Genomic DNA, 121,896 nt, shown 5'->3' on the forward strand with positions numbered 1-121,896 from the left:
ACCTCTGTATTTGGCACTGGTGCAAGTGCTGCTGGAATACTGTGTCCAATTCTGGTGTCCACGGTTCAAGAACGATGCTGATAATTGGAAAGGGTTCCGAGAAGAATCATGAGAAAGATTAAAGGATTGGAAAACATGCCTTTTAGTGATAGACTCAAGGAGCTCAATCTATTTAGCTTAACAAAGAGAAAGTTAAAGGGTGACTTGATCACGGTCTATAAATACCTACATGAGGAACCAATATTTGGTAATGGGCTCTTCAATCTAGCAGAGAAAGGTATGACACATTCAGTGGCTGGAAGTTGAAACTAGACAAATTCAGACTGGAAATAAGGTGTGAATTTTTAACAGTAAGAGTCATTAACTATTGGAACACTTTGCTAAGATTTGTGGTGTTTTCTCTATCTCTAGCAATTTTAAAATCAAGATTGGATGTTTTTTCTGACATACATTCTTTAGGAATTACTTTGGATAAATTCTGTGACCTGTGCTATACTGTAGGTCAGACTAGAATGATCACAGTGGTCCCTTCTGGCCTTGAATCTACAAATCTGTGAATTCAGATATTAGTTCAGATGGTTTTTTTTCTCTCCTGTCTCATTTGGAGATGTCCCAGCCTTCTCTATTAGTAAGAATATAGAGCTACTTGATTTTAAAATACTGAAGTAGTATTTTGAGTGTAACTATTCCCACTTAAGCTAATTCCACCAAATTTAGTACACAGTGCCACAAAGCAAAATAGCTAGGAGCACATAAACTGGCTTGAATACTCTTTCAAATCCTTTGGCTAAGTCTGAAGCATAATATTGTATCGGAGCCTCTGTATGGGAAATTTTGCACTCTTTACTGAATGTGGCAGCTCTTCCTTGTTTATTTTGAGTGAATAAATTAAGCAGTTATTCATGGGTGGGTAGGAAAAGCCTGGGGCTACAGATTATCACGTAGTTTTCTAATTAGAGCAGAGTGAAAAGAGGTTTAAATCCCTAGGGTATACAAAGTAAATTCATATACCCAGTGTTTGATAATTATGGTTCCCCATAACAACAGTTAATAACTACTTGTTATTTGGTAACCTAAGGCTAATAAGTAGACTGTATCCCTGTTTGTTTTACTTAGGCTGACAAAACTTTTGAAAGAGCCCACCACAATGCTCTAACATTCTCAGAGCACAGGGGCCTACTGTCTGACATTTTATCTGCCAGTTATCTCAGATACTACAGTGTGGTAACTCTTGATAACGAAGGACTTTTTAATGGTGGCTACCTTATGTTGCAATATGATTTTAATAACTGGAGCGTACTTCTGAAGTTTGTAAGAATGGAGGGATTTTCACAGGCACAAGTGGGCGTTAGGCAGTGTAGCTGGTGCTAAACTGTGATGAACCACAAAATTGTTTTTGACTAAGGGTAACTTTTTGCCAAAATTATCTGCTTTCTGCTGAAAATTTTCAATTTTAGTTGAAACCTTTTTGGCTGAAAACCATTTTTGGGTGAAAAGTTTTTAACAGACAGCTAATAGTCAGGCCAAAAGTGTTGGGAGAGTATTCCCAAGCCGGGCCATTCTATTCTGAGTCAGCTTAGTCGTTGGTCCTTTCAGGACCACTGTAACTCATAAAAGATCAGCACTTCATCTTTATTCATGGCTACCTATTTGTCCAAGCCTAAGATTCTCACTCAGATATCATGGGGAAAGGGCTAGTAGATGGTCAACATTCTAGCAGGTCAGGATGCATTTGGCCTCTGTTACCTAAGAGAACATCTTTTAATTTGAATCTTCAACTAAAATATTTTGATAATCAATGTAATATACTGTAAAATGAAATACAAAATGTTTCAAGTTGCTTTCATGTTCCCTTTGCTTTGGGCAGCTCCATGCAAATTTCATTTCATGATTATCTCAAGCATTTGGGGCCACATTCTGCTACCGTTTTTCACTCTAAATAGTTATTTACTCCTCAAGTGGACCTATTTAATAAGAGAGAGAACTCAAGGAGTAATCAACAAGAATGATGACAGAATCCAGTGTTTGAATGCAATATGGAAATCTAATAGCTGTTGATTGTGTTAAAATTTATTCACAATATTTAAGCAATACCCAGAAATATTTTGCCACAGTCATTAACAGTTTTACAGTACGGTATCTTTTTATGTGAATTTTATATGTACCGATGTTTTACATTCATAATATCACTGATGGGTATTAGACTTCGGAAACTAAAGTGGGTTTTTTAAAGCAGGCCTTCTTTTTTGCACATGCTGGGCTAGATTTTGATACCCTTACTGAAAGTACCGTACTTTTTGAAATCCATGGTGATACTTCAGCCGTAAAGTATCACTCAACCCAACTAAGGTTTTCAGAATCTGGAATACAAATTTTAGGCACAAATGATAGTGGAAACACTTTTGGCCAGTCTGACTTTTTGGTGAAGAAACAGGAAAAAAAGTACATTGACAAATTTTGCCTACAATATTTTCCAACAAGATTTAGCATTTAGAGATATCAGTGGCCCAAGGGCAGATTCTGATAGCGTTAATATTGAACAATATCCTACTTCACAAATCCTACCAGTGGAGTAAGGATATCAGAATCTGGGTCCTAACCTGCACCCACTAATTACTGAGTGCAAAAATGGAAGGTCAATGAAAGCCTGGCTGAAAATCAGGAGAGTGGAACTTTTTCTGTCTACAATAATCTCCAAAGTTAGGTGGCAATGCTAGAAACTTGACTGATGCTCATATGTTATCAGTGTGCAGAATAGCTGGTAACAACATTTAAGTCCCAGCCTCAGCATGTTAACCACAGGACCCCTGCACTTCTGTCAGTGGCAGCTCATTTAATTTAAACTCTATCATTTCAGGAAACCACCTGGGGCTGTAAGACTGTGTCAGATAAAAAAAAAAAAAAACTCCCATAATCTGGGGCAGCAGCAGGGGGAGGGGAGGTTGTTGTAATTAGAACAATGGAAGCTTCCATCTCCACTTGTTAATCATTGTGAAAATTGTTCACCAGGAGATGATATAGCTACTGCGATGAGTAAAAAGGCCTGGGCTGTTCAGTGATTGTGATTCCTCTGCACTGGGCAACGTGAGCACATGGGTGCCTCAAAGCGTGGCCTGTGCTGAGTTTCTCAGAGGGCTTATGCAACAAAACTAGCTTGGCACTTTCCAGACCCATGTCTCAATCTGAATCTTATTTTAGATACTCTGTACTGAAGGTGGCTTTAACCTCTCCCCACGGAAAGTGATACTTTGAGCTAGTACATTGAGAAGAAATCAGGTGCCACTAGCAGCCCTACTCATCATACATAGTGTACAGTCCTAGCAGAAAAGCTACTGGAGGCTGAAGAAAGGAGATATTTTGAACGAGCAATTATGTAATGACAGCAAAGAAGGGCAAAGAAGACTAAGGATTTAATTACGTTGTAAGGACAGTGACATATAGAAGAGGATAAGGGCAAAATTCTGTTCCAGCTTGACCACACAGCCCACCCTCTTCAATCACGGGGTATAAGTCAAGAAAGAATTTACGATTTGGGACTAGAACAAAAACAGTGACTTGCATTTATGAGCCAGATCCTCAGATGCTGTAAATCTGCGTGGCTCCATGGGAATGTGATCCTTTATTTTCAGCTGAATACAGCAGGGGACACTGCTTGGACCGACAGCAGGTTGCACAGGGATCTCAGATATTCATTTACATTTCATAGCCACATTGTGTTTAACACGTCTTTAAAAATTACAGTCAACTGTTTTTGATTTTTGCCAAATGGATATTGCTATCACAACAAAGAGACAAGAGAAAGCAATTCATTTGGATTTTCACCTATTTTTCCTCCCCTCTGGTATCCATCTAGGTAACAATGTATTATGTTTTTCCATACACAAAGAGAAAAATACATATGCCTGGTCAGGTAAATTGACTAGAAGAGACTAAGATTAAGGATATTTTGAATAAGGAAAGCCACAAATAAAGAACAAACTGAAGGTTAGATCCTCTGCTGTGGCATGGGGCTGCTCTTTGCTAGGTGGATCCCCAGGGGAATACAATAGCCAGGATTGCAGGAACACAAGGCTCATAAGCCTTTTCTGTGGCCGTGTCCTTTGGCCACAGGAAGGGTTGATAGTGTAGGAGCCTCTACAGTGGCTTTGTACCAACCAAAGAGCCCCCTGTATTTGGGGAATCCTCGAAAGGCCAAGGAACCCATCTTTAGGGCAACTTTGCATCAGCAAAACAACCGTTAAGTCACCATGAAAAAGGACACGGTCTCTCTCTCTCTCTCTCACTCTGGAATAGCTTCCTTCTTGAATCCCCAAAGAGAGCTGCCCTACCAGAAAGTTGTAATACATAAAAATCAGAATCATAGCTACATACACAACAATCTGGAGACATTTTTCCATGAGGGTTGTTTCTAAATACTCCCGAGCAAAAGCACCAAAATGTGACTTACTTTGTTTGGGAAGTTTTGGTGTTAATGTTTGTGAAAAGGGTCATTTTGACAGCCCAAGTGAACAAAGGTATCTAAATGTCTAAAGAATAGACAATACAAGCTTCCCAATGTTGCCCAAGCTATGTAGCGCTAAGAACTGCTGCGAGTCAGATAGACGTCCCCATACTCGTTCCACTATTTTGTAGGCATTGGAGCTGGTCGATATTTTTCCATCAAAACTGTCATTCCATGAAAAATTGGGTTCTTAACTAAACGAAAATTTTTCACAAAAAGTTCTTGCTTTCTGTTGAAAAACTCAATACCGGGGGGAAAAAAAACTAGAAAATTTCAGTTTTTGGCCAAAAAGCAAAATATTTCAGTTTACATATGCCCCTGCAGTGCCTCATGGTGCTTGTAGTTCAGTTGGTGTATGTCCCCATTCACCTCTATGGACTGGGCTCCCCAGCCAGACCTCATCTCCCATGATGTACAACAGCCATTGGACTCCCATAATGCACTACCTCTCCTCACGAAGAGGGTGTATCTTGGGAGATTAGTCCCACCGTAGATAAGAGAATGGAAGCATGAGGCACCCAAACTACAACTCCTATGTGGCACCATGACAGCTTTTCTAAATCAAACTGTTTTGTTCCCTGATTCTTCACCAAAATGTCAAAATTTTCTGGAGGGAAAATACTCCCATTTTCTGAGCAAGTCATTCCTTTATGCCACTTAGAAAAACAAAGCAAAAGCCAAATGCACAGAAGAAATCATCCCAAAAACATTATTTTATACTTAAATCCTGGGGAGAAAGCATCTGTGCATGAAGGTCCTGCTAATAATATTTCTTTTTCAAGAAGAGAAGTTGATTGAACATAAACAGCATGGACTCTGGAAGATCATTTAGGTTCTGTGTGTATAGCTGTATTTTTTTCCATATAAAGTTTTCTTTGAAACTAGCAGCTTTCCAAGGCAGCAGTCTCAGGGAACGGTTTCTGGATTTCATTGCAGGGAAGAAGGACCTAGTAGGGGAATGGGAGTTATAGAATACTCTCAAAAGCTTTGTCATAAAAGTCAGTTTATTAATTCACTGGCCAAGTATTTCCTTAAAACTACATTCTGCAAGTAAATTTTAAACCATGATTTTATCAGATTACTTTAGAAAAAATCAGGTCCTTTTGTTGTAAATGTAAAGTATTTGTATTTTAGAAGAAAAAGGCATGGTCCTAAAGTTTAAGATGATACCCCAGGTATATACTGTATGTACAATACCTTTATTAGACCCAGGGCTGTCAATGTGGTGCCTTTTTCACCTAAGGAATATAAGCTTGATTATATTACTTACAATAGGGCCAAATGCATGAAATCTAGCCTCTAAAATTGTGCCTTCTAAAATTCTGTTTAGTTCCCAAGCAATGTCTAACACTCAAACATTGAGTCAAATTCTCAGCCAGTCTCAACCCAGTCAATAAACTTGCATGTGAAATTTTCAATATGCAAACCACCATATTTGTGCTTAAAACAATGTACCAAGTTATTCTTCTGGTCAAAATGGGCAAAAATGGTAATGTGCATAATTCGGCATATTTGTTGCATCCATCTCCCTGAACCTTTTATCTATGTAGATTGTAAGCTTTTGGGGAGGGAAGGTTATAAACAAGATTTTGGCTCCCACATCACCTAGGTTACTTTGAAATGTTTACTTTGCCATTTACTTTTAACACACCCTTCTTAAAATCCTATTTAGATTTCAAGCAAAGACTAAAAGGCAATTTTGTACTGATGTGCAGTGAATTTTTTTAAATGTGCACATGCATTTTAAAAAACATGAATACTAAATAGAAAATAAAACCCTGAAGTTCCTCATGACACACTCCAGAGTCAACATAACATTTTCTATTAACAATGCACAATAACATAGACATTTTTAGACACTTATCACCTATGTAAATGCTAATTTTGCAGAAGTCTTCATGCAAAATAGGCCCAAAAGAAATTATGACATTGTGTAATCTCTCCTCAACAGAGATCCAAGACTGGAACAGCAGTAGAAGTGTTTTGAGGTGGGGGTGTCAAAAATTATGCACAGAGCTGTGGTATGAAAAGCACAAAGTGTCTGCATATCCCCAAAGTTAGGCTCTGGCCAGTTACATTAGTACTTTACCTTCACAAAAGCTAAATTCACCCTCAAGTTTTTGCATTTTTTAAAAGACGATAAAAGCAGAGATATGATTCTATGTTAAAGATATGGCTGCATCAGAGCACATTCATTGTCCTTTAACTTGGGCTACTTTTGAAGACCACTTGGAAGGTACAGCTAGTATAGCATGCAGAACTGGAAGCCATCTGCTTATGGGTCAACATGAGCAAGTTACACCTCTTCTCTGTGAAATGCATTGATTTCCTATTTGATTAGGTGTGCAGTGTAAATTCTGGTCTATAAAGACTCTGCAGAGCTTAATCTGGCTAACTTCAGGAGCACCTGTCTCCCTGTGAAATGCCAAGATGTCTGACCAGTTGAGGAGCTTTTGTTGACAGTCCCTTAAGGGGTACTTTCTGGGGGCTACACATAGTGAGTTTTCAGAGCAAGGTTCCTGTTTGTAGAACCCTGAGAATACGAGTTTACTGACCTAGGCCGGGATTCAGCAAAGCACCTAAACACATGCTTAATTTTAAATATGTGCTTGAAGTTAAGCTTGTTCTCAGATGCTTTGCATAGTATAAAACATTTTCTGGTCAAAAGTTTGTTTGCTTTGGATGATCGTTGATTTACCTAAGATTGGTTGGAGCAGTATACAGAAGGGATCTATATAGACTGTCCACTGTAAACAGTTGAAATTAAAGTGATGCTGCATTTAATCTGTCATGCATCCAGATGTCCTGTTCATCAGCACATTAAAAAAATCAGTTAAATAAATTCTGCTTTGTATCCAAATTGGGCCAAATACCAACTGCAAACATTCACTATGTGACCAAAAAAATAAAATTCAAAGTTTGATACATCACTAACGTAGAGGCACCTAGAGAGCAAAAGAAGAGACAAAAAATAAACCCTCTGAGCATTCTGGAAAAGCTTAAAGGATCCCTCCTGTCACCTGGCAGGGAATGGAGTGAATCTGGGTCACAGGGGAAGGTTGTGTCCTTTCCCTATGGTTAGCTGACGCAGGGAAAAGTCTCTGGGGATTGTGATTAGCATTTTTCTGGGCTTGTCTACACTTGAAATGCTACAGTGGCACAGCTGTAGTGCTTCAGTGTAGACACTACCTACACCGATGGGCAGGATTCTCCATTTGCATAGTTAATCCACCTTCCCAAGAGGCAGTAGATAGGCCAACAGAAGAATTCTTCTGTTAACCTAGCATTGTCTACACCAGAGGTTAGGTTGGCTTAACTGCATCACTTGGGAGTGTAGATTTTTCATACCCTGAGAGACATAGGTGGGCCAACTTAACTTTTGAGTGTTAGACCTGGCCTCTATTATGGCATTTTTAAATAGTCTCCATGCAGTTGGCAGGCATTTCACTCTTGTGACAGTTCCTTTTAATTTCTGCTTAACTAGCTTCCTCATTTTTCTGCAGTTCCCCCTTTTTGAAATTAAATGATACTGTGGTGGGTTTCTTTGATATTTACCCCCTTGCAAGTATGTCAAATTTAATTACATTATAGTTGCTATTACCAAGTGGTTCAACTATATTGACCTCTTGGACCAGATCCTGTTCACCACATAGGACTAAATCGGGAATTGCCTCTCCTCTTGTGGATTCCATGACTAGTTGCTTCACGAAGCAGTCATTAATGATGTCAAGAACATTTCTCTCTGTAACCCATCATGACATGTTCACATTCAATATAAGGATAGTTGAAATCTCCAATTATTATTACATTTTCTGCCTTTGTAGCCTCTCTAAACTCCCGGAGCATGTCACAATCACCATCACCCTCCTGGTCAGGTGGTCGATAGTATATTCCTATTGCTATACTCTTATTGTTCAAGCATGGAATTTCTATCCATAGAAAGTCTTTGGTACAGTGTGGTTCATTTAAGATTTTTACTTTATTTGATTCTATGCTTTATTTCATATATAGTCCATCCGTCCCCCCACAACCAGGATGAGTTACTCTGTAATTCCTATATATTTTGTACCCTGGTGTGTCCTGTTGATAATCCTTATTCCACCAAATTTCCATGATGTCTATTGTATCAGTGTCCTCATTTACTAGTTCACCCATCTTGGTATGTAGACTTTAGCATTTGTATATAAGCACCTGTAAATGTTGTCAGTATTGAGTTGCTTGCCTTCATGTGTTGTATTTAAATGGGACTCTTACATTTAACTGTTCCTCAATAGCTCTAACTATAGTTTACCAACTTCTTTCCTGTCCTACTCAGTAGGACATACAATTCCCCCTTTAATAAGTTCATTCCTAAGGGGTGTCTCCGCTCCAACCATGTGTTCCTCCTCAGCTGTTGGCTTTTCCTCAGCCCTTAGTCTAAAAAATACTCCACAATCTTTTTAATTTTGCATGCCAGCAATCTGTCCCATCTTGTATTTAGCTGTGACACTCTGGTTACCTTTTCCAGACCTAAGGAAGACCTCTGTGAAGCTCAAAAGCTTGTCCCTTTCACCAAGAGAAAATATTACCTCACCTACCTTGTGTCTCTCATATCCTGGGACCAACATGGCAACAACAATAGTGCAAATGGCATCACTGACAGGCCAGAGGAAGCTGCAGCAGCATGGAACTTTCAAGCCTTCAACCTGGGAAGAAAAACATTGACCAAATTTTCAAACAGCAGTAGGTCAAAGCACACTACGGGACTTTCGGTGTTCAGCAACGGGGTCCATATGTGGATTTAATGCACAGCAGGATAGTGTGCTGTAGATTTATACCCTGATGTGCCATGCACTAAGTCTCCATATAGACAGGCCCTGGGAGCCACTTTTGTTAGTCTTCATTCAAAGCCAAACCCCAGTCCTCTCTTATGTGGGAGGAAGGGATGTATTAGCTCCTTATTCCTGCACATGTCAGCTTTATGCTGCCTCTCTGTGGAATGGAGCATTGAGAGGCTGCATGGCTGGTTAATGGTCAGGATGAATGGAACGGTCATGCAAATAATTTCTGTCTCCAACGAAACCTCTCATGGAGGGCTCCCAGAATTTACTGCAGAGCCACACTGCTAATGGAGAAATTCCTAAGGTTTACAAAAAATGTTATCTTTGAGTGTGGAGGCAGACTGGGAGAAGCTCTCCTTACCCTTCATCTAGATTTCTTCTGTATTGTACAGGGTATGAGGGCTGCATAAGTCCTCCACAGTTGACCATGAGTCAGCTAAGAGTCCAGTTTCCTATGAGCCAGTGAGGCACTTGACATCATTTCTAAGGGCCTAAGAGAGTAAAATATCAGACTCTAACTCCTGGGCAGGTGTTTGCCAGCCAAGTGGGTGTTACACAAGGATTTCTTGCTTCACAACCACAGAGTCACGCCAAGCTGCAAAACACCTAGCCAGTTACAGGCTATAGGGCACAAAAGAGCCAAGATTGGACCCAGAAAGGGCTTTGATTTTAATAGACATTTTGCCTAAGTAAAGGTTGAGTAAAGGCCCTGAACCACTCTCAGAAGCTATTTATGCCCAGTGAACATTTATCCCTTAAGTAATCTTAATTACCTTAATCTTTTGGCAATTCAGTTAAAAGTTACATAATGGTCAGAGTCCAAGTCATGAATAGGATTTAGAAATCATGTAAGGGGCAGAGCCTCCAAATGTTACTGGACCTATTCCTAGTGAAGCACCAATCTACTGGGCCCAGTAGTGAGTGCTTGCAGGACTGGACCTAAACCACTGACCAGATGCAGCTCAGCCATCTTGACTAGTGGCTTCAAGTCCTTGGTGCATTTAAAGACAGACAAAGATTGCTGAAGCATTTGTTATAGATGGCATAAAATAACAACTTTTTTAAAAATCATTACTGTACAAACATTTTTGGTAAACTTTGCAGCCTAGATAGAAGCAAAACCGCATCCTTTTAAATTCTAGAAATCTGCAATGTGTGAATATAACACGGAAGTCCCTGCCTAAATGTGATTTTGCTTTAAGTGCTGGTAGGGCACATTTCTCTTGTTTCAGTCTGTTACTTTAATAGCACGGAAGTTATAATAATAGTTTGCTGATGCAGGGAAAATGGCATTGCTACACAGCTAAGCAGAGTCAGTACTAACTTTTTTTAAAATTTATGATACAAATCAATAAGATATAAAGAATATAAATCAAAAATAAAAAGACTAGTTTTCCTCTACTTTACTTTTGCACTCTGTACATGCTCCTCAAACTAAATGGGCATTTCAGAAGTCCTCAGGAAAGGTCAATGGCTACTTCTAGGACTGAAATGCTTGTTTGCACTGAATCATTTTCTGCTTCTTTTGGAGCAGGGAGGGGGCCACTTGTTTGCATAGGACATAAAAGTGGTAAAGGTTATGGCAATCTGAGCAAACAGGCCATGATAATTCTACAATGGATGGATTGCCACTTGCCTGAATATTAGGGTCAAGAAACTGGCCTGAATAATAATGATCTCTACCTCCCCAAAGTTTTAATTGAAACCAGATCAGACTTTTGAGACTGGAAAACACTTCAAATCATTTTTAAAATAATTGTTTCAGTTGTGATTACCTCTACATTTTCCTGATTCTTCCAGCATTAACTCATCTGTGAGCAGGAGAGCTGAAAATCACACAAGAAAGCTTTTTCTTAAAAGACTTCCAGATACATTTTGCAGACCCAAGACATTCAAGTAGCTTGGCCATGCTTTGCATAAACATTCAGGGGAAAATTTTCAAATGTACAAAGGGCTGTCAGCCACTTACCTCCTATGGACTTTCCTTTTGCCATTGCCTTAAAAAAATCCCCTCCTCAAACCTTTGCTTTTCTAAGTGAACCAAACCTCCAAACTTTTGTCATTTAGCTTTGGAATCAGAGAGAAGGATGGCCTTGTGCTCAAGGCACAGAACTAAGAGTCAGGAAATCTGGGTCCTCTTATTCCCAGCTGTGCTACAGATTTCATGTGTGACCTTGGGCAAATCATTTAAGCTCTCTCTACCTCAGTTTTCCTATCTGCAAAAAAAGGGCACTATTACTACCGACCTCACAGGATTATTGTGAGGCTTAATTCAGATACCGTGGTGAGGAGCACCATTGCGATTCATATAAATAAATAAAATACAAACCCACCATAATCTGATACAGAGCCTTTGGGGATGCTCAAAGCAGTCTTTTGTTATAGGTTCTTTTACAAGTTTTGTTTTGATTTAACTTCTCCAAGATGGAGTGTTGGATAGTTGTTTGAGGTAGCAGGGGCTATTTTTAAAAGGGAAAAATATTTGGAACAGTTTCCCAAAAGAAGTGGGTATTGGACATAAAATTAGGCTCGACAAATCCTTTGTATAATAAACAGAAAATAATTCTGCATGGGAGGAAGATAGGCTAGTTGATCTAATAGGTCTTTTACATTTCTGTCTTCTGTGGTCCAATGATAATATGTACTTAGACTCTGGAGCATTTTCCTTGTAACAGTGATTCCCAAACTGTGGTCTACAGATCACTAGTGGTCCACAGAGTGTTGCTGGTTGTACAGTATTCATTCCTCCTTAATTCCAGCTGCTAAACTGCATTAGAAGACAGATCAAATGCACTGAAAACTTTCCTAATGTTCTTTTTCATGTGAGCAATGATTATAGTTGCCACAGGGATGTCATGTGGTCTGGGATTAAAACGGAATTGTAATGGGCAGTTGTGAATGGGAGGGGAGTTGTCCAGGATATGATCTCTCCATTAAAATATAGTCCATGCTATGAAAAAGTCAAATACTTTTGAAATCATAAAATAAATCTGAGAAAAATGCAATTCATTTGAAGACAATGAATGAAGAGAAAAGGAGGTGAAACTCATTGAATATATTATTTATTACAACTCTAGTAACACAGGAGGTTAAAGTTTGGAACTAAACTAGTTGTCTCTAACTGGACTTGTTAGAGAGGGATGGGCAAAGTCCTTCAGTTGCTAATAGGAAGGCTGCACCCATTTTTTAAGATGACCACCCACGATTTTCTCTGTAACGAACTAGTCACTCACACTTACAGTTTAGAACTCTATTTTCAGCTTTATTGCTTTAAAATACCTGAGCAGAATTGTGCCCCTGTATGTCTGAGCGCAACCCTGGACTTCAGTGTAAAATTCCGTGAAGTCACTGGACTTCAGTGTAAATTTCATCAGTGTGTTGGGCTGGTCTCAAGAGAAGATCACCTACCAATCCCACTGGCTGCAATAAAATGTGTGTGTGCTCAGCACCTCTCAGGATCAGGCCCTATCTGAGGACAGAATCATGTCCCTCGTGTGCACAGCCATTTAAATATGCTTTCTGCCATATGTATTTTTTAAAACCAGCATGCCTTACATATTTAACCTCATACAGGGATGCCCATATACATACAGTATGTCCATGAAAGTGCTGGATGGGCCATGAACGTATAATAATGTCATCCTTTTTTTTTTTTTTTTTTTTTTTAAATGTGGGACAATTGCTGTGAGAGACAAATAACATGCAGACTAAGAATAAGAGAATTTGGAAGCTGCTAAAAGCAGCAGGTGGAAAAAATGCTTCCTCACGTCAGATGTCCTTGGTTAGATCACTGTGCAAAGAAAGGGCTGAAAGCTTACGCAGTTTGGACACACTTATTTACCAAAACACTTTACCAAAGTAATGATAAATAGCAAGAATTGGATGTGTGGATCTAAATTCACTGAGAGTTCCCCAGGGATTCTTTTCCCAACAAGTACAATAATGGAAAGGCCATTGTCGAACTCAAAGAACTGGAGTGAGGTCAGCAAAGAGAGCAGCCGCGAGGCCCTTGGGAAGCAGTGATTGCTACTCACCATATGAATGGAAAGCAAAGAGAAAAGCAGACCTGACCTTTCAGTGAGACCTGGAAACAGCCACAAGAACACTGGTCATTAAAACAAAACAAAAAAAGGCATTAAAAAGAAGTCTCTTCAATAGAAACAGGAAGTGGTTGAAGGAGATTAGGCCCAGAAAAACAAAGCTCTACTCTCCCTCAGGCTGCCGAGGTCTTCCACCGCATTTATTGGGCTGTGAAAATGGACAGATGCTGGCAGCCTTCCGACAAATGACAGTAATGGGAGGTGACATCTCTGGACCCCAACCAGCTAGCACACAATTGTCTCATTTTCATGGTGTGTCAAATTAAATTTGGACACTAGTGTTTTGCTTGGCTTGTACAGTTATCTCCCGTCCAGGGCAGGACACAGTGAGAAGTTTACAACTTTACACTGACTTTGACCTACAAACAAAAATGCCAGCCCCACAGAACCCAAAGCCACCTAGGGCATGGAGGGGAAGAAGGAAGAGCTCAGAAGAGCTCCAGCTGGGGCTCAACCAATTACATGTTTTCAGCGTGGACATCCAGGATGCATGGGGAAAAAAATTCAGCACTGAATCATTCTTTTTCTTAGTCATGACCTTTTTACCCCCCTTCCCTCCTCCCCTTTCCCTTCTTTGCATCAATTCATTTCTTCATCAGTGGCTCACATACATCAGCATAACAGAACCATTTGAGACGTTTTGGTGGAGCGTGTATTTAGTGAGTGCAAGGGAAATTTTCTCAGCCTGGCTCTTTTAGTTGGGTATGTTAAAAGGCTTCCTGTTTCTCACATTTTTGGTTCACAAAAAAGATAAAAATCGTCTGTGTACCAGAAAGAAAACTGAAATACTTTCAAAACGTGGGAAATTACAGGAAGACCTGGTGGTATACCACTAGTAAATGTACCATAGGGAACAATTCTCCCTTGGTGGAGAGAAGGATAGGATGGCCCAATAGTTATTTTCTCTCTCTAGGTGAAATCCTAGCTTTATTGAAGTCTGTGGCAAGACTCCCTCTGACTTCAATAGGGCCAGGATTTCACCCCATTATTCCATGACTCAAACTGCAGCATATTCAGCTGCTGCTTTGCAAACCCCAAGCATGGGAACCTAGTAAGTTCAGTCACATGTAGTGATGGGTGAACCTTGAAAACTTTGGATTTGGGGTTTGGTTCAGAAAGGCATCTAAACATTTCAGTACTTGTCTGAGGCTCATCGTAAGGGCCTGATGGCTTTCTCCTTCAGGGGCCAGCTCTCTAAATTCGCTGAGTTTGGAAGAGAATGGCTGGAAATATGATAAGGAGGTCAGGTGAGGAGAAAGGCAGTCAGCAGAATCTATGACTAAGTGGGAACTTACAGGCCCATAAAGAGACTGATCCAAAGCAGTGAAGTCAGTTGAAAGACTCCCATAACTTCTGCGGGCCTTAAGTTTGGATCCAGGAATCAACATGAGAGTACGCAGAGAGAGGAACAAGAGGTAGCATTATGAAAGCAGGAAGTGAGGAGTGGTACTTATACTTCAGCAGGAGTGTTACGTGGTTGTGTGAGGAGGAGGAGGAGGAGCACTTCGGCTAGACTAGATCACATCCCAATTAGTGTTAAATCACCACTGCTTTCTCATGAGATTTCTAGCACTGCCTACTTTAACTCAGGATAGAAATAGTATTAATTATTATTTGTATTGTGCCTATACCAGAAGAATCCTCTTATCTTGTGGTATTTCAGCACTTCTGGTTCCAGATTTAGAGAGAAGCACAATGTGCAGAGGAGCATGAAAATTAGAGAAAGGTCTCCACCAAAACCTTACATCCAAATACCCTGTGTTTGGAAACATTGAATTCCATATCCAAAATGTGCAGCGTTGACCGATTTCTAGCGAAGATGAAAAATAATGGGGGAGCGGGGAGGGGAAGCTAACAATATTTTCAAGACCTTCAAAAACTCAAACATTCAGCATCTCAATCTTGGTTTAGTGTCAGAAGCAAACAAAGGTTCAGAACAGATTCATGTTGTTATTAGCTAGGACCCTGACTCAGCAAAGCCTGTAAGCCTATGCTTAACTTTACACACTTAGGTGCTTTGCTGACTAGAGATGGACTTAAGCACGTGCTTAACTTTAAGCATGGGTTTAACTCCTTTGCTGAAAAGGGGTCTAGAGCCAAGCACCCAGTAGATTCTAATCCTCCAAACCCATTTCAGGGCATAAAATGTTGTTTAGATTGATACTTTTAGATATATTTTAATGGAATATTTTGTGAGTACCCCCTGTGGGGTTTTTTGTTTTGTTTTGTTTTGTTTCTAATGGCAAGCCATATATCACAGTATGGCTGCTGTTTAAATATTTGCCTGAAAAAAATGTAGTCTGCGCTTAAGAAAAGTGGTTTGGCACAAACTGAACATTTTCAAACATCCATTTACCAGCTGGAACACTTATTTTTTTAATTGAACAAAAGTGGAATGCTTCTAAATACACCGGACTGTTTACTAGGTTTCTTATTACCTACGCATCATATGGCGTGCTATAATAAGATACCATTGAGCTGCTTAAAGGTTGGGGTTTTTTGAAAGTCTGTCATTTTTCTAATAATAACAAAAGAGCAGTGAATAGATTCTACAATAGCAGGATGGAAAAATGTGCTAAAGTATTTCCATAAATCAAATGTAGCACTTTGGCAATAGCTCTGAGGCAGTAACTTTTGTAAATTAGGACCAGATGATTTTAAAATAGAAACTTACATAAATTTATGGTGTGATTTTTTTTTTCCCTTTTCTTTTAACACAAGTTTGTCTGTCTTCACGAAGTTACTTTGGCTGTTCAGCATGATGGGAGTTGGTATTTTAGAAGCATATTTTTATGATTTATCATACCCACGTAAATTGACAGAACATTTTAAATATAAAAACAAGAAGAGGGGATATTTTCAGAGGCACAAAGGAGACTGAAGCACCCAATTCCCTTTGACTTCCAATGGGAATTAGATGCCTAATTTTCCTTGCGCCTTTGAAAATCTCCCTCTTATCATTTTGCATAAAAATGGAAAATTCAACTCCCCATTTCTTTCACACTGTCCTTCTTCCCTTGTTTTTTTTCCCCTTCTCCTCCCTCCTTGTCCACAAATTTCAAGACACTTCTCCCTTCCCCTTTTCTTCCTCCTCCCCCAAGCCATTAAAGTTTCTACAAATGTTCCTGGTTGGTTTGTTTGTTTGTTTTTGCCAGTTAGTTTGAGGTGGGTGGCAGCACACAAGCACCTTAGGTGCATCCTTTTCTCATTGAAGTGATCATTTTAAGCCTGTCGGCAATAGAAAAAGGAACCTCTCTGACAAAGGGTGACAAATGGAATGGTAGCAGTGCCAGATAGGGACATTTCACCCGTGATCATCTCGTTCTAATTCAAATCTTTCAACACTACATACATATACTGTATACATGTTCCCCTAATCCATGGCTGGCCTTAACGTTAGTGACCCAAGTAGCTGTCTAGAGCATACAAAACCAGGGGGCTGCTATTTGATTTAATATAAGTGAATGTCAATTCCTAATTGCTCACTATCTAAGAAAGAGAAGTGCCAACATCTGACCTGCCCAGGTTGCTCTTTAAGCGAACACCATACCTGACTTAATCCTTCACTGAGCTAGGAGTCTCTAGAATAATCTGTCACATGCCCAGCACCATGGCACCCTGTGAACGAATGGTTAAATAGTGCCCTAACTTTGAGGAGTAACTTTGCCCAGGTATTTTTACAGCATTTACCCATTGTCCAGAGAGGGGAAAGTTGTTCAGATTGTCTCTCAAAGCCATTTTGATATTAGAGTTGCCTCTCTAAAGCCTGAAGCTCAGGGAGTCTGGGTACTGCTCCTCCGCACAAAATTTCATCCTCTAATATAATCAGCTGAATGGAACCCATTCATGTATTCCAGTCAAGTTAAAGAGGCACTCTGAGTACCAATGATCTAACACATAGCCCAAAAGTTTGAGGAATCATGGATTTGAATCTCCATTTAAACCATAACTGAAAAGTCTGAAGTTCAGGAACTGCCATAATTAGTTTGCATCATGAAGGGCAGTGTTTAGGGAGCTTCCATTAAATTGCTGGTCTCGTAGTTTTCCCTGTGTGCGTTTTATGGAACGATGCTTGCTTCAGCAGTTCAGGCTTCTCTTCCCTACCTGCGGCAGGGCAAAGTATGGGCCTGCTGTTCTTTGTTAAAGAGATGACCTGTCTTCAGTGTTCTCTCCTCACCACACATGCGCTACTAAGCGGAGTCAAATACATTAAAGTCAAGGCTCAGGCCACTGCAGTATGTGTCCCAAGTCCTAGTCCCAGTGAAGTCAATGGGAGTTTTGCCCATGAGAAGAGGATCTGGCCTCCTCTACCCCCTCCTTTGGCTACCATATCAATGCAGGTGTCCAGAGTTATGAATGGCAGCAGTAAAAAAGATAAGGAACAAAGTCCCCATATGTCTTCTTTTTCTGTATTGTTTACGGAGACTCCTGCAAACAGTGCAATACGTTGTTCTTTTCTCTAAAAATCATTAGACTTAACTCTTGTTAGAATGACAGCCAACACGCCCACACCCCCAGCCTCCATCAGCATGGGGGCAAGAACATCAACAGATTTAGATGGCAGCAAAGATATGCATTTTTAAACAATCTTTATGGGAAGGGGGTTCACACTGAGACTGAATTGAGATTTTTAACAAACCATCAAAAATGTAAAGTCAAATAAACTGAAGCGTCATACTCTGCTATTATGGGATTAATCTAGCTCCCACTGAAATTATGAGAAGCTTTCCAGTAACTTCAGTGGTACCTGGAACAGCCCAATGAAGAGGAAGTAGCTATCTTCCCATTATATGCCCTCCATCCAACTTTCCCCAGTAGAAACCAATCCTCCTGAAATTTCTCAAGCTACATCTCATTCCAAAGTAGAAATTTTATGGGACGTTTGGGGAGAAAACCAAAGGGGATTTTCATAGTGAAGGTCAGGAAGGGAAATTTTTAAAAACACCCTTTTGATTTTTTTTTAAAATTAACTTTTCTTTTGGACTCACCCACAATATGAGCTGGCCAACAGACTCCACATGTGAGTGGTTGGCCTCACTGAGGAGAAGTGACTTTTAGGGCTTTGAGCGGGCTATCTGGGGGGAATTATGAAGATAATGCAGTTTGTTTACACTAAGGTAGGAGGGGAAAATGTTAACTAGAGGCTCCTGAAAGCAGGGATACAAAGAGAAGGCTGGAGGACAGGCTCCGGGGGAAAGTGGAAGTCCTTGCCTAGCCCACTCACAGGAGCAGAAATGGAGGAGGGTGTGAAAAACTAAAGGACTATGTCGTTCAAAAGAGACGTAGGGTAAGGACTGTGGGTTTTTGCTTTGCTGACACAAGCCATCCTTTGCTGTTTTGCTCTGTTTTTGGACCACCCTGTAGACAGCTCTGGTCCTGACTCCCTGTGCTCTGGCTAGGGTGCAGAAATTCTCTGCAGACATGTATGTATTTTAAAGTGGCAGGATGCAGTATTTTGATTCTCCCCCTCTTACCTTCCTTATTCCTCCCACTCTTTCTTGTTACCTGAAGCTACAGTCTAAGCCACTTTCATACACAGATGTTTTCACATGCATGCAGAGCAAACCTTAAAATGTTTAGATATATAAGTGTACCTTCTACTGACTTCAGGTATGGATGAATCTTATATGGAGAGGAGAAAATCTGAGAAAGAGTACGGAGAGGGGCCAGTGGCATAGGCGTTGACTTTTAGTTTTACCCCGGGGTGCTCTACCCCAAGGCCCCACCCCCACTCCATCCCTTCCTGCTGACGCCCTGCCCTCGCTCCTCCTCTTCCTGCCCCATGTCCGCCCTGCCTCCTCCCACCCCCTCCAGCCCCTTCCTGCCCACCACTCGCTGGTCTCACCCACCTCCAAGCACCTCCCACAGCTACCAAGCAGCTGATTGGCAGCGCCACTGAACAGCTGTGGCTGGTGGGTGCTGAGCACTCAATATTTTTTTCCCTGGGTGCTTGAGCCCTGGAGCACCCATGGAGTCGGTGGCTATGGCCAGTGGACTGAGATGATGGACATGGTCTGGGGTGGCATGGAGCCAGCTGTGTTACCTGGTATGGAGTAGGGAGCTGGAGACGGGTGTGCTTGGACAGTGGGAAGAGCCTGGCAGGACATGGAAGGAGGGGCAAGTGAACATGGGACATGGAGCCTGCTAAGGAAAGGCAATTATTTATCTAGGATAGTTTTGGAATACTTAATTTCCAAACCATAAAATGTTAAATGCCGAAAGTGTTCAGTATGGAGAAAAACTGTCCTCTCCATTTCCACCCACTATCCACTACCCCCATAGGCCACTCATGAAAAACTTCTCCACTCATACACACCTTCCCATGGACTTGCCAAGGTCTGCAGGAAAGAAATTTCCCTTTGATGAGCCTCATGATTTCCATCTCTGGGCAGCAGAACTACCATCCTGCAATCCTAATATGCCAAACCAATTTAATCTTTAGATGCTCATTTAAAGGAATTTGGGAAATTCCCCAACAAGCATAAAATTGCTATTGCATCCTGACTGAACTCCACCGAAACCCCAACACACTCAACCTTTGGTCTTGTTTGAATCATTTTATTGTTTGGGGAGAAGTGAATAGGATACACCACTTGTCCTATATATCATTGATTAAAAGTATAGATTGGATCAAACTACAACTCTGCATCTCCCCAAATTCGGGAGTAGTTCAGATCAGGATCTGAACTTTTTGATCTTCAGGCTTATTTCTGTAATCAGTTAAACTAGGATCCAGAATCTGACCATGCCTAAATCTTGGGGTATTTCACAGTAACATGAATCTTATTCCTAACCATATGTGTTGGAGCCACCTCTAATTACAACTGCTGTGTTATGGAAGTGTTGGATCCTGAGCAACATCAGAGAGTTGTGCTTATTGTGCTCCATCCACACTAGCATGAGTTAGCAAGTTTTCTGCATGCTCATTAATCATGTTATTTTTCTCAGCTTTTCTTCTGAAGAGTATTTTTTTTCCTTTTGGCCCTAGCAGGCTGAATGGCATGCAATCCACGCTTCTGGAGGCAAGTCTCTTTTTTAATCCATGTATTAAAGCTATTACTGCCAGCAGGAAAACAAAAGAGGGTATTCTACAGGCAGGATTGGTAAACGGCTTTGTTTGCTTCAGAAATGAATGAGTCGTTCAAAGTATCTTTGGAAGCAACAGGCTAGCGAGGGCTGCATCCTTGCATTCCATTCCTTCTCCAGTTTTCTCCACATACCATGGATTCTTCCTGCCCTCTCAATAACACTGGTTTGTGGGGAGAGGGACACTGGGAACATAGTCAGCCTCACAGCTACTTAGAAGAGCAAGAATTGCCTACAGTGATGCCAGTTTCTTCAGTCCCTTTCCCCCAGCAGCAGCATTATGTCAAACATTTTAGTTGGGAGACTGTAATTTGTTTCAGCTTTCTTAATAAAGGCCCTTTTCTGAGTGCCCTTCAGTGCTCAGCTGTGGTTACCATTGTGACAGAGATGACAATTTCCTCCAATATCTTTGGGAGATCTTACTGTATTAAGTTTATATGTCCTTGTGGGCCAGGGATTGTATGTAATTCTGTGGGGGAAGGTCACCACAGCTCCCCCAAGAGCCAAGAACTCTAGGAGCCAAGCGTGGGGTGATTAGGCAAATTCACTCCGGTTGTAGCACCTCCAGAGAGGCATTACCTCATGAGGAAGCTCACCTTTATTAGTTCCAACAGGATTTTCCAGAGACTAACAGACAAAGAAAGGACTTTTGATTCAAGGTCTCTTTTCTGACCAGCAAACAGACAGGACCTTCTGTTCAAGAAGATTGGAAGGACTTTGGCCTACTGAGGCCCCATAAGACTGATGGGTGACTCCTGTTAAGCTTTTAGCATGTGTGTAGGTTCTTTCACTGTTTGGGGGGTTTTCTCTGCCGTGCTTTCACTTTAAGAATAAATGTGCTTGCTGATAAATAGCTGTGTCGTGACTTGTGATTGCTGGCAATTATGCTGTTTGTAGCTTTCAAAGAAAAAGTAAAACATAGATAGTGGCCTGTTCAGGCAGTCTGGTTTGCTGGAGATATCACAGGGGAGGCAGGGGGCTGTGCTGTGCAGCCTGGAAAAACCCTGGTCACGGGGGACAGAGACACAGAGAGGTGATGTGTAAGAAGCTGGGAGCCTAGATTGGGTATTTTTGAGGGACTCCAGAGGGGTAATACAGGGCAGTTGCCCTGAAGTGTAACAACTATCTTTTTCAATGAATTCCTTCTGCTGCTGCTACTTTGAAAACCCGTACTCAAATGTGATCATGTGCACTATACAGTCTGAAGCACTGAAGCAGCTGCCCTGAATGGGTCTGAAAGAGCTATTTCATCCCATTCCAAACCTGCAAGCAACATGCAGCATTGGGACGAAGGTAAATTTAATTCATTCTGATTTTATTTTCTCATTTTTCAGAGTGGGGAAGTGCGTCAGGTGCTCTACTGGTAAAACCTCCACTACTTTCCTCTCCTCTTGACATTCTTGCCACTCACTTTCCTCTTTATAAGGCTCCTGCCATTCTCATCCATACCATCTTTCTGGTTAAAGAAAAAAAAGAAAAAAAAGACACTTCTCCCAGCACTTTGGCTTGTAAGGTGATGCACAGAAGAGAGGCACTATATGCAGTCATACTGTTTGTCTGTCCCTGGAACCAGACCTAAACCCGGAAGATACTTGGAGAGAACTTGGACAGATATATACATACAAGCTTGCAAAACAGGACTTGAAAGCTTCAGAGAAAAATTGTTCTCCCAAGATTTCTGGTGATTCCAATTCTGAACAGATACAACTTTTCAGGTTCTCAAAGAATTCACTTTGAGCTTGATGGGGTGGTCCTAAGTGGAGGCTAGATAAGCAGCTGCCTGCTTGCAGGACCACATATTAAAGAGTCCCCACTGGACAGCATTCAGACAGTTCTGGTCACCCAGTGACAGACCAGTCCTGATCAGCTCTTTCTAGGTTTGGAGATTCTGCTCACCTATTTACTCCTCCAAGAAGGTGCCACAATTTGGGTGTGGTGATCGTTTCTAGCTTTTAGAAATGGGTCAGAACTGTGTGTGCCAGCTGCAACAGCACTTCTGTTGAAGCATCCCTGCAAGCAATGCCAAGGATTCTGGGACACATTTTGGAACCTAAGGCCTGTTTCTGTTCAGCAACGTACAGCAAGAAAGAAACTCCATTTGGAGGAGGAAACGACAAAGGCACTGGTTGGAATCAGCAAGAGAGCAATGTGAACAGTCCCTAACTTTCATCTTTGACTAAGGCATCCAGGCCCCCACAACATGATCTAAAGTTGGTTCTAAAAGGGAATGAAAATTCAGAGAGGGAAGTGCCTTTCATATTTTATCCAAATTGGTTCACCTGTCATTTAGATACCTTTCTTTAGGCCCGACTGTTTGTTTAGCAGTAAAACCATGCTGGAATGTTCCGGTTCCAACCTTCTTCCAAGATTCCTCAGGCTAACAGGGGCTGGGTTCATTTTGAAAGCATCAGAACGGTCCTCTGGGTGGGAGAGCACTTTTATGTTTCCATTGCCATTTGAAACAGCACTGTCACACTGAAGGGAGCTGCATTACCCCCCATTTGATCAGATGGAGGGTCACCAAGCAGGGTGTTCAGGGGTGGCTTGGGAAGTTAAATGATGGAATCCTGGAGAACCTCTGCACAAAAAGACCTTTGCTGAGAATTTGAGGGAGCAGCTTTTTTGTGCTTTATTGTGAACAGATATGGGATGTCAATGAGATTATTTCATTTATTTTAGGAAACATATTGTTCTAAAACAAGACAAATAAGCTAGAATTGTGGAAAAATGACAACAAATAATCCTCTAAATAGAAGAAAAAAATTCTCTCCAGCCACTTAATATTCCTCCTAATTTGATCTTTCCATATAAACTTGGCATTTACAGGAAACCACTGTCTACAACTCCTAGCAAGACAGGTCCTCATTGCTGTTTCATGTAATGAATTGTTTATCTGTTTGTCCAGTACTAAAGATGAGTGGAAAAAATTCCCACCATTGGCCAAAATGGGGAACAACTACTTTTTTTGTGTGCTTTGCTGAAACACAGATTACTTGGTGAGTTTCCCTCTAATGTTTTGCTTTTTGGGTGAAAATTAGAAGTCTTTCATAGAATCATAGACTAGAATCATAGAATATCGGGGTTGGATGGGCCCTCAGGAAGTCATCTAGTCCAACCCCCTGCTCAAAGCAGGACCAATCCCCAACTAAATCATCCCAGCCAGGGCTTTGTCAAGCCTGACCTTAAAAATATCTAAGGAAGGAGATTCCACCACCTCCTTAGGTAACGCATTCCAGTGTTTCACCATCCTCCTAGTGAAAAAGTTTTTCTTAATATCCAACCTAAACCTCCCCCACTGCAACCTGAGACCATTAGTCCTCGTTCTGTCATCAGCTACCACTGAGAACAGTCTAGAGCCATCCTGTTTGGAACTCCCTTTCAGGTAGTTGACAGGAGCTATCAAATCCCCCCTCATACTTCTCTTCTGCAGACTAAATAATCCCAGTTCCCTCAGCCTCTCCTCATAAGTCATGTGTTCCAGTCCCCTAATCATTTTTGTTGCCCTCCGCTGGACTCCTTCCAATTTTTCCACATCCTTCTTGTAGTGTGGGGCCCAAAACTGGACAGATGAGGCCTCACCAATGTCAAATAGAGGGGAACGATCATGTCCCTCGATCTGCTGTTAATGCCCCTACATATACATCCCAAAATGCCATTGGCCTTCTTGGCAACAAGGGCACACTGTTGACTCATATCCAGCTTCTTGTCCACTGTAACCCCTAGGTCCTTTTCTGCTGAACTGCTGCCAAGCCATTCGGTCCCTAGTCTGTAGCGGTGCATGGGATTCTTCCGTCCTAAGTGCAGGACTCTGCACTTCTCCTTGTTGAATCTCATCAGATTTCTTTTGACCCAATCCTCTAATTTGTCTAGGGCCCTCTGTATCCTATCCCTACTCTCCAGTGTATCTACCTCTCCTCCCAGTTTAGTGTCATCTGCAAACTTGCTGAGGGTGCAATCCACACCATCCTCCAAATCATTTATGAAGATATTGAACAAAACCGGCCCGAGGACCGACCCTTGGGGCACTCCACTTGATACCAGCTGCCAACTAGACATGGAGCCATTGATCACTACCCATTGAGCCCGACAATCTAGCCAACTTTCTATCCACCTTATAGTCCATTCATCCAGCCCATACTTCTTTATCTTGCTGGCAAGAATACTGTGGGAGACCGTGTCAAAAGCATTGCTACAGTCAAGGAACAACACGTCCACCGCTTTCCCCTCATCCACAGAACTAGTTATCTCATCATAGAAGGCAATTAGATTAGTCAGGCATGACTTGCCCTTGGTGAATCCATGCTGACTGTTCCTTATCACTTTCCTCTCCTCTAAGAGCTTCAGAATTGATTCCTTGAGGATCTGCTCCATGATTTTTCCAGGGACTGAGGTGAGGCTGACTAGCCTGTAGTTCCCAGGATCCTCCTTCTTCCCTTTTTTAAAGATGGGCACTACATTAGCCTTTTTCTAGTCGTCCTGGACTTCCCCCGATCACCATGAGTTTTCAAAGATAATGGCCAATGGCTCTGCAATCACATCCGCCAATTCCTTTAGCACTCTTGGATGCAGCGCATCTGGCCCCATGGACTTGTGCTCGTGCAGCTTTTCTAAATAGTCCCGAACCACTTCTTTCTCCACAGAGGGCTGGTCACCTCCTCCCCATGCTGTGCTGCCCAGTGCAGTAGTCTGGGAGCTGACCTTGTTCGTGAAGACAGAGGCAAAAAAAGCATTGAGTACATTAGCTTTTTTCACATCCTCTGTCACTAGGTTGCCTCCCTCATTCAGTAATTTGTCATAGTTTGTCATTGTTCCTTTTTTGCTCTGGGGAAGGAGGCACAAAAAAAGAACCTCTCAGCAGCCTCTCTGTCCCATAGAGGAGAGGAAAATGTAAGTGGCTGCCTAGGCCAGAGGTATATTTTTGTTATTTCCCTCATGAAAACAGTAACACATTTGCCCAGCGGATCAAATTCCACCATTTTGGCTGTGGATGGAACTATCTTATAGTGAAGTAATTCCATTCCTCAGAGAACAACTCCACAGAGGACTACTCCTACAGTTCTCATGCCAAAGGAAGTGTGGTCTGCATAAGGGCTACAGGACCAGGCCCTGTATGTGGACCTTCATTCTCTATAGTCAGAACTGTAATTTGCACACTGAAATGCAGTTGCACTATATATCCATGTTCATTTTTAAACCAAATCCTTAGACCCGCTAACAAGATTGTAAGGGGTGCAGATGTTATTTACTGCTGCATAATGCTGTCCGATGGACAGCATAGATGCTGGAACTACAGGTGCTGCTGCATCCCACGTCTTGAAGTGGTTTCCATTATATACAGGGCTTATAGTTTATTTCAATAGCTCTCAGCACCCCCACTCTAAAAATTGTTCCAGCCCCCTGATGGACAGTCAGGCTTTGTGCAGAAGAAGGGTAGCTCAGTGCTGCGACAGTGACATCAGTCTCTCAAAGCGCCCTCCGCAGGCCCTGGTTTCTCTCTAGCTTCCTCATGCCAAAGGGGTACAAGGATCTGGAGACCCCTAGCATTGTTTTTAAAGTTACCTCTGAAGAGAGGATCTCTGTCTGTTGTTCTTCTCCCACCAATTGTCACAGGGTTGTTCTTTGCTGATTTGCTTCAATAGGTCCCCTGCTTTCTTCCTGGCAGATGTATCTGTTTCACAGCTGTTGTCCAGAGGTGCTTGTTGTGGACCACGTAGCCCATTCAATCTCTCTGGCTGACACTCATCTGTTCTAGCTCTGGCACTGAAGGGGCTCTTGCTCCCCTGATACCATTCTTCACTAAATACCTGACTACCAGATTTGGCATTCAAGAAGAGAGTGAGGAGGAAGCAGACACAGATGAAGTCATAGGGCTCATTCTCTACTCCATTGACATTGTAGCGACATAACAACAAAGTAGAGAATCAGGCCCGTTGACTGTGCTCTGGAGGAAGAGTCAATGGTCACATTCCATAAGTTGCCCTCCTAAGAATTTGAATAGGGCTCTGTAAATATAAATCCAGGCCACACAGCGCAAGCTGGCTCTGCACTACAGACCCTGGTAAAGCCAGGATTTCATCTCATAAGCATGTTACCCTGTATAACTAAGCTGATCTGCCAAGAGAACAGAGTCAAAACTTTCCAAAACTATGCCTGTAATACAATATTAGGCAATAAAGACATTGCAATCTACGAGGTCATTAAGAAAAGCTAAGTAGCTGTACTAACCACAAAAATGCCCTTTATACAGTTAGGTCTAATTTTTCAGCAATGTGTCAGGCTTACAGGATCACATTTACAAATGCCCCTTTCAAGTTGTATCTAATTTCTGACATTCATGGTGTGTTGGGGAAACTCACCCATATTGCAGATTGTGCTAGGAGTGTTGCATTAAGAAGGAGCATTTCACCCTTGGGGAAATTAAAAGCCACCTCAAAGCTCAAAGCAAACCTGAGATGGTAAATGGAGTAGGCCAGAGAGAGGAAGGGCATGTCTGAAAACACAGAGCAATAAGATACTGATTTGCTTTAGTGGGGCAGCAGCAGAGAGTTTTTAATCTAGCTTTCCTTTACAATATTAGTTTATGTATTTATTTCTTCATTTTTTTTTAAGCACGACTATTACAAGCTCCCATTCAGTATTGTTGGTCACTTGGACTTTGAGATTTGACACCCCAAAATTTATTTTCAGCAGAGTCCATACAAGCTTTTAATACCCACTATGCAGAGTAATAAACTGCTTCCTTGAATATTTTTTGCCTTTGACAAAAAGTTTTCATTAATATGCATGTAGGGAACACATTAAAATGGCCTGTTAACAGTGGCAGGACATTTTAAATAAATCAAAAGAAAAATCTTAAAACACAAGGCAGGTTGTCAGACCTTTATTCTTGTGTTTATTTTTTGCTGGCTGCAGAGCACTCTGAACATGAAAAACACCAGTGACATGCTGCTAAGCATTATTATTTCATTGTGGGTTTAGGTTTAGGAAAAGCCAGTAACATAGTTCTATGCATCTGAAGTACTTATCTTGCCCTATTAGCGTAGTGCCTGGGCGCCTCACAATCTAATATATTTATTCTCATAACACCCCTATGAGAGAGGGAAGATTATTATACTCCCTGTTGTAGATGAAAAAACTGAGGAAGGGAGAGGCTAGTCCAAGGTCACGTAGGGAGCTCTGTGGTGGAACAGGAAATTGAACCTGGGATTCCAAAGTCCCAGGTTAATTCCCTGACCACTAGATTATCCTTCCTCCTTTAGGAGGGTAGCCCAGAAGGAACTGTTTATATCCTCTCACAAAAGCCTCAGGGAGTCAAGAAGAAAGATCAGAGCAGGTCAGGCCCTAAAAGAGACTCAGACTTTCACTACAGGTACAGTAAGTTCATACAGGTCTATGGGATACATTTAATCATCCAAATATTTTTCAAATTGTCCTTGGCTATTTGCTTTCTCTGATTTATGTGGACACAGAAAACAATTTTAGTTATCCTGTTGAAGCTATTTAAGTATTTTTGATGCTCTACTAATCAGTAGGAATAATTCCATCAAACATCCATGGTAACATCACATTATGAATGGTTGAACATTTCAGTATTTGGTAAATTGACATGGAATAACTGTTCTATGTATAAACTAATTCACATGATTTCTCTGAAAACTTACAGTGAAAAAACAAACCAACAAACCCAGAGGTCCAAGCAATAGCAATGTTAAGTGTCAGAACATTATACTGTGAGCACAATTATAATATAACATAGTAGGCTTCTAAAGTATCTTTATCAGCACACACAGCAGTAACTCACTAGTCCTCATTAAAGATTGTTCCCCCCGTTGTGGATTATTGAATTTTGTGAATTATAGTCTGATTCCTGCAATTGCACTGATGTGGAGTCAATTGCAGGATCAGAGTCTTCGTGAGTAAGCAAATTGGGAAACAAATATCAAAGCTATTGTATCAAAGACTTATAAATTAAATTAACAAAATGAAGTATACTTTTAATTATCTATAACAGTACTTCACTGTAGATGCAAGTATAGGATCATAGAAATATACAGTATTATATTTTCTATACATAATGAAAGCTTAATAATGAGACCTTGCTAGTGGCTTAGTCACATGAGAATTAGTGAGGTTCTATCACACTGTAGAAATTTTTTTAATTTAGCAATAGGAGACACTCTCTTACTCTAGAAGCAGTCAGAGTCCATCTATGACCTAGAACTTCTGGCTTAGATCCAAATTGGTCAGAAGAAGAAAAAAAAATATTTCCAGGTTATCTAGTCTAGCTGGAGTTCTTCCCACTCAGAGATTGCTAGTGTCTGGACTGGACTCATCAAGGCCCGATTAGGAGCCTGAGGCCCAGTTATAAAGCATGGCACAATCAATTCACTTTTTCTTCACTTCTCTTTCCTGCCCCCAGTGCTTAATTTGTGTCAGGGCTTGTCAGGGCTGAGCACCAGGCACCTCTAGGTTTGGCAGTTCATAGCCCTGGCATCCCTGAGCTTGCCGCCTCAATTATGAAAGTTAAAAAAAAAAAAAATTGCTTGAGCCATGTCACCTAATTGCTTGAGCCCCAGCACCTCTTTCATTACAAATTAAGCACTGCCTGCCCCCAAGTAATCACAAAGGAATTACTACCAAACTATAGATTTCAGAGTAGCACTCCGATGAAGTGAACTGTAGCTCACAAAAGCTTATGCTCAAATAAATTGGTTAGTCTCTAAGGTGCCACAAGTCCTCCTTTTCTTTTTACCAAACTATACTGATTTTACAGGGGTCACAGTTTAAACCAGGCATAGAGAGCATTAAAGCCAGCTTGCCCTCCAGTGTCTAATCAATATGTAAATAACAATCCTTTCCCATGCAAAGAGAACACTTGGCATTTTGATTCAAGAGATAATGATTGGACTGTTAACAGACCATCTCACAAAGCAGGAAGACAGGAATGAAAACCCTAAGTGTTCAAAAACAAAGATAGAAGTGTGCGCACCAAGAGAATTAGCACTGAAAGAAGGACTACACGGAAAAGGTAATAGGCAGCATTGGAGAGCTCGAATTTAACAAAGTATTCATCTAAACCAATGGTGGCTGCCAGATGTATACTGTCTGAATATCATATGTATTTTATTCTGTCTGTAAAGCACGGTGCACATTTTCGTCATCATTAGAATAGTGTAGGTGCAGAGTACATTTCTGAGAAAGTTTTAGTGCCTGATCTCTGTCATGTCAGAAAAAAATATTTTAGGGGCTTGCTTCAGTCTGACAGTCGGAGCACTTTGAACCTTGAAAAGAACAAAAACAGAACAGCGACCAAAAGAGATATCAGCAGGGGTGGTGAGTAAAGAGAGTACCGTAGACAGAAAGGCTTTTGTTCCCATAGTCGATTTCATGTGGCGATTATGGGGTGAATGGCTTTGAAATGAAACTGGTTTATGAAGGAGTTGCTAGGTCACAGGAAGCAGGACTGTCGGAACTTGTTTTGTGAGTTGATTTCTTAAAGAAACGAAGCTAATCTTTAAAAGATTTCACCCTCAATCTCTCTCTCACGCCCCCTCCTCTTTCGTAGTAGAAATTCATGTCATAGTAAGTGATCTTTGTTAGAAGGGGAGTTTCAAAAAGTTTGGGGGTGGGTGGGATCCATGTTACCTTGTCCCCACAATTCTGCCCTTTTAGCCAATAGTAGGAAGCTATGCAAATGAGTTCAGTAGTCTGCCTCCAACAATCCCAACATGAGCTCAGAGACATTGAAAATTTAGCAGTACCGAGACCTCTCAAATTAGACTGGCAAACCAACTGCAATTCTGGGACTATTTTCATTTGCTTTCAATAAGACATTACATGGGTGGGAAAAGACGTGCGATCTCGACGTATGCTGTCTAGTTTTAGAAGACTACTCCATATAAGCCTGAAAATATGAAGTATAAGGTAAGGAAGTGGCTTCTTTGAAGGGGTTTTCTTATTCAATACCGTATATGTGGGGCGGGAGCCATTTACATCTTTAATTCCAAAGGGATTCTGATTGACAGCTCCATTCCGGTGCACTGCGGGCTAGGAGAGGGACTGGATGAGCGGGTGTATTCCCTTCGATGGATGTAGAGCACTTCGCTTGAAATACAGTCTAAAAACTAGACAGAATTTAGGGTGTCACACTGTCCCTAGGCAAGCTCGCAGCTGATTTCCTGCAACTGCTACAGATATAGTAGTAGCTCAAAGGAGGTGGGAAAGCCACGCTTCCAGGTCTCAGACTCACTTATTTTTGGATTCATCCTAAGGCAGTTTTTAAAGTCTCTCTTTCTCTTCTGCTGTGAATGACTTTGCCATGTGTGTTTCAAAGAGACCTTGCAAAATTCTACCCACCATTTTCTGAAATCGTTAATATTGAGGCTCGAAACGTGGATAAAGGGTGGATTTGTTGCTCTTTTCTGAAAATATAAGGCGTTTTTAGCAGAAAGCCTGGCACACATAAAGTGAGTAGTACATGAATTAGGTTACAGTTCTGTTGAACCCTTGTAAAAATTCTTCTTGCGTTCATCCCTGGCAAAACATTAACTGGCACTTTATAAGAAAACGGTCACTTTAACCTTGTGTCAGCAGGTACGTACTGTATTAATGTATAATCAAGAAAAGGAGCTAGCCGGGGGGGGGGGGGGGGGAATCTTATGCTGACAGACACGGTAGGATTCTGCATGAATTTCTTGGACCGAGTTCTGCTCCCCCATATTCCAGTGTAAAATCTGAATTGACTGCACAGAAGTCAAAGGAAGTTACTCCAGATTCACGACGAAAGCTTATGCTCAAATAAATTGGTTAGTCTCTAAGGTGCCACAAGTCCTCCTTTTCTTTTTTCCAGATTCACGATGGTGCAAGTGAGAGCAGAGTTAGGTCCCTTAAATGGAAAAGAAGTGTATAGTATATAGTGATAACCTGGAAGAGGATTCTCTGATTTTTTAATCTTGTTCGATTTCAAAGGAGAATGTGCTTTCCTGTAACTTTTTTGATGCAAGTGCAGCACTACACATCTGTACAAGGAACTAAAATCTCCCCTCATTTACACCAGCGTAATTGCCCAGACTTCAGAGTTTCACTGGTATAATCAAGAAGGACATTTACATCTGTGGATGTAAAATGTATTTATAGATATATCAAAATACATCTTCCTAAGTGATTTCCAGCATTATTGTCCAGCACTGTTTATAAATATGGAAATTGTTGTTTTCCCCTTGTGAAATGATGAGCCTGTTTCCCACACTTTAACAACATATGGTTTATGTGAACACGCTGCAACTTTTAAAACATAGAATCATAGAATCATAGAATATCAGGGTTGGAAGGGACCCCAGAAGGTCATCTAGTCCAACCCCCTGCTGGAAGCAGGACCAATTCCCAGTTAAATCATCAACCACATGGTTGGTTTTAATTAGCTGTGAGCAAGAAACTAATTATATATTTGGAAATTAGAACCATATTCCTCTCTTCATTCTTTAACAAACCAACCAAAACACTTTAATGTATCAGATCTATTTAATACAGTTGTTCTCAAAAACATAAACATGAAGTGCTGATGGGTCAATCAATCATAGTGTTACACAAATTATAAATAACTGGGCAGGGTACTGGATTGCTGCATTAGACTAATGTATAGACCCTACAGTAATCTTTTGTGATTGGAAAAAAGGGGGAGGGAAAGAATATTTTAGCTCCTCCCCTACAAAAAAAACCTCATCAAGGTCAATAAAAAGGTGAATTAGAAAAGTCACACCCATCATTCACACTTAAATTGCAAGCTCTTTTTGTGAAGGAGCAATCTTTTTATTATATTTGTACTGTATCTAGCATCAGGGAGCCCTGATCTTGAGGTGGTGAGTGTGGTTTAAGAACCTATATAGAGTGGGACCTCCAGATGCTACCAGAATACAAATAAATAGTGGCAATAATACTTGTACACCCACATTCACTTTTAACTGTGTACGTTCTTATTTGATCCTGAAGATGAGCTCAGTCCAAGCCTTTAAAAACGAAACACTCACAGAATTTAGAAAAGTTTGGATCCAGATCCAGACTTTATGGCCAGCTCCCATTTCTCTAATTAGCTGAACCCCAGATTCCATCTATGGCACTCAGATACCATAGCAATAGGGGTCATATATGACCCAGAATGACAAACAGAAACACCAAGTCATTTGGGAAGTTCAGATCTGGATCTGAACTCTATGGCTGACTCAGTGTTTGTAATGGGCTGAGCCAAAACCACTGATCCAAATGCCCCCAAACTTTAGAGTTCAGGTCTATCTTTATTTGGTACTGGTTTGGAGAAAGAGTCACTTACACACAGAGGGAACATGAATAATTAATAATATAACAAAATATGGAAAGCGCTGAAACCACTGTCTCACTTAGTGGAAACGGTCATTTGTTTTAGCATTAAAGTTTAGCTAATTAAATATATTCTCACTCACAAATGACCTATACTGTGCTTTGACTGCAAAATGACAGATCTGCAAGATTATACAACTCCCTACAATCTCATCACCCTCCCTCCCTTGCACACTGCCAAGAAACAACTCTACAGTAGTAAGGTGATCATATTTCACACTAGCCACGAGGCACTGAGAGAGTATGAAATAAGCCACTTCCACAACTGAAATCTTCCCTGTTCTGTAATGTTCCTTCCCTGTCTAGTGAGAATGAGAGCTTCAGTTTGGAAGGGGATTACGTAATTCTAGATGGAGCAGGCTAGACAAAGAAAAAGAAAGAACCATAAAAAAAGACAGAAGGTTTTTGGTCTCCATGAACCTTCCTGCCAAACTAGTGTGTTTACATTTCCTGGGAAGTCTGAAGTATTTATTTAAACTGTTTATCCAGGACAAATATCCTTAGATTTATTTCTCAGCCACGGGGAAGGTGGGGGGGGGGGGGGGATGGACTACAAAGAGAATACCTGCTTGTACAATATTTCCTCACTTGAATATATTTTTTATTTTATATTATTTTTCTCTATGTCCTTGCTTACTGGAAGGAGAAGAAAATAATAGTATAAGTATTAATATTTTAAGTTTTGATTTGAAAAAAATGTCAGGTTGCATTTATGACAGGTGTACAGTATACAGTGTTTCACGAACAACTTCCTGTAATTTTCCCAGTGCAATAAGTGCTGGCTGCTGGTTTGTTTTTGTTTGTTTTACTTTTCTTGTACCTGTACATCAGAAGAGCCTCTGTTTACTGAGGTAACTGAGAAAATGGTTTTATTTCATGTGGAGTGTTGCTTCTTGGTGAGAGAAGGATCTGGCTCACTACCTAACCTGAACTACTTCTTTTTGTCTTGCTCAAAATCTTCCTCCAACAGATCTGGTAGTGAAAAAGGATTTGATCAGCTAAACTTCTTTCATTTGCCCGCCTGGTCCTCAAACTACAGGGGTGAAATTATGGCCCCCACTGAAGCCAATGGTAAAACTCCCATTGACTTTAATGAGGCCAAGATTTCAATCCAGTTTTTTTTGTCTGTGGCATTCTTTAATCCACTCCCTAGGTCAAATTTAGTGGAACTGTGTCTATGTACACCAGAACTGAATTTGACACTAAGGTAGATGAGATTTTTCTTCTATGCTTCACCATCAGTCCTACATCTTTAATCTCCTAGTTTCCCAATATTTAATTAGTCAGACCTTTATACCTTTCACCTGTGTTCTACCAGATGTACCTACATTGCAAGCTGTGTTGTGTATGTGTATTTGCATATTGACTGTGAAATGTCTCGTGATTTTGTATGAAAGACTATCAAATATATATTCCATTACATTGTGATTGTATTGTGGCATACCTCAGGTTCTTTTTTATCCAGTTATGGCATGTTACATCCTATAGACTTTTCACTGGGAGCACGTCATCCCGGTATTACATATTTCAAAATTCACAATTTCTAAATCCAAACCCAACCTATGATTTGGCAAACAAAATGTCCATTACTAAAACTTTGGACTACGGTAATGAAAATGTAATTAGGTGCTACCATGACTAGATACACTGTGACACAATGGAAGAGTACTGTGATAACAAGGCTTTGATAGCTATTCACCAATCACAAGCAAAGGGGGGAAAAAAGTATGTTATAGAATCCAAAAAGGTGTCTGTGTTGGGTGGGTGGACTATGACTGTATTCCTCGCCTTGTTTAAAACACATAAGAATGATGTAAATGTCAAGTATGAGGTCGATTATCCATTTTAAAATAATTTGCCAGGCAAGAAAGGAACCTAAACAAACTGGTTTGAAATGCCTGCCATTTGTACTGGACAGTAATATATAGACTTAATTACAATGCCCTGCACGCCAAGTCAAACAAAATAGTGCCACTGGGAAGAAATACTATATTTCCAACCAGAAATGCTTGTGAAAAGCTATTTGTAAACCAGGCAATGTACAACAAATTATTTGACTACGTGAAGGAAAAAGAACTGCCTGTATTTTACTGACCAAAACCCTTCTGTTTTGTTTACTCTTACATTCCTGACTTCACCCTGTGACTGTTGAGGTATGAAAGTGCAGTAAATAAGGTTTGTAAAACCTTATCAAAAATTACACCACAGAGCAAACTAACAAAGTTAAAGACTACCCTTCAGTCTACCAGGCAATAAACAGCGTTTAGACTGATTTAGTCACTTTATATCTTAAAGGGCAGATCATCATCAAAAAAGGAACATGATAAACTTGTAACAGATTTTTCTTGCTGATTTTTAGCAGTCTGGAAACCAGTATTGTTGACAGGAAGGATTTTCTTATTAGAAGCCAATTTAGCACTAACAAATTGAACAAGTTACACACACTTCTAGAAGACATTACCATTGACAACAATCTTTGCAAATCTGGTTCAGTTTTTGAGCCTGCCTCTCTTAAAAATGTTCCCTTTAAGAATTTAAAATTTACCTCATATTATACAATTCAGTAATACACATATATGTTTTAATTCATATTGGGCCATGGGACTAATCCTGCAGCCTTTACTCAAAAAAGATTCTGATTAAATGTAATGGGAGTTTTACCTGAGGGATGACCAAGAACCATACTGACCCCCATGTCAGTGGAGAGGGGCAATACAAATGGATGTATGTTGGGTGAATGTGAAAGAGAAGAGTACAGTCTCAGCGACCATGGAAATGCCTCTCTGCAGGTGCTTTGAAGGGTTTGTGCACCATAATGTAGGACAAGTGGGTTACGATTGGAAAGCAGCTGTTAACCTTGACATCACGCACAAAAGGCGGTGGCAATGAACAAGGCAATGGTGGCATTGACATACTGCCAATGCCCCGGAGAAGACCAAAGGGGTTAGTAGCGATTAGATAGGTACTGGGCAGGTGGCTCTTGTCTCCATGCATCTTAGGAGTCTGCAGGACTTGGGACCAGACTGCTGGTCATTTCTGCTGAAGCCATTCCCCACCAAGGGCTGACTGTATCAGAGACCATAGTTATAAACTCAGTTCTCTCTCTTCTGTTAGTCTGTGAGGAGGACAGTATGGCATGGTCTCGCCTATCAACTGTCTATTTTAGGTACTTATAGGGTTCCCATCACCATAGTATCTAAGCACCTCACTCACAACACCCATTTTACAGATGGGAAACAGGCACAAAGAGGCTAAGTGATTTATCTCAGGTCACAGAGGAAGTCTATGGTGGAGCAGAGAACTGTAACCAGGTCTCTCAAGTACTAAGCGAGTCCCCTAACTACTGGGTCATCCAACTCTAAACGAACCTACTATAAAGTCATGTCAAAGAACTAGATAATGATGGGCAATTGTTTAAATGGTTTGTAGGCTCTCTACATAAGGATGCAAAAGTTCAGGTGTTGATGATAAATGTATCTGAACCTATTTAATCTGGAAATTTGGCTAGATTATCTATGGTTTCTAAACAAACAAAAATAAAACAACAACAACAAAACCAAATGGAACAAAAAGCCCAGTAGTTCCTGGTGTGGGCTGAGTCATTAGAAATACCATGAGAACAGTCTTACTTGTGATATTTTGTTACTTCTGCTTTCACTTGAGTCCATGAGTTATAGAGGCCTGGGAAAATTGTATGTAAAATGGATTTTAACCACACTTTTTGAGATCTCTATAAAGGTTCAGATCATGTTGTTAGTGAAGATTCAGGTCCGTTGTTACTCTAAGGCAGTTTGCCTCTATTAATAACACCTCAACTGATATGATGATGATGACCTTCAGAAGACCTGAACATTGTTTTTATATGCCAGAAGTGGCTTTTATGATCCATTACTAGTGTGGTGGTAGCAGCAGTAATAGCCTGTGAAGTTGCCCTAGGAAACATATTCTGAAGATGGCTTTAGGATAGCCCAGACAGACAGAGGAGGAAATTTTTCTGTTAACTGCACAAAAACTGATGCTGATGAAAACATTACTGATAAATCTGGTGATCATCAAGGATCGCTGTACCCTAATCCTGAATTATAGCATTTTATCATTGACCATTGAACTCTTTGTGTGTGTTTACTGGGGAGCGGCTTACACTACAGTGAGCTTGCACCCACTGGAGTCAATACTCTGAGGTGTGCTGCGACTGGAGTCCTCAGAAAGAATTCTATCGGACTCAGTCAAAAGTTCTCCTGAGTCACAGACACTTGTAAGTGGGTGCAGCAATCTGTCACCTCCACACTCATAGACTCCACAGACTTTAAGGCTAGAAGCAACCATTGTGATCATCTAGTCCAGTAGTCCCCAACCTTTATATGGGAATAGCATATTCCTGTTCCCAGAAGACTGTGGCGGGCACCAGACACCCTGCTGCCGAAATGCCGTCGAGAAACAGCAGCGCTTCCTGGCGGCATTTCAGCAGGCGGTTCTCCTGCAGCCACACTTGGTGGCGGCATTTCGGCGGCGCGGTGTCCTGCGGGTGCACACAACTGCCCTGGCGGGCGCTATTGCACCCATAGGCACCATGTTGGGGACCCCTGATCTAGTCTGACCTCCTGCACAGTGCAGGCCACAGAACCTCACTGACCCAGTCCTGTACTAGACCCATAACCTCTGGCAGGGTTACTGAAGTCCTCAAATCATGATTTAAAGACTTCAAGTTACAAAGATTCTATTGTTTCCTCTAGTTCAAACCAGCAAGTGACCCATGCCCCATGCTGCAGAAGACAACAAAAACTCCCCAGGGTCTCTGCTAATCCGACTGGGGGCCGGGGGGGGGGAAAGAGACTTTCCTTCTCAGCCCCAAATATGGTGATCAGTTAGACCTTGAGCACATGGGCAAGACCCACCAGACACACACTTGGGAAAGAATTCACTGTTGTAACTCAGAGCCCTCCTTATCTAGTGTCCCACTGCTAGCCCCTGGATATATTTGCTACTAATAGTTGCAGATGGGCTGGCCACATGCTTTTGTAGGCAACCTCATCATACCACCCCGTCCATAAACTTACCAAGCTCATTCTTGAAACTAGTTAGATTTTTTTGCCTCCACTGCTCCCCTTAGGAGGCTGTTCCAGAATGTCACTCCTCTGATGGTTAGAAACCTTTATCTAATTTCAAGACTATACTTGTTGATGGCCATTTGTTTATATCCATTTGTTTATATCCATTTGTTCACGTGCCAACATTGTCCCTTATCGTAAATAACTCCTCTCCCTCCCTTGTGTTTATCCCTCTGATGTATTTATAGAGAGCAATCATATTTCCCCTCAGCCTTTGTTTGGTTAGGTTAAACAAGCCAAGCTCCTTAAGTTTCCTCTCATTAGGTAGGTTTTCCATTCCTATGATCATCCTAACAGCCCTTCTCTGCACCTGTTCCAGTTTGAATTCAAATTTCTTAAACCTGGGAGGCCAGAATTGCACACACTATTCCAAAGGAGGTCTCACAGTGCCTTATATAATCGTAATAACACTTCCCTGTCTCTACTGGAAATACCTCGCCTGATGCATCCTAGGATTGCATTAGCCTTTTTCAAGACCCCATCATATTGGTGGCTCATAGTCATCTTGTGATTGACCAATACACTCAGGTCTTTCTCCTCATCTGTTGTTTTAACTGATATGTCCCCAGCTTATAGAAAAAAAATTGTTGTTAGTCCCAGAGTACATGACCTTGCAGTTTGCACTAATAAATTTCATCACTTTTCTATCACTCCAGTTTTCAAGGTCATCCAAATCTTCTTTCATGATATTCTAGTCTTCCTCCATATTGGCAATAGCATCCAACTTTGTGTCACCCACAAATTTTATTAGCACTTTCCCACTTTTTGTGCCAAGGTCATTAATGAAAATGTTAAATAAGATTGGTCCCAGGACCAATCCCTGAGGAACTCCACTAGTAACCTCCCTCCAGCCTGACAGTTCACCTTTCAGCATGACTAAGGCTACGATTTTGTCAGGGATGTTTTTAGTAAAAGTCATGGACAGGTCATGGGCAATAAACAAAAATTAACGGAAGCCATGACCTGTCCCTGACTTTTACTAAAAACATCCCTGACAAAATGGGGAGGGAGAAGGGTCCAGCATCCTGCCCCCTCCCCTGCCCCGCAGTGGCCAGGAGCTGCAGGGACCCCATTGCCCAGTACCTGGGAGGGATCCCCTGCCACGTGCGGAGGCTGGGCTGCTGTGGGCATGGTCCCCAATGTCACAGAGATCGTTGGAAGTCACGGATTCTGTGACTTCCGCGATCTCCGTGATATAATCCAAACACGGTATCTTATGATTACCATAATATCACTATTACTAGCTGGTTTAGGACCATTAAAACAACCCTTTAACAAAACCGATACCAGGTAATTTTTTCCAAAGCAATTTAGGAGCCTAAATCATATTTTCAAAGTGACTTAAGTGCTTAGGAGTTTTAATCCGATTGATTTTCCATGGGACAACTAAGTTGCTTCTGAAAATTTCACCCTAAGTCACGTAGGCACTTTTGAAATTTTTACATGATCGATGGGTATCTTTCTGTGATTACAAGATGCTTTATACTAGGTCTTCAGTAGGAACTCTCACACAGACATACTATGGGGCATCAATGTGTGTACAGCAAAGTAAACAGTGGTGAATAAAATATACCTTAAACACAATTTCTGCTATTGCTAATTAAAGCTGGATTTAGAGATATTAGGCCAAATTCTCTCCTGGTGTAAACTGATGAAGCTCCATGGATGTTAATGGAGTTGGACCAATTTACACCAGCAGAGAATTTGACTCTTGAATATTGCTGCCTATCACAGGCTGCTCTTGCAAAATGGCCCTTTGCTTTTTTCCCCTTTGTCTAGGCTTTAATAGTAGTGGAAATTACCCTCATTTTTAAGGGGTTAATTTTTCCCGAGTGCACTTTTGGGTGTGCCTTGTATTTGTCAGGAAATGGGACAGCTAAAGCTGCAGTTCAGAGTCCCAGAAACAGTTGTGCAGGATGACGAAAATTGTATATTTTTTCCCCTCTCTAGGATTGGAACCCACGCCTGCCTTTTTATTTATGTATTTATTTTAAAGCCAGTTCATTCATAGTCAGGCTGGATTAGCCTGCCCTGGAAAGGAAAAGCAATAATAATGGATTTACTCTACAGGAATGCAATCAGCCCATCAGAGGCCCTTTCTTAAACACGTCCCGTTCACTGAGAGGTTGAAATTTCAGCGGGAACAACCCTGTGAATCATGTGGAGACAATGGGTCCTGGGAAATGTAGAAGTGGCCTGGGAATAAATCTGGTTTCCCAATGAATGTCATCTTGCTCACTAGGGAAAACAGACCATGACAATTCAGAAACACCCTTCAATGCACAATTCTTTATCCAGAAGCGAAAACAACGAAATGTATCCTTTGCCTGTCTGACACGTACTTTGCAGTAGCTGGGTTTGTGTGTCTTTTCTTAGTAAATTTACATTGAGTTAAAATGCCGGTGACAACCAATCAGTTGCCTAGGATTTTTAAGGTTCTATTGCCAAGAAGAGATCTTCTAGTGGATTTTTCTTTGTGTTGATGCACTGTATTAATCTGTAAATACAATGGGCTTTACTCTCAGTTATACTGGTGCTATCCTGCTGAATTCAGTGCGGTTTTACTGTTGTAACTGAGAGAAGGCCGCCTTATATATATATTTTTTTTATATTGCATTACTGGGCTGCCTTATATATATATATTTTTTTATATTACATTATGTGTGCGTGTGCCTTCTGTCTGTCTGTTTACGCATTTATATGGTCCTCACAACCATAGTAAATATCTGTGTGCTTTATTATTCAAGCAATATTAGGCCTCATCTACGGTACAACTTCAACTGTGTTGGAGAACCCCATTTAAGACACAGTTGTCTCCCACACTGGTGACACCACATTTGCAATATAAAAAAAGTCCCCAAACTGTGCTAAAGACTTGAACATAATGAACCACCCTGCTAACGTTTGGTCTTCACTTCAAAATGAGTGTTATAACTAGTCTGGGACCACCGTGTTGTCATGATTTTCCCTAACAAGTTGTACAGAGAAAGTGTAAGTCTATCTGGGAAAAGACTTGTTGCAAGTGCCTGCAAGTGGAAAGTTTCAAAACTTAAACCAGATTTAGGGTTGTTTTTTTTTCTTCTCTTTCACATTGTTTTTCTGCTCTACTCTTTTTACCCATAAGCATGCAACATCCAGTCTCCTTTAACTAAGGAAGTAATTGACTGCCTCAGGGAAAGAATTTACGTTTTCCACATACTTCTATTTTTTACTGCTGTGGGGTTTAATCAGAGTGAGATCACTTATACAGTATTGTTTGCTTGGTGTGGTGCTGTTTTTGTTTTTTTGTTCTTTTGTTGCTGTTACGGAATGCATACTGGTCACTGTGCAGATTTGAAAAGCCCTTTTAAAATCATAGTGCTAGATCACCGCCCTTTGGGAAAAAACAACGGGTAGGGAAAAGATGTAGAAAAAATTGAGTTATTAACATTGAGGGAGTTTCCCCAAAAATGGCCAGGTTTTGGAGGCAGGACAAGGGCTGCAGTTTACCTTCCCACAGAGTAAGCAGGGACATGTTGCTCCAATGTTGCTGATTTTCCAAAGGTCTACAGGAAAATATGGTGAGAAATTCACATTTACATAGATGGTGTGGGCTCTTCTCTCCACCTGAAAGTACTGCTTCATCTTGAATTATAACATCAACAGCTAAGCCTGGTTTCTACACCATCTCTAAGAGGGTTTTAAAACACAGAGCAGGAGCCCACAGATGTTAACGGTATTGGGGTCAGCATTAACTCATTGCTATTTTCCTTGATGACACATAAAAACAGCATTACCCTCACTATCCACTTTTTTACCTAGCCATGACCTGCAGATTCCCAATTGCATAGAATCCATGCAGAGGGCATGCTATGTGGTGAGAGGAAGAGCTGTCTCCACGTTAGTTGAACTCTTCTTCTTTTGCATCTGGCAGGCTTTGATGCCATTTTAGTGGCCTTTCTGCTACTTTTACCCCTTCCAGAGCAAAAATTAAAAAGGGACAATTTGGCTTCTTATTTAGGCACTTAAATTTTAGGCCAGATTTCCCAAGTTTCCTTATCACAATCTGAGAAGCAAAAACCAAACCAAACAAAAAAAAAACACCAAACCCCACCTCCTCCAGTTTACTTGATGATGTAGAGATGTGGTTTATTGCTTTTCCAGGAATATAGTTACATTTACAGGGCATTATAATTTAACCAGAAAGTGGAGGGTTTTTGTTTTGCTTTTAAATCGCTTGTCCAGTTGAAAACGTCAAGCACAGAAATGACGAGAACAATGAGGTATTTTATTCACACACGGTAAAGCACTGGTGTGCTTTCCCACCCTCAGTTTGAAACTCTCCCTATTTCTCCTTTCAGTATCTCCCTCCCTTTCCCCAGTGGATGGCTTTCATCATTGTGCATTAAATCCTCCTCTGGAAACTACCACCAAGATCTGACTTATCGGAGCCACAGATTTGCTACTAGACCCTCCGCTCAGCCCTGCAAGGTGCTAAGTGCTTTCCATACCTAGGGCCCAATGAAGTGTGTGTTACAGGACAGGAGTAGCTCCCATTATCTTGACAAGGAGTTACTTTTATTATAGGGCTGGAACACAGGCCCTTCATTGTTAAGGGTGCTCAGTTACCTCACAGGATTGGACCCTAAATTTGAATCCCCATCTGGGATCCATTCATGGAGCACATCAACATCTTAAGTGGCAGAGTGAAACCTCTGGGGCCTGACCATCCTATCAGATGACCACCTGTCACTCCCGTTGAAGTCAATGGGTATTGCGCCTGCTACTGCTGGCAGTGAATTTGGCCCAACATGCCAATAGGAAAAAACAGGAGGTAAACTAAAAACCCCTAACCCTGTAATCCACCTTTCTATATACCATAATATTGCCATTAAAGAGAGTTTGTTTCCAGTTTTTATTCCTGCCATCTCAGCTACTGATCACACACCACACAAAATGCACACACCTCCTGCAGTCCAGAGAAGTCTCTGAAATTTAGGCCCTTCAGGCGAGACAAAGGGGCTGGGACAGCTCAGTGGAACATTGAAATAATACACTTGCCTTTCTCCTCTGCAGACCAAAGATTTTCCACATCATATAACCTCCAGACAACTTGGCATACTGTAGCATGACTGCTCCAAAGATGCATAGGAATGGAATGGCACGGTACTTAGGACTGAAGACCTTCCCTTATTAGGCCTGGCTAAGGCTGGTGCTAGGAGACCCTCACTTTCATTAGCTGTAAAAATAAAAAAATCAACCTTCCTAAACTGTGGAAGGAAAATGCCTTAATTTCAGCTAACAAGACCTCTAATTATTTTGGCTGCTACCACTTCACCAGGGGGAAAAAGGTCTCTTTTTAAATATCACATTTATTATTTTTTATTATGAGTGAGAGGGGTAGAAAATCAGGGAAGTGGGCTGGTGCTGTGAAGCCTATGCACACTGGCTTTCCCTTTTGTCATCAGCTCTCTGAGCCAAGGAAGCCCTCCCTCCATACTGCAGCTCACACCTCAGGATACCAGCCAGTCGAACTAAGGGACAGAAAGGCATTTATAAAATACTTCTTTGTTGGCATCGAGGCCATTTTACAATTCTTTCCCTGGGTGAATATGCACCTATATGTCCATATGTCTGCCCCCGTGTCTATATGCACGCATACATACCAGAACCTGTGATTGCTGCACTCACTGTCTGTCCCTCACTCCCCTTCCCTGCTCCCTCAGTTGGGAAGGCAAGCAGAAAACCTACCCTGAGGCAGAAGGTCTGACTTTGAGATATTGGTGGCAGAAACCACAGTATACTCAAACCACCTCAGGTCTGTAAGTGTTGTCTCTGTTACCTACATGGCTTGCAGCACTACCTCACCTTCTTTTCATAACAAGTTGTACCACATACTGAGCCCCAATCCCTTTAGTAACTCAGCCAGACGTTAGGGGTCTAGTACAGGCATGGGTGGATGAGATTCTGTGGCTTGCAATGTGCAGGAGGTCAGACTAGACCAGGGGTTCTCAAACTTTATTACACTGCAACCACCCTTCTGACAACAAAAATTACTACAAGGCCCCAGGAGGAGGGAGTGAAGCCTGAGCCTGCCTGAGCCCCAATGCCCTGGGTGGGGAGGCCAAAGCCAAAGCCCAAGCCCCGCTGCCGAGGGCTGAAGCACCACCCCTCCCGGTGGTGGGGCTTGGGCTTCAGCTTTGGCCCTGAGCGGTGAGGCTAGGGCTTTGGCTTCAGCCCCAGGCCCAGGCCATCTAATGCCAGCCCTAGATACCCTATTAAAATGGGGTCATGCCCCTCTTTGGGGTCCTGACCCACAGTTTGAGACCAGATGGTCATAGTGGTCCCGTCTGGCCTTAAAGTCCACAAGAGCCAAATGAATTCTTTTTAGTGTCCCAGAAGAAATCGTCCCGATAAAACCCAGTTTCTTACAGATAGACTTGTTACCTACAGTGCTTCAATAGTTTTCTTCCTTGAAAGTACAGTACAATAGCTCCTTTATTCTAGGGCAGCGATGAAGGAAATGGGCAGGGAGGCAGAACTTAAAAAAGAACTGATGCAAAACTGCCTGATAACTCTGAGACTGAAGCTGGTCTTTGTCAACAGGCACAATACAGCATGATTGTCTTTCTCTACTGGTGTGTTCTGAGTGGGCCCCTGCCACTGCTTGTGTCTAATTCGTTTATTTTAGGACACTCGGATTTTCCACTTGGTTCCCCCCCTCCGCCTCTGCTCTGATGGAGGAGTGAGACAAAGACACTGTGATTGTGCTTCACAGCACTATATAAGGGGCAGTGCAACATAAATGCTGGGTTCCTGAAGCTAACATCAGACCCGTGGAAATTTACTTAGTGACTTGAAGCAGAAACAAGGGATACTGACAAAAAACCTCAAACAAACCAAAAAAAAGGAGAATCAATATAAAATCATGTTATCGGAGATTAAAAATTATCCGGTCAAATGAAAGCCACCGGTTGTGCGTAGACTCACATCATTCCTTTATTTCTGTTTTCTTTCCCTTTTCCTGCAACTGTCTAACACAGAAAAGGGGCTGTTTGGAGTTTGAGGTAGTTTGTCTGATAACTGAAATGAGAAGTCTTGCCCTTCTTTGCGTAGGAAAGGCAATAATTATAAACCCTGTGTGCACAGGCAGTAATAAAAAAAGAATAGTCAGCCCACATACAGGTGTACACATAAGTGTACGTGCTCAGGAACATTTTCACCCACTTCCGCCACAGTAGCATGAGATTCTGGCAAAAGTGTGGTCGGTTAAACTTTTTCCTCATTCATTCATTAGCACGGCCTGGTGAGGAGTTAAATGTTGGCACTGCACCATAGTACTTTGCCTGTAAAGAACCCATTGTATTTAATCCATAATATGTCACTTATTATCTCACTATTTGCCTCAGTGTTTGCTTTATGGCAGTGTTCACCCAGCACAGTCTTGTTACCTACGTCATCCTCCCTGTTTATACTAACAGAAGGAATGAACCCTTCCACAGTTCTCTCCCTGTCACCTTGTCTTCTCCTCTCTTTAGCTGTTACAGCCCTAGTAGCCATGTTTTCCCTTTTTGTTGCATCAGAGGTGTCAGAGCATCATCTTACGTCCCTGCTCTGAAGAACAAACAAATCAAAAGGACAGCATGCCAGATTTTTAAAGGTATTTTGGAGTCTAAAGAAAGAGAGAGGTGCCTACTGAGAGTTTCAAAAATACAGGGTCCCACAGTAATGCCATTCAAATGCAGGATCTGTCTAGATCCCAGGCTCCTAACTCCTGTTAGTTTTAATGCCTAGGTTCTTTTGAAAATCCCAAAGATACAAGTAAGCATCTATTAGGTGCCTAAATGCTTATTAAAATCTGCTCCAACCTGCCTTTGCCATGCAAGTGAACTACTGGCCTCATAGTCTTGTTTCTTCCTTAAATTTCTGAAGAGAACACACTTTATTGAGTCCAGCATACAACAAATCCTTCTCTCAATCTGTCTTTGCTGGCAAATGCATTTGTGTTTACAATGATGGAATTCCTCCAGGTCTGTAGTTTGGGATGCTATTTTACTAAGTGTCTTAAAGCAAGGATAGCTGCTGTTTGAGGATTATTTAATGTTCTATAATTAGTTCTTTTTCAATTGAGATCATTTGGAATTATATAAAATTTAGGGATCCTGAAACCCCTGTTGATGGGCAAAACACTTGATTAGATAGTGCTTTAAATTCTACTCTTATCTCAAATATGCACAGTATTTGGGGTGACAAAGTTCTAATCTACATTCAACCAGAAATTATCTGTGTACAGTTTAGGTCTCTCATATAAAACTCCTAATCAGCTGCCACCAACATGCTTTTCCAGACCACTTCTACAGCACATGCTCCAGCTAAACCTCTTGGCTCCAACCACCAGGATCAGGCTTCCTTTGTGTTCCAGTGCCCAGAATTTGACCCACTGGTGACTGGACAAGGTTTCTCTAACATCCCTGCTTTTTTAATAGCCTCAGGGAAGGTAACTCTCGATGTTTAAACACCCAAGGTTAAGATGAGCTCTTTAAGCTCTTTGGAGCAGACACCATCTTTTTGTTATATGTTTGTACAGTGCCTAGCACAATAGGGCCCTGATCCCAGCTGAGGCCTCTGGGAGGCCTCCAATGTTACTGCAATGTTATGATGAGAACATAGCCTATGGCTGAGCTGCTTTTCACATCCAGTGATTTGTTGTAAGGGCCCAGGAGCACTTGTTGTTAAGGCCTGGCTGTTGTACCATTATGCAATCAGGGGTGCAAAGCACAGCCTACAAGCCATTAAGTGGCTCACGTAGCTTTATGACCCATGAAAGCTAATGCCCAAATAAATTTGTTAGTCTCTAAGGTGCCACAAGGACTCCGTGTTAGTCTGTATCAGCAAAAATAACGAGGCTACCACTCTGAAACCTGACAGCTTTATATCGTGGCCCAAGCTAACTTCAGCTTTACTAAAGGGGTCAAGAACACTGATGCTCCATCTTGATCTGAGCAGCCTGCTCCCTGAACCAAAGAGCGACTGCAATCTGCTCCATTTTGGGAAGCACAGTTGGGTTCCTCAGCTGAGCCAAGTTTGCGTGCCTTCATTACAGTATCATTAAAGTAACTGATCTCACTTTTACCTTCTATATTCCCTTCTCCACTACTGCCTGATAGAGCACCTATCTCGAGATTTTAGCTCCTGGCCTTTCATTAGCAATTACTGCATATTGTATTAGAAATATAAAGGGACCTTTGTACAATTTCCTCGCCTGACAAAACAAACCCAAAGAAAAGTTTCTCATCAGGTCTGTTACCTACAGCTGATTTTCTCACTTGTTAAGGAAGTAGCCTTAAAGTGCTCTTTAACCCTTCATCATATAAAGAGGCCACTGCTGGGCCTTTGCCTTCAATGTAACAAGCTTCAGACAGCCACATTAATACTTATTCAGTGCTTGATACTTCAGACAAGTAAAGTGACAGATCCCTGCAGGGGTGCTGGAACAATTTGTAGGAGAGCCATTGAACCAAACTGTAAACCCTGTATATGATGGAAACTACTTCAAGCCCCTAGTTCCAGCACCTATGCCTGCCCCAAGGAGTAAACTTAAATTAAACCCAGAAAAACCCCGCCTGCTAATGAGAATGAGGGTATGTCTACACAGCATTTTGGAGCGAGAGCCTGTGTTGACAGACTCAGGTGCTAGTGCTCTAAAAATAGCTGTGGAGACAGTGCTTTGAAGCTGGGGCTCAGGCTCTGAAGCCAAGGGGAGGTGGGTGGATGTCAGAGCCTGAGCTCCAGCCTGAGAGGCAACTTCAAAGCTCCGTCTTTACAGCTGTTTCTAGTGCATTAGTGCAAGTCCCACTAGCCCAAGTCTGCCAGCTTGCGCTGGGAGGCTCCTTCCAAAGTGCAGTGTAGACACACCCTTTGAGGCTTCAACAGGGGTAGTAAGGAAGAATGGACTTAAGTTGCTTACAGCAGCCTAATGATATTCAGCTCTGTGGGCCTGGTCAAACGAAGCCCATTGATATCAACAGGAATCTTGCATCAGGTTCCATGTCTTCATCACCTCTAATCTCACTTGTGTAGGTAAGAGACGTACACACTGTCTGGCTGAGATAGGGGCTTGGAGGAGGGAAAATTAGCTGAGACTTAACCAGAGATGATGCATGGGGTCATGTACTCCCTCAGAATTGCTGGATGGCTTGTACTGAGCATGCTTAGTAACACTGTTGAAGCTGGCTGCCCTCACTCTGGCCCCCAGCCACACTATCAGGCTTGGATGAGGGATAATTAGCTGAGTCTTAACCCAGATGAAACTTGTGCTTGTTGACTGTGGAAAGCAACCAAAAGAAATGGCCACTCTTCGTTCAATGCCCTGATGGACTAAGTGCGCCTGCCAATTATCATTTAGGCTCACAGTTTGTAGATAATGCTATATCCTTGGCTGGATGTTCGTGTAGCAGCTGCGAGCAAGACTGTTCTTTCAACTGTGTCTGTGAAGGAGGGTGAAACCTTTTCTCTTGGATTTGGTCCTTGCTACAACTTTCCATGCCTCTGACACCTACAGATTAAACTGCTACAAAGCATCCTACATGGGTTTTACACCATTTAGAAATTTAGCAGGCCGACTGACACTTTCTTTACTAAGTGATGTTTCATGTGCAAGGTCTATTGCACTAATGCAATCTGCACTGACTTCCAAATAGTTTCCAGGTAGAATTTAAGGTGTTGCTTTGTATCTATAAAGCCCTACACAGTTTGGGACCTGACTACCAGAGAGGTGTCTTTTTTCTCTGCAATATTTTCTTTATAATAATACAGGGTCCTTTTGCTAACACCTTTTTAGTTTTAAGAGGGGAGGGCTTGAAGTAGAATATTTTCAAAAGGGGTTTCTCAATTCTAGAACTGACAGGTTTGATCCAGAAGATTTCAGATTTGTTGACCTTAATGAGACATTGATAGACTCCTCTACATTACTGATTTTTTCCTGAAGGTTAGGTTGAAGGAGAGAGGGCATATCTATACTTCAAGCTAGAGGTGAAAATTCCACCTCAAAGAGACACACCTGCAGAAGCTACCTTTAAGGTAGTGTGCTAAAAATAGAGGGTAGCTATAGCAGCTGTCCCGAGTGCGCACCCATCCAAGATGATAGGTATGCACTGGGTGCGGCTAGTCCCTCCCACCCCTTGCACAGCCATGGCTACGCTCTGTTTTCAGCATGCTAGCTCGATCAGAACCACCACAGATATGTCTCCTTAGATGGGAGTTTACATCTCCAGCTTGATGTGTAGATGGTACCCATAGTTTGATTTGGCAGGAAAAGTTATTATTCACATGGGCTGACTGAATAGACAATTTACTGAGCTTCAATACTTCATTACCGTATTTTGAAACGTGGTCATTTAAAAAGTAAAAGGCAAGTAAAGAATTGCAGGCTAAGAGGCAAAGAGAAGAGACAGTAGAGCAAAGGTTCCCATCAGGGAACACTTGAAAAGTCTGTTTATGCTGTAGTTCTGGAAAGAACCAACCTTAGTGGGACTGACATTGATCATATGAGTGATATCAGAACCTTGCCCTTATTAGAATTATTAGATCAAGAAGGACATGTTGTGACAGGAGACAGAGCCAGCAATAGGCGTAAGCAGACTAGCAATTGCTCAGGGCCCCGAGCAGCTCAAGGGCCCCCCCATTAATTATTTGCGTGTGCGCGCGTTGGGAATGGGGGAATATTCCTGCTTAGGGTCCCCAATGGGCTAGTACATGCACTGAATCAGACTAGATGAAATAAGGCTCCTCAAACAGCTAAATTCAAACATGGACTCCAAATTGTTCCTAAATTCTAAGGAAGTGTCATCTGCTCCTTCTGATTTAAATGGCGGCACTAATCCGTGTTGGTTGACTGCACCCGGCACCATCCATGTGCAGACAGTACAAGATTTAGCCTGGGAAGTTTAGCAACTTCAAAATCCCTCCCTGCACATAAAAATAAAATGTGTTTCCAACTGGATTTGTGGGTTGGTATTTTCCGTAGTGCCTTGTTTACTTCTCTGTGTTTCTGAAGAGATTTCAGAGAAGAAATGACTATGAGACAGGCAGGAAGTAATATACTGACAAATGGCACAGCCCTACAGTCTGATGTGTGGGGGTGGTGGTAATGATGAACAGGGCTGAGTAACTGATGCCTGGGGCAGCAAAGGTAACATTTGGACAGCATCATAACTATAAATAACCAGCTTGCATCTTCTGGTGCAGGGGAAGGGCTGTGATTTTCAAAAGTTATTGTCTACACGCTTGTGTGAGCAGCTTAATTTTTTCTACAGGCAAATATGCTAATGAATGTAGCACCTGGGAGGTATCTTATTTCCCTCCAGGAAATTAAAGAACTTCCCATTGAGTAAGAATCAGGACTGGGAAGATTTGCTCTGTCTCCGGGAGAGGGATGACAGGGGGGGAAATAACTGCACTGGCAACTGAGCAGTCAATGCAGTTACTACTTACTGAGCCCACCTACTTACAGGCAGGCACTAGATGAATGTCGAAAACTTCTAGTGGTCATTCACCGTTGGCTGAAAATATTCCCCTGCGAGTCAATACCTGCTGCATTGTTCCCTGACACTGATGGTGCTGCTGAGGGCCGTTTTCAAAATCCTAATCTCTGCAAGCACTTGAGGACAATGGTGTGAAATAACTGACACCAAATGAGGATAACTGACCTTCTGGTGCCTCAGTTAACATCGACAATGAGGGCCGGAAAGTATTTGCAGCGAAGCAGTACTTGAGACAGACCCAGAAAACATTAACATACTGCTAACCAGATGGGGAGCAGGCCACAGGGAAAAGATAATAAGCAACTGGAAGGATTTTCACATGGGAATTTTTATCTGCTCTAATACTAGCACCGCTCAGGGCTTTGTCCGGCATATTGTTCCACAGAAACTATCAGGGTCTCTCAAATCTTTCATGTTTTGGTTTTTTTGGATTAGCCAGTCATTTATTCTTGATTTACTGTGGAAATATTGGTGGACCTTATGCAGTCTTCCTCCTCTTTCCCCATCTTTGAACTACTCCACCTTCAAAGGCCCCATTAAACAGCCGCGGCAAGCCAAAGAGGACTGAGACTTGATACCTAATCACTACAGTGAAAGGCACGTTAGAAGTACATGTAGATAGATAATAGATTAATCCGATTAAATAGACTGCACAGGAGTTCTTCCCTTCTGAGCTTCTTAGGGCCCTACTTTACAGAAAAATCTTTATAGTCAGGGAATTGTGATGTAACAGGGCAGATGGGACAGCTCTAAGCATGCTACAGGATAATCTTACAGCGCTGTAAAGACAGGGGCCAAGTTCTTCTCTGATGTAACCCCACTGAAATCTCTCAGCATCAAAGGCTCATTATATGAACGGACTTAGCCCAGGGAGGAATTTGGCACTGGTGCTGTAGTTTTAACTTGCAATACAGTTTTAAAATGGTTGTTCTGTCCACCCAGGTAAGACCAAACCGTATTTCATGTTGACCTCAGTGATAATGCTGACATAAGACAAATTAAGCCAACTGTTCCCAAACTTTTGAAAGCTGAGCTCACATTTGGAAAATGAAACCAAATCATGTGCACCCAGTTCAGGCCTGCTGTGTGTTAAAGGCCTACCCATCTTCATGTATACATCTTCTGCACCGCCCAGTTAATCCTTCATAGTATCCCCATGGCACACCCCAGACTATGGGGAGCACTGAGCTAAGCAAAGCCAAGTAAGCTTGGATATTATCTAAGAAGCATGGGAGAAGGAGGGAGATCGATGAGAAAAGAGGACAAGTGGGGATAAAAAATATTGCTTTGGAATGCCTGAGGGGAAGGATAAAAATACACCAAATCAAATCATCATTAAAAAGCCTTTGTCAGCATCCTTTTAAATGAGGCAAGGTAAATCCATGAGCCGGTTGAAGCAAGCCACATGCCTTTTTTCAATAAATTAGCACTGTTTCATTTATGTGCACCGCATCCAAATATTTTAACTACAGCACTTCAAATACAGTACCCCTTATATTTTTCCCAAGTGCTTAAAATTAGTTTATAACTGTTTCTGCCGACTGCCTTCACTGCAAAGCAGGCAGGCGTGGAGTAGTAGTTGCCAGCGCACTTGGAAACATCACCAGAGCCAAGAAATGAAATGCTGAGGGCCTTTGTGAGGGTTCCAGGAATGTCAGCATACACTGCCTGCCTACTTTCCATTGAATACCTCATTGGCTGACTACTCAGTACTGAATGTGCCAGACAGACAGACATGCATACAGAAAGAGAGAGCAAGAGGGAAAGCGTGTTTGGTCTGTGAAAGGCGACAGCATATTTTTAGATATGTATGGATAGGCTTGCATAATAAAGTTATATAACTAGATGGAAGGTCTTTGGGATAAGGACAGCACAATATGGTTTTGTACAACATTTAGTGCAATGTGTCCATAACCTCAACTGAGGCCTCTGGACATTTCAGAAATATAAATGTTTAATAATAATGATGAGACAGCATTCTCTCAATAGGCATATTCATTGTACACAAAGGAAAACAAACATATACTTTAAGGGCCCTGCTTTGCTGTTCTTGGGCATTATTATCAATGGACATTTTATCTCTATTAGACTGAAAGTGTTATTCCATGGCAAAGGAGATTATGGAAAGAATGAGGAAAGGGAGATTTGGATATGAACCACCACCAGTGAGTGGTGGTTTATAACAAAATTCTCATGCTCGTAAGTGTAAAGAGTAACCACTCTGATCATTCAGAAAAACTCAGGCCCGCAGATTATATTCTCCCAGTTGATCTTCTGAATTATATCACTTAGAGTTCTATTCACCTGCAAGGAATTTTTCTAACTGTAATTTAGTTAATCAGTACACCTCTGTGAGGCAGGCAAGTATTGTTGCTATCCTTATTATACAAATGGGAGAACTAAGGCAGAGGAATGACATGACTAGCTCAAAGTAATAAGTGGAATAGGAGGAATAGGTGTCTGAGCTGAGAGTAAAACTCAGGAATGCCTGGATTCCTCTGTGTTCAGGCCAACAGCATACATGCAAAGCCTTTTTTGTTATCGGTATACTCTGATAATCTCTACCTGGCTGTTAGCATTACTGGGAAATCTCTCAGTATCAATATCTGTAATGTAAACTTGGCATTTTACCTGGTTTTTTGGAGAGAGAAATTCCATATTGTGTCTTTTTCATGTTATTTAACTTCTTTTTTAAAAGCAATTCTTATTCCTCCCAGGAAGCTAGATGCATCCAGAACTGAATGTGCTTTAAGCTCTGAATGGTGCTGTTGAAATTCTAATTCCTGTTCAATTTCTCTTCCCCCTTCCCTCCCCCCGTCTCTCTATAGAATCTTATGGCAAGAGCCTTGTATGATAATGTCCCAGAGTGCGCAGAGGAGCTGGCCTTCCGCAAAGGAGACATTTTGACAGTGATAGAACAGAACACTGAAGGGCTGGAAGGATGGTGGCTCTGCTCTTTACATGGCCGACAAGGCATTGTTCCAGGCAACCGGGTGAAACTTTTGATAGGCCCAGTACAGGATAGTCCGTCTAACCAGGACGTGTCCAATTCAAGATCAATGCATCATGCCTATAACCAACAGAAAGTCTACCAAACGCCAAGCTCACAGGCTTCAACTTGGGACCCGGTATACCAGGTGCCACCTTCCCATCTGAATCAGGGCATCTACCAGGTACCTACTGGGCATGGTCTACAGGAGCAAGATGTTTATCAAGTCCCACCATCTGTGCAGAGAAGCTTGGGTGGTACTGATGGTTCACCTTTCAACAGCAAGGTGGGTGCCTTGACCTTCAGATCTTTGTTTCAAAGCAGGTTATGTGCACTATGCAACAGTAGGGTAATAAATACAAAGTCTGAGCCTGATGGCTTAAGAATTTATGAGTGAGAATGATGTGCTGGGCTTCCACTCACTTTGCTTCTTAACAGGCTGCTATTTATCCCTGCAGATCCCCCTCTTTCCTGCTTGAACAGATGCTGCACAGGGAGAAGAAAGGTCAGGTGCATAATGGGTACCAGACTTCACAGCAAAGGGAGACTATTCTGGGCCTGCTCCTAGAGGAGCGGCTGGTGACAGATGTGGTAGCATCTTCCCATCCCCAAGGCACGTCTGCTCCATAACACTCCACCCACTGCCTTTGTTAGCACATAGGAGCTTAGAACTCATTAGGCAGTATGGTGTATTGCGTATTAGCCAAGCCATATTTACCTTGTTTAATTAAATAAAATGCCCAGTTTTTATGATGCACTGTCTTGATGGAGGATGATATTTAAAAAAATTAAGTGTTGATAGTGGTGACAGTATGTCCCTACCTGGAAGAACTGGAAGCCAGATAATGGTGATAAGAAGGGATACTTTAATATAAAACCTAAAGTAAATATAAAGCTTGGCAGTTGTCTTCAGTGTACATGCATGATACAGGGAACCTGCCCAACGTGGGAGGAGGAACAATGTTGTAAAACCCTTTCTGTTTCACATGATATAGAACCGCTGACTGGCACAGCCATCAGTAAATAAATGCATACTAATCTGGAGCAGACAGAAGAGGGAGGGAGACTTGAGCAGGAAGTGAGGGACAAGAAGGTGCCATAGTTTAAACTTTCATCTTGAAGTTTATATTGGCCAGAAGGTCAGGTGTTTTTCTTTCTAGCCTCAGCCTTTTCCATTTTGGGCCTTTGGAAAACTTCCGAGACTTTCGACTTATTATAGTTTTGTTTTCATTGGTAACAGGTAAATTTTCAAAAAAGGCAACAAAGAGTTGTGAAATCATTTCAACTCATGCTCTAGAGAAGTTTATTTGGACTTTCAAAGTTATTCTTTTTTGGAAGAAAAGCATCATTTTGTGTGTGAGGATCTGCAGGTGGATGAAATTGCCATCTGAAAACTACTGGCTTGCTTCACAGGTGGAGATATGATCTTTATTGGGGCAGTTAGACTGGTTTTATTAGTGGAAATCCCACCTCATTTCTCCTTCCCCCATCCCTGAGACTAGGTAGTAATGAACCTCATTCAGAGACCTCTGCCTGAAGCTATGTAAGTAAGCACCTTCAAAAGCGGTTGAAGGAGGCCTGGATAAATTGCCTCTTTGGAGAACATAATTGATGAGCAACTAAATCTTAGTCTGACAACCAGCTAGAGCAACTGAGGCCACACTATGCTTTCATTCCATGTGCAAAGCTACTCAGTGAAATCAATAGGGCATTCTGTACAAATATCCGGTTGCAGCATGAGTATGTAAAATCCTGGGTCTGTTCAATGGTTAAATGCAAACTTCTTATTGGGATGCAAACTCAGAGCACTAAAACACCTGTTTCCTCTAAAATTCCTGCCTAAACTTGGATTTTAGAAAGCCTGGATAGGCATTTTTCTGGCTGAGTCATTTTCTGAGGAAAATAAAGACCATTTGTTTAGACTGACTTATAACAGGATTAATTTAGTCCCTTGTAAGTTATGAAAGACCATCTGTACTGCATGAAGATACATTGCTAAACCGCCCACTATTTATAGACTATAACATGTTTTATAAAGCATTTGATCTCCAGCAATAGATGCTACCAGCCTGCTTAGCACTGGCCGGGAAGGAACGATTCCGCTGTCAGTTCAGCCCTGCATTCCTCTCCTGACTCACATCTGCTGGTTTATTGCTACTGAATACAACTGAAACTCTTCTTCAGGGCTTCACAGGAAGCCAGTGTAGGACTATCTGTGCTCCAGTTACTCAGGAAAGGATTATTCTAATCCTGACACGATAGAGGTTTGAACCAACAACCCTGATTCCTCACCAATCACACATTAATGACAGACTCAGTGGATGACAAACTCACTATCAGTGACCTCCCTTGATTAGCTGCAGACAGTGAGCATTACACATTTCCAGTTCCTGAAGTTTCCTCTGGCTGTAAATGAGCAAGACATGTTCTAGACCAAAATAATGACACTGAGATGAAAGGGAGCTGTAAGTCTGCTGGATATGAAAGGTTCTGAGATGGATCGGGGACTGAAGGGGGAAGGAGAAGGAATAAATAAAAGATGTGTCTTTCCTCATAATCTCCATATTGTTTTGCAATTTATTTATGCTACTGTTGCACTAAGAGAAAAGCACAGTAGCAACAAGATTCCAGAGCCTTTGTAAAAGAAAAGCCTAATTAAAAGGGAACTTTTTTTTTTGCCCTTGATTCCTTTGGCTGAATAATGAAGCAATCCCTCACCCCAAATCCATACTCTCAAGGGATCGGTAAAACAGTCTGTAAGTATTAAAGAGAGCTTGAACACTTGATCCCAGGGCTCCTTGCTCTGACTTCTATAATGATGAATATCTTTTCTCAGATTTGCAACACCTGCCCTTCTGTCCTAAGCAAGCTGCTGTGCCTGCTTTTGTTAACAGAGTCTCTGCTTGTCAGTGTGTTGTGGGTCTTGGCGATGCTACTGAATTGAAAGATATTCGCCTCTCAAAGAACTATATTATTATGCACTCTACATATATGTAAACCTTCTCCCTGCCCAAAATAATAGCTAGAGACAACCATACTCAAAGGAGCCTTCTAAGCAGCAGCAACATTTACACTTATACCCTTTTTGTACACAATTACCTATTTTCCTCTGACCAAAAATGGTGTTTGGCCTCCACACACAATTTTACACACACAACTTGGAAGCTCTTATCAGGCAGGAATAGCCTATCCTTAAGTCATAGAAAATCAGCAGCAGCAATGATGTAAACAGATAAACCCTCACTTAGGTAATATGTCTTGCTGGCAGGAATTGCAAATCAAATCAAAAAGAAACCCGAAGGCAGGAAATTGTGGTGAGGTAACAATTCTGGAATGCTTAAATTGTTTAGAACGTAGCTGTATCAGCTCCTCTCATAAAATGAAAATACCACCTTTTACAAATGGCCTTAAATTGCCTAAGACAATGAGGGATGGCTTAGAAGATCCCTCATTGAGGATTTCTGGCTGAGTGGTGGTTTATAACAAAATTTTCATGCTCGTAAGTGTAACAAGTATCCAAGGAATAAGAATAAAAAGCCTTCTTTTACAAGTTTCCTTCTATCCGTGCTCTCCCTTCATGCTCTCAAAAAGATAGGAGAGTCTTGTTGTAAAGGGACAGTAGTCTGGCAGTCAGGAAACCTGGGTTCTATCCCCTGCCAGAGACTTCTGTGTAATCTTGGGCAACTTCTCGGTATCTCAGCTACCTCATCTGTAAAATATGCAGGGGTGAATTGAAGCTACATTCATTGTTTGAAAATTCCTTTGATATCATCAGCTGGAATGTGTTATAGAAGTATATGTTATGTGTACAGTAGGTATAGTCAATCCCAGATTAGTAACAGCTCTGAGCACTAAAACAATGGCAAAAAACCCCCTCACTTTTTCTCATTGATTTATGGAAGTGCCCACTGTCTTGGAAGAAAGGCCAGTCAAAAAATTTCTAATGAAATGTTTTCCCATTGGAAAATGGAGTTTCATCAAAATCAAAGTTTTTCACAAGAAAAGAGAGATGTCAGCAGAATTTTCTCTCAGAAAATTCAACAGAAGACAAAATATGGGACTATGATGAACCATAGCAGCTCAGGCACAGGGGGACTGTGATGCATCCTAGATGTCATCCAGCCAGGGAGCAGGACCTATAGGAGAGAATGGGGCCATGAGGGACCCAGAATGACAACTTCCATGAGGCACTGCAGTGACACAAGTGGATGTTGACCCATCCCAAAACAAAACATTTCAGCATTTTCTAGTTGAAATTTTTCAGAATTTAGATATATCAACGTTTCTACCATGGACTAAGCTAAAACAGAAAAAGGCACTCTTGTTCCAGAATAAGAGTGTACACCTAGGGGCTAATTCCAAAATAATTATTGCAGAATAGCTATTTTGGTAAAATTCAAGAGCAGACAAGCCCATATAGTGAAACAGAATCATTGCTACCCCACTCTGCCATGTTCCTTGCCCTTGCCTTCACTTGTTTTTTTAGGTAAACAAGGACTGAGGGAAACAGGCCTCCCCTGAGGGACTTGTATTTGTCTAACAGTTGCTGCTAGTTGCTTCTACTTTCTCATAGACTCATTTCCTCAGCAGCAGCACCACCCTGACAGCTTTGGCCCAGACTTCAGCAGTGCAGGACAGTTCACCAGTTCAGCCACGTTCTGACGTTTCCCCTCCCAGTTAAACAACTACTGTCTTATTTGGGAGGAAACAAACAGCAGATGACGTTTGTTCCAGAAATATTCTCCCTCCCCGTTATTTTTTGGTTGCTTATTTGTTTCACATTCTGTAAAGAGTCACACTTTGAGCATGGTAAGAAAACAGCATTTATTGTGCCAGGATATTTTAATATCTAAAGGAAAGAAAAAGCATTTGTACTGAGTTTTGTAATCAAACAACAAATATTTCTATTCAGACAACATACAAATTTATCCTCTTTCAAAAATACCACAGTTTCCTGTGATATGATTGATTTAAATGACTCAAAACAATAAAATTAGTCTCTGTTTCTTTCACTTTCATGTTGCAAATTCTACTTTGGGGATTTGTAACCTTCGTAACAAAATGTTGGTTTAGTGTTAAATATACAGCAAAACTGCAGAGTACAGCATGAATTGAAACATTAGCCTCAACAGTCAGTGCTCTGTTTCATATAATGTGCTGAAAGAATGATTCCTTCCAATTTAATGCAACTGTTTATATATTTAAAACAAGGAAAGCATGCAACCTTTCACTATGTTTGGGTGTTTTATTATAACTTCCCGTATGACATGAGTAATAGAACAGTAATTTACAGATATAAAGCATGTGAAATTATCAGCAGTTAATCTAGCCTCCGTGGTGTTTTAGAGTGAAGAAACCCGCACCCACAAGCTGAAATAAGATGTAGTTAGGAGTTAGTCACTGATTTAACTTGTAAAGACGCATTGTAAGGCAAAGCCCACATTTTACTCAACCTTTGCTGTGTGAGTAAATAGATGAGCTCAACATTACTCACAACCTCTCAGTAGGTATAGGGCTCTTCTCAATCAGGTCTATTTGGAAAACACAGGGCATATTTTTTCTCCTGGTTACATAAAAAGAACCAACAATCTGATCCACACTGGTGGGCTCTAAATGAGCACCAGACTCTGCCCACAGAATCAGGTCATTAGTTTCAAAAAGAAAGTTTTGTTAGATTTGGAAGATTTAAATATTCCCCTGAAAGAAACCCAGCAGTGGAAACAACAATGGTCTAGTTCATGAGAACCAGAAGGAGGAGTTGACTTTAAACAGAAAGTGAATCTAATCAAAAGGAACATGTCCAATTTCTAAAGGGGGTTGAAAAAGAAAAAAAAAAACTTTGAGGGAATAGTTTTCCATTAGAGAATTCAGTTCTGTTGAAATCTAAACACTTTCTGAAATCATGCTGATTTCAACAAAATTTCGTTTTGGAGAAAAAAGGGGGAAGTTCCAATAATGTCAGAACATCTTGTTTCAACATTTGTGGAACGAAACATTTTGAGTTTTCCTTTTCCAAAATGACAATGTTTATTATGTATTAGAATATAAAATGTAAAAAAAGTCAAATAGATCTAAACTGATGGCTTTTTAAAATTTCCTTGTGGAGAATTTCAAAATTTTCAGGTTTCGTTCCTAATCATAATGAAAAAAAATTTTTTTAAAAATGAAATCCCCTGTGAAAGGCAATTTCCAGTTCTTCAGACAGCTCTACTTGTTTCACAGTCCAAACTGGAAAAAAATAGGGGGTAGCGTAAGGAAATCAGCATGATATATTTTAAGATTCATTTTTATTAATGCATTAAGCGTCACTTATCAGGATTTGTTTCCTTACACTGTAAGGGGATAATTCAAATCCCACTGAAGTCAATGGAGTCTGACCGTTAACTTCAGTAAGCTTTGGATCTTTTTGTGATTTTTATCTTGACAGTGTCCCTAAGTGATCTGGCTAAAATATTTCTTGCTACCAACTAATATACTGGGGTTTTGGGTGGCAAACACTTTCATGGGACAGAAGCAAGTCTAGAAAAAACTTGATATTTTTTCCATGAGGGGTTGTTAAATTTTTACAATCCCCTAGTGTGAATGCAGTCATATGGGTATAAATGTGCTATATCTGTACAGCTTATTACATAGATCTAGCTTATTTTGATAAATTTATGGTAAGTAACCTTCGTTAAATTGGTACAAAACTGTGTAGAACAGCCCTGAGAAATGTATGCAAACTGGAATCAGGATCCTTTTTCAAAGCAGCAGATCTCTGTGGCGAGCCAAAGAACTTCCTGTTGTCCAAACTGCATTGAGGTTCTCTTAGCTACAAGTTATTGTTTGACCCATTCTTAGAGCAATACTGCTCCCAACGTAAATAGCTCTGTGACTCATTTCTTTCTTGTGCCTCACAGTGGCCATTAGCAATGCTTTTGTGGAACCATCTTTTTTCACTTTCTGAACCTCCTCTTATAAATAATACATAATTTAAAAAACCCTCTTCCTTTGAACATCTAGAGCAGTATAGAGGATGGAAGTTCCATTTTGCGAGGGATTTCAGTATTCGGCTTCATTCTAAATAAGCAAAAACTGAAAATTTTGTAATTCTCCTCAAAGAAAGATTCTAAATGTTTGTTTGCTTGCTTCAGGTTGATCAAAACATTGCCTTTAGATTTAAAAACTTGTAAAATTTTGAATTATATAATGCAAAATTTAAAAAATTCTAAATGAAAGATCATTTCAAAATGAAAACTCATTCCAGAAATATCAAAATCGGATGTTATGACACTGGTGGAATTTCTTTCACAACAAAATCTTGGCTAACATGATTCAGTTTCACAGAGCATTTTGATTTCAACAGAACCACATATTCCAACAAAATTTCTAGTAATATAATTATCAACAGTAAAAATGTTTTGCATTCAACAAATTATGCCTCTATAGTCTCTTGTTTTGTCTTTCATTAGACAATTTAGTCTTCCCATGTTAGAAAAGTCCTATTTTAAATATTTGTAGTGGGCCAGTCACCATAATATTGAGGTACTGAGTTTTGTCCATCATTAGCTAAAACTTTATCAGTTTTATCTTTATCAGCTAAATCCAAACAGAATTTAAGCCACAGGCTGCTTGAGGGACTATTTGTTCTTTAGCACAAGAGTATATTTTCCCAGTGACAGATGAGCCCAAAGCATTATGAATGAGATTTATCCACCAGACCTTCTACCCATGCACAAATCATTCACTTCAAGTACTCCAGGGTGCATGACCTGTCATGTCACAAATGTTGTGCTGCATCAGACCCTTAGTGGTTGTGGGAGTACACTGACATAAGAAATCATGAGGTCACTCAGTCTGAAATGATGAATTTTCACAGAGAGAGGGGATAAAGCCTATGTAAAGAGTATTGGATGAGTTTCCTCTTCTGAGAAGTTTTTTCTGCTCTTAAATACTAGTTATTTAGTGCAATCTGGTGCATTTCACCCTCTCCCCTCCATATCACCCCTCTTCTCTGGTTTGAATCAAGGTCTCTGCATTATTTCCTTCTTTCTCTCTTCTCCTGCATATTCAAAACAAGTTGCACAACTCCTGCTTTATATTTTACAGCCTCACAGCTTAAAACGTGTCAAGCTGGCTCAAAAAAGACAAAGATCAACACTGATTTAAAAAAATACTTCTATTTTTATTATGATAGCACAGATGCCCCAATTAAGATTGGTCCCCATTGTACTAAGCACTTGACAGACCCATAGTAAGACAGTCCCTGCCCTAAAAAGCTTACAGTTTAAGCTCCCAATCCTACAGAAATGTAAACACATGCGTGACTTCATGCACTGTGAATTAATGTAATTAGAATTTACAGTGCATAGCGTTAAAGTACATACATAAGTCTTTGTAAGATTGGCACCTAAGCAGAGCAGGTCGACAAATGATGGGAGAAAAGTAAGTAGGAGTTAATTAGGATGCATGTAGTAACATGAAATAAAACAGTTCTAGGTAGGAGCAGCATTTGTCACATCTTTACTGATATCTTGCCCTCTGAAGCCTATTTCTAAGAAAATTCATGTGAGAACCTAAAAAAATTAGAGCTATAGATTATAGAATCTCACATTCTTCTCAATTTTCCATCAAACAATGAAGCATATATCTCCCTCCACCCAAGAGGAAAATGCTTTTGTTCATTTAATCTTTCCTTACAGTAGGTGTTGAGTTGATAGCACTATATATCCATGTCCTAGCCTTAGCCACAAACAAGGTACAGTACAAGAAACTGTTATGCACGCTTACCCCATGCTACCCTGTCAGTATGACTCAGCCTTTGCTTGAAGGGACTTCATTTAGGGGTAGCTCAGTTTCCATGCCCATTAAGCAACTATTCTCTCTGCTGAGGATACTATGATTAAGCATTTTATGGCAAACCACACCATCTGCCAGTTAGTGAACCTGGATTAAAAATTAGATTAGGTTAAAACTTTACTTAAAAATGGCTTTTAAAAACATGCTGTATGTTTATAACAATGTGGTTTACCCTAACTCATGAAAGGAGCCTGATAGTCAAGTAAGAGTAATTCTAGTATAGGGGTGGGCAAACTCTTTGGCCCGAGGGCCACATCTAGGTATGGAAATTGTGTGGCGGGCCATGAATGCTCACGAAATTGGGGGTTGGGGTGTGGGAGGAGGTGAGGGCTCTGGCTGGGGAGTGCGGGCTCTGGGGTGGGGCCAGAAATGAGGAGTTCAGGGTGTGGGAGGGGGCTCTGGGCTGTGGCAGGGGGTTGGGGAGGGTGTGGGGGGGATGCGGGCTCTGGGGTGGGGCTGGGGATGTGGGGTTGGGGGTGCAGGAGGGTGCTCCAGGCTGGGACCAAGGGGGTCAGAGGGCAGGAGGGGATCAGGGCTGGGGCAGGGGGTTGGGGTGCAGGAGGGGGTCGGGGTGCAGGCTCCAGATGACGCTTACCTTAAGCAGTTCCCAGAAGCAGCAGCATGTCCCCCCTCTGACTCCTACGCAGAGGCATGGCCAGATAGCTCTGCACACTGCCCCATCCGCAGGCACCGCCCTTGCAGCTCCCATTGGCCATGGTTCCCAGCCAATAGGAGCTGCAGAGGCAGCCCTTGGGGGCGGGGCAGCATGCAGAGCTGTCTGTCCGTGCCTCTGCATAGGAGTCGGGGGGGGGGGGGGCGACATGCTGCTGCTTCCAGGAGCTCCACGGAGTCACATCATGTGATGAGCAGGGCAAGCCCCGGATCCCACTCCCCAGCTGGAGCTCGAGGGCTGGATTAAAACGTCTAAAGGGCCACAGTTTGCCCACCCCTGCTCTAATATATCTAAACTTCAGTGGATTGTCACTAAGGCTGGGAGACCCACTGTAGATTATTAATAAGTAAGCAGTTAAAAAAAAATCAGGTTACTGCTTCATAATATGTACTTTTGTTCATTTATTGTGACAGGGAATACCGCTTAGTAGAGGGTAAATGTCAGTTAGTGATTTGAGATCTGGCTACACTGTTTTGCTATGAAAACTTGCAGGGAGTAAACACTAGGTTAATTTTTAAAAACAAGTGAATGTAATTAGCAAGATTCTTTCTGTACTCCTATTGTCTTCAGACACCAGTTTCTAACACATGTTCTTGCTGCTCAAATGAGCCACCAGTTCCCAGAAGAAAATAGTTATGTAGATGCACTTCCCTCTGTCTGTATGGAGTGCGGTGGATTTTCCTGATGACTACTGTCATTCTTTCCTTCAGAGGCCCAGAATCAGTTAAAGATAGTGAGGAGACCCTTTCATTTCAAATTCCCTTTCTCATGTAATTTCCCCATATTCTCTTTGATTGTTTGCTTCTCTTTGCAAAACAAAAGTTGGCCAGGCTGTTATGTAACCTTCCAGGAGCCTGGGAAGCACTGTATGAGCAACTGCAGTTTTTGCTCTGAACACATTTACAAAAGCACTTTACCACACAGGCAGCTATGTGTTTTCTTTCATTTACTTACTTTTTAAAGCCATCTTTCCTGCCTCAAAGCTTAGACTTTCCCAGTTTCTCATACAACTGTCAGGCTCTTCCTCTTCAGCCTGTGTCTTTGCTCCATAGTGAGGCCATGCCAATGGTAAATTCCAGCTGATTTCAATAGAAACAAGATTGGGCCAGGGAAGAGGAGGAGGGAATTAGCAGCAGGCACAGATTAACCTGACTGAAAGGGGGTGTACTACTCTCACTAGCATCAATAAGCATTGTGAAGTTAGCCCTTCAGAAAAGAATGCAAATGTCCTTTTATAATATTTTTTAATCAAGACTGTTACCCCTAACCCGTATGTGCTGAATTGCCACTTTAACACCAAACTGTAGGAGTCCGTAGGGTCTGTGGTAAAGGCCTGAGAGTGGGAATTAGGACACCTATGCTTTATTTTTAGCTCTGCTCTCTGTGTGACTTTGGTCAAGTCACTTAACATGCCCGTGCTTCAGATTCCTCACTGGTAAAGCAGGACAAAGAGACGTACCCACCATTGTAAAGCACTGAAATAATGCGGAAGTGCTAAGGAAATAAACCCAATTCTGCTCTCAGTCAGGGCAGTGTATATCCAAAGTAGTTCCATTGGCATGAGTGGAATTACTCTAGTTTTACGCTAGTGAAATGGAGAATAAAATTTGGCCCAGTGGCTTATAACATTTTCCACGAAAAATCAGCTGCACTTTAAAAGCCACCTCCATCTGCAGGAATCATGAAAATCCGCCTGTTTGTATCTAATTTAGGAACATTAAGGCAATTTTCCTTCCATTTTAATGCTGAGTATTTAATGCTGGAAAGACAGTGGAAAGGCTTTTCCCTTATGTGTAAGGAAAATGGATTTAATGCACCACAGAACTGGGTACTTTACAAAGTACATGCATATTCAGCTCTTTTTTCTGGTTGAAGAACACACAACTGGCATGCAAAAGGCCCAAGCAATTGCTTTTGGAGGAGCATGGCCCTCAGCAAGAACAGAACAAACTTTCAGCTCAATTGTCTTTGTTCTTAATGCTGCGAGTTTGCTGTATGCTCACTACATGTTTTACCAGAGCCAAAGCTGGTCCCTGTTAGTTGCTCTGCATGGATTAAAATGGTTGCAATGTTTTCAGAATGTTGGGATAGATAGTTTGTGGGCTCACCATCTGTTTCTTTTAATGCGTAAACAAGGAAAATTGCGGGTTTGAAAGGCAGGATTTTTCAAAGCCAGATGACCGCAGGCATTCTTTAGAAAAAAAGAGAAAGAACGACAACCTAGAGTTCATTGACATTTGTCAGGAAGTAAATTCCTAAACACCAGAAAGGGCCACTACCCATACCAGAGGGGAAATAAGAGAGGAAAGTTTTTCTTATCCTGACATTGCCTTTCTTCTGAGGTCTTTAACATTAAATTACAAAGTACTATTTTGGCTTTTAAAAAGTAAAGATTAAACAATTTAGGCCAAGGTTTTTAAAAGTGACTTGTGATTTTGGTGCCTTCATTTAGTCCAGATTCACCACTGTATAAGGGTCTGATTTTCTCAAAGTGCTGAGCATCCACCCCCCTCAGAAAATCAAGCACTAATCACTTTTGAGAGACCTTATTTCCCTCCTCCTCCCATTCCCCAATTGCAGATTATCTGAATTTGTGAAACAGCAAGGGGGCAAACACACACAATAAAAAGGATACTGCATCACAATATGGATTTGGCTTAGTTCATTTTGACAAGTCTAGTATGGTTTTAGTTACTAAGGATTATACAGCATAATATATTAGTTTTGTACAGCAGTACATGGGGTAAAAAGAGCAGGCATTTAAATTAATTTAAGGCCTTGTTAACAGTAGTCAACTATTACAGCTTTTTCTGAGAGATGTGGGGAGAACTCTGTGGTGTGCTGTAAAAGAATAATTGGATGTACAAGATTCTACTGCATGACAGAGATCATGGTTCTGAGGGTATGTTTCTCCTATAAATGTTTGGAGATAGAATACAGCTTTTGTTCTATGTATACATCATCCTAGAGAGGGTTGGGATGTCGTTTAAATTGATACATTGCCATTCAGGCATATAATTTCAAGCACATAAAATGCTGTTAACAACAACAGACTTTTGTTTGTTAATAGCCGCACATAAAATCCAAAATGATGCGGTTTAGGGCTCGATCTTGCAAGCCCTCAGTGCCTGAAACTGACACTGATGTCAATGAAGTCTATTGATGGAGGACTAGCAGCATTGGAAATCTAGCGTGCCTACTTTCAAGTACAATTTGGCTGCTCTATGGCTGACTCCCAGTGCCCTTTACTGTAAAACAGCAGTTAAGAATTAAGAAACTTTGAATTTCAACAATTTAGCAATCACTCGCCACCCACCTCCAGGGCTGCACTGGTATCTCTGGCTGAGTTCCAGAGCACTACAATTCTTCAACCCTGCGGCTGAGCATTTCCCCTATAATCTAGTAAGCAGCTTGATGTCAGAGTTTTCACATTAGAGAAAGGATTAAAGATGATGGCTACCCAGAGAGCAACCTTTTGTTTCTAATTTGCAATGTCTTCTCTACTGGAGGATCATCTATAAAACCCTGGGGGCTTATTATTGATGCAAAATAGTCACTACAATTTAGAAACCCCTGGAAGGGACACTGAGTAAACATGCTTAAAAGTGAGTCCTTTGATTCCAAGGCATTTCTCTTACACTATGGTGCTCAGCATTACTATGGAAACCTGTTAGTGGGCCAGGTGAGGTTCATTGTGTTTGCTTTACATTAATTCCTGTCTTTGACTGGTGTTTGGTGCCACACTTGGAATTCTACACAGCATCTGCCAGTCTAGTAAAAGTAAGCTAATAATGCCTTACATTCATATCATGCCTTTCGCCCTGAAGGATCCCAAAGCACTTTGCAAACTATATATATTGGCCAGACTCACTCCAGGATCTGCTTCACCGTCCCCTGATGGCAGAAAGACTGCATGGAGAAAGGGTAGATTGCTATTCCCCCTACCCTACTCCCCCAGGGAGTCCACAGGCAGACAACACAGCCCCAGAAGTGTGTAACAGTGGCCAGGGATGGGTAATGACCAAGGTGATCTCTTACGAAAAAGTCCTGTAGAATTTAATGGCAAATGATAACGTTCTCATAGGTTTTGCGTTTAATCATCCGATAAAATTTAATGGAGAATTCTAATCCTGATATAGAATTCTATAGGAAAGAGGTCGTCCTCTATTAAATTCTATAAGTTTTAGATTAATTTCTAGAGAACCTACTAATTTTATCTCTATTAAATGCCAGCCTGGCATCCTAGTGGAAATCAGAGCCTCCAGTGGAAATTTAAACTGTTTGAGCCTTCCCCCATCCTCTGGCAGAAACCCAAGGGTAGGGCAACTATGAAAGTAGCATTTACCATCCCCCAGAAGTGAATGCGACTCCTCTACCCTCCCAGGGCATCTTAACTTCCTTGCATCAACCAAGGAAGGTTGATTCAAGGTTGATTCAAGATTGATTCAAGGTTGAATCCGGCTCAGACTATTCAGGAATGACATCAGCCACCTCTGTGGAGGAATTCAGCAGCTGTTTAACAGTGCAGAGGCAAATGCCACAAAACACATAGGACGGGAAGTGAAGAAGAACAGTGTATTCCATTGAATTTGCAGGGAGAATAGAGATATGCAGAGTGTAAACATCAGGGACTCAGTCCTGCAATCCTTAGTTAGGCAAAACTCACGGTGGAATTTGGCTAGGCCACTGGGACTTACTCCTGTAAAAAGTGTTGTGTGATCGTTACCAGCAGTGTGCTCAGGAACTCTGTTTAATAGCTTGCTTACTTTTACAAGGAAAATTAAGTCACCCTTGTTCACAATTCTCCTCAGCTGAACCTGAAACCATTTCTTGTACAATCCTATGACATTCTGTCATTGTATGTCTTTGTTCTACACTGTATATTTCTTTACTGGAGCTAAATTGGACAGAATTTAGAGTAGATCACTATTTCCACTATAAACACTGTTTTTCAGGGGGTTATGTAACAACATTTCTTTTAAACCAAATTATACTGAACTCTTGCCATGCAGATGGTTGTCCCAGATGTAATGTATTTATTTTTAACCACATTTTATTTGAAGTAAGTGTGGGCAGTTTATGGTTTTGAAAACACGAGCAATGTCAATTCTCACCATCACAGAGACGGTTTTGTCACATAGTGTAGTTCAAGAACAGCTTAAATTTTCCAGTCTGTTAGCTGCTAATGTGGACTAATTATGCTTAAGCCCCAAGAGTAAATTTCCTGCTTTAGCATCTTCCATTTAAAGGAGCTTCAAAGCCACAACAATTGCTCCATTGTTTAGGACTTGCTCACACAAGTAGTCCTACTGAAGTCACTGGGACACATTAGTAAAGGTTGAAAGATTAGGATTTTAGGCCCAGATCCTCAAAGGTATTTAGGCACCTAACTCCCATTGTAATCAGTTGGTACCTAAGTATCTCTGAGGCCAAAGATTAGGATCATAGAGCCTGATCCAGCAAGGAATTGAGCACCAGTCAAGGTTACTCAACTCCTTAGTAAATAACTACTGCAGGAATATTTTATACCAGTGGCAGAGCTGCTCAAGGAAGAAATAATGGTTTCATTGTAACCAATAAGTATAGTTTTGTAATACACTTTTAAAAAAACATCAGACGTCTGTAGGGACTTTCATTAATAAAATCGCCAGATAAAAAGTGTAGAAGTTAATAACACTGGAATGTTTGTGTAGAGAAGCATATCCAATTACAGACAGAACATGCTAAATGCCTCAAGTAATTTTGTTTTCATCTCCTTCTCTTTTAACCCACAGGTAGTAACTCCAGTCAGGACAGGACAAGGTTATGTTTATGAGTTCCCTTCCAAATACCAGAAAGATACCTACGATATCCCTCCAGTTCGTCCTTCCCAAGGGGTATGTACCAATAAAACTGTCAGCGGCATTGAAAAGCTCCAAAAAGTCTTTCCATTCTATCTGCAGTTGAAGTACAGGAGACATTATGTCATTCCAAAGTGAAAATATTTTTCAATTAGGGCAGGCCTGCACTACTGCTTATGTCAAAATAACATATTATTCAGGGGTGTAAAAAAGCCACCCCTCTGAATGACTCAAGTTACATCGCCCTAAGCACCGTTGTGGACAGCGCTGTGTTGTCGGGAGATGCTCGTGGAGGTGGAGTAACTACACCGACTGGAGAGCTCTCTCCTGTCTGCATAGAGGGTCTTCACCAGATGTGCTACAGCGGTGCTGCCTCCAACGAGATGGCCTTTTCCGTGTCATTGTGCACAAAATGCATTTGATGTTAAGATCTGGCAGTACACAAACATCAAATTCACATTTACTTGCCAAGGGATGCGATGCATTATTTTGGTCAAACAAAATACCCAAACAGAAGAAATATGTTCCCAAAGGAAGTGTTTTCTTCTTCTGGTATTGCACAGGTGGCACTAGTTTACTTAGTAAGGGCACAGTTGTCTCCTGTACTAGCTACTTCCATGTAGGAGGTTGTTCTTACCAAATGTCCGCTAGCTTATTTTCCTGACACTGGATTGTGCCCCTACTCCTGTGAACAACTAGGGAAGTTGGCCCCCAAAGCCTATGAATTTCCAGGATATAGAGACCCAGGAACTATGCACTTTGGCTGTTCACCAGGGCCCCTTAACAACACAGCTCCTGCAGGAAATGTGAAACTAAAGCTCCCCCTCAGCAGATGCCCCTGGCATACCCCTCAACATTCAAAACTGCCAAGGCACCAGAGTCACAAATGACCAAAACATGGAACAATCACCATGCCATAATGGACAGATTACATTGTTTGATTTTAAGTATGTTTCCTCATTGTATGCATTACATAAACAGGTTTTGTGAGATTATAACTCAGGCGGCTTGAAGACGTGGGAGTTTGGCGTGAGAAGTGGAGTCCACCCACGCAAGTGGGAGGGAGATTTGGAGGGAAAGGAGTGGTTCCTGATTAGGGTTCTCCTGATAACATTAATTCTGGATGCCCCATAAAAATGAATTCAGGCCCAGGACTCTGCTCCACTCCTCCTCCAATTCAATTAACATAACACCAGCTGTCCCTAAAAAGATTAATTCAGGCCACTCCTACCACTCTGCAATATTCCATTGCTCCTGCCCTGCCCCCACAGAGGTCCTTGTTGCATTGATAGCCCGGAGCCATGCTCCTCTCTAACAAGCAGAGAAAGCAAGCCCAAGAGATGAAACATTGTTTTCTACTCGAGGAAGGGGGAAGTTGGAGGGGGCGAGCTGGACCAGTACACTTCTCACAGCAAGTAGTGCCGCCTCCCCTTGAAGAACCCAACAGGTCAGGGCCTGACACACTTCTTGCTCCCCAGCCCTTCTTTAAATAGCGGGAGGGGGGGCAGTCTGGTCACTCCCTATTCATCCCTCCCCACCCCAAAAAGCTTGTTAGTTCCTTGGCTCGCTTCTTCTCTGAGACCACTTGCCTGCTCATCAGAGATGAGGAGCAGAGAAGAGTAGGAGCCTGAGAGCTGCCAAAAGAGAGTCTCCTTTTCCTTTCTCCATCCCTTGCTGCTGCTGCCTGTCCTTGCAGTGCATCACCTGAGAATGCAGTGCAGCAGGACAGGGAGGCAGAATCCTCTCTAGTGCACGACCTATCACACCATGTAGTACACTTAAAAGGTCTGGTCTCTGCAATCTTCTCAGTAGGGTGGCCCACATCACCAAGGGGGGCAACGGATACATAATGCTGACAAGGTCAAGCATTAAGTCTCAAAGGTTTGGGGAATGAGTGACAATGCTGCCACAGAGAGCGGTTATCCCCAACACTATCTTGGAGATACAAAAACCCAGGATATCAGGAATGATCTTGAGCCCCTAACGCTGGACAGCTGGCAGTGTATACTGAGCACCCTTACAGATTTCCCAGTACACCTACCTCAAAAAAAGGTGATCCTGGGTCCCTGTGCCCCCCACCACCTCCCACACTGCATGTATCAAATCTTGTGAAGTGTACCTGCTGTTGTGGCAATCTCTTCTTCTGTCTCCACCCCAGTAGAGCTCTGTCATGATTCAGTCCTCTCTGCATCTGTAAATAAGGAGGGGATGAAGGGATCCTATGTGCAGATCTTGATTTAACTTTGTGACTGGAATTCAAATGAAGTGTTTCCATTCAGAAACTTCATCTGTCCAGCCCACAGTCTACACAATCCTACTAAAGGGAGCTATCACAAGCATATTTGTCTCTCAGTACCCACCCTGCAAGCCTCCACATACACAAAAGCTAAAACCCTGCTCCTCTTCTTCCTTCTATTTCAAAATAAATAAAATATGAGAGAAATCATCTGAAATCACAGCTATCATGGGATGGCTCCATTTTCTGTAACAGGTTTATTCTCTCTTCAGATATATGACGTTCCCCCTGCATCAGTTAAGGGGCCTGTGCATCCAGTCCCAATGGGAGAGGCAAGAGGTCAAGGGGTGTATGATATACCTCCTATAAAAGGGGTAAGTCTGATGCAATTTCAGTAGATAATACATGCTTTTTCATGTCAGATGGAAGACGTGTTTAGACATAAAAGTGCATATGACACTGAATAAGGGTATTGAATTCAGGTACTTTAAACAGTCCCTCAGGCTTTTTGCACATTCATTAAAACTTTGTAACATAATTACTCACCTCATGTAGGGTAACTATAAATTAGAGCTAAAGCTACATTTAGGAGATCCCCCACCCCCCACCCCCCACCCCCCGCTTATAAAAGATTTCATGTTCATTTTGATGGAAATGAACATTTTTTAATTAGTAAGAAAACTCTGACTTCTTGAAATCCAGGGTGAAAGTCTGGCCCCATTGAAGTCAGTGGCAAATCTTCCATTGACTTCACCGAGGCAAGGATTCCCTACCTTCTCCCCCTGAATTTTAATTTAATGGTAGTTCCATTGAAGACGTCTTTGCTATTTTACCTTTGTGCTCATGGCTTGCTTTCTGCATTTCAGATCTATGATTTCCCTGCATCTGCATGCAGAGAGGATACAGGGCTGAGGGAAAACTTGCTGGATTTCCCTCCTTCAGTGAACCATAATGCAAGACTGGAAGGAGTGTATGACATCCCTCCTCCTACTACCAAAGAACTTAGCAAGAAATTTACCTCTGACGTCCCTATACCTAATGATTTAATGTCACGCAAACATGGCCTGTATGACATTCCAGTGAGCCATCAAAATCAATTTCTTGGTCAGCAGATTGCTCCTCAGAAGGATGTATACGATACCCCTCGTGGAGTCCCATTTCCTGGACAGCAGTCAGGATTCAGCAAAAGCCTAAATCCAGAGGGAAGGGAAGGTGTGTATGATGTGCCACCACAAGACACTAAAGGATTGAAAGATGTGACAGATGGGATAAATAGATTATCTTTCTCTAGTACAGGCAGCACCAGGAGTAACATGTCTACATCTTCCACAACTTCAAAGGAGTCTTCTTTTTCAGCCTCGCCTTCTCACGACAAACGATTAATACTGGATCCAGACACAGCCATAGAGAGACTTTACTGGCTTCAGCAGACAGTGGAGACTGTGGTCTCTAACCTCATGGCCTTTGTTAACACAGACTGGCGGTCTTATGGGTACATGGAGAAAAATATCAATGAAATCCACACTGCTGTGGAGAAAGTGGAGCAGTCGTTGGTGGAGTATCTTCAGTTTGCAAAAGGAGCAACAGCCAATGCTTCCTGTCTCTCAGAAATCAATCTCTATAACAAAATGAGAAGGGAGCTGCAGAGACTGGAGGATTCTCACCAGATCTTGACCCAGACCAGTCATGACCTGAGTAGCTATAGCTGGTCATTGAACATCTTGGTGGTCAACAAATCCCAAAACAAATGTGATGATCTAGACCGATTTGTTATGGTGGCAAAGACAGTCCCAGATGATGCCAAGCAATTGACCACCACTGTCAGCATCAATGCAGAGATGCTATTCAAACAGGTATCAGGCAGATCACGTTTAAAGAATGTTTCAGAGAACATTATGAACACATCTGACTATGCATATAACAGCCCCCAGAATCAGCTGTTACATCATGGAGAGAAAACTCAGGACCACAGCAGTTCTTTGCCCCCACTTCTGAGTAAAGACCTGCATCCCCCCGGTATCACTAATGAGGGCTCTGAGAAGAGCTGGATGGATGATTACGATTACGTGCACCTACAGGTAAGCGAGCCAGACACATTGTTCTGCTCAATGCAGATTAAGATTTGTTGCATGCTCTTTTCTGTAAGAACTGTTCATGGCACGACAGGAAGCAGACTGTCACACCAAGATAATCTTGAAATTCCTTTTCTTTTTTTTAAATGGATGCATATCAAAAGTTGCCTGAGAAACTTCATTCAGCCCAGACTGCACATTGGGTACAGATTTTAAAAGTTAGTTTGAATCCCAAGAATGGGATTCAAATGGGACTACTCTGTACATAATGGCTGTAGCCTATCACCAACATAACATTGTCCATTTCCTATTTGTCCTCTTGTGGGTGTGCTACAAATTAAGATGGCAATACAAGAAGGTACATTTGTCACACTGTCTGTGGGCATTTAATTATTAACTCTAGAGAATTACCGTTTGACACAATGTCTATTTTTATCTTGTGCCACACAGGGAAAAGAGGAGTTTGAAAGACAACAGAAAGAGCTTCTAGAAAAAGAAAATATCATCAAGCAGAACAAGATGCAGCTGGAGCATCATCAGGTACGTCCAGTCAGACTTGGAAAGCACCAAGCTGTCAGAATTGGAAGGCACCATGCAGGCCATTTTGTACCACGAGACGTGTCAGCCAAATAAAAGAGAAAGAGCTCATCTCTCAGCCACTTAATGGCGGCTTAGTAACAAAGGAGGCATGGGTGTCCATTCTCCCCTCAGATTCAGAAGTGGTTAGCATGCGAGAGAGTTTCCCACCATTCTCTCCTGTAGATTTTCTTCAGCCCTGGAGGCACTAAAGAATGCAAGTACCTCTATGGCAATTTAGCCCTTTCAGACTCTTGGAGATAGCCTGGGAGTCAACATCATCATCTCGTTTGTTACCTTGCTGCCATTAGATAGCAGAACTGCAGCTCTTCCTGTGTATTTGAGAGAGGTCTCCTCTGCTGGGAAGAGATCTGTCCCCTGAAAGCACATTCAAAACATGTCTGTTCAAGAGGTTAATTCTTTTTATAGCACCTAGAAGCCCCTCTGTACTAGGCACAGTATACACACATAGGCTGCGTCTACACTACACACCACTGGTGATAGCATGTAGGGTATGTGAAAAGCAGGCTCCATCCACACTGGCTGAGCCTTTCCCAGCTGTCTCCTCCCTGCTGGCATCTTTCCCTGCTGCCTCCCTCTGCCCGAGTCCTTCCATGTGGCAGGGAAAGGCTCTAGCAGCTGGGAGATGGCAGCACCTTTCCCCACTGCAAGTAGAGAGCGTGTAGGGTGTGCATTGGATACACACCCACACCCTTCAGGCATGTCTTTATGCTACTTGCCAAAGCCCAGGCCTCATGGTCTACATTGCTCTTTATGCCTGTGCTGGGGGGCTACGCACATATATACTCTACCCGCCACCAAAAAGAAGCATGCAGTTTAGACATACTCATAGTAAGAGACGAGTCCTCTTCCACAGAGTTTATATAGGAGGGGAAATAGAGGCACAGAGCAGTGAAGTGACTTTTCCAAGGTCACACAGCAGGACAATGGCAGAGACAAAAACTGAACCTCGGTCTCTTGAGTCCTAGTCCAGTGCCATATCCACTGGCCCACACAGAATACAAGTGTAGATTATGCACACCCACTGTCTAAATACGTACATCACTAAATTAAAAAAAAATCTTAGGATAACTTTAAAATTGTGATTTTTAAACACCAAAATGATCAGGTAACAAAATGTTAACGCTGTCATAGTAATAGTAACTCGCCAGCATGCTGACATGAAATGTACAGTTTTCATAAATATAAAATGTTAACAAATTTAGTAACGAAGAATACTCCATATGTGCAATATGGGAGTGGTAACCTTGATTTTTGCATTTCCTGACTTGTGAGCAGTTAAAGCTGTAATCTTACCATTACATTAATGTAAGGTTTTGTATTTAAATTTCCCTGTGTGTTTTTGTTTGCTTGAAGAGCAATGAGGAGCTGAAAGATTAACATTTGATAGCTCACGATCATGCATAGATAGAAGTGTCAGCTATTTATCATAGGAGAGAGTCTCAAGTGGATGGACAACAACTGTTTCCGACTCTGTAGTGCCCCAATATATCAGTTCTTAAAACCATTAGCTTTTTAGATATAGCAAAGCTGTTTTAGATTGTTACGACTTCTCTGGCCCTGTGTAGTTGGACTCATGGAAACTAAAGCACCTGATTTTACAGGACATGGGGTCCAAAGATGTCCCAATAAGTTTTTTAAAGTCTTCAAAATTGTCTACAGTAGTTTTCCTATATGTGGCATGTATAGATATACATGATGGTACACTCGGGCATAAAGGATTAATTGGCCCCCATTTAGATGAGATGTGTAAGTTACTTGTGAGTAACATAGCCAAACCAAATCATAGATTCATAGATTCATAGATATTAAGGTCAGAAGGGACCATTATGATCATCCAGTCCGACCTCCTGCACAACGCAGGCCACAGAATCTCACCCACCCACTCCTGCGATAAACCTCTCACCTATGTCTGAGCTATTGAAGTCCTCAAATCGTGGTTTAAAGACTTCAAGGAGCAGAGAATCCTCCAGCAAGTGACCCGTGCCCCATGCTACAGAGGAAGGCAAAAAACCTCCAGGGCCTCTTCCAATCTGCCCTGGAGGAAAATTCCTTCCCGACCCCAAATATGGCGATCAGCTAAACCCTGAGCATATGGGCAAGATTCACCAGCCAGATGCTACAGAAAATTCTTTCCTGGGTTACTCAGGTCCCACCCATCTAACATCCCATCATAGGCCATTAGGCCTATTTACCATGAATATTTAAAGATCAATTAATTACCAAAATCATGTTATCGCATCATACCATCTCCTCCATAAACTTATTGAGTACACACTATGGGAATAGTATTTAGAAACTGTGCTTGCAGCTTGCATACAGGATGTTAAGAAATCAGTGTGAAATGTATTTGCGTTTATCAAAGGCAGGATAGGTTTGTGAATTATAACGAGGGTGATGTGATGTGTTAATAGCTTTTTGAAGAGACTCTTCTCTTTGCCATTCAGATCAATCAGTTCCAGCAACTGGAGCAAGAGATCACAAAGCCTGTGGAGAATGACATCTCAAAATGGAAGCCACCTCAGAGTCTTCAAACTGCAAGCAGCAATGTGGGCTCTCAAGACAGAGAGCTGCTCTTCTTTTATTCTGACCAGTGTGAGACTCATTTCGTTTCTCTCCTAAATGCCATTGATGCTTTTTTTAATTGTGTTAGTGCTGCTCAGCCACCGAGGATGTTCGTCGCTCACAGCAAGTTTGTCATTTTAAGCGCTCACAAACTGGTGTTCATTGGGGACACGCTCACAAGGCAAGTGACTACTCAGGATATCCGCAGCAAAGTGATGAACTCCAGCAACCAGCTATGTGAATTGCTAAAGAACATTGTTATGGCAACCAAGATGGCTGCTTTGTATTATCCCAACCCGACTGCCCTGCAGGAGATGGTCGACCGAGTAACAGAACTGTCTCATCACGCACAGCTGTTTAAACGCTCTCTGGTACAGATGGCATCATTCTGAAACAAACAAAATGGAATCCAATCAATGGACAGTAAAAATTATTTTAAAAAACTGGAAATATGTCCTATTTTATGTAAATGTTATCAATTTTTGTAGATATTTTACATGAAATATTTTAAATACATTTTTATGGATTAGAAAATCTAAAATTCAGGGATCTGGGGGTATATCTATTTCCCTATTATGTTTTTAATATACATATATATGTATACACTGCATATATGTATATGTTGCTACATTCCATAAGACACCATTATGTAAGCACCTTAAAAGTATGCATCAGTTAAGTGGTGCATATCACTGTATATACTGCCTGGTTTTCGATATATCCGTTAATTGGATGCTGCACTCTCTTTTTGGGGGGCATACTGTGTATTTTACTTCAACTTAAATGTGGCACATGGACAAGGCTGTCAAATCTATTTGTAGCAGTTCATGATGTAGATGTAATAGTTCTAATGGAACCCCAATCCCCTCCTAGAACTGACTTGATTTGAATTAATTTAGTAAAAAATTAACTGTACCCTCAATTTTATTTTGCATACAGGAGTCAATCATTTTGAGCATTGTATGTGTGTATATATATATATATATATATATATAAGTTACATAACAGACAATAAACCAAGGCTCAAACTAGTGGGGCAAAAATCATCCTCGTATAGCATGATAGACAGAACCTCCTCACAGGAGCAGGAAGGATTGTATATATTTAAAAATAACGTCTTAATGCCACAAAATATTTTAAAAACCTGGAAGAATTCCCAACAATATAAATTGGCATATGTTTATCCCACCTTTCCTTGCATTTGCAAATAATTATCTCTCTCAGACTTTAGAGACTTTTTTTTTTTTGCAGACCTAGGGACTTATTCAGAGTTGTTGAATGTCCCTAAATCTTGCTGACATCAGTGGATTCTGAAGTACACAACATCTCACAAGATCAGGATTAATGAAAATGCATGGCATCATAATTCCCCATGAAAATGCCATCAGTTTTGGAACATCTGATTAGAACATCTGTAATTTTAGAGGACAAAATAGCACTTATCTCTATGACAAATTCTTATGAATCATTTGCACTTTTGCAGCTCTGAGCTTCACTCAGATTTTGGACTTTTTCCAAATTTTCCTTCCTAGCCCAGGGACACACCATGGGTCTCCTGGGCTACACAGTCACCAAAGCAATACCCTATATTTAAAGGGGTAATTCCATATGTAGCCGACACAACAGCGACTTGACCACAGGTCACATTACATGGTCACTCCTAACTGTGGAGTAATGGCGATTCTGGCAATCAGGCTCAAGGGAATGAAGTCCAGGTGATGCTCAATGTACTTGTGATTCAAAACAAAAATATAGTTACCCCAGTTTCTTTGTGAGAATTCAGGCTACAGTCCCAAGTCTTTATGTATTCTGAGTGTTTGCATAAGAGACTAGCCTGATGGTAAATACAAAAATCACATCATGTAGAATACCTAGTCAGGAGGCACTTAAGTAAAGTCTTTCTTCATAAAACTATATCTGGTATTTTTGTTCCAGCCTATGTCTAAACACGTTCTCCAGTGCATGCCTCATTGCAGTGCATTTGTTTATCTTGGCTAACAGAACTGGTTTACCAGCAAATGAAGTTATGCTTTCCTAATATATTGTCTCAGAGTGATGACTGCTCATCATTGAAATTTACCATAATGTTGTTTTCAGAGGGCTCAAACCTGCTTCCGTTAAAGCCAGTGGGAGTTCAGAGAGACTTCAGCAGCAACAGACTCATACCCAGCACTTGCATCAGCTATAATATTTAAAGCTCCTCTCCATTTTACAAGAGGAGAGGAATAGTTATCCCATTGTAAACAAAATAGGATTGCCAGAAAATACCAAAGAATCCACTTGAACCTGTTTTGTATTTGTGTTATTTGGGATTTTTCTATTTTTTTCCATTGTAATATTTTTAGAAAGTGACAAAGTGTTTTGAACTTTAGCCATCATGTCAATAACTTTTGAGTTTTCAAAGGGGGGATTCTTTTCATGACAAACTTATATTATTGTTTACTTGTTACCTTGTAGAGAGTATTTTTAAAATCATTAAATATACAATGCTTTTTTTTTAAAAAAGTATATAATAACTAGTTTCATTCCTTCTTTGCAATTCTCTATGAACTGTGGAAGCAAATGTTCCAGGCTAAAGCTGTGGTGAGACGGAGTGCTTATGTTCCCCCCCACTAAAGAATGGAGAAAAGTCAATGAACCAGTCATTAAACAAGCTGCTATCATGAAGGAAGAAACTAACTGGAAAGGGTTTAGGGGAATTTGGTCTGTAGTGATCACTCTTTATAGGGTGAAGTTTAAATCATCCATAGCAAACCCCAGTAGACTGGCTTTGTATGAGTGTGGAGATTGAGGGGGTGAAGAAAATCTCTACTCGTTCAGAGGACGTTGGTGGAGCACCTGTGCAATTGGTCTGCAGCAGCTACCATGCCTCATAGATTATAAACCCAGCTACAGGCTGCTGCGCTCCTCATCTCCCTGCAGGGTTTATGGTTAGTGGATGCATAATATTTATGGGTCTATTTGGCCACTTCCCTATCTCATTCATGAATCCCCGGTGTATTCTCCCACAGAGACTGCTGCTGTGTAGCACTGTCCTATGGAACAGGTATAATCAGATGGAGAGGACATGTTCTCTCCCCTTTATACTATCCTGTTAACGTACCCATCAACACAGCTGCAGGACTCATTCCATCTCATGCCCAGTTCCATCCCTGCCCTCCAATCCAACTTGGGTGGTAACATCTATGCTCCGCGCCACATGGGAGACTGAGGGGCCGCTCCTCACAGTCTGTAGTCCCCCGGCCCCACACAGGTGAAACCTTAGCAGTTCAGCTGTGGTTCAGGCCTTGCACGTCTGGGGTGAGGGGTCAAGATCCCAAATAAGTATGTGGCTTTAAGGATCAAAAATCCCTCTCCAAAAGTTATGCCCTATTGGTGCTGACAGGCTTGCCTCTCACTTACATACCTATTGAGCTTCATTGGTCGTAAGGATGAAAGCGGAAGCAATGTCTTTGTTTCCAAAGTTAGGAAAGAATTTTGCACCTTTCTGAGAGCTGCTCTTTGGAGTGTGACAACAGTTGGCCGTCAGTAAAGAAAGTCCCATTTTGTGTGAGTGCAAATTAATGCCTACTGCAGCTTACTCCATTCCTTGCAAAATGAAGAGGTTGCTTCCATGCACATTTGACTCTGGGTTTCATGGATTTGAACTCCGTGATTGGTGCAGGCAATGCCTGTTTTGATCACAATCTATAAGACATATTCTGGTTCTAAATTTAAAACAACCTAATAATAAAGGGGTTGGATAACTGAAGGAATTGGAAATGGGAGCCACAGCCTTTTATGTCTGAGTCACTTTGTCCTGGGACAGCAGCTGATTAGGCTGCTGCCATGTGACAGCAGCTTGGTGGCCAACCTGAAATGGGTTCTGGTTTCTAATGAATAGATGACCACATCACAAAAAAAAAATACTTAAAACACATCTAGCTCTTTACCTCAGAGCTCTTTATAAACATTAATTCACAAAAACCGTTTGGCACTAGTCACCTCTTTAGTTCAGCTACTGGAGGGAAAAGGAGATAGAGTACTCTCATACTGTTCATTCTGGTTTAGACATGTCACCAGCTCCAGGGATATTCTTTATTTTTAAAATGGAGGATATTGCTAGCAATATTTTAGATCGTTGGACCTCTGAATGACCCGCTGGCTGGCAATTGCAGCATGGGCACTAAGGATTAAATGGACCGAGAGGCTGAAATACACCCTCAATAGTAGACATGATCTTGTTTGTGAGGCAGTTTCGATGACCTCTGCTGCGCATGCTGAAGGTGAACTTGTTTCCAAACTTCGTTGTCAGTCTAGAATCTTTGATGACTGTTTTAAAAATTATTTTCCCTGTAGAAGCAATTCAAGAGTGGCCATATCTGTGTAAATACCTTGTACACCCCCATATACATGTTCTGCTTCATGTCATGGTTTTCTCTTGGCTGGGCTGTAGCCTTCCATTCTCTAGACTCTCTCAGATGCTCGCCTCTTCACTCTATCCAGCATTCGCCAGCTTCTCCCATTGCTCTGACTGCATCATTCTCACCACGCCGTTTCCCACACTGGTGCACTGTCTCTTTTTACACAAAGTTCCAACACCACAGTTAAGGCACTGCTCCTCTGTGCATCTCACCCCTCTTCCCATATGCATGCTGCACATTTCTCACACCTTGCTGCTCAGCTTGTCTCCTACATGTCTTCTCATCTTCATGCCTGTTCCCCATATTGCTTCCTTTGCCTGGAACATCATCCCCCTGTGACACTACCCAGGGTACAATCTGGACTGTTGAACAGCAGTGTTCCCTTAACTCTCTAGCCTGGGGTGCCTTTGCAACTGCTTTGCTGTGAGAACAGCCACTCCTGGCCTGTCTGTACAACCTTCAGCATGCAAATTCACTTCCACCTAAACACAGGAGCACTCTGGCCAGTCACTCATGAATTGCATACAGGGTGACACCCAGAAATGTGCATCTTGTACTGTCCAGCACTCTACTGAACAGTACAAGTTCATAGAAAGTCCATTTCATCAAAGGAAAACGATACATGCACCAGCCTTGTTATCTTAAATGGAGTTTCCCACTGTGATGTAGTGTGGATTTTCCCTTATATTGTATGTGAGCCTATGTGAGTCTTACTATTTTGCATGAATGCTGTGTGTGCCTCAGTTTCCCTGTGTATTGCACCAATGTCTACGTGGTGGGAATAAGGGTGTGTGACTTTTGTGGGTGCTGCTCCAGCTGCCTGCATGGATGCTATGGCCGCCCCTTTAGCCCTGGGTCCCAGCAAGTCTAATGCTAAGGTTACAAAGGCGACAATGAGGCAACGGGGCTCAGGCTGCAGCCCCCTCTCCCCACACCCAGGGGTCATACAGTAATTTTATTGTCAGAAGGCTGGTCGCGGTGCAATGAAGTTTTTTGAACCTCTGCTGTAGATAGTCACACCTCCTTGTGAGCCAAACATCCTTCCTGTCCTGCCCAAATACTATTTTCATCCAGTTTCCCAGTCTACTCCTCCGCCACTTGCCCTTCCTCCATGTCAACTTTTATAATATTAGGTTTGTAAGATTCTCTCACTGTGTGATTCACATTTTAATAAGTTTTAGCCCTTTTCTGTGTCTGTTACAGTATCTTCATGTTCTACTTTGGTTAAATTTAAATAGTAAATTAGATTGCACTTGTAAGGGCAGGGATTGTCTTTTCTCCATTCTTTAACTAGGGCCACACAAAGGGGCAACGCAGATCCCTGAAGTTGCTCCTTAGTGTCCTATCATGCTAGTGCTTAAGGAACTAGTGCAAAGGTGATTGAAATATACACTATCTTTGATCTGTTAAATTATTATTTTGGCCAAAATGATGGCTATTTGAGATCTTGAAGCAGAGTTCCCCAGATACTATTTGCAGATTTTTAATTTTATTTATTTATTTATTGAAAAGCTTTGAAGGGATTCTTAGTTCGCCATTTACACCAGATTCCACCAAGGACCCATGTCAGAGCATCCTTCCATGCCTTGGCTGAGAGGCCTAGATGCAGCTCTTCAGAGCCAGTCTGTACCCTGAGTAGCACAGCAAGAGGTGCAGCGGCCACCTCAGTGTCCTCACAGAAGTGTTTGTGGCTCACAGAGAAAGAAGAATGCAGGTCATGAGTCTGCTGGTTTGGCTGGCCTGAAGTATAAGGTAAGGAACATGTACACTGTCTCATCTCAGAAACATTAACTTTCTGGTCTTGCCTCTCTTGTGAGCCAAAGGCCTTAATAAGAGGTCATTTTCCATATGGATTCCCCAAAACTATTAACTGGCACCTTTGGTAATTTTAATCCATGAAGAGTTGCTCACCGAACTGCCCCAACACGTTTCCTTTACTTTTAATTAAACTAGAGCTATGTTTTGACTATGGACAGCATCATTAACAATGTCTGATTATTCTGGGCAGGCTGAGGCCCATTGGTATTGCGCTGAAAATTCAAACATGCTGCCCTCATACCAGATACCTGAATGTGCTATCAAGAGATTTGTTCAGCAGAAAGCAAATAAAGTACTCTGAGCGATATACTGCCACTTAAACTTATTTCAGCCACCTTCGCTCCACATCATCAGTCGGTACCTCCTTTTGTTCCAGCTGCTGAGTCAGAAGCAGCGCTCTTTGTCCTGTCATCTATCCAACTCATTAGGTAGGATGATTCAGATAATTTTGGTCTCAAGGGAAATGACTGGACCTCCTGAAGTGAATGAGCCCTAACAGTTTATTGCATGAAAGTTAAGGTGAGAAAAGAGAAAATCAGGTCATGATTGGATACCAAAACCATGGAAAAGGGAAAGGATGTGTGTGGGGGAAAGCAGCAAGTTCATATAGAGTAAATTATGCCAAATTCTGGCCTGATAGAAAATAGCCAGGCTAACTTAGTTGCACATTATGGCATTATGTCTTCCTACCACCCTTGTTGTTTTCTCAATCACGTCAAGAGATTATTATTGAATGTCTCAGTTTCCACAAAGGTAGGAATGCTCTAAAACTCATGAACCCATCTTTCTTTAATGTTTGATAAGTCTTTCAGGAGCATATCAAAGTCAGAAAAATTGAAATCCATAGCAATTAAGGACAGAGAGAGACCTTTAAATGCAAAAATTGACAAATGTATGTTCATCTGAAAATGTCTCCTCTCTGATTATTCAGGTCCATCGTTCCTTACTACAGATTGTCCCATCTCCATGAATTCTGTGAGTCCCTGTCCAGGATTAGCCTACCATCTGGGAAAACCACTCCACAAAAAGGGCTGCTACATCTGTAACAGATTCAGCATAAGACATTTCCATATCAAAGCTTTCTTTATTCTGTGGAGCTTGAAGAGGCATGATATGTTTTTCCACACAAAGAGATATATAGTCTGATATATCAGTCTGAATGGTTCTGTTTAGATTTAAGGAGACAACTAAACAAGAAAGAACAAAAATTAAGTCTCCAGGAAAGTGCACAGCACATCTCATCTGTAACATACTGCATTAGCTTTGCTTCACAAAATGGCAGTCGCCTCTGCAGACAGTAGTCTCCTAGAAGTTTAAAGGTGTAGTATACCAAAACTAAAATCACAACAGTTACAGGCTATATACAGTGGCAGATTAGCCAATGGGGCCCATGCCCAGGGGCCCTGGCCAATGGGGGGTCCCAGAAAAATGGGCACCCCTGCGCCCCAACCCGCTCTGCCAGGCGCTCCTGCCAGGGAGCGGGGTCAGGGCGTGGGTGCTTGCCCCACTCCACCGACCTGGCGCTCCTGCTGGAGAACAAGGGAAGCCCCCGCACCCTGACCCCACTCCCTGGCAGGAGCACTGGGGGGTGGGGGACCGCAGGCAGAAGTGATGGGGAGGGGCCCCCATTTGCTCTGGCCCATAATCTGCCTTTGGCTATATATACCACAATATCAGCTCCTAAGAGCCAAGGATAGGACTCTACAGTCAAAAATGGAACCCTGATGACTGGCAGTGGAATCTTTAAATACAGGTCACAGCAAGGGGAGCTGTTTTTTTTAAAGCTCTCTTAACTACAGAACAAACAGAGTTCCCTCTTCAGTGCAAGGCCACAGGAGGCTGAAACAAAACCGACATTTCCTTGCTCTCTGCTTCAGCTTTTGTCTTGTTCACTGTTTTGACCAAGGCTACGTAAGGTGCTTGCAATCAGGAAAGCACCATCGTGAAGATCCAGAAGCATCAACTGCTTTATATTATATATGAGGGGCAAATCAGGACAGCATTAAGTGAAGGTTGAATTTAAAATTTCACTGAGATGACACTATGAAAGGAAAGGAAAAAAATCAACCCCAAATGCCCTTCAGAAAGTGGTCTGGAGGCATCTTGTTGCTGCTTGTAGATATAGAACAAACTGGGTAATTTTCCCATGCAGTGACTCAGTTCTGGTTTTGCCCCCAGCTACATGGAAATGGAAAAAGCCACAAGGCTGAGTGGTCGTGAACATGAAAGAGAAAGATGGATTTTCGGCGGCTTTTCATCTTGTGATACAGGGTTTCTTTATGAAAGATGTTAAAATTCCTAAGTGCAGCCTACACAAAGCCTTTTATCATACAAGCTGATTTAAGCCAGATACCAATAGCAGCTATAATTAACCTGCATTCCAGTAGGGTTGAACATAAAAAATTTGGTATGGAAAAAGGCAAAATAAGAGAAACTAATCTTTGATAAATGTAAAGGAAAATGAGCATTTGGATTTTCCAATGTCTGACACTCTGCTCTTGTCAAATCTGGTGCTCGGTACCAAACATCTCCTCCAGTTGTCTAATAATAATGGAGTTACTTTTTCAGTCTCCATAATTACACAGGTAACAAATCAAGTGTGTGGAATTTGAGATCTGCAACTCTGAGAGATACTGGGTTTGTTTCTTTATACGAACCCTACTGAAGTTTATTCAATTAGCAACCTAAGTGTTCTAAGAGCACGTAGAATTGCATATTTACAGTAAAAAGTGGAAAACAATTTTATTCAGCTGCAAACCATGAAAACAAAAGGACCAAATTCATCCTTGGTGTAAATCCACTGAAGCCAGTGGGGATAAATCAGGAATAAAGCTATGTTTGGTTACTGATTTTTCAGAAGTGTTCCCCGTGTTCAACTTAAGACAGCTGGTGTCGGCATTTCAGAGGTGCGAGCACTCTCACCACCTAGTGAAGTCAACGGGATCAACACATCAGTGCTTAATTTGTGCCAGAAGTGAGCCCGGCACTTCTAGGCTTGGTAGTTCACAGCCCTGTACCTCTTTCATTACAAATTAAGCACTGCAGGACATCCCCAACCCATCTGAACGTCAAGCACAAGGTGCCGCCATTTGGGCATGCAGAATTAGCAAATATCTACAAATTTTGACTCTCTCTTCCCCCAAATAACCATGACATTTAAATAATGAACCTTGAACTCTGGTACCAAGTTGTGATCACAGTTATGATTTACTGACCCAGTACTAAGACCTACTGCTGAGAGCAGCTGAGCACCACAGCTTCCATTGCCTTCAAGGTTCTCATCAACACTCAAGATCAGGCCTCCCCTTAAAATCATATTGACCAAAATGTTCTCTGCACTGAATGGGAGGAATCATGTGTGTACTCAGGGGAAGGCTGCTCCCTTACTGTGTGAGAAGTTTTCTTGCCATTTCTATGCTAGTACAGAGTATGGAGTGAAGTTAGTTGAATGTTTGCTGTTTCCCGGCAGCTGTCATTCCCAACAAGGGTCATTTTTTCATGCCTGTGCAAACAGTTGTATTCAGGCAGATTGGCTCAGAACATCAAGCAGCCGCTATTTCCAGGGCTCACACAGAGCATGTTGAAAGGGGCTGATTTTAACTTTGCTTCGGTAAGCAGCACTAGATACAAAGTCATTGCCTTACATTTTCAAAGCAGCATGGAGACAGTCAGCTCCTACTCAAATGAATCAGAGATACACAGCTAAATCTCTGTGCAGTGTATGAAAGTTTATTAGCTGGCAAAAGAACAGTCTGGGAGTATGTCTACACTGCAGTTAGGCACCCATGGCTGCCCTGTGCCAGCTGACTCGGACTTGGGCTAAGGAGCTGTTTAATTGCAGTGTAGACATTCCAGCTCAGGCTGCAGCCTTGGTTCTGGCACCCTCCCATCTCGCAGGGTCCTAGAGCACAGATTCCAGCCCAAGCCTGAATATCTTTACTTCAGTGAAACAGCCCTTTAGCCAGAGATAGCTGGCACAGGCCAAGCTGTGGGAGCTTAATTACAGTGCAGACATAACCTTTCTAAATGTTTCAGGTAATTTTGGGTAAGGAACTGCTTATAATTGCACAGCATTTAGTTATGAAACTGTGAAAAAGTAAATAAGTTACAATTCGTTTTATGATTCAGAAACATTTGATGGATGAAAGAAATGCCTACCCCAAATTTATCCCTGTTATGAGTATGAGCCCCCCCCCCTCCCGCTTTTGGGTCAAGATCTCATCAGTTGGAAAGAGCATAAAATATTTCAAATTTTAATCTAAGTATATCTAAAGCAATAACCTTGTACAATACAATACAATACTTCCATATCTCTTTGCAGAACACAATGTTTGGGAATAAGCTTGATGCAGTCATTGAAAAATTATCCTTAATCTCAATCTCAAGGCCTCCTCTAATTATGTAACTGCAGTTTTGCACCCACAATTAATTGCACCTATCTATAATGTGTAGGTAAAGAAAGCTGTGTGATCATGGGCAACTTCAATTTGAGTGACACACGCTGGAGGTCTCATGCTGCTAGTACTAAAATATCCTTGGAATTTCTAAACATAACAGATAACAATTCCCTCACTCAAAGAGTGTTGCAGCCAACATGGGGAAATTCTATATTAGACCGTATCTTAACAGTGAAAGAGGAAACTGATCACAGAACTAAAAATTAATGGCATCTTAGATACAAGTGATCATGACTTGATCACATTTGCAAGATGCACATAGAACAAAGTCCAGACCAGTAATATATATACAGTATACTCCTGATTATCCTAATTGCACAGGGGACATGCATTTTATTCAACTAATTGGGAGTCTGGATAAAATGAGGGGGCAGGATCCATTCAGCAGCAGGGGGGCTTAAACCGTAGTCAGGGGCTCATTGCCCTTCTTCACCTCACAGTCCTATCCAGAGGTCTCCTCTCTATTTTCCAAACCTCTGCATTATCTAGGTCCCTTCCTTGTGCCCAAGGAACAGATTCAGATAATGCAGAGGATCAGATAATGCAGAGGTTTGGATAAATGGGAGTATACTGTACTTGGTGCTTTAATAGGACCAACATCAGAAAGCTAAAAACTATTATGAGTCAAATCAGCTGGGAGAAAGAATTTAATCATACAAATGTAAATGATAATTGGGAATAATCTAAGAACACCTTACTAGTTGCCCAAAAAAGCCATAATCTCACAATTGAGCAAAAAGGCTGTGCTGGTTAAAAAAATGACCTAGTTTAGAGGGGAAGTAAGGCAGCTGTAGAGAATAAATAGATAAAAATAACATATAACACATGAAAGAAAGGGGATGTTGATAGCAATTAATACAAATAAGAAGTTAGGAATTGTAGAAAACTGATAAAGGAAGCCAAGGGACACAAGGAGAAATCTATGGCCAGCAGACTTATGGACAATAAGGAGTTTTTAAAATATATTGGGAACAAAAAGAATCTTGACAATGATATTGGTCCATTACTAGATGGAAATGATGGAATGATAAATAATAATGCAGAAAAGGCAGAAGTGTTCAATAAATATTTCTGTTCTGTATTTGGGAAAAAAGCAGATTATATAGTCTCATCATATAATGATAACATTCTTTCCATTCCACTAGTATCTCTGGAGGATGTTAAACAGTGGCTACTAAAGTTAGACATTTTTAAATCAGCAGGTCCAGATAACTTGCACCCAAGAGTTTTAAAGGAGCTGGCTGAGGAGCTCAATGGACCATTAATGTTGATTTTCAATAAAACTTGGATCATTGGGAAAGTTCTAGAAGACCGGAAGAAAGTTCATGTTGTGCTAATTTTTTAAAATGGCAAATGAGATGACCCAGGCAATTACATGCCTATCAGTCTCGCATCAATCCCAAGCAAGACAATGGAACAGCTGATACAGGTCTCCACTAATAAAGAACTAAAGGGTAATGTGATTAATGCTAATCAACATGGGGTTTGTGGAAAAACAGACCCTGTCAAACAAATTTGATATCTTTCTTTGATGAGATAGTAAGTTGGGTTGATAGAGGTAATTGTGTTGATATAATACACTTTTGAAAGGCATTTAACTTAGTACCACAGGAAATTTTGATTAAAAAGCTAGAATGATATAAAATTAACATGACACACATTAAATAGATAAAAACTGGCTCACGGATACATCTCAAAATGTAACTAAATGGGGAATCATCATCGAGCAGGTGTGTTTCCAATGCTGTCCTACAAGGATCGGTTCTTGACCCTGAGCTATTTAACATTTTTATCAATGACCTGGAAGAAAACAAAAACCATCACTGATAAGTTTGCAGATGACACAAAAATTAGGAGAGTGGTAAATAATGAAAAGGACAGGTAACTGATTCAGAGCAATCTGGATCACTTGGTAAACTGGGTGCAATCATGCAATGTGCATTTGGACATGGCTAAATGTTAATGTATACATCGAGGAACAAATAATGTAGGCCACACTTATAGGATGCAGAGTAACAGCCGTGTTAGTCTGTATTCGCAAAAAGAAAAGGAGGACTTTTATGCATCTGAAGAAGTGAGCTGTAGCTCACGAAAGCTTATGCTCTAATAAATTGGTTAGTCTCTAAGGTGCCACAAGTCCTCCTTTTCTTTTTACTTATAGGATGGAGGACTCTATTCTGGGAAGCAGTGACTCAAAAAGACTTGGAGGTCATGGTGGATAATCAGCTGTACGTGAGTTTCCAGTGTGACACTGTGGCCAAAAAGGCTAAGGAGATCATGGGATGCATAAACAGGGAAAACTAGAATAGGAGCAGAGAGGTTATTTTACCTCTGCATTTGGCATTGGCACAACCACTGGTGGAATACTGCATCCAGTTCTGGTGTCCACAATTCAAGAAGGATGTTGATTAATTGGAGAGGGTTCAGAGGAGAACCACAGAAATGACTGAAGGATTACAAAATATGCCCTAGAGTGATAGACTCAAGGAACTCAGTCTATTTAGTTTAACAAAGAGGAGGTTAAGGGGTGATGTGATTACAGCCTATGCTTATCTATATATGGAACAAATATTTGAAAATAGGCTCTTCAGTCTAGCAGAGAAAGGGGTTACCCGATCCAGTGGCTGGAAACTGAAGCTAGACAACTTCAGACGGGAAAGAACGTGTACATTTTTAACAGTGAGGGTACTTAACAATTGGAACAATTTACCAAGTGTTGTGGTGGATTCTCCATCACAGGCAATTTTAAAATCAAGATTGGCTGTTTTTCTAAAAGATCTGTTCTAGGAATTATTTTGGGGGAAGTTCTATGTCCTGTGTTAGGACAGGAGGTCACACTAGATGATCACAATGGTCCCTACTGGCCTTATCATCCATGAAAAAGATGGTCCATGCCTCAAGAGCTTACAGACTAAATATAAAAGACCAGAGACAACAGATAGATACAGACAGATGGGGGGGGTGCAAGGTAATAACAGGTATGTCTACACTGCAATTAGACACACATGGCTGGCCCGTGCCAGCTGACTCAGGCGCACAGGGCTCAGGCTAAGGGGCTGTTTAGCTGTGGTGTAGACATTTGGGCTCAGGCTGCAGCCCGAGCTCTGGGACCCTCCCACCTCACAGAATCCTAGATCCCAGGTTGCATCCTGAGCCCAAACGTCTACACCACAGTTAATTGCAGTGTAGCTGTACCCAATGAGACAATATTTAGCATCATGATCCACAGAAAGAAAGAAAGAAAGATACACGGAAGGTACAATTCAGCCTCCCGAGCTATCCAGCCAACACATTTCACAAGTAGTACATTCATGAACACATACTAATCTAAGTTTCCAAGCAAGGCGGGGGTGGGGGGTGGGAATTCACTGTGCATTGTCTGCAAACACTGCCCATTTTCCATTCAGTAAAATAACCCTACTATAAAAGAAAAGAGAAGTATCATGTTTTGTACCAAAATGCATTCCATTGTTTCTCAAGAGAAAATATTGAGACAGGTCCTCTAAAAAGTGTTCCATCGGACTACACAGAATGGTATGCACTACCTTATTTCTCTCTTCCCCTTCATTTCTTAGAAAAAAATGAAGATCAAGAAGAGAGTTAATCTCATTTACAGAAGCGCCACCACTGTTTTGTTTTTCACTAATTAGGGTTCCCTTCATTCCCCCAAGCAAACTGTACAGCTGCAAACCTTGTGGGTGTGATTCTCCAGTGCCTGGCACTTTGAACAGTGAGGGAGAAAAAGATTGTAGAATGCCACCAGTGGTACACGTGAGGGGAGAATTCAGATTTGGTAACACTTCACACTACTTTGCACAGGTGGAAATGACTACTCAAAGTAGTAGAAAAGCTCTTGTTGATTTAAATGGAAAATGTCCAATAATAGAGCAGATCACTCCCGGCAAACAAGGAGAGATTGAGCAGCTGTGATAGCTTTTCCTCCCTCAGAACACCATAGCTATTGTCTCTCTCTGCTCATTTATACACCCATTTTTTAGGCTACTGATCAGGGTCACCGGTGTAAAGAAGGTGGACAGAAAAACGTGAGCAAAGTAAAGAACACTATTTCATGTAGAAAACAGAGTGACTTCTGCAAGAATGATGGTCATAATTATTAACACGGTTGGGAAAAGGAAAGAAGATCATGATTTTTTTTTTTGTTTCTGTACCAAATTATTTGGTTTCGATCAAGGTTTTATTTAGCTGAAAATTTTTCAGCCCTCTCTAGCAATCATGTATGTATTTGGTGCATCACTCTTTTCAGCACTCCACATCATGCGCTGCCAACTTTTAAACAAGAGGCTCACTCAAAAACATTCTGCTTCAGTCACCAATACAGGTGACGTTCCTTGGGTAAAGTATTTCTTCCCCTCTTGTTCCCCGCAAACTCCAATAACCAATCAATTTCATACTCTTGACCCCACCCCAAGCACAGACCTAAACCTCCAAATCCAAACTCTACTTCCATTTCTTTCAACCCACTCTTGCCCTTCCCAAGCTCCTCACAGGGGCTTCCCTACCAAGCAGCTGTCCCTCACGGCAGCAACAACTTTGAGGGCAAGGCCTGTCCTGCAGCCTCTGGTAGCAGCATTGGTAACAAGCATGTTTCCTCCAACATCTAGAGCATGGGTGGAGGAGGAGTTAGCATACACACCCTCTTTAGTCATTTGGAGAATGGGTTCTTATTGGTTCTTGAGATGGGTGGGTCCCTTTGGCCACTCGTGGTCTCACCTACTTGGTGTGGGCAGTTATTCAGGAGAGCAACTCTACCTAACTTGTGTAGGGATTTCGGAGGGAAAATAGGGTTCCCTGGGTTGTGGATGGAAGCAAGAGGGCAGAGAAAAAGACTCCAGGTCTTCAAACTGCAGGTAGAAGGTCAGCAAGGAGAGAGAAGGCTACAGCTACTAGATTCACGCTCAGTGCAGCACCAATAGAAACAGGCTGCTTGTTTCTCCTCTACTGCTAGAGCTGGTGAGGGCCTTTAGATGTGAGCAGTCAGAAAAGGTGCCAAAGCTGGTGACTATCTGGTGGGTCTATGGTGCTGTCCTAGTCATGCAGGAAGGAAGCTTATCCTGTAGCAGTAAGCACATCTGCAGCACCACAGCTGCTTAAGAGCCAGATTGTAAATCGCTTCGTATTGGTGAGCTTTCATGTCCACAAGCACATCCCATGCAACTATTCATGGAAATGACTGCTCACCAATGTGAGTAATGAGCTTACAAGCTGACCCTAAGCAAACACCATCCGATTCCGTTGCTGCTACAATGGGCAGGGAGCTGAAAGTGTTAATAAGCAGACCTGGCCCCAGCTTTAAGTCAGGCCTGCAAAACAACTCTCTACTTCTCCCTCCTCCTAAAAGCTGATTACTATCCAGCATGATCACAGCTCAGGGCCTACCTGGGGATTCGGGGAAGAGTAAGTGAAATGACTCCTTGGGATGCATTCCAAACACATACCTTCTCCATAAAACAATTCAGTTACATGTTTGGAAAGTGAGATCTCTAGGGCCTTATTTTTCCTCTCATACAGGCTCCTGCTACAGGAAGTGGAGCCCAACCACTTCCTCTTTTAAATCCCAGTGAGTTAGCCCAACATATAAATTAGTTTAATCTTAGCAAAGAAACTTAAAAGAAAAGAAAAAGCAGTTCTAGGCAATAAATGGCTGAAACCAAAGGAGAAAAGCAGTTTTTAAAAAAGGTTTGTGGAACAGTGTCTCCTCAAACCCCTTAGGGTTGCCAACGCTCCCAGATTGGCGGGGAGTCTCCCAGAATTGGCCTCAATCTCCCGGTGACTCTTAAAAGCAATCAGGGAGATTTTAATAGGCCAAAGTCCGGTTGGCAGCACAGTGGGGCTAAGGCAGGCTTCCTACCTGCCCAGGCCTAGCACGGCTCCCAGAAGCGGTTGGCATGTCCGGTTCCTAGGCGCAGGGGCGGCCAGGGGAGTCTCTGCATGCTGCTCCCACCCCGAGCACTGACTCTGTAGTTCCCACGGGCCGGAAACTGGCGGCCAATGAGAGCTGTGGGGGCAGTGCCTGCAGGCAGGGGCAACATGCAGAGCCACCTGGCTGCCCCTAAACCTAGGAGCTGGACATGCCTGTTGCTTCCAGGAGCTGCCCAAAGTAAGCACCGTCTAGCCGGAGCCCGAACCCCTTACCTTCTCCCGCACCCCAATCCCTACCCAAGGTCAGAACCCTCTCTGGCACCCAAACTCCCTCCCAGAGCCTGCACCCCTCACCCCCTCCCATACCCCAACCCCCACCCCAGGTTGGAACCCCCTCCTTCACCCAAACTCCCTCCCAGAGCCTTCACCCCAAATCCCTCCTTTACCCCAATCCCCTGCCTTCACCCCAAACCCCTGAGCTCCCTCCCAGATTCTGAACCCCCTTTCCCCAGTCCAGAGCCCCCTCCCACACACTGAACCCCTCATCCCTGGCCCCAGCCCAGAGCCCACACCCCCAAACAGAACCATCATCCCCTCCTGTACCCCAAACCCCTGCCCCAGCCAGGAGCCCCCTCTAACATACTGAATCCCTCCTTTGTGGCTCCACCCAGGAGCTCACACCCCAAGCCCTCACCCTGCCCCAGCCCCGTGAACATGAATGGGTGGGTGGGGGGGGGGAAGAGTGAGCCACAGAGGGAGGATAAAATGAGCAGGGGGCGACGCCTTGGAGAAGGGGCAGGGCAGACAAGGGTGTTCAGGTTTGTGCAGTTAGAAAGTTAGCAACACTAAACCCCCCATCGGACTCTGCCACTGCCTCAGTTTCCCCACTCATGTAAACCAGCAGGTCACTTCACCAGTCACTGCATCAGTGAGGCTCCCACTGGTGTCAGCATCTCATTCCTTTTTCTGAAAGGTCAATGTATTGATTAACCACAACCTCAAACAAGGCAGCTAAACCAGGTCCTGCCACCTCACTCCTTCCTAGGGCAGCTGCAGCTTCCTTGATAACCGGTATTAGCCAGCTGCTGGGGCCAAGGACCTGACCCAAGATTTTCTGCACTCTCACCCTTAAATGAGCTGCTTGCTGACCTTTTCTCTCACTAGCTGAATAGTCACTGGGGGGAAGGCTAAGTGGGCCATCCCACTGTCTTGACAGTTTTTCACGTCTCTACAGTGAGGTCATCATAAGAGATGAGATTCTGATGTTATTACAGCATATAACTTTTAAATGTGCTGGAGTTGTCAGTATCCTATGCTTGTGATCAGGATAAGGGAAAAAAGCATTTCTAGAAGTAATATGCCTCTTTGATATAAAGAAATTATACTTGTTTTGGATAGTGAGAGGTATGGAAATCAGATCTAGTGTCCTACTCCTCCCTGTTCTGCTGCACGTTTTTCATTTGGGGAGTGCACGACGGATGAAGACCATAGAATCCTAGAATATCAGGGTTGCAAGGGACCTCAGGAGGTCATCTAGTTCAACCCCTAAATCAGTTTAGTTTAGTACCCAACTAAATCATCCCAGCCAGGGCTTTGTTAAGCCTGACCTTAAAAACCTCTAAGGAAGGAGATTCCACCACCTCACTAGGTAACCCATTTTGTGCTTCACCACCCTCCTAGTGAAAAAGTTTTTCCTAATATCCAACCTAAACCTCTCCCACTGCAACTTGAGACTATCCCATCTCCTTGTTCTGTCATCTGGTACCACTGAGAACAGACTACATCCATCCTCTTTGGAACTCCCTTTCAGGTAGTTGAAAGCAGCTATCAAATCCCCCCTCATTCTTCTCTTCTGCAGACTAAATAATCCCAGCTCCCTCAGCCTCTCCTCATAAATCATATGCTCCAGCCCCCTAATTGTTTTTGTTGCCCTCTGCTGGACTCTTTCCAATTTTTCCACATCCTACTTGTAGTGTGGGGCCCAAAACTGGACACAGTGCCCCAAATGAGGCCTCACCAGTACCGAATAGAGGGGAACGATCACATCCCCTCAATCTGCTGGCAATGCTCCTATTTATACAGCCCAAAATGCCGTTAGCCTTCTTGGCAACAAGGGCACACTGTTGACTCATATCCAGCTTCTCGTCCACTGTAACCCCTAGGTCCTTTTCTGCAGAACTGCTGCCTAGCCACACGGTCCCTAGTCTGTAGCAGCGCATGGGATTCTTCTGTCCTAAGTGCCAGACTCTTCACTTGTCACCCGATGATCTAGCCAGCTTTCTATCCCCCATCAGTGCAATGGCCTTCCCTACTACAAGGACAGCTAGATGCTACTCTTGGGCTACCAGGGAAGCAACATGCTCATCCTCAGCACTCTGATTCCCATAGAGTGCATGAATAAGGAAGAAGGCAAGACTCAGACTATCCCCTGCATGGTGTTGTCCTTGAACTTCCACCCAAATCTAAACTATCACACATCCATTATTGAAAACAGTAATAAGTGCTACAACTATTTACTGTTCTGCCTCCCCCTGTGCAGAGGACTTTGCAATTGTGCTGAAGTATCAGCCACTCTAAATTTAAATCTTGAAGCCAGATGCCACCTTGTGGTGAAAAAAGTCAGGCCCCAAGTTGCTCTTTGAACTGGCTTCCAAGCTGATTCGGGTGGATGGAAAAGTGAGCTGTATAGTACTGTTCATGGTTCTTCTAGAGTCGTTTTCTTGAGTAGAGTCAGTTCAATGAGTATAGCAGTTTTCCTTGGATTTTGACCACACAATTTATTTGGTCTAAGGAGAATTTTGAACATTTCTTGGGTCAGGGCCCCTGGAAAAACAGGAACAACATCACCTCAGTATTACTGGATCCTACAGAAGAGTAAGTAGAAGCCTTATTGCACCATATGTTTAATACTTCTCCAGAGTCTGTATGTTGTACAAATATGAGTCAAGGTTCATGACAGTATTGTAATATAGTATGAATAATGCTACAGGAAGCAAGATTACATAGAAAGTCAACTGTGGAACTGGGAAGACAATCCAGGAGTCCAAATTCTCACTTTTGTGGTTTAATAACTAGACCAGGGTTTGCAAAAAGAAAAGGAGTACTTGTGGCACCTTAGAGACTAACCAATTTATTTGATCATGAGCTTTCGTGAGCCACAGCTCACTTCATCGGATGCATGTCGTGGAAATTGCAGCAGACTTTATTTATACACGGAGAATATGAAAAAATACCTCCTCCCACCCCACTGTCCTGCTGGTAATAGCTTATCTAAAGTGATCATCAGGTGGGCCATTTCCAGCACAAATCCAGGTTTTCTCACCCTCCACCCCCCCCACACAAATTCACTCTCCTGCTGGTGATAGCCCATCCGAAGTGACAACTAAGAGTTGTCAAACTCCAAGTCAAACTCCAAGGGATTCAGTCCTGGGGAGAGGGGTCTGTAACCTGAGCCCTCCGCTACCTGGGGCTGAAGCCCACTGGGCTTGGGCTTCAGCCCCGAGCTCCAGCAAGTCTAACGCCAGCCCTGCTGACCCCATTAAAATGGGGTCACAACCCACTTTGGGGTCCCGACCCACAGTTTGAGAACCGCTGAACTAGACTATACTCCTGGGCATATGTGTATCACATTAACACTGAAAGGGGGGCATGGGGAGAGAAATCAGTGATGGTCATCTCAGGCCCAGGAAGCCATTTCAAGGGTAATGCTGAAAATGCCCTCTGCACAGGGTACCAGAAGTTATCTATTCAAATTCACTCACTATTCAGTGTCTAATTACTGAGTATTTTGTGGGTACAGCATTTGTACGCAGACTTGAATTCTTAGACACAAATCTGCTGCCATTTCTTTTCTGAAAGGATCTCAAGATCCAGTTGTGGCAGGCTAACCTCAGTGACACTGTGCTAGGTAACAGAGGTTTTGTCAATGCCAGAGAATTTCACCCTGTTGTAGCATCCTTGGGACATCTGAACATCCATGGTTATTTGTCATGGTGCAGTATGTCCATGTTAGCCATTTTGTTTCTGATACACCACTGCTCTACACCATACACAACATTGCCTGCAATCATTGCAGTACCAGAGCATTGTGGGTACACATTCTAGTGTTCCTATCATAGGTCTTCACAGTGGAGGTTTGTGGGAGTACCAGTTTACAGGTGGAGAGGTGCTATACCTTTTAAAAAAATGGAAGCCATACAAATGATGGTGTGTCAATGTATGAAAGAGCATGTGTCTCACCAGTATTATGCAATGGCTACACCATTTAATTTATTTTCAGCATGAAAAAGCCGGATGACTGAATGCATTGTCCTGTGTAAAAAAAAAAAACAAAAAACAAAATTGAGTACATATAGTTACAGAAGCTGCAATAACTAAAAATAAGAAAGTAATCCAGAGTACAGAAGACATTGCCCAGAGCGACCACTGAGAAGCATTGTGTTGGGAGGACAAAGACCTATTGCAACTGCACAGCTGTAACATTATTTAGCACTGAAAAAGCAAACAATGAAACAATAGAGAACACAGAGGAAGTGAGCCTTGCTCCAAACAAATGCTAGCAATACTTGCAAATTCTTGTTTGTAGATATGAGATGTGTAACAGAAAGCACAGCAGCCTCTTGCCATGCCAGAATCCTCCAGTGTAGCCAAGAGGAAATTGATCCCTACAGACTGTGCCCTGACAACTTTTAGCTGTTCTGATCAGCCACACCAAGAATGCAATACATAAATAGTACATACTGTACATAATGGAATAATTTAGTGAACCAGAAATTCATATAGCTGAGTAGCTTCTACAGTCATGGACTTCTAGGTGCAGATATATGCATACAAGTAACAAATACAAATTGTCTTGTTCTGAGTGCAGCAATAAATCTTGATATGCAGGTCTGGCTGTGGGAAGGGTTCACAGATACACACAGTTCAGATATGACTATGATGTAGGACCCATCTCTTCTGTGTTTTGTAAAGTTGAGACAGCTGACAGCACTCAAATAACCTAAAGCAAGCAGTCCTGGTGGCAGTGTGCATGCCTACTACAAATGAAAGACACACCACAGATGCCTACAGCCTAGGGAGCATGTAACAGCCAGAGCGCAAATGTGCACACTTCTTCTTTTTTTTTTTTTTTAAAGATATGACCCTGTGTGCTGCAAAACACAGACCATATGTTTTAGATAGGCCATCTTTATTGAGCTGAGTTCCCCCATAAGGTTAGTGTTTACACAGCATCCATTTTGCACTTTGGAGGCAGTGTAGCCTACTTGACAGATCACTGGACTGGGACTCAGGAAACATGGTTTCTCTTCTTGGATTTGCCATGGCCTGCCGGGTAACCTTAGGCAAATTGCTTCACTTCTGCCTCCATTTCCCTAGCTGTAAAACAGGGATAATAATGATGCTTAACCTCCTTTTTAAGGAGACCTACTGATGAAAAACACTATGTAAGAGCTACGTGTTAGTTGGTCATGCCAGAAGTCTGAAATTTCAAAAGGCCTAACTTCTGGATGTGTACCCTTACTGCATTAAAGCTGCTCTCACTCAGGTCTCAAATTACTACTCCTGCAGATTCAACAGGCTTATATCTCCTCAATCTGCTGCCTTTAGTACCTTGGCCCACTTCCTACTCATCTGTGTTCTCTAATTCCTGGGCTTCCAAGACTATGGTTTCTTATTTTGCTTTTTAAGCTCTCCAGTAGCTCATCAGGTCACTTCAACCCCTTATCCCCATCTATGACCTTCAAGACACACACATCAGCCAGCTCCCTTTTGGTAACCTTATTCACTCCTGCGGGTTCAGCTCTCTGCAGAAGAATCAAATCTACATCCCACAATCTAGGATTCCTGCATTAGCTTCTCTATTTCCCCACAGAGTTCTCTTCATTTTCAAGGCACCTCACCTGACTAAATTTTGGCCATTTCTTCTCCTCTCTCAGGTCTACCTAAACCTCTATCCTGTCAACTCCCTTTTGTTTGAAGCACAGACTATGTCTACACCCTGGGGAATATAGCCACATAGCTATCATGGCACAGCTATGGCTGCCTAACTAAATAATGTAGACGCAGCCTACAAAGATGAAAGGGAGAGACAACAGGTAGGTCGACAGAAGAATGCTTCCGTTGACCTAGCTGTGTCTACATCGGGGTTAGGTTAACATAGCTACGGCACTCAGGGGTGTAAAAAATCCACACTCCTGAGGGCCATAGTTATGTCAGCCTAAACTAAGTATAGACCAGGCCCAAGTCTATTATTGCTACCTCTTATGCTTGGAAGTCAGTGTATCTACATACCCACATACACAAGCACCTGAAAGCCACCAATTGTGCTTAGCTTTCAAGACCTAGGTTTCAGAGTTAACAACCCACTGGGAATGAAAAAGGGTTACTTCATACCTTCTTTCTCATAATTGTTTCAGGCTGCCTGCAGACTCAGGAAGACAATATAGTATCAATTTACACTCTGTGAATTAAAACTTTCCAATTGAAAACAATCATCACAACCAAAACAAGTTTTTTTTAAAATGACAGTTTAGATTCTGAAGCAACAATTCCATAAGAAGGAATGAATTGTGCAGCCAATTCAGAAGTTGCAAAATACATGAATGTCTTGGCCTATATACAGTAAGAAAATTTTTAAAAAAATATTTTCAAACTTTTAGACTTAATAGCCATATCTGTTCTTTATATTTAACACACACAACTCTCCACACCAATGTAGAGTAAGACAATGCTGACAAACAAATTTGTATACTGAGCAAAACAAAGCCAAAAGAAACCTCCCCCCAAAACGCCACACAGTACTTTAACTGGATCCTCCACACACATTGGACAGCACAGAAGACAAGGTGTAACGCAGTGTTCTGCCCACAAGAGTGCCTGTAGGGAAGAAAAACTGTCAATCCTCTTCGTGGGGGCTGGTCAGATAAAGGAGTGGAGTTAACTCAAGAGTCTTTCTATGCCTCCTGCTAGAGATTGAAGAAAAGTCACCATATCTTTCATGGTCAGTGTCAAAGACTGCTAACAAATCCAACGGAATCAGCATGGATATTTTACGCTCTTCCACTGCTGGGAGTAGGTCACAAATCAGCAACACCAGTGGACTTGAAAATATGTGACTGGGGACAAGGAAATCCAAGAATCCAAGTATTAGAGTTGCTCTGGCACAACCATCTTTCCTCAAAAGTGCAATGTTACTGCATTAATCCATTTTTGCAGATGAGAAAAGTGAGGTGGAATGAAATTGTAGCTTGCTTTAGGTCAAAGAGCAGAGACACAACATAGGACTCCCCAACGTGTGTGTTCTAGTCACAAGACTACACTCTCTCCCAAAGTGTATTTCCTCATTCTATCCCTCACCCCACCCCTAAATGTGCTTCCACTTTTAATCTAAAAAACCACCCCCATACTATACGGTGCTCATTTTTTGTTTTAAATGAAACTGATAGGTCAGTACTGATAAACAACCTTATATAGAGCCACACTAAAGTGTAACAACAATGTAGAGGGGGAAAAGTGTGAAAGGAACAGGTGTTAATTTCTAATTTGAGGGAATATTGTTTTAAAAGTTAAGGATGTTAATTTTTAATTAAGCAGTTGGCTATTTTTATAGATTCAAGCCATTTGCATCCGTTATAACGGTTGAAATCTGACCGTTGGGTTTGATTACATACTGTTCTGCACCCAAACTAAAGAACCACCATACTACTTTGCAAATGAGATACCAATACTCCTCCAAAAATATTAACTTGTACCAAAAGAGTTCTCATATCAAGTCTATTTTATTTTGTTTTTGTTAAGTTATCTGTGCAGTCAGTTTAAAAGAACAGTTAACATGATGAATACAGACAAACCACGGAAGCATTAGGTACAGTATCTTTTAACAGTTAACACTGAAGACGCAAATGACTACATTAAACACATTCTTTATTCTGGCTGTTGCCAAACAAACTGAAGTTGAAACATACATAGGTCTGGGTCAGTGTAAACCTAATGCTAAGCAGCAAGTTGCTCACTGATTGCAGCGCAGTATATAGCATTTACTGCAAATAGCTACAGCAGCAGTGCTTAATGAATGAACTGCATAGAATTAGCCTTGTGGGCAGGTGTTAAATAACCATGATAAAAATCATAATGGCTTCCTAACAGGTCTGAATTTTGCAATAGTCATAAGAAAAATCCTACAAGAATACAACTGTCCTCAGTTTTCTCCTGAATTTGTAGCCATTATTTACCTACTCTTTTCAACCAGCCTATATTATGTGCTTGTTCTACGATCCCTGGCAGTAGCCTTTTCAAATAAAGTGTTTCACATACAAAGCAGATAACTGCTGCTCACTCAACCATTGCTACAAAAGTGATATGAATATATTTTAAATTAATTGACCAAAACCAACCAGCATATTCAGTAGAATGGTTGCAATAAGGCATATATATTTAAAAATAAATCTAATTAAAACAAAGATTAAATCAGTCATTTATATTTTTGCCTTACAAAATGGTTTTTTTAGAATTGTATTAATTAAAAACTAAGTGCTCAGCTACAACTAAAATACTTTAGATGTACATTGTTAAAAAAAAGTCCAAAACAAAATTTTTTGAAGACAAGAACATGAGTTCTATTGGACTGGTAAAACTTAATACCTTGGACCTGCTCACAGGCACATGTTCACATAAATACACCCTTGTTTTATAGGTGTGTGTAAAACCCCAATATGCCAAAGTTTCCACATGGGACATGTGCAGAAAACCCTTTTTATTTTCTCCTATTCATATTATACATTGACATCTTCATCACCGAAGCCACACAACTCACACTATCTCTATAATATAAATCTCATTGTCATGCTGCTACTAGGAGCATGAATGTTATGTTATAGGTGGATTTAGTGTTACTGGCAAGTAGGTCACATCAGCATTATTAATTAGTAAGAGTGTTGGCTATTTTTCACAAAATGACAGACAGACTAGATGAACTCCATGTGGGGGAAATGTTGATCAGAAAGGCAGGACAAACTTGCTTCCCAGAGTTCTATATTCATTAGTTTTAATTTCCATGTTATTGCATACTTCCAGGTAGAAGTGTCAGCACTGAAACTTACTGGGTTTCCCTCATCAACTTACTCAAGGCATGAGGCACAAGGACTTTCGAGTGCTACCTTGCTTGGTATCTGTATAGCTGTAATTTCACATTTTTTCACAGCTGTTGAAATTAGAGCCTGTCTGTGGGTTTCCATTACCTCTTTCAGCAGGAGAGATTAGAAATGTCAGCTTTTTGCTGTCTGTGCATTTCCTATGTGTACTTATATTTCAGTTAAAACTGAAACGTACATATAGTAGGAATGCTTTATATCAAGATTATAGTCCTTTTGCAGACTAAAATTAATGAGAGTTTACAAAAACGTATGTTCTTAATGAAAAGATTAAGAAAATCTGCTTAGAACTGTTCGGTTGAAGGTATACTGAACATCAAATGGACTATACTGTTGAGTATGTCCTAACAGCAAACACTTGAAACAAGCAGGAAAAGGAAACAATGTTGTTGAACAGTTTGAATACAGTACAATGGGGATATTACCTTAAATCAATAGCCATTTCCAGTTCCCATTCTCACCAGTAGGAAGTATGGAATAGGAAAAACTATTAATATGTTTTACATGTGTTTTGAGGATATGTGCAAACTGATGTGTAACCATGCTTGAAAGTGTAATCCTGTAATAAAGCATGTTTATACATACCTGCTGGTAAACAAAGAAAGAACATAGAACTTGCAGGGAAGGGTCAAGGACATCCATTACATATTTTAACACTGACACATTAGGAAGAAAGTTTATGTCAGCTGTTTGTGGTATATTTCAGTGAATACTGTCATCTTCAAATCCTAACACATTGGCTTTCAAATAATATCCACAGATAAATTAAAATATAAAGGCAGTAAAAATGTGCTCTTCTCCCAGACATAGGAGTCTATTCTATCAAAGAGCTAAGCATTGCTATTGTCACTAGAGGTTCAAGAGAGTTTGTCCACAGATGTAGGATTCATAGTTTGTAGTTTTAAGACATTTTCCTGTAGAGCAGAATCTGAATGCAGGGAAAACTAAGGAGAAATTAAACAAATCAACAAGATGCATCCAAAGTTTATGAAAGGAAGTCAAATGAGCTTGTTCCAAAACACAGACACTGTTCTTTTTGTAGCTTCATCCCCCAACATCCCCCTTCAGAGGCAGCACCTGCTTATTCTTCCTTGTTTGATACACATTAAACTCTAGTTTACAAAGTTGCTAGACTGCTGCAATGTGGGATTTAATTTTGCTTGAAGTACAATGCAAAAAAATAATAATAAAAAAAGGATGTTCACCTGGAGTACAATTCAGGTACTGAAGAACTGGGAGAATCTGCTAAATTGCTGATACAACCAGTAACCACCACCACCAAACATGAGGTACTAAACACATTGCTACAATACTATTAAAGTGGTGTCCACCAAATTGGTCACAAATTCTTCATAATAAATGGCGCCAGAAAAAAAAAATCTGGTACCAAATACCTGATGTAAAAATGTTTACATTTTAAAGTGAGTTAGAACTGTGCTTGCCACTTTAGGATACTAAACAGTGAAGACACTTAACCCATGCTGCACCTCCCCATCTCCAGTAAAAATGGAGTCAGAGATTCAGATGACAAAACACAGACGTCTAGCAGAATAGTTTTACCTGTAACCCTTCTTGTGTCAAAACCAAGAAGCCAGGTATGGTCACCTGATTAGGTTTTTCTTTAAGGAGATAGTTACAACCTCCACATCACGTGCATCTAGTACGGATTCTCTCATGTACAGAAAAGGTTACTAAACCTCATTTTAGAATACCATGCAAGCAGGATATCCTTTGAACATCTTTCAAGTTTACATGCATTGACAAGTTGAAGAATATATATATATATATTTATATTTATATAGCTGAATGAAATGCAGAAATAAAATTAAATTTTACTACAACTAGTTGCAGTGCTGTGAAATAAAAATAAAGTTCGGAACCATTTCCAGTCTGACATGCTTACCCTGTTCAGACGAATGGAAAGGCTAGGTCTAGGGACCAGGAAACCGCATCCATTTGCAAGGGCGAGAGCTACAGCAGCTCAGCCTTTTCTAGGCGGAGAGATTCTCCCCCCACCTTCTTTTTTCTAGTTCTATATGGCTTACCATTAAAGCCCTTCCTGAACCGCTACTAAAGTAGTGTATATCTGAAATCCAAAAGTAAAGACTCACAGGTATTTGGCTTTTTTCAGCCCATTGTTTTTAGTAAAACCAAACCGCTGAATCACACAGAGCAGCAGAAGTGTTTAATCTGTTCATAGTTGACTATTTTTTTAAGTTGCTTCTTCTGCTGGTGCCCTTCTTTGCCGTGCCGATTTCTGTCTACCTCTCTGTGGAGTGGGTGGAGTCTCCTGTTCAGCTTCAGACTCTGAAGGCTCATTATCCCCCTGCTGGGATCCTGTGTCTCCTATCAACTCTCTCAGGAACTTGAATTTAGATAAAAACAGTTGCCACACCACATACCAACCTATGGGAGACAAAAACCAAAGAGTTACTCATTTATGTTATACAACTTCATATTTTTCCAACGTACAAAAACCCAGGCTACAAAAAGTGCATTCATCAACTGCTTACCAGCGCTCGGAAAAGGATTACCCCTTTCCAAAGATTTTAAAATGATCTACCAGTTCTCAATTTGATTCAACTAGTAGAACTCTCGTCTCTGGACCAGAAGAGGCCAAGTTCAAATTCCAGATTAGGACTTGAGCTCCCTGTGAACGTTAATATGTCAGCATAGCAACAGGGGGTAATGAATATCGCACAGTTATGGGTATCATCCTTCCAGTGTTAAAATGAGCTTCCTTCTTAGTTTCTTGACTGGCCATGACACTTTTTCATCGTAAAAAGATAAGCCCAGCATTTCTAGCCTAAACTTGCTCACTCAATAAATAGACCAGAATACCTCGGTCTCTGCATAAACTATTGCTGAATGCGATCATGCTTTGGCTGTTTTACTACACTGCTAGTTTTATAACAGGTGTGGGAAGATCTTAAATTAGGATTTAGTACAAACCACAGCTCTGTTCTAGAATCAGACAGACGAGGTTCTCATTCTTCTAGCCCTCAAAATATTCTGAAGTGATACTTCAACTGGAAGAGTTGATCCCTTCAGTTCAAAAGTCTTGCTTAAACAAGGTACTACCTCATTTACCCTTCCAGGATTCCATTACAGAAAAGTTAAAATGATCAGGGAACACTATTTAGTATTGGACAGCTTCTCCCACCCCGACCTCCATATACAGGGAAGGGACTATAAAAGGCAATTTAAAACATGTGCTGTTTAATCAGAACAGCAAATTACAGTAGTTAGTCTTCATTTTTAATGCCCTGCACAGCCTACCCCCAATCTAACCATTATTTTGAACAGGATATCAAGAGGTCATCTTTCGATTCTTACTACTGAGGGCATTCTGCGCCAAAAAATTAAAAATTCCGTGCACAATATTTTAAAATTCTGCAAGTTTTATTTGTCAATAAATAAATGTAGAGGCTCCAGCATGGCAGCGGGAAGCACAGGCCACTGGCTTGCTGAAGGTGGGAGATCACCCTGCAACCCCCCACTCCCAGGACGCGGACTCAGAGGTGAGGCACCACCCAAACCTGACAAAGCACAAGGCTTGGGCCTGCCCCAGAAACACCCTGTGACCCTGCCCCTCTGCGCCAGGCACACCAGGTGTGGAGAAGGCAGGCTCAACCAGGTAGGATCCAAGTGTGGAGGGGCTCAGTGTGGGGGGGATTCAGGTGTGGGGTGAGAGGATTTGGTGTGGAACAATCTGGGTGCAGGCAGCTCAGAGGGGGGATCTGGATGCACAGAGACTCGTGGGGGGGAGGGTTCCAGATGGAGGGGCAAGGGGACTCTGCAGAGGCTTCCAGGTGAAGGTGGTTGGGGCTCAGCGGAGGGGTCTGAGCATGGGGAATCTCAGCGGGGGGTTTTGGGTGTGGGAGGAGTATGGCCTAGTGGAGTGGGGGTCTGGGTGCAGCTAGTTGGGGGTCAGTGGTGTGGGGGCTCAGGATGGTGCAGCGGGTGGGGGTTTGACTGCAGGGAACTCAGTGGGGGGTGGTATGGGTGCAGGGGTGGGGGTTCAGAGGCAGGTGGTGTGGGTGCAGGGGGGGATCCAGGTGCAGGGGCTGAAGTTCAGTGGGGTTGAGGTTCAGGTATGGAGGGCTAAGGGGGTTCTGAATGTGCCCAGTGAGGCTTGGCAAGAGTGTCTGGGTATGGGAGGTGCGGATGCATGGGGGTTGGGTGGATGGGGGAGCAGTTCCCTGTACAGTGAGCCCCCTCCCAACGGTTGAGGAGCGATGGGGGCATGAAACAGGGGAGGATGCTGAGCTTCCTGCAGCTGGGGGAGGTTTTGTGGGGTTGGGTCTGACACAGTCCCAGACACTCCTTGCAGGGAAAGAACAAATCCCGTCCTCTCCTGCCTCCAGTGCAGACAGGACTAGCAGCTGATGCTGGCTCAGGGTAAGAGCCACTGGCCCGGTGTCCCCAGCCCCGAGATGATTTACCTCTCTGCCAGGTTCTCCGGGTGCCTGAAACAATGTACCTGCACTGCTAGGGAGAGGTGTGTGACTGCTCTTACAGCTTCCCTTTGCTTCCCTGTCAGAAAGGGATTTTTCTGTGGGAAAGCAAAGAAATCTGCAGGGAACATGAATTCTGTGCACACGCAGAATTCTCCCAGGAGTAAATTCTGCTCTATCAATGTTTCCAGTCTTCAATGCCCAACTGTTACATTTTCCAAACCAACATCTTTATGCTGTCTTCCATGCCTCTCCTCAAGCATGGAAGGATCTCCACTAAATATCTGAAAAGCCATTTTATTGTCTCCCATATCCTTCCTTAAAACTCTCCTCTGCCATGATGCCTACAAAAAAAACTTGACCATATTTAGGGAAGTTACTGAACTGTGATTACTGGTCTTGTCGGCTAGCATTGTCTCATTGTTTCCCTGTGCTCCCTCTTTCTGCTTGTTGCATCCACCTGTTGTCTCTAACCATATACTTCAATCGTAAGCTCTCTGAGGAAGTGACTATCTCTGTTATGCATTTGCAAAGCATCTAGCACAATGGGGTCCTGATGACTGGGACTCTTAAATGCTACCATCATAATTAAGGCTTCAAGTTTGTCACAGAGGTCAGAGAAGTCATGGATTTCGTGACTTTCCATGACCTCCGCGACTACTTCAGCAGCCGGGGCACCTGGCTCTGGCATAGCTCAGGCAACCCTTGTGGCAGTCGTACTGGCAGCTGCTGGGGCAGTCTTGGGCTACCGTGCCCCCCTTGCCTCACCAGCAGCAGTGGAGTTTGGGCATGAGAGGGGGCTGGGGCACAGGACTGGGTGAGGCAGGCTCTGGGCAGCTCTTACCCGGGGGGGGGCTCCCCAGAAGCAGTGACTTCCCCCTGGCTCAGCTGCTAGGCAGAGGCGTGGCCAGGCAGCTCTGTGGTGTGCGCTGCCTCCACCCGCAGGCACCACCCTCACAGCTCCCATTGGCCGCAGTTCCCAGCCAATGGGAGCTGTGAAGCCAGTGCTCTGGGTGGAGGCAGCACACACCACAGAGTTGCCTGGCCACGCCTCTGCCTAGCAGCTGAGCCAGGGGGAGGTCGCCAGTTCTGGGGAGCCTCCCAGGTAAGCACCACCCAGAGCCCGCCTCACCCTCTCCTGTGCCCCAGCCACCTCCCACACCCAAACTCTGCTGCTGCGAGGGAGGCATGGAGCCAGGTAGGGAGCCTTATGGCCCCGCCAACTCGCCCCTCCCCCGCCAGCACCCGGGCAGCCCTCCCCCAGTCCCACCCACCCTCAAGTTTTAGTCAGAGGTATTTTTAGTAAAAGTTATGGACAGTGATTTGAAAAATTATGCTATATAAAAGTGTTATGTGTTATACTAGAAATGTTAGTTTTATCCTGCTTAGAGTTAATCATTAATACTTTGACTCACATCATGAACTGGGAAAATCCTGTCAATCCCAAATTTAAGTCACTGGCCTATATGAATTTTAATTACCTTTAAAAAATCTTGTTTGCCCAGAACTAGCAGAACCAGTCCTGATTATTTATTTTAGGTGTTACCAGAGAATGATAATAGACATCCTTTAAATGTGGACAATAACGCAAGGCTCATCAAGGAAGATGATAACAATACAGAGACATCTAGGGAATCAGTGAGTGTGAAAGATGATAGTTCTCTCTCTGGAAAGATAGATTTTAAAAAGATTATTTTTTGTGCCCTAAGATCATGCATACTTCAACTGGCTCTACAGAATCTGTAGTTAAATCCTATTTCCCTCACTGGCCCAATTTTTATAGAAAAGCAATCAAACAATGCAAAGGCATGTTAGTTTCTACTCACAGGAGAGAGAGAGGAAAAAAACAATAAGTGTGTCAAATGAAAACAGAAAACTACCAGCAATATACATATTGCTAGGATTAAAACTGTACTCATTACTACTAGTTTTCTATTTTCATACACATTTAATATAGATAAATGATACTCAAGATATTACAAACAATTAAAGAAAACCTATGAAGCAGCTATGAATCTCCAGTTCTATAGGTCCTCATTCTTGCCACTAAATCATACACTAAGATTTGATTTTTTTTAAAAAAGATGTAATGTACTTTATTAGACCTTACAAACGTATATATAAAGAAAAAACAGACAACAAATTGTCTATTTTTTTCCCTAGAAGCCCTTCAAAGAAAGCCAATTCACATAATAAAGAGTACAGTTTTAATTCTAGGGACAGCAGAGAACAAGATATCAAAATATTTAGCATCTTCCACAAAATTAGTATAAGGTGCTCTAGAATAACTCATTTAAAAGATGAACGAAAAGTACTGAAATGTATTTAATACCCTAGATTACCAGCATAAATGGGGCACTGAGCACATCACTTGGTATTACACAATAAGTGTTCCTTTTATTTTTGCGAACTGAGCCATTCATCTTACAAATGATCATTTGTATATCTACAAAACTCTCTAGTTTAAGACAAGAATTTGGACATTTTAGATAACCAGCCAATTCAGACCTCACTGAGCAACTAAGAATCTACGGTCAACTAAGTACACTGAATCACTATACAGATTTAAAAAGCAGTGCAGGATTTTACAGAAAACCAACGTCTTGATACTAAAGAGATGGTCAATTTGAAATCTAGTCATTTATATTAAAAAAGTTAGAAGTACTCTGAGGTGCGACACCTGCTCCCAACTGTCACTGTCAATTGTGGAGGTTTTACAGCCATTTTCTTATTTTCTTCTCCCACAGGTTCTCTCCCCTTGTTGCTGTGTAAAAGGCATACCTAAACATGTAAAACTGACTGATTGTCCAGGGGAAACCCTGGAAGTGTCCCCACATAATGTAATCAAAGTGGATAAAGCCTTTTTTTCTAATTGCTTTCAGTCACAGTGTAAGCTCTGATTTAAGAAAGTGTTATCTGAAGCAATACTAAATAAACAGATTCAGAGAAGAGTGATTTTTAAATTGTCTCTCTTTAAAAACATAGGTGTTATACTGGAATTGCTGAATGCCTGTAAGGACACAAACTGTTCCTTAGATATAACGTGGTCAGGAAGAAAACTGACAATCAAAACAGATTATGGAAAAAAACACAGAGGCCTGTCAGCATTTTCAAGAATCTCACTGAGAATGAGAAAAAGAATTGTGAAGAGCTCAAATACTATGGTAACACAGGCCATGTACATGCAATAGACATAGTATGTGTGGCTTGGTTCCACAGGGCTCTTTGAGCTTGACTCTCCCTCAGTGCAACTTTTCAAATACAGTCCAGGCCTATTTCCTTCCCAACAGGAAAAGAATTTATCGCCTTGCTAGCTCCTCTTTACAAACACGTTTTAAAGACAACTTCAAAGGAAAGGGCATTTTCTTTTCAACTGTCCTTAGAAGGACAATGTTGGTTTAGGTCTCTTAGGCTATGTCTACATTAGAGACCTTACAGTGGCACCTCTGTACCCATGCAGCGGCACTGCTGTAAGATCTCTTGTGTAGCCTTTCTATGCCAATGGGAGGGAGCTCTCCCATCAATATAATTAAACCACACCCAATGAGTGGTGGTAGCTTCTCCCGCTGACCTAGTGCTGTGCACACCACAATTATGCTGGCAAAACTTATGTCACTCAGAGGGGGATTTCCATACCCCTGAGTGACATACGTTTTGCCAACTTAAGTGGTAGTGTAGACACAGCCTTAGATTTTGAAGGTCTGCAAAATTAATTAAAGAGTTATGAAACAACTGAATGTAGCATTAAAGAACAGCTTGTGTCGTAAGTGTGTTCCTGTCTACAACTAAATTCAGCCTTCTAAAATAGTACACAGAAGTCCCCTATCTCAATGTTTGTTAAATCTGGTCTGGTTTTTTGGGGAGGGGGGTGGGGTTATGCAAGATGTAAGTCAAACCACATCCTGCTAGTCAAAAATTCACTAGAAATTTTCAGCACACATCAAAATGTACCTCTTTGCAGTCACAGTGTAGCTCAATGTGTGCGTATTGTGAGGAACTAAATCAAGTACAGACAACAAATGCCCAAGTTAGTAATATCACAGTTCAGCTTGCCTGACACTTCATCCTAACCTCACTTTCTGGACTGTGCTTCAATATTGTCAAGATCCCACCATTCACAAAAGAGTGTGTGCTGTTACATATAAACGATTACGTTTACTCAGGTCTGCATGACCTGAATAAACCTGTTTGTTGTCTGATGTGGCACACAAGTTTGATGACCATAGATCTTGGCATGTTAAAGCTTTTTACTACCAATGACAAGAGGCACGAGACGACCAAGGCTAAAGCAGTAAAGTGAAAGAAGGCAGGCTAAAAAAGATTGAGGAAAGGAAGGATATTAAGCCAAAAGGGAAAATGGGAGGGAGGGAGGGAAGGAAGGAATTACTGGGGAAGCCAAAATCTGACCTGATGGAAGGGAATGAAGAAGAAAAAGGAAAGTCCTGAAATAGGTAGCAGTAAGACAAACAGATGGGGAAAATTATACAGATTTAAATGACTGCTATTTGAGACCCAGGCTGATACTTAAATTAGCTGTGTAATAACTGGGAGCATGCGCTCGTTTCACGGCACCAGGAATAGTGCTTTTCTCTAGGCAGAAGAGTCCCGTGCCTTGCTGCTGGAGCCCCTTACACACTGGAGACATCTCAGCTCTTCTACTGACCTGTTAGAGCTCAAGCGAATGAGGAGTGGCATACTCCCCTTACAGCAGATCCTGATGAGAACAGAAAAGTCACACATGCTGAAGGAGCCTAAGCTCCCATGGGAAAGGAGCTGCTTCAGATCTCACTCTTCTCCTTTGCTGCAGTATAAGGTGGAGGCATCCAGACTACTGAACAAGGCTCACTCTGCCTTGATCAGGAATTTGGTCAGAAACCAGCAAAGAGGATGGAAGTGGGAGAAATTTGAAACTCCTACCTGCTCACTACCACCAGTCTTAATAACTCAAATGGGCACACAAAGAAAACAGGATAGCACACAAATGGCAGGGAGGAAAAAGCAGAAAACAATAACAAAATCATAAATAGTTGAGAAGAAATGAAAGGAAAAGGAACAGAAGCAAAGTTGCTAAAAGTGAAGTTCAACTTTAAAGAGTGACTGACAAACAGCCATGTTTACAGTTTCTCAATCATTTCTGTAATAAATGTGCTCAGTTTACCAATAGATTTTTTTTCTAACTGCAAGAGCTCCCCCACCCCCTATCTTTCTCCTCCCCAAGGTTCAACCAAGGCTCTGAAAGGCATCAACTCCCACTGATGACAATGGGAATTGTGGATACCAAGTAATTCAAGATCAGGGCACCTATTCAGGGATTTTTATTTAAAAAACAATGTAGGTGCCTAACTTTAGGCATATATGTTTGAATATTTTGGCCTATGTCTTTACACAGCTGAACATTTAATTTTTCTAATGTGATTAATTCCTGTTGACATTTAATGTTTTAGATTTTTCTCTTTTCTCCATAGAAGAGTGGTAAAGACTAATTTAAGTTGCATGATAAAAAACAGAACTAATTCAGCATAGCACACACTAACCATATTTGTGTTAAAGAGTGGAAATTCAAATAGCACTACACATGTCCACCAGATCCAAGTGTTAAATACAAATTTGTAACTACAAATAGGAGTTGTACACATCATCTTTGAAACATGAATCAGACATTTTTTCCCATTTGGTTAAACCTTTAAAAAATTTCTGTAATTAAATAAAAGAATATGTAGTGCCAGTATTATTCCATTAATATGTTAGGAACAGACAATAAGCAAAAAATGAAATATACTGATTACAGAGTTCAAAGTGTATACCACTAAAAACAACATTGTAACAGGCCACAAGATTTGACTTCATTATGGCACGAGGAGTAGTCCCCCTACAAAACTTATGCCCCAATCCTGCAAACATTTAAGTACATGCTTAACTTTACTTCTTTGAGTGGTCCCATGGTAGGGGGTCAGGGCAGGGAAGTAAGGTGAAATCAATGTAGCTGTGGTGAATTGTGAGCTTTCATGGACAGAGACCATGACTTCTTTCCTGTGTCTAAGTGCAAAGCACATTGTGGACACTGGGGGGAAGAAAGCAAAAATAAATTTAACTGTGTTAATGAAGTAGTGAACTTTTTAATGGTGTCTACTGTATATGTCTATATGCATGCAAACATTAATAGAAATTGTAAGTTGCCTTGCTGAAGCAGATTTGTTTAAATATTTGTTAAATGCTTAGTAGTAAATAATAGTTTTAGCTAAAGCATTGTATTGTAACGAGTGATGTGATATTAAACTGCTTTTTGAGACTACTACACTAACAGATTTAAACTCGGTATTGAGTCTTCCTTCGTAACCCAAGCATGCAAAGCTACCTCAAATCACAGGAAGTGTTCAGCAGTTTGATGGTGTGGAGAAAGGACCATGTTCAAGTAAAAACTGTTTGACATCAGTTGCTGTTATACGGCAAGTGCTAAGCAAAATGGTATGATGGGGTACCTTATGGCACAAAGAACATATGCAAAGAGACACAAAGGCTTGGATTCCTGAATGGACGATCCACCCAAGACTGCTCATTTGGACCTATGGGGGTTTGAATTTGAAGGATCGTCTGTTGTCTCATATCAGTGTAAAGGCTCTGCTTATTTGCAAATCAGCAAATTTTAATAGTCACCAACCAATGAGAATCAACCTTTCTTTAGGAAAATAACTAAAAATTACAAAAGCAAAACAAGATTAAAAATGGTTTAAAAATCAAGATTTCCTGAACAAACCCCCCCCCCCAAAAATCCCCACACCACACCTCACAGCCCAAAACCAAAACAAACCCCACAATTTTTGATGCAAAAAGAAAAGGAGTACTTGTGGCACCTTAGAGACTAACCAATTTATTTGAGCATGAGCTTTCGTGAGCTACAGCTCACTTCATCGGATGCATACCGTGGAAACTGCAGCAGACTTTATATACACACAGAGAATATGAAACAATACCTCCTCCTACCCCACTGTCCTGCTGGTAACACCATCCTGATAACACCATCCTGGCCACTATGGATGTAGAAGCCCTCTACACCAACATTCCACACAAAGATGGACTACAAGCCATCAAGAACACTATCCCCGATAATGTCACGGCTAACCCGGTGGCTGAACTTTGTGACTTTGTCCTTACCCATAACTATTTTACATTTGGGGACAATGTATACCTTCAGATCAGCGGCACTGCTATGGGTACCCGCATGGCCCCACAGTATGCCAACATTTTTATGGCTGATTTAGAACAACGCTTCCTCAGCTCTCGTCCCCTAAAGCCCCTACTCTACTTGCGCTATATTGATGACATCTTCATCATCTGGACCCATGGAAAAGAAGCCCTTGAGGAATTCCACCATGATTTCAACAATTTCCATCCCACCATCAACCTCAGCCTGGTCCAGTCCACACAAGAGATCCACTTCCTGGACACTACAGTGCTAATAAAGAATGGTCACATAAACACCACCCTATACCGGAAACCTACTGACCGCTATTCCTACCTGCATGCCTCCAGCTTTCACCCTGACCACACCACACGATCCATCGTCTACAGCCAAGCTCTGCGATACAACCGCATTTGCTCCAACCCCTCAGACAGAGACAAACACCTACAAGATCTCTGTCAAGCTTTCTTACAACTACAATACCCACCTGCGGAAGTAAAGGAACAGATTGATAGATCCAGAAGAGTTCCCAGAAGTCACCTACTACAGGACAGGCCTAACAAAGAAAATAACAGAACGCCACTAGCCGTCACCTTCAGCCCCCAACTAAAACCCCTCCAACGCATTATTAAGGATCTACAACCTATCCTAAAGGATGACCCAACACTCTCACAAATCTTGGAGACAGGCCAGTCCTTGCCTACAGACAGCCCCGCAACCTGAAGCAAATACTCACCAACAACCACATACCACACAACAGAACCACTAACCCAGGAACTTATCCTTGCAACAAAGCCCGTTGCCAACTGTGCCCACATATCTATTCAGGGGACACCATCACAGGGCCTAATAACATCAGCCACACTATCAGAGGCTCGATCACCTGCACATCCACCAATGTGATATATGCCATCATGTGCCAGCAATGCCCCTCTGCCATTTACATTGGTCAAACTGGACAGTCTCTACGTAAAAGAATAAATGGACACAAATCAGATGTCAAGAATTATAACATTCATAAACCAGTCGGAGAACACTTCAATCTCTCTGGTCACGCAATCACAGGCATGAAGGTCGCTATCTTAAAACAAAAAAACTTCAAATCCAGACTCCAGCGAGAAACTGCTGAATTGGAATTCATTTGCAAATTGGATACTATTAATTTAGGCTTAAATAGAGACTGGGAGTGGCTAACTCATTATGCAAGGTAGCCTATTTCCCCTTGTTTTTTCCTACCCCCCCCCCCCAGATGTTCTGGTTTAACTTGGATTTAAACTTGGAGAGTGGTCAGTTTGGATGAGCTATTACCAGCAGGAGAGTGAGTTTGTGTGTGTATGGGGGTGGGGGGGTGAGAAAACCTGGATTTGTGCTGGAAATGGCCCACCTTGATTATCATGCACATTGTAGGGAGAGTGGTCACTTTGGATGAGCTATTACCAGCAGGATAGTGAGTTTGTGTGTGTGGTTTTTGGGAGGGGGGTGAGGGGGTGAGAGAACCTGGATTTGTGCAGAAAATGGCCCAACTTGATTATCATGCACATTGTGTAGAGAGTTGTCACTTTGGATGGGCTATCACCAGCAGGAGAGTGAATTTGTGTGGGGGGGTGGAGGGTGAGAAAACCTGGATTTGTGCTGGAAATGGCCCAACTTGATGATCACTTTAGATAAGCTATTACCAGCAGGACAGTGGGGTGGGAGGAGGTATTGTTTCATATTCTCTGTGTGTATATAAAGTCTGCTGCAGTTTCCACGGTATGCATCCGATGAAGTGAGCTGTAGCTCACGAAAGCTCATGCTCAAATAAATTGGTTAGTCTCTAAGGTGCCACAAGTACTCCTTTTCTTTTTGCGAATACAGACTAACACGGTTGTTACTCTGAAACCTGTCAATTTTTGATGCATTATCTTAGCAATGAATGCTAAATATCATTTTCACTCTGCTATTCCACCATCTTTTTTATGATAAATATAACTGATACTGTATTTTTTAACAACTTATAGAGATGACTGAAAAATTCTGAAGTGTTTGAAACAGTCAAAAAGATTCAGCAAAAGTTTTTCTGAATTTTTGCATACATAGCTAACTCTGCAATTTGAATCCACATGTATTCTCTCTTCCCTGGGCCATGCATACTACGGTTTTGTATGTGAATTAAAAGTATTGAAAAAAGGGCCCAGAATAGTTTTAAAATCCCAGCTTCCCCACCAAGTTTGGTTTGGTAGAAAAAGGGCTCTCCCCTACGAACGGTGTCGAGTCACTACCTGACTTGAGTGAAATGGAAAGAAGTTAGCTTTATTACTACTATTACAACAATTTATATGGTGACTAACATTGTGGCATGTAGGCATATTGGGCCCAAACCAGTACAATCAAAATCAATGGGAGTTTTAACATTAACTTCAGTGGCAGTAGGGTTAGGTCCTTCTGGGAAGAATTAATCTACTGCTGAAGACTTCTAACACTCACAGAAAAAGAATTATAGCAAGAGGCAATATAAATATTTAGACTATTTGCCAAAACAACGAACTTGGAGAGAGTGTCTGGTAAATCATTTTTTACCCAAGAAAACACAGTTATTACCAGAGACTCTTCTACTTACGTTACTAGAAAACTCAGGGCCCAATCCTGCCTACATTCCAACACAAGTACCCCTAGTCGTGTGTGAAGTCTTGGCAGGATAGGGCTCTAAAACAATGGTTTTCAAACTTTGGGTCGCGACCCAGTACTGCATCACAGAATACAAGACACTGGGTTGCCTTGCTCAGCACCCAGGGACCCTGGCAGCCGGCCAGTAAAAACTAGTAGTCCCTACCTGTTCTGACACCCCACTGTGCCCTGGAAGGTCCGCCTCCTAGGCAGGGGGGGACCACGGGGCTCCACACGCTGCCCCTGCCCCGAGTACTGGCTCCGTTGTGGGGGGTGGGACCTGCAGGCGAGAGCCATGCAGAGCCACATGTGAGCCTCCGCCTAGGAGCCAGACTTGCTGCTGGCTGCTTCTGGGGCACAGCACAGTCCATGGTGCCAGGACAGGCAGGAAGCCTGTCTTAGCACCCCTGCTGCGCTGCTGACTGGGAGCCACTGGAGGTAAGCCTGCGCCCCAACGCCATGTTCCAATCCGCTAACCCAGCCCTGAGCTCCCCCCAACCCAGAGCCCCCTCCTGCACCCCAAACCCCTGCCCCAGACCAGAGCTCCCTCCCATACCTTGAACCCCTCATTCCCAGCCCCACCCTGCAGGCCTTACCCCTGCACTCGAACACTCTCTTCCCCAGTCTTGAGCCCCCTCCCACACCCCAAACCCCTCATCCCCAGCTCGGTTGTGTCACGGGCATCAACAACTTTCTTTAACTGGGTCGCCAGAAAAAAAGTTTGAAAACCACTTAAATTCAGCCAAAATTTTACTTAAGAAGAGGAAGCTCCACTGTCCTTTAAGCATTTTTAATCAATTTAATACATAATTTTATTTTCTGACCAAGGTAGGTAAAAAGCATTTACGCAAAGAATTTCATAAGACTCTTTAGTTAAGTTCTTACCATGTGTTACATATGGGGAGAGAGAAAAAGAGAGGGGGATGCCTGAATATTACAGAATAATACAGTTTCCACGATATGCATCTGAAGAAGTGAGCTGTAGCTCACGAAAGCTTATGCTCTAATAAATTGGTTAGTCTCTAAGGTGCCACAAGTCCTCCTTTTCTTTTTGAGAATAATCCTAGTCTTTCAACATCACTCCTGTTACATACTTTTTACATAAGGTCTGCACTCCAATCAACATTTACCATGGTAGTGTAAAGAAAATGAGGAAGCTGACCAGATTGCATCTTACAGAGCATTCAAAACTCTTCTCTTTGTTTCTTTGATTTTTTAAAATACAACAGACACCTATAGAGTATCCTTAAGTGCCTCTCTTTATGGGGCTCCATAAACGTCCTTCCGTTAGTCTCAAATTAACCTCAAATTAGTTGTTTAAATTTTTTTTTAAAAAGCACAATTTTCAGTAGGAGGCTTTTTTAGTCATTCACTGGTATTTCTATTGCCGTTAATACTGTCCTATCTGCAGAGCATAACTGTTCAGCAACACGTTTCCCAAAAGGATGTCAACTTTGGAGCAAAAAGAACAGAAGTACTTGGAAATGCAGTGCACCCCACCCCCCCACATTCTAATGCACCCCTCCCCTCACGAACACTGCAATGCACCCCGCCCCCACCATTTGGATACCATTAAATTAGGCTTGAATAAAGACTGGGAGTGGATGTGTCATTACACAGTGTAAAACTATTTCCTCATGTCTATTACAAAAGGTTTTTTTTCCTCTCCTGTTGGTAATAGCTCACCTTAACTGATCACTCTCCACTGAATGCATCCGATGAAGTGAGCTGTAGCTCACAAAAGCCTATGCTCAAATAAATTTGTTAGCCTCTAAAGTGCCACAAGTCCTCCTTTTCTTTTTGCCACTTCAGACTAACAGGGCTGCTACTCTGAAGCCTCTCCTTACAGTGTGTATGGTAACGCCCATTGTTTAATGCTCTCCGTGGATATAAAATCGCTTTACTGTATTTTCCAGCGTAGGCATCCGATGAAGTGAGCTGTAGCTCACGAAAGCTTATACGCTAATAAATTGGTTAGTCTCTAAGGTGCCACAGGTCCTCCTTTTCTTTTTGCGGCTACAGACTAACACGGCTGCGACTCTGAAACTTCAGACCAGTGTAGTGAATTCAGTGTCTCTCCCTGACAACATTTCAAGGCTCAAAGATCTGGGAACACGCCAAGAGAGCGCTGCGAGCAAGCCCCACAGCGGGGCACCAGGCTCCTCCCCACTCCCTCCCCCGGCAACGCCGAAGCGGGCTCGGCGGCGGCGAGGGATCGGGGCAGGGACTCACACGCAGAGACCTAGGGGCGCGTACTCACCGCACAGCATGAACAAGAGCACACAGGCCAGCGTGGCCACGATCACCAGCAGCGTCAGCCCGACGCTCTGCCACATCTTGGCTGCCCGGAGCGGAAGGCGCTGGGCGCTGTTACCCGCAGGGAGGGCGCAGCGGCAGCAGCAGCAGCAGCATCACCGCGGAGCATGGAGGGAGGCGGCTGGCCGCGCTCGCTGCGCCGGAGAAGCAACTGCGGGCGCGGGCGGTAGTCAGGAGCCACCCCCAGGACTCACGGCCGGCGGGGCCAGGCCGGAGATGGGGGAGGGGCAGGCACAGATTTAGGGGCGGGGGATAGGAGGAGGGGGAGGGGGGGTAGCGGCACTGGGACCCCAGGGGGCACAGCGGGGGACGCGCCCGGCCGCCGCCTCAGACCTGCCGGCGGGGAGGAGGTGACGCCCCGCGTGGCTCCGCCGCCGGCCGCCTCTGGAGGGAGCCGCAGCCCCGCGCCCCGCCGGAGGAGCGGCCCCCAATGACAGAGGCCGGGCGGCGGCGGCGGCAGCTTCTCTCCCTGACAACCCGGCGCGAGAGGCCCCCCAGCCCAGGGGCGGGACGCGGGAGGCTGCGTAGAAACGCGTCACCGTGACGTCAGCCAGCCGCGCAGGGCACGCTGGGAATTGGAGTCTGGCGGCGGCCGCGGCGAACTACGGTTCCCGGCACAGCCCGCCGCGGCTGCCGTTAACGCCCCCCCCCGCCCCCCGTGGCCGGCCTCCGCCTCTGCCCCGCGCATGGTGTCCGGGCGCTCGCTCCTGGCTCGGGCCCCGCCTTCCCCTCGCCGTGTGCCCAGCCTCCGTGCTGCGCCAAGCACTGCCCCAGCCCTGCACAGCCCATACCCCGCCACAGCGACCCCGCCCTTCTGGTCATGCAGTGTCCCCCTCCCCTCACGGGCAGTCTAATGCGCCTCTCCCCGCACTCATACTGCAGTGCTCCCCCACCCCTCCCTCTGCAATACACCCTGCCCCTCACTCACACTCACACTGCAATGCACCCTCCCGCTCTGCAATGCACCTCCACCCCTCATCCTGCAATGCACCCTTCCCCTCATTCACATTCACACTGCAATGCATCTCCACCCCTCATCCTGCAATGCACCTTTCCCCTCATTCACACTGCAATGCATCTCCACCCCTCACCCTGCAATGCACCCTTCCCCTCATTCACATTCACACTGCAATGCATCTCCACCCCTCACCCTGCAATGCACCCTTCCCCTCATTCACATTCACACTGCAATGCACCCCCCTCAGTCACACTGCAATGCATCTCCACCCCTCACCCTGCAATGCACCCTTCCCCTCATTCACATTCACACTGCAATGCATCTCCACCCCTCATCCTGCAATGCACCCTTCCCCTCATTCACATTCACACTGCAATGCACCCCCCTCAGTCATACTGCAATGCATCTCCACCCCTCACCCTGCAATGCACCCTTCCCCTCATTCACATTCACACTGCAATGCATCTCCACCCCTCACCCTGCAATGCACCCTTCCCCTCATTCACATTCACACTGCAATGCATCTCCACCCCTCACCCTGCAATGCACCCTTCCCCTCATTCACATTCACACTGCAATGCATCTCCACCCCTCATCCTGCAATGCACCCTTCCCCTCATTCACATTCACACTGCAATGCACCCCCCTCAGTCACACTGCAATGCATCTCCACCCCTCATCCTGCAATGCACCCTTCCCCTCATTCACATTCACACTGCAATGCACCCCCCTCAGTCACACTGCAATGCATCTCCACCCCTCACCCTGCAATGCACCCTTCCCCTCATTCACATTCACACTGCAATGCATCTCCACCCCTCATCCTGCAATGCACCCTTCCCCTCATTCACATTCACACTGCAATGCACCCCCCTCAGTCATACTGCAATGCATCTCCACCCCTCACCCTGCAATGCACCCTTCCCCTCATTCACATTCACACTGCAATGCATCTCCACCCCTCACCCTGCAATGCACCCTTCCCCTCATTCACATTCACACTGCAATGCATCTCCACCCCTCATCCTGCAATGCACCCTTCCCCTCATTCACATTCACACTGCAATGCACCCCCCTCAGTCACACTGCAATGCATCTCCACCCCTCATCCTGCAATGCACCCTTCCCCTCATTCACATTCACACTGCAATGCACCCCCCTCAGTCATACTGCAATGCATCTCCACCCCTCATCCTGCAATGCACCCTTCCCCTCATTCACATTCACACTGCAATGCATCTCCACCCCTCATCCTGCAATGCACCCTTCCCCTCATTCACATTCACACTGCAATGCACCCCCCTCAGTCATACTGCAATGCATCTCCACCCCTCACCCTGCAATGCACCCTTCCCCTCATTCACATTCACACTGCAATGCATCTCCACCCCTCATCCTGCAATGCACCCTTCCCCTCATTCACATTCACACTGCAATGCACCCCCCTCAGTCACACTGCAATGCATCTCCACCCCTCATCCTGCAATGCACCCTTCCCCTCATTCACATTCACACTGCAATGCATCTCCACCCCTCATCCTGCAATGCACCCTTCCCCTCATTCACATTCACACTGCAATGCACCCCCCTCAGTCATACTGCAATGCATCTCCACCCCTCACCCTGCAATGCACCCTTCCCCTCATTCACATTCACACTGCAATGCATCTCCACCCCTCATCCTGCAATGCACCCTTCCCCTCATTCACATTCACACTGCAATGCACCCCCCTCAGTCACACTGCAATGCATCTCCACCCCTCATCCTGCAATGCACCCTTCCCCTCATTCACATTCACACTGCAATGCACCCCCCTCAGTCTCACTGCAATGCATCTCCACCCCTCATCCTGCAATGCACCCTTCCCCTCATTCACATTCACACTGCAATGCACCCCCTCAGTCACACTGCAATGCATCTCCACCCCTCACCCTGCAATGCACCCTTCCCCTCATTCACATTCACACTGCAATGCACCTCCACCCCTCACACTGCAATGCACCCCCCCCATTCACAGTGCAATGCACCCCTCCCCTCATTCACACTCACACTGCAATGCACCCCCGCTTAGGGTGACGAGGTGTCCTGTTTTGGACCAGAATACCCGCTCAGAAAGGAATCCTTACAGCTCCAGTCAGCACTACTGACCGAGCCATTGTATGTTCGGTTTGCAACGCCACAGCGGGGCTGGCAGGCAGGCTCCTTGCTAGCGCTATGCCGTGGCCTGTGCGGCTCCCAGATCAGGAAGCAGCCAGCATGTCCAGCTCCTAGACTTAGGGGTTGCCAGGGGGGTCCTCATGCTCCCCCGACCAC

General features: G+C 42.5%; 2 protein-coding genes across 5 annotated transcripts; one reads left to right on the plus strand and one right to left on the minus strand.

The window, feature by feature from the left end:
* The first annotated feature begins 30,230 nt into the window (after positions 1–30,230).
* Positions 30,231–78,911, plus strand: NEDD9 (neural precursor cell expressed, developmentally down-regulated 9). Its single transcript, XM_073332057.1, has 7 exons — positions 30,231–30,431; positions 53,337–53,783; positions 68,783–68,884; positions 71,357–71,458; positions 71,951–73,162; positions 73,607–73,696; positions 76,201–78,911. Exons 1-7 carry the CDS (start codon positions 30,420–30,422, stop codon positions 76,708–76,710), a joined length of 2,475 nt encoding a protein of 824 aa, XP_073188158.1. The 5' UTR covers positions 30,231–30,419; the 3' UTR covers positions 76,711–78,911.
* A 21,724-nt stretch (positions 78,912–100,635) lies between these two features.
* On the minus strand, positions 100,636–119,114 carry SMIM13 (small integral membrane protein 13). Of its 4 annotated transcripts, none has more exons than XR_012157332.1 (4): positions 118,569–119,114; positions 112,406–112,543; positions 104,137–104,431; positions 100,636–102,969 (listed from the first exon to the last, which is right to left on the minus strand). XR_012157332.1 is itself a non-coding variant. In XM_073332058.1 (3 exons), the coding sequence occupies exons 1-3, from the start codon at positions 118,642–118,644 to the stop codon at positions 104,238–104,240; spliced, it is 408 nt and encodes a 135-aa protein (XP_073188159.1). In that variant the 5' UTR covers positions 118,645–119,114; the 3' UTR covers positions 100,636–104,237. The 4 variants fall into 4 exon arrangements, 2 of the variants coding, with proteins under 2 accessions (XP_073188159.1, XP_073188160.1); XR_012157331.1 differs by having other exon boundaries at positions 103,929–104,431; XM_073332058.1 differs by having other exon boundaries at positions 100,636–104,431.
* Between the last annotated feature and the right edge of the window lie 2,782 nt (positions 119,115–121,896).

The sequence above is a fragment of the Lepidochelys kempii genome, chromosome 2 (assembly GCF_965140265.1).
Source record: "Lepidochelys kempii isolate rLepKem1 chromosome 2, rLepKem1.hap2, whole genome shotgun sequence".
NCBI lineage: Eukaryota > Metazoa > Chordata > Testudines > Cheloniidae > Lepidochelys > Lepidochelys kempii.

Coding starts and splice junctions, on each gene's coding strand:
- NEDD9 (XM_073332057.1), top strand. Junction 53,784..68,782: donor GTTCACCTTTCAACAGCAAG/GTGGGTGCCTTG, acceptor TTTAACCCACAG/GTAGTAACTCCAGTCAGGAC. Junction 68,885..71,356: donor CAGTTCGTCCTTCCCAAGGG/GTATGTACCAAT, acceptor TTCTCTCTTCAG/ATATATGACGTTCCCCCTGC.
- SMIM13 (XM_073332058.1), bottom strand. CDS start 118,644: ATGTGGCAGAGCGTCGGGCTGACGCTGCTGGTGATCGTGGCCACGCTG. Junction 112,544..118,568: donor GCTCTTGTTCATGCTGTGCG/GTGAGTACGCGC, acceptor TCTTCCCCCCAG/TGTCCACAATGTGCTTTGCA. Junction 104,432..112,405: donor CCATGGGACCACTCAAAGAA/GTAAAGTTAAGC, acceptor TGTCTCCCATAG/GTTGGTATGTGGTGTGGCAA.